The sequence below is a fragment of the Podarcis bocagei genome, assembly GCF_964188305.1.
Source record: "Podarcis bocagei genome assembly, chromosome: 2".
NCBI lineage: Eukaryota > Metazoa > Chordata > Lepidosauria > Squamata > Lacertidae > Podarcis > Podarcis bocagei.
Genome location: NC_138126.1, coordinates 68145954 through 68274997, shown reverse-complemented (window position 1 = coordinate 68274997; position 129044 = coordinate 68145954). Strand labels below are relative to the sequence as shown.

General features: G+C 43.2%; 1 long non-coding RNA gene across 1 annotated transcript; it reads left to right on the top strand.

Annotated features, from left to right (window-relative positions):
* The first annotated feature begins 20064 nt into the window (after nucleotides 1-20064).
* Nucleotides 20065-80191, top strand: LOC308580038. The gene is made up of 3 exons (XR_014004681.1): nucleotides 20065-20119; nucleotides 56091-56191; nucleotides 79929-80191. It is a non-coding gene; the product is annotated as an uncharacterized lncRNA (long non-coding RNA).
* The last annotated feature ends 48853 nt before the right edge of the window (nucleotides 80192-129044 follow it).

Here is a 129044-nt window from a genome sequence, read left to right as displayed (position 1 = left end):
ATACCCAGCAGGCATTGGTGATCTTTTCCTTATTAGACCAACCTCTTGAGAGTTATCCATATCTGCATTTCTTTGAGGAAGAGGCTACTTAATGGGTGGGAGATACTTCTTTACGGGCTGAGTTACCAAGACAGTGTGTTATGGTTGGGACAAAGAAATCCAGAACATCATGAGGGTTGCCAAATTTTAATTGATTTGTGGTTTAGATTGATCAATTGGGGGGGAAACCCTTTGCATCAACTAAAGCACATAAAATGCAAATAAAACTAAACTAAAGCAAATAAAAAGTATTTGAAAATTGCAGATGACCAGCACAACTGGAAGCAATAAGGGAAGCTGTCTTATACAGGGTCAGACCATTGGTCCATCTAACTCAGTGCTGTCTACACTGACTAGCAGTGACTCTCCAGAGATTCAAATGGGGATCTTTGCCAGTCCTACCTAAAGATGCCAGGTATCAAACTTGGGAACTTCTGCATGCAAGACATGAGCTGTATCACTGAGCTACACCCCACCAATCTTCAAGGGCATCCTGATTTTTGAGGGCTGCAACCAATCACTCAGAAAGACTAGTGGAGTTTTTAAAAAAGTAAAATTTTAAAAAAGTAAAAGTTTTTTAAAAAGTTAAAAAAGTATTCTAGAATCCCAATTAGTCATTATTGCCCCCTTTCCAAGCCCTTCCTTACCTTGATAAGGAGGAGGGTTAGCAGTCAGTGGAGGGTTCTCACTAGGGCAGGTGCGTAGCTGTGCTTCTCTTTAACAGAAACTCCTTTTTATTTGCAATTAACATGCTTAAAGTGTTTTATAAAGTAAATTTATCCACACACACACACATTCTTTCAGTGTATGCATATGAATTTATATGAATTTCTCCTCTGCTTTGGTGATTGTGGGCTGCATCTTTTCCAAATCAACTAATCCTAATTAGAAAGATGTAATATTCACGATGCAATGTTGTGGTGTTGTGTAGATTTGCTGTTGTGCTTGGCATTGTATTTTGAGATTTTTATCTGATTCTTTTAAAATAAAAGATGAGCCACTTTAGGTCTATTTTGATGGTGAAAGGTGGAGCATCAATTACTGAAGCAAATAAATACTTATCAGTACGTATGGGCTGGTTGAAGGTTTCACTGAAATGAATATGTGAAATTGCATTCAAAGCATTGAAATCATTTCCCAAAGTTTATCTATAAACGTTGGTTACTTTGCTAAGCATGGCATGACATCTGCTTTAATTAATGTTTGTCTTCAGTGCAGTCACAACAACAAGGAACAGTCATTTGGTACATATTGTGTACTTGGATCAGTAGATATTGTGTGATTCTAAAAAGCTTTTGATAAAGTTCCTGACAAAAGACACCCGAGTTAGTTTAGCTGTCATGAGATAAGAGGACAGATCCACTTAAGGATCAGTAGCAGGTTAAAGAACAAGAAGCAGACACTAGGAATAAGTGGACAATTCGACAGTGCATGAATGTAAGAGATGTAGTCATTCCCAAAGATCAGCATTAAGACCCGTGCTTTTTAAGTTGTTAATAAATAGCCTGGAATTAGGGGTCAACAGGGAGATGGCCAAGTTTTCTGATGATACCAAACTGCACAGGGCAGAAAAAAGAAAAAGGGAATGTGAAGTTCCCCAAAAAGGATCTCTCCAAATGGAGTGAATGGTCATTAAAGTAGCAAATGCAGTTCATTGCAAAGAAGTTTAAAGTAATGCACACTGGGACATTTTATTTTATTTTTTAAAAAAACTGCATATATACGTAGGGTGTTTGTACTGGCAACAACTGACCAAGAAAGAGATAGTTCAGTGGAAATGTCAGCCCAGTGAATGTAGCAGAAAGAAGGGAAAAGGCAAATTCCATGTTGAGGTTTAGTTGAAAATAAAACTGCCAATATCATAATGCCACTATACAGATCTATGGTGCAACTACATTTGGAATACCACATTCCATTCTTATTGCTGCACCTTAAAAAGGATAGGGTTCAGAAAAGGGCATCTAAAAAGTTGAAGGGGCTGCAACAGTACCTCTGTTTGGTCTTTTTTAGTTTAGAAAAAAAAGTGAGTATTGGGGAACATGACAGAGGGGTATAAAATTATGCAGGGTGTGTAAAAAATTGATAGATGTTTTTCTACCTATCATAATCCTAGCACCAAGGATCATTCATCAAAGCTGAATGTTTCAGGAAAGAAAAAAAAGGAAGCATTTCTTCACACAGCTCATAATTCAGCTATGGAATTCACTTTTGTAAAATGTAGTGAAGGCCACCAACTTTGATGGCCTCAAAAGGGGATCGTTTATTTATTTATTTACAAGCATTTATAGCTCAGCCTCCATCATGAGTTTCCAAGGCAGGTTGCATGCAGCTTAGTACAGGAAAACCATGCAACACCTTCCACCCTCCAAAGACCTGTCCTAAAGGGTGTTTCTTGACCTGATGTTGAAATGTATACAAGGACAAGGCCAGATCCACCTCAGAGAATAGGATCTTTCAAAATCTGGGGGCCACAATACAAAAGGTCTTTTCTTGCACTGCCACCCCATGAACCTCATTTTGCAGAACTTCTGCAATGGCCTCCTCTTTTGATCTCAACACCCAGGCATGTCCCTTCAGATACTAGGGACCCAAGTAATTAAGGGCCTCTTCCCACTCCAAGCCAGCCAGAATGTTCTGGATGTCTATTAAACCTGCATCCTGAAGATTAGAACATAGTACATTTCTGGGTGTGTATTTTGCGCAAGCTCAACGCTTCTTCCTCTTGCTGCCACACCACATGGTTGAAATTGAGAGAAGGCGTAGCTACAGTTTCATCAATGGACACTCTTGGTAAAGTACTGAAGCGATTAAATGTATCAAAGACAATGCAGAAATGATGAAGGAAAATCATTCAAAAATGCTGTAAATGCTGGAACAAAATTATCCATGAGGTTCAGTTGGGATCCCCATTTGTTTGAAAGGATGCTCATCATTAGCATGGCAAATACATAATGGCCAATTTGTTTTGACAAGAGTTGTGATGCAATTATGTGTGCATGAGTATTGCTTGATTGCAGCTTGGGAGGCAAACTTCTTAAGAGCAAGATGCTTGTTATGCTTTTGCTGGTAGCCCTGTCATCCAGTGGCGTAGCGTGGGGGGTGCAGGGGGGGCCGGCCGCACCGGGTGCAACATCTGGGGGGGGCCTCACACTCGCAGTGCTAAAATCAGTGCTAAAATCCACGGGTTAGGGGTCGCAAATTACTTGCCTTGCCGGGGTGCTGACAACCCACGCTACGCCACTGCTGTCATCCACCTCCCAAAACTGTTGATCTGGTTCACTGATGAATTCATTAATAATGAATTGACTCTACCCAAGGGAAATCTGTATGTGTGTTGTATATATGATGCTCAAGGAATCTTGTAGGTCCAAACTTCAGAATGAATTTGCCAGAATCTGCACTTTTGGGATTAATGTGAGGATCAGAATATATCCCTTTTTAGAATCTGCATCCAAGTGAATTATGTGAGGCGGTCTGAAGGCTGACCTTTAACTCGCCCACCTCCTTTTAACAGATAATACGGTCAGGAAGCCAAGATTGTTCATTTCTTCAATGCCTTTCTTCTCTCTTTTATTACCAATGTTATTTGTGGTTGCTTTAGACTTCTTTCTTACAGCATAGGTGGGAATTTTTAACAACAAAGATTATGGTGGTGATCATGATTATTACAGTGGTACCTCGGGTTACATACGCTTCAGGTTACAGACTCCGCTAACCCAGAAATATTACCTCTGGTTAAGAACTTTGCTTCAGGATGAGAACAGAAATTGTGCTGCGGCGGCACGGCAGCAGTAGGAGGCCCCATTAGCTAAAGTGGTGCTTCAGGTTAAGAACAGTTTCAGGTTAAGTACGGACCTCCGGAATGAATTAAGTACTTAACCCGAGGTACCACTGTATCTGAAAAAAGAAATAGGGGAAGGGAAAAGCTCCATTCTGATTAGCCTTCCAGCTTTAACTGTGGAAAAAAGATTTATGGTCCTCTTGGCTTTCTAAAAGATTTATGAGAAGACCAGCCTTGAACTTTCTCTTTAAATCAGGTGGTTCTTCTTGTCATAAATGCAGCACAGATGATACAGGTTCCAGCGATGGCAAGGGAGAGAGATCTCTCTGCATGACTAATATGGGACCAGTGAGGTGCATTTGGCATGCAAGATGGCAGAAAGTGTGAAGGTTCCAGCACTTTGTACAGACATTTCAACATGTCCACATAAGGCCCACATAATGACTTGTTAATTGTTACATTACTTCATTGCTTGTTGTCTTATACTTCCTCGTGGGCACCTGTCTGCTGTTCTATAACAACCCCCCCCCCCGATTATGATATTATTCTGTCATTGCTCAACCATGACACTTCACATGACAGCAACTTAAGAGAGTTACAAAGCTGTAAAATGCTCCTGTTGCTACATTCCTTGTTTGTTGCAGTTCTGAATTATCACTTGGAGGGAAAAAGAAAGCTGGTTTCAGAACCACGGACAGCAAAAATGTCAACTCTATTTATTCCTGAAAGTTGGCCTCTGAAACAGTTGTCAATTTTATTTATACGTGAAGATTGTCTTTATTAAAACTGAGTTGAGCCAAACACTTGAAAATGCAAGCATCATCCTCAAGAGATATGGAAGGTTCATGAAGCATAGAAAAATGTATTTCATAAACTTTTCAGACTTGGAAGAAATGGGAAACCAAAATAACAGAAGCTGGCATTGTGTGAACCTGTTAATGACAAACTTTCTCTTATTGTGCTTGCAATCCTATACACGCTTACCAGAGAATATGCACTGAATTCAGTGGAATTTATATAGGCGTATATATGTGTAGGTTTGTGCTGAAATTGGCTAGGTGAAAAATATTGTACCTCACCTCCAAAACTGGAATTGCAAAAGGTTCTGCTGAATCTGTTCCTCTTCTATTCTTTTCCAACATCCCGATTTTTGTTAATAATGCAGTCAAACTCATAATGGTCAGCTGTTAATATGTATTTCCCCAAATTGTGTTTCTTCAGCTTGGAATTTAAACTAGAAACATGACCAAACCAGGTTCAGGATGATGATTTATGGAAAATAGCACTTTAAAAAAAGCTTCAAAATTGAGCTGAGAGAAAATTATCCACCACTAATTATTGAAGGGGAAGCATAACCATACACCAACTTCCCAAGATTTCTGTGACTATTCCGTTACTTTTCAAAAGTTCTCCTTATTTATTTAACAATATTTTTAAACCATTAAACATCAAAATATCCAGGCAATGTACAAAAAAAGTAAAGGAAAAGAAACACATATTAAAAATAAAATAACATAAAAGCATAATAAAATGCTAGTTATGGGCAAACTAACAACCATACTAAGCTAGAAATACCTGAGTGAAGATAAAGGTTTTCAGAGCCCACAGCTTTAGGAGCCTAGCAAAAAAGGAGGAGTTCCATTCCCACCAGTGCTGGCCCTTAAAGATGCCATCCTGTTCAAACCCTTTCATAAGCCTGGGGTCTTCCACACTTCTATCAACTTTCTTGTAGATTAACTCACACCATGAACGGCTACAGTTCAGAAGCATAGATTCTGGCCCTAGGGGGTGGTATTCAACTAAGTTTTATTCAGAAAATACATATTGAAATTAAGGGACATATTCATTACTTTCAGCAACTCTCCTCTGGGTAAAACTTAGCTGAATACCACCCAGCATTTTGTGATCTTATCACATTTCACAATATCATTTAGTGGCTACCCCTCTGATAAATGGCTCAGCAAGCTGACCTATAGTTGCTCCTAATGGGCACATCAATGATGATAGATCATGACATGAAATGGGAAATAAGCAGCAGTAGCAGATGAGTTTTTGAATAAGAAAGCAGTTCTTTTTCATGCAAATATCTTCAGCAATAAAGACAAGAGGCTGTTGTCCCTTCTGCTGCCCCCTGGCTTTCTGGGATTTGTAAGCAAATTGCTTTTATATAGAAAAAAAAAACGCTATTTGAAAGGAGGGGGGAAAGCCAGGCATCATCTGTTCTTTGAGGACAGAGCAATAACAAGGAATTTGACCTTTCCCTACAATATTGTTTAGCCAAAAGACAATCAAAGGTACAAGGCAAAAGGTGGCAGTGTGCAGAGGGTGGCGGTAGGCCTCACCCTTCATTTCCCTGGTTCTCCTTTTGTTTATGCGGCAAGCTATTTAAATCGAAACTCACTCCTTTCCCCTCACACTGACACCCCTCCACAAGTGGACTTGTTTCCCACATTTAATTGGAAGGCTGCATAAACCGCTTGGAGAAGCTGCCAAAACCCATAACAACAATGAAAGAATAGTGAACTGGAGAATTGGATTAAAAGGCAGCATTCATGGCGAGAGGGTCATATTGAAATCAAAGGGAAGAAACAACAGCAACAACAACAGTGACATAAAAGATAAGTCCAGAAGCGAACAAGCTTGGGAACACTGGGACAATCTGTAACAACAACCTCAGTGCCTTTGTCAAAGATGTTATGGAACAGTATAATTGGCTTATGCCCATATTAAGAGAGGCCTTGGTGTTAATTACGCATGATGTAGCATCTAGGGCATGTCACATCTTGAATGGGAGGGTCTGTGACAATCTGACATAAGAGAAATGAAAGCTGTCTGGAAACTAAATTAGTTTTGAAAATAAGCAGAGTTGAACTACCTATCGCTGTCAAAAAGCCTCCACCATTTCTGTGGGGTTGCTGGTTTTCCTAAAGGCTGTTTTAGTAGGAGCCCTGCTGACCAGGGTCTTGGTCAAAAGTTCCATTTAAAGGGCACCCTTCCCTTACGTTTCAGAACACATATGGAGCACCTGAATTTTTAGTTCTATATGCTGGGTGACTAGTATTAGAAGCTACCAAGGCTGCAACACTATACACACTCATTTGGGAGCGAGTCTCCTTAAACTCAGTGCAAATTGCTTCAGAGTAGACATGCATCAGATTGCACTGTCAATGAGATTCCCTGCCACATATCTAATAAATATATATTTGAGGATATTGAACAAATGTGTAACACGCAAACAGAGTGCCAATGTCTACTTGGAGTTCATATGTTCAACAAGGGTTCACATCCCAATGACTGGGTGACTTTGAGCAGGGTAAACTGTTTGCACAGTTATGCTGCTCATAGAGGTTTTTTTGTTTTTGTTTACTCTGTATACATGAAGATATCAAAGAAATCACCTGGATATGAAATGCTTTTACAGAATATGCAGTGATTGTGCTGATCTATAAATTGCTAGCTGCTGAATAATCTATCTTCAGGATCACTAGAGAGAGAGGAAAAAACTAAACAGGATTTTTACCTGCAATTGCATTGTGGTGACTATCTAAATCCCCAACTGTGGATTAGGATTTATCTTGAAACTTGCTCTCTGTTTATAACTAGTGGTTCACCCTAGGTCTGAAACAGGAAATTCCACCTCTGTGCAAAAAAGGCCGGTGTGATCTCTTTTTCAGAAATTGTCCTTGGACCCAAGGGAGTGCTCGAATTGTTCATCCATATTTATTTAGGATCACAGTCAATGCCTTTCAGGGAGCAGAAGGGAAATTGATCTCCTTCCTAAATTCAACAGAAGTGGTGAGAAGCATTCCATACCGAAGGAATTAGGCTATTTTTCAACATATTTCTATTACTTTTTGCAAGGAAGCATTCCGATTTTGCATCAGTTATCTGAGTTTGAATACATTAGAGAATGGGACTTGCAGCACAATCCTATATGTATCTACTCTTAAATGAATCCAGCTCAGTTCAGTGGGGCTTATTCCCAGCTAAATGTGTATTCGATTGCAGCCTTATATTCAGCTGTGGTAACTTAGTGAATGCTTGCAACGCCAGAAGCTGCTAGTACTGAACCAAAATTAATGTATGTGAACTATTATGTGGGTTAAGTAGACAAGTGCATCTCATTTTCAACCCCACCTTGATTTTTTACTCTGTCAGTGATCTGATGAGTTACTTGGTTAACTTCAAATGCTATTTTTAATAGGATCTGGGAAAAGCTTCTTGAAGGAGAAAACTTAAAGCAGCTGCGCTGATCTATGCAGACCCTTTTAAAGACTCTGAGAGGCCTGGAGGCAGATGTTCATTTGAGCCCCCCTCCTTCTCCTCACTGTATGTCAAAATCATTTCCCCCCTCAGCTGTTGAGGAGGAACCCTGAATATGTATATGGTCCTTGAAAAACATTCATTTTTAAAATAGGAACTTGATGTTCAGTTTGTAAGCTTCTGAAATCCAAAAACAAAAATGATATTGGATTCACTTGCAATATACAAAGGGGTGTATACAGAAAATTTCTCTTGATGGGGTCCAGGAAATCCTGCTGGGGCCCCTTGGGATTCAAGCGCATAGCATGCACTGTCATAACAGATTTGTGCATGTCATATTAATGTAGCTTGAGGCAAAATATTTCCACTTATTGATCCTATGAATCAGGTCGTGCAATGCCACATCACAGTTCTCAAAGGCTTCGAGCAAGACAAGTAAGCATGGATCAACAGTTTTTAATGTGCAAATTTGATTTTCACAGGAAAGCCCACATGTAAGTCTACAGGAAGTAACAGTTGATTGCGTTGTCCCTCTTGATTAAATAGGAAACAAGGATTGTAAACATGTTACACATGCATACAGTCAAAGCATGGGATATATGGTGGATGAGAACAGTTGCTTCCTTTTCTATGAAATACTAAAATGAACAAAAATGTATTGTTCTGTGTAAAGGTTGATTTTAAAAAGAACCAAATATGAACATTCTATGAAAAAAGCTGGGAACTATGTTTTAACTGAGAGTGGGCAGAAATTGATACATACCCCTTTTAGGTGAGTTGACCAGCAGATCTGCTTCATCTAGCATGTGTGCAGATATATATATATGTCCTTTTAATAAACACTTCACTTTAGCAAACTTTAGATTTTTCTTAAAAAGGGAAGTACTTATGAGGTGGTCTGAGGACCACCCTTTTATGGTCATCTGGAACATCTACAAGATTAGCAAAGTCTGCTCTGAACAAAGCCTCCTGTTGCCCTGGCAGTTTTCACCACTCCATCGCTCATATGAAAAAAGAAAGCTTTGGGATGCATAGTTTTTAAATGTGGTTTTGAAGTGTTTTAATGTGGAGGGAACCATTTTATGTCCTGATAGGCTGCCAGCTGCTTGGAATATCTTTAATTAAAGAGGTTTCCTGTGCTAAAGCATATCAGTTGATACCTCTGCCTTGCCAACTCAAGGGTTAATACAGGAAGGGCCCCTCATACAACCCTTTTAATGGGCATTCATGATGATATTAGGCTGGTGATACATGATCCCACTTTCAATACTGTTTGTTCTTGGAAAGATTTTAGGCTGAACATACTGCTTTATACTGTGGTTGTAAACCACTGTGCTATTTTTTTTGTGATACTGCAGCAGATACCTTGGTTCTAGAACTTAGTTCATTCGGCTCCTGAAATGGTTTGAAAACCAAGGCACGGCTTCCGATTGGCTGCTGGAGCTTTCTGCACTCAAAACAATCGCAAACCAGAACACTCACTTCTGGGTTTGCGGCATTCGGGAGTTGCTTTGTTCAGGAGCCAAGTTGTTCGAGTTCCAAGGTACCACTGTAATTATTTTTTAATAAGAATAATAATGATGATAATGATGATTCAGAGTGCATCCCACAGCTTCCTGCTGAAAACCTGCAACTTTTCATACCACATATTAGCTTGTGGTGGCTTGCGCTGATTTTGTTGCACTATAGCCCAAGAGTGCCCCTCCAGACAGCAATAATGGAGCAACAAATTAAATAAAGTAGAAGGATTCATGGACGGTCCAGTATAAATTCACCCCCAATGCACTATTATTACATCGACAACGTGTTGCAGAATACATAAGTAAACCCTCCCTGCACCCTTCTGGAGGGGGCTGAAAGAGACAGTGATTAAATTATCCCTTTTTTAAAGTCAGCCACTTCTGTGAATGCTGCCCTAAATGCAAATCAGACAGAGGTACGCATACTTTGCTGCGCTGTACAACACACCATGCCATTTTATGAACCATCTGCTTCTCTCTGTTGTGCGCAACATCAAGACGGTTCACGTACCCTTTCTTGCCTCTGGGGCAGACAGTTGTGACTTCAGTCTCCTTAGGCCTCTTACGCGGTGCCAAACCGCTGTGTTTTTTAGATGTGCCTCTTTGGAAAAAAATAATAAATTGAAACATCTCCTTGGAGGGAAATGGAAAGCTGTTTTGTTTTGAGTACTAAGAGAATGCTACTATACTAGCCAGTATTTTTCCACTACGTAAAGGGTTAGGGCGGGTGGCCAGTTGGCAGGCCAGCAGTTCAGTAGACTGCCAGGTGGTCTGTAGAAGCTCATCGCATACTGAACAATAAATTGTCAGGCGGAAGAACCAGGCCAGAATCAGCAGTTATATAGGGCCAGATGGGGCATTACTGGCTACTGAAGTCACCTGATCTTGTCCCCCGGGGGGGGGGGCAGCACATTCTCTCCATACAGCTTCTGGGTAGAATGGCAGTACGTACATCTCAGGCCAGGACTTCTTTGCTTGTCATCTGCCCTGCTTGCATAGAGAGTATCCTGGTAGTTAGGATGTATCTCCAAACTATGATGAGTAGGGGTAGGCCAATCATTTCCCAGCAAAAGCTTTCAGCTGAATTTTTGTGGAGTACTGGAGCTGAAAGTTACCTCTTTCATAATTTGGGGGATGAGGCCAACATTTGGTTGGGAGGGTGGAGATGGCGAAACTCCTCTCAGCTCCTTATACAGTAGTTGGTGGCTGGCCTTTTCATCACAGAAAGAAAGAACATTCCCAGAACAGTCGGGGGGGGGGGGAATGGCTACCAGTGCTTGAGGGTTTCAGCCCCCACACCATGAAATTCACCTCACTGCCAATTTGTAGACTGAGGAGGGGAATTGTAGCCCAGGGCTAATAATAGGATTGCTTCATTGGAATGATTATACAGTGGTACCTTGGGTTACATATGCTTCAGGTTACAGACGCTTCAGGTTACAGACTCCGCTAACCCAGAAATAGTACCTCGGGTTAAGAACTTTGCTTCAGGATGAGAACAGAAATTGTGCTCTGGCGGCGCGGCAGCAGCGGGAGGCACATTAGCTAAAGTGGTGCGGTGCTTCAGGTTAAGAACAGTTTCAGGTTAAGTACGGACCTATGGAACGAATTAAGTTCTTAACCTGAGGTACCACTGTACTATGTATGTAGTTGCTTACATAATTGTTGCAGATAGCTATCATACGATTGCAGATACACTTCATATTGTACTCATTTTAGTTAAAGATACCAGAATTCACTGCATTCCACCCAACGGGCCACCAGCTTTGCACAAGAGTGACTTCCTCTGTGGGGCAAATAGTATACAATATAAATTTGAAAGGTTTTGGAAGGGGTATCACAAGGATGCTTTTAAACAGGGCTTGGAGAACACAAGGCGGGGAGCCAAACACTGATTTGTTGCCAGGCAAAGTACCCTCCTTAGGCCATGCCTCCTGTCCCCAGGCTAAGCCCCTCACTGGACATACTCCTTGAATCCTTTTGTCTAGCTGGAAAGTGGTCTTGAATTGTGATAGAATTCCTCTCGCTTGCCTGGATAAAGGATGGACAGAAGTGTTTGTGTTTGTGAAGAAACCCCTGCCCTTTGCATTCTTGGAATGTAGCCTGTTGTACAAAGGCAAAAGTGACCTTTGTCACTTTTACAGCCACTGGCGTGGAACCCCCCCGAAGTTTATGTCAGAATGCAGCCTTTGGGTTGAAAAACTCCCTTACCCCTGCTGCTGATCAAACTTAGATTTAGTTGTTCTGGTTTGGTCGGGTGGCGGGATTCAAGTTGAACAAACAAAAAACTAAGGTTTTGGCAAAAAACTTGACACCTTCAGAAATAGATGGGTTCCAGAAGGAAACAGAATTAAATGTGGTTACAAAAGTGAAATACCTGGGGGTTAACTTGACTGGGAGAAATTTGAATTTGTTTAAAGATAACTATGAAAAATGTTGGACTGAAATTAAAAAGGACTTGGAAACTTGGTCAAGATTGAAACTTTCCTTGTTGGGAAGAATTGCAGCAGTTAAGATGAATGTATTGCCAAGAATGTTGTTTCTGTTTCAAACCCTTCAGATCGTGGACAGAGTGGAGTGCTTTGGAAAGTGGCAGAGGGACATCACGAAGTTTGTCTGGCAGGGCAAAAAGCCCCGAATAAAATTTAAGATACTAACAGATGCAAAGGAAAGAGGGGGATTTGCCCTGCCGGACTTAAGATTGTATTACGAAGCTGCATCCTTCTGCTGGATAAAGGATTGGTTTTTGCTAGAAAACACTGATGTCCTAGATCTGGAAGGGTTTAGCAATGCTTTTGGGTGGCATGCATACTTGTGGTACGACAAGATAAAGTTTCATAAATTGTTCAAAAACCATATTGTCAGGAAAGCTCTATTTATTGTCTGGACTAAATATAAGGACTTACTTGAAAGTAAGACCCCGAGGTGGTTATCACCGACGGAGGCCAAGGCCATAAAACTACGTAACATGGAGAGTGGCTGGGTAAAATACTCTGAGATAATAGAAAGAGTTGGTGATACTTGGAGGTTGCAGAGTTTTGAAAAATTGAAAGGAAAGGTGCGAGACTGGTTTCACTATGCCCAAATTTTGGAGATTTTTAAAAAGGACAAAAAAATTGGTTTCCAGGTGGAAAAATCAAAATTAGAGACAGAACTACTTGAACCTAAGACGAAAGTGCTTTCAAGAATGTATAACTTGCTGCTTAACTGGAACACCCAAGACGAGACAGTCAAATCAGCTATGATAAAATGGGCACAAGACATTGGGCACAACATTATGTTTGAAGACTGGGAAAGGTTATGGACCACCGGTATGAAATTTACGGCATGTAGTGCCTTAAAAGAAAACATTATGAAAATGGTATACAGGTGGTACATGACCCCAGTCAAACTTGCAAAGATATATCATTTGTCTGATAATAAATGTTGGAAATGTAAGGAGGCTGAAGGAACATTCTTTCACCTCTGGTGGACGTGCCCGAGGGTGAAGGCTTTTTGGGAAAGGATTTACAATGAGTTGAAAAAGGTGTTTAAGTACACCTTTCACAAGAAACCAGAGGCCTTCCTCCTGGGCACTGATGGACTACATGGAATTAGCCGAAATGACGGGCAGAATCCGAGACCTGGGAGAAGAGGCAGTGGAAGAGGATTGGAAAAAATTTAAGGACTATCTTCAAAAACATTATAAGTTATATGAATGTTGAGAATTTGCTAAGTTTTGGGAAAAACATGCTTCAGTATTGAGATTTGATGATGCTGGGAATTAAGTTATGATTGCGAAAAGTTTAAATTTTTAGAGTTTATAATTAGACGAAAGTACAAAAACACATGAAACAAGGTATCAATTTGCTGTTCATTGTTTATTGTAAAGAAAGCAGGGGATGGAAGACGTGGGGAAGTCCAGTTGATTTTGACAAAAGATCTGGAAAAATGAGTTTTTCTTTTTATATCTAACTTCTTCTTTCTTTCTGTAAAAATGCTTTTGTTGTGTTGTTGACGATGTATTCTGACCTTGGAAAAAAAGCAATAAAAATTATTATAAAAAAAAAATAGATTTAGTTGATCTGCTTTTTAATGGATTAATAAGTTAAAATTCAAATAAGTTGACATCTTAAGAAAACCTTTATATAAACAGAAACAAAATAACAATCAAAAAGCTACCATCTCTTTTCAGGAGCAAGGTCCATCCTTAAAGCTTTGATTTCCAGTCCAGACTTTAATAACATACCAGAATGCAAATAGCCTCCATAGGGATAGCAAGTGCACCTTTAATTTTTAAAATTACCTTTACATTTTATTATTCCTTTTTCTGTAAGCTGTGCTGATTATTAAGCAGCTCAAAAATTTAACAAATAAATTGCCACTCCATAGTTCCAAATGGGCTTGCTGTTTTTGCTTGTGCTTACATGGGAGTAAGTACCACCAAACTCAGCAGAGAAAACATACAGAAGATTGAGTTTGGGAATATCATAATCAACAAATTGGTAGCTGATGAATATAATGATGATCAACTAATTGTTGCAACCCTAATATTGTGTTAATCAACTAATCATCTAATTGGCTTTAACCCTAATTAAACAGATCAAATCATTTTTGTTTCCCCTTGAATCTCTCCCCCTCCCCCACTCCTAAAAACATGATTTTTGTGCTCCTTACAACAGAAGTGGGCAAAAGACAGGATCTCTGGATGATTTGCAGTAGGTCCACAGTTGTTCCTGACTGCCAATACTTTTCACATTAGCAATAAAAAAGGATCTCATCTCCGCCCTTCTTAGGTTGCTGGAATCAGGGAAGTTTTGTGTGAAAGGACTGTGAGCAAATTTCTGGTATGGAAAACAAAATTTTAGGCTGAACATGTGTCCAAAAGCGCTGAATTTCATGGTATATACTCCAGCATCATTATTCCATACTTGGATTCCATTGGTGGTTCTTAAAAATAAAGTAGATCCCACAGGGATCTGAAGTGTGCTCACCTCTGACTTTGAAAATATTCCTTTTTTAAAGCTTCAGTCATGGACTCTGCTTTGGTATAGCTCATCCTATTTCACACAGGGAACCAGTATTCTCCCAGATGATGACTTAATGATGATGGTGATGATAAACAAACAAACAAACAAACAAACAAACAAACAAACAAACAAACTGTATTGGCCTGAATATAGGCCACACTTTTTCCCCCAAATTCCGACTGTGAAAACTTAAAATGCGGCTTTACAAAGTCACGACCTTACAAAAATTGGCTTTTACGGGACTTCCGGTGAGGCAAGATGGCAGGCGCATAGCTCCTAGGACCACCAGCACCAGCATAAAACACAATTTTAAGGGAGGCGGCTTATATTCAAGTATTGTCTTTTTTCTCTCTCCCCCCCCCCCCGTATTGTAAAGGTGTGGCTTATTTGCGGGTGCGGCTTATATTTGGGCCAATACGGTAATATTTATTCATCACCTACTACTATTAAAAAAGTCTACAGTCATCTTTTTCTCCATCCAGTGAGACAAATAAAATGGACAAATCCTACCCCACCATACTAAAAGGTGAAGAGTAGAAACAGGCCATGAATCATGCCACCATATGACCCGAGTTAAAGACCAAAAGCCTGGGCAAAGATGTATGTCTTAGCCTGGTGCCTCAAAACTCAAGGCATGAGTTTGGGAAGCGTTCCTGGAAGTGGTCACCTCCTCCCTGTTCCCCTGTAGCATGAAGCCAGAGACATCTGGATTTGTTTCACTAAATGCATTTCATTTTTTACTCTTCAGGCAGCTCTGGCAGATGGGTTTTCCTTGTTCCTGCTGTTTGCTTGCAGCCTAGTATATAGTACTCTTGCTGATATGGACTCATTTGTTTGGACTTTTTGTATGTTTTTTGTTGTCGTTAGAGAAGATCTTGCCTCAAGGGATTGAAATGGATGCCGTTCAGCTACTCTGCAGTTCTGTTCCTAAGAATATGCAATTTTGATTCTTTAAAAATAAAGTTTGTAATACGCCTTTAGCGGATTATCGGGGGATGGGAAGAGGTAAATGTAAATTCAAAGTAAGCGTTCGACTCAACCAGCTCATCTATTCTGAACAGCTCTGACCGATCCCACTAGAAAGCCATTCAGGGTGTTCTCTCAAGAGACAAAGGCTGTAGCTGAATCTATAAATATGTGACTATAGCTGTCAATCATCTGTCACACTTTATATGACTTTCTGTTTGGGAGCCAGAGAGGTGGAGTGCAAGAAGGAAAGCTAGCTCACTGGAGCTAGAACCACAATCCTCAATTGGACTAAGCCCAATTTTCGGAAATTGTGTGTGTGTGTGTGTGTGTGAGAGAGAGAGAGAGAGAGAGAGAGAGATGTTTTTTTGGGGGGTGGGATTTCAACCATACCTGATTATATTTGTCATTTGCTGTCAACTTTCTGTTCACAATTGCTTTTCTTTATCTGAACCTTTTCTGCATTTAATTTTTAATAACAATTCCTCTCGTGGAAATTCAAGCCATGTGGTCACATCATATTATCAACAGGCAATCGGATTTGGCTGTGTGATGACATCATGAAGCCAAATCAGAGAGAGAGTGATGCCTCCTGTCCTTTCTCTGGACAAACATTGCTGTGCTTTACTTTCTGCCTCTCCCTCAATCAGTCACCAAATGTATGTGTATTTTATGGAGTGTTGGGATTTTCTTTTGGTGAAATTCATACTTCAGTTGGGTTCAGCTCCAAATGCCTTATATGCACAGATTTACAACTGTGCTCTAAGTTTCTGGTAACTTAGAATATGTGTGTGAGAGAGAAAAGAAAGGACATCAAAGGAGAAGAAATGAAGTCCCTAGATGTCTTGTGTTGTTTCCCTGTTTGGTTATGGTTTTGTTTTCATTCCCCCCCCCCCTTTTAATTTTTACTTATTATTTTGGAACTGTATGTAAAAACTACAAATATAAATTATTATTTTTTAAAAAAACTGTGTTCTAATTTTCTTTGCTCTAATTCAATAACGGGCTGAAAGGATGGAGTTTATGTTCAGGGTGTTGGATATACTAATCAATACACTATAGTACAGTATATAGCTGTAAAAAATGTAACCTTTGAAAGGTTAATCTTGACTAGAGGAAATGTGCAAATAGGATGAATACATTTGCTGTGCCTTTCCTGGTCTCTGACTCAAACTGCAGCCTACTTTTCTCCACTCACATCTACCTTCCTCTTCCCCTTGGTTAAGAGAGGGGTGAATAAGGATGAGTCACACTTTTGACAATCTTCTAGGCCTCCTTGGACCATAGAGACACATCCCCACCACATCAATAGCTATCCACCCTCCTCTTTCACATCCAAGCTATGACCAGGTATTGCCTCAGGGCAACCCACTAGCAGAAATCGAATAGGAAACACATAACATTATGTCTTAGTCTCTGGTTCTGTGATTACTCTTACTAAATAATAGGGTTGTGTATAGCCCTCCTGACCTTACTCAGGGACCACTCAGGCCCTCATATGAGGTCAACTCAGGGCCAGTCCAAGCTGGGTCAACCCAGGGAGCTCCCATCCTAATTAAGTATATGTTTGGGAGAGAGCAGTGGGTGGCAGGGATAAGACTATTTGGCCTGGTTCCATTCAGGATTCAGTCAAATCCTGGTACACAGCACTACTAAATAATGCTAGAATGAAGTACAGTGGTACCTTGGGTTACATACGCTTCAGGTTACATACGCTTCAGGTTACAGACTCTGCTAACCTAGAAATAGTGCTTCAATTTTAGAACTTTGCTTCAGGATGAGAACAGAAATCGTGCTCCGGCAGTGCGGCAGCTGCAGGAGGCCCCATTAGCTAAAGTGGTGCTTCAGGTTAAGAACAGTTTCAGGTTAAGTACGGACCTCCGGAATGAATTAACTACTTAATCCGAGGTACCACTGAACTGTATTTGTTGCAACCAGCTGCTTTCCTTTGACAGCAACCACTCTTGAGGGTCTCCAGTGAATTTCACCCTGCAGGTAGATGAGGTGATGGGTTAGAGTTGTTTCAGGTTTTTTATTGTCTGCTGTGCTGGTGGCATGTCTGATGGTAAGAGAAAGAAGCAAGAGCATAGCACAGCTGTGGTCTCAGTGTGCTCCAGGTAGGCAGTGAGCCAGCTGTGCTGGCTGTGGGTGATGGGATCTGTAGATTCCAAAAAATTGGGAGGGCACCAGACTCCTGACCTTTTGACTCTGGCGTTTCCTAGGGTTGGGAGTCCCCAAAGTGGTTCCAGTTGCAACACAGGGTCTTAGGAGAGCACGGATTATGTCTGATTACCCTCACACAGAGGCGAGAGAGGTTTGGCCAAAGGCCAGTGTGCCATTTGTAAGCATTCAGAGAAGAGACCCGAGCACCTCATGGAACTGAAATTGGCACCGTTCGACTGCAAAAAGTTTCAGCCAAATTGGAAGGCAGGACTGTTACATGATTAGTGAAGAGGGGGAGAACAAGTGGAGGGCTAACCTTGTCTGTTTTCACAGCCAGGGATATGATCTCCAAATTAAATTTCCATGATTTATCACATCTAGAAAGGTTAGAGGAAGCAAATAAACAACATAAAAAAGCAGGAGGAAAACAGGGGATGGAGCTGCCAAGGTTGCTTCTTCCCTTTTTTGGCAGAAGGGAAATCATCCTATGAAAATTAGATTATGATTGGGTCCCAGAACTAATTGTTATGAGACGGCAAAGGGGTATTGTATTGCCATTGAGCTGCAATGTCTCAGAACTGAATCCCATCTATTATTGCAGAGGAATTCGTCAGAAAGTGCACTGGGTGTCTGAATTTGTCCCTGCTGGGGGAGCTGCTCTGAGTCACTGTGATGAATGGGGATTTGGTAGAGAGATGAGGGAACACATTCTTTCTCTGATGCATAATCTGTTGCATAATCTTTGCCACTTTCAGCAGCATTTTTTTTATTCTGCCAGCAGTGACCGGCAGGTAGGACGGCAGCCAGCCTCCCCACCAAACAGGGAAGTGGCCCACTGCAGAGCATCCATCTTTGTAATGGAGAAAGGGGGGGGGGATTCAATGAAGAGACAGGACAATGACAAGACAGAGTGAATGCTGGGATAGCTTTTCCAATGCCTGAGTTAATCAGGAAGGGATTGGCTGTAGAATTCACATCAGATACCTGGCACTGATACCTAGACATTGTCTTGTCCCTTCAGTGGTGAGAATAAGCAGGGATTTGAAGAGGCCAGAGACAGATCCTGATTAATACGAGCAATGTATTTTATATATTTCCTTTCTGACTCTCAGCCATAAGGTTAATGAAAGACGATCTCAACAAGTTCTTTGCTGCTTCTCTTAGCACAGAGTGGAATTTTGCTCTTGCTTTGAGTCTGGTAATTGTGTTTTAATGACGAGTCATTGTTGAGATGCTTGTTTTGATATTTGGAAAGCATCTCTGAGGGACTCCTTTTTGGAGGAGAAAAGCAGGAAATGCATTTTGCATAAGCAAAACAATGTAGTCTTCTGGACACAGCTCTTGGTCCATGTGCTTGCCAACCTCTGACCTAAATTGGACTTCTCCCAGGGCCCTCGCTGGTGTGTGTATGTGAGGCCCAGAGCAAATCACACAGTGTGCCCCCCCCATTATCTCTTCATGGCAATGGTGATGGCAGTGCCCCCTCCTCCTCCTCCTCCTCCTCGGCTTACTTTTTTGCCACTGCTTTAGTGGTAGCAGCGTCACGGAGACATTGCTCTAGAAAGGGAGAAGATGGAGAGCCTCAGTGGGTGGGCAGGAGGCAGCAGGGCCAGGCAGGCAGAGGGGCTGCTGGCCATTCCCACTAGTGCCAGGCATGCCTTCCCAAAACGTGTCTCACAAAGCAAAGGACCCCACAAAGCTTGGGGCCAGGGACAGTCATTCCTATGCATTGTCCTCAAGGGTGACTCTGTTAATAGTTTTATTATAAGAAGAAATTGTTCAGCTGCTGTGTCGTGGAATCATACTGAGTGAAGAAGCTTGCTCACTAAATATTTTCCTTCCTCACATCTGTTAAAGAATGTATCCCAAGGCTCCATATTGATACTCCTAACTACCTTAGGGAATGTGTGTATATTGAATGAATTGTGTACATTCTTTGCCCAATATGCACAATCCCTGGTAAGTGTTGAAGAATGTGCATATCTCTGGCCATTATGCATAATCCCTAACAGGCTTTGGGGAATATGCACATCTTGTTTGGGCAATATGCACATTTTCTGGCCAATATACATAGTCTACAACCGGCATTGTTTTTGTTTTGTTTTCTATCTCTAGTTCAGAAGTATGCAATGGTTCATATAAAGCAAAATAATGAGGAAAAGAGTACCTTCTCTTGCCTTAACTTTAAAATGTAGTACAGCCTACTTGCCCAAATAAACTAGCCCATTACCTGTTCCGCAGACATATCTTTCATTATGTTGTTTATTACTCCATATTTTCTGCTTGTTATTTGTCATAATTTGGATCGTCTCATTTTTTGGTCCACATAATGTCATCTGACAACTCTACCATTCTCTGTGATGTGCAACTCTTCTCAGGTCAGTATATAAACAAAGCTCCATGCCATCCTCTGCTTTCATATGTTTTTATGTGGCTGTATCTTCCTCTTCCTCTGGATTATATGAGTTAAATAGGAAGGAAGTTCCTGTTTTATTGCAAGTAACTTTGTAGGTTCCCCTTTCACTCTGCTGTTCTATGAAACATTCCCCAATGCAGCACAACCTCACAGATATCTCCAAATCAATTTTTATCACATATTGATAAATTAACCCAAGAGGCATGTTGAACAAATATGTCAAATGTAGCATTTGTTCTTTCATCTGGAAAAGGGGAGATTTATTGCATAATCTAATCACACTTTTCTTAAGCAAATATTGATTCATTCAAAGAGCAGTTGAAGGCGAGATGTTTTCCTTTAGTTATTACATTAACATTCATCATTTCCCCTGGCTTTTTCTTTTTTTAAAAAAACCCAACCTTTTAAAGGTTAGTAATCAAAGATTTTAGAGGTCTGGGAATTCTTTCTTGGACAGAAATGATGTATTCCTGAAAACCCTTCATTATGCCTTAGCACAACTGGTTGTGCTCTAGTACTCTAGTAGCACAGAGGAGAATCTGAGTGTTTAATGCAGGTGTGGAGAACCTTTGACCATCTAGATGATGTTGTACTATAATCCCCTCAGCAGGCCAGGCATGAAGAGTGTTGTTGTTCAGCAGCATCTGGAGGGATAAAGGTTCTCCACACCTGGTTTAATGTCATGAAGCCTTCTTCTTCTTTGACAATCACTCATAGCCAAGTAAGATTGTTTTCCATAAACATGGTTTTTAAAGTGAGTCCATAAGTGACTGTGGAGACCAATTCTGGATCCACACATCCTTCCACATTGGGGACATAGGTTTCCAGGTGGGAGTTGATCATGGTGAGGGTTTGCCAAGCATGCCTTCCTCTTAGCACATTTCTCCCTTTCGTCCTGAGTTCAAGCATCTTCAAAACCCATGACACCTTTGGTAAAGGCTGTTCTCCAAATAGAGCGCTTGCAGGCCAGTGTTTCCCAGTTGTTGGTGTTTATAATACATTTTTTAAAATTTGCCTGAACCTCTTTTGTTGACAGCCAGCATTACGCTTACCATTTTTAAGTTCAGAATAGTGTAATGTCATGAAGTAGGCTCTTGCTCACACAATGATCTAGGCTGCAATGAATTTGTTAGTTTTTAAGCTGTGCATGTGAAACTTTGCTTCTTTTTTAATGACTGACCAAGACTACTTTTATTACTACTACAACTACTACTATTACTACAGAAATGTTTCTATATAAGGATCCGTTACATGACATCTGTTATATCCATACCCTCCATTGTTTACCCATATCTTGGAATGGCAGAAGCTAAAATAGTCTCACCATGCTTTTTTGAAGGGTTGATTTCTGGTCCCCCTGATTCTGGGGTGGGTGGTGAGTGGTGGCTTCTTCTAAGCGTACTGATATCAAGAATCAACTATCTATATCTACAAAGGTACTTGGGCTTTTCTCTATCTCACTGACAGAAATAGCAATTTTTGTGAAGTTGTTCTACAACCATTAGGAAGCTGTATGAGATTGGCAAACATGCATACAGCCTCAATGCACACCAATTACCAGAAAAGGCTGAAAATGGGACACAAAACTTAGCGAACCAACCTAATTCACACTTGCCAGACTTATAATCAATTTGGAGTGCAGTAAACAAACTTGATTGCACTTTTCTCTGAAAGTTTCAATGCTTTTTTTTAAAAAAAGCATATGAATATGCATATTTATGCAGAAAATGCATACAAAATGCATATTTTAGAGGAGCAACATTTTAAGAGACAGGGTGTACAAAATGAGTAAGTCTGATTTGTGTGTGTGTGATTTAAAAAGAAATTTGCAGAAAATGGGACGGAAGGGACTTATGATTGAAAGTATTTGAAACAGACACAGAATGCAAATAGGCTGATTGTCCACCCCTGGGTTATAGTAAGTGGAACTGCAATTGACCTAGTTTTTACACATACATGCTGCTGAGCATCATCTTGCATGGAGCAGAGAAGCCCTGTCCGGAATATCACTGGTCTGGAAGAATAGTTTTGGGAAACAGATCAACAACCAGACAGCAGCTTGAACTTTTCTCAAGTTCCCATAAAACATTCCCCCCACCCTTCCAGTGGCTGACTGTGCGTGACGTTAAAAGAGTGATGACACAGCGCTTGTATCTATTTTCTTGTCTCTTTCTATATTGTCTGAACTTCAGCCAGTAAGTTTAGACTTTTAGAAATGTAGACAGGGAGAGTGGAAAGAAAATGAAGGCAAAAATAAACAGATGTGGTATCCTGGAAGACCACAGAAGACTCTTGCACAATGTCAGCATTGCTCCAGCTTCCTGGAGGAATGTTAGCACATTGCAGTGGCTCCCATTCTACAGAGGTGACGTCAGAAAGACCCACACTTTCCCAAGAGCAGTTTGGCTGCCTTATTCTGAGTAACTGTTGCTGTAGCTCCATTGCTAATCTTCTATTTTAATTTGGATATACTTGCACCATGTTTCATTTCATTTTATTTTTTTAAAAAAAGAGTTGCTTCACAAGCCAGGGTTAGAGTACATTTCACATTTGTGCTGACACTGTAAGAAACTTCCCCAACCCTGCTGCAATTCAAACGCAAAGCAGTCACCTATCGTGGAGAATATTGGATGGAACTTTATTGCTAATATTGTGCAAAGGGTCAAACTTAACAGTATTCTTGGTGGGAGGGGGGCTTAAAATGAGCCAGATTGATTCTCATTTACTGTAATGACACTTACATTGGTTTGGAAAGGGGCCTAGTTTGCATTTACAGTAAGCCACTTTTATACTACTATATTTATTTAAAAGGAAGTTACATTTTTGGATCAGGGTGGGACTCCCAACTCCCATCATTCTCCACCAGCATGACCAATGGTCAGGGATGATGGGAGTTGTAGTCTAATCACATCTGGAGAGCTGCAGGTTTCCCATACCTACTTTAGAAATTCTTATCTTTTGTGATTCCTTGTTCTCCTGCGAAATCTTCTTTTGGTGTGGTGAAATGTGGATCTAGTAAATGCACATAACATTTCAAAGTGAGGTGCAGTGGTAGCATGAACTATTCTCTTTGTTGCCAGAATGCAACTCCTTCCACACTAGACTACTGGTGTGCATTTGGATGCTTAGCGTGCTAAAGTAGTCCAATATTCCGTGTGGAAATAGCTTAAAGTACAATGAAGATTCTTCAGTTTTGAACACATACATCCTGTTAAAAATTATCTTCTTCAAATATGAATGTAGAATACATTCCCCCTGTTTAGGGAAGTTTTTAATGTCTGATGTTTTATAGCTTTATTATTATTATTATTATTATTATTATTATTATTATTATTATTATTATTTCTGTTGGGAGCCACCCAGAATGGCTGGGGAAACCCAGCCAGATGGGCAGGGTATAAATAATAATTTTTTATTAATAATAATTATACATATTATTAATATTATACTCTGGAATCTAACAGTGCATGGTATCTGACAATAGCACTGAATATCTACTGTTATGTTGATGTACATTGGTGTTTTCTATTTGTTTTGATTTTATGATTCTTAGTTGTTTTACATGCATGCATGTTTAGATATATTTATTGTTACAGTACTAAAAAACTGGAATTATTGGGCTTTATCCAGTGAGACCATCCCACAAGGACTTTCACTTGTACAATAGAACTTCCTCTTCCTGCCCTCCCCCTGCCCCTCAATCTGTTCTGGGGGCCCCTCCAACCCCCTGGGAAAGATTTGGGAGAACATGGGGGCCACATGGAGAGAGCAAGAAGTAGTTTTGTAATGCAAACAGAAGTCATTGTGCTTACAGGATAACTTTGTTTGATGCAACCCTTTATTAGCATTGTAAAGGGTATAGGGAAGTTTTTAATGTTTGATTCTATTTTTAATATTCTGTTGTGAGCTGCCCAGAGTGGCTGGGGAAACCCAGCCAGATGGGCGGGGTATAAATATATTATTATTATTATTATTATTATTATTATTATTATTATTATTATTATTATTATTATTGGTTTTCATTTGGCTATGTAAATCACATGGCTATTCTGTTGAAATATGAAGAAATATATAAATTAACTAAATATTTAACATTCCATATATTATACTATTTGCCATTACATTTTTATAAGTTTGCTATTTCTGTTTTGTTAACATTGATATTCAGCAGCAATTTGTGGTTGCCTGTATTTGACACTCATATTTAAAATCAATACTAGTTGGAAGTGCCAAAAGTTTCCAGTTAATTCTTTGCATATCTGGAACAAACTTGCTTTAAATCAGTTCTTGACTCCCTCCCCCTCTCTTGTTCTGTTGCTGAGAAATATATTTTCTTAAAGCCTAGATATGGGGTTGGATTCAACTAGCACAACGGGGCTCTTCCTTCTCTCCCTCAATACCACCTAATTGGCTCAGGAAGGCAAGAGAACCCCCAGAATGATGTGCAGGTTGCAGGGAAAGGACTAGATTGCTCTTGTGACAAACCTCCACTAGGGAACCTGTGGCTGGAAATGTCCTTTACATCACAGGTTTTCTGCACGGTTGCCTTAAAAGGTAAAGGTAAAGGACCCCTGACAGTTAAGCCCAGTTGCAGGTGACTCTGGGATTGCAGCGCTCATCTAGCTTTACAGGCCGAGGGAGCCTGCCCAGCAGACAGTTTTTCTGGGTCATGTGGCCAGCATGACTAAGCCGCTTCTGGCACAATGGAACACTGAAACCAGAAGAGAGCACGGAAACGCTGTTTACCTTCCCGCCGGAGCAGTACCTACTTATCTACTTGCACTTTGACGTGCTTTTGAACTGCTCATCCCGTCGTGGGGATTCGAACTGCCAACCTTCTGATCGGCAAGCCCAAGAGGTTTAGTGGTTTAGACCACATCGCCACCCGCATCCCACAGTTGCTTTGGTCTTGTGATTATTTTGGATTATTTCCATGCCAATGCCATCTATGTGGACGAGCCAATGGGTATTAGCCTAGAATGAAAGCTTTTGAATACAAGTGTTTGAGTAAGGCACACACAAAATGGATTCAGAAAATAATAATTTGGGAATCAGATCCTAAGGAACAGACAGCAAGGCAAAGCTCATCAAAGAGCATTAGCAAAAAACAAAGCAGTGCTGCGCATATGGTTCAGTACCATATGTGTCTGATGATACAAGAAAAATGAAAATCTTTGCAGAATCCCAATTAATAATAATACCTGCATCTCAGGCAAATTGTACTCATTTGTAGCAATATAGTATAACATGGGCCTGCTTAATGGAGAAAGGCATTGCTCTGGGATTGCAGCACTGAAGTGTTGGAATCAGCCAGGCAGCAGCGACGCTATTTTGGGTTGCGCAAATTTATAGCAGCAAAGTAGAATAGTGGAGAGGGATGCATCTGCAGACAATTACAATTTGCCTGGCATGCCAAAGTTGTTTTGCATCTATGTTTTTTAAACAACCCTGTGCAGTCTGTCTCCCCACCTCCACATTCCCCTCTGATTTTAGTAGAGCTAAACTCTCTGTGTCTCTTTGCCATCGAGGTTATTTAAGAAACCAGAAAGCGCTGATGAAGCAGGCCAGTCTTTACTGCTGCCATAATATCATTCAAGCTTCCTTCCTTGATTGCTTTTTTAAAACACTGACCTTAATAGGTTCAGACCCCTAAGGACTAGCTCATGCCTGCCGCATCCCTTTGAATGACGGCCCATCTGCTTGATGGCATAGCGGGTTTAAACCATTTTCATTAAAAGGTAATATCTCCAGAAGCTCATATGGGCAGAGGGGCTGGCACCAGGGTGTTGTTGTTTTGTGATCACTGCTGTGCTGTTGTGCTACTTGTCTTGAAGAAGCATTCAGGTCATCTTGCCCCTGTTGCGATGCCCCGTGATGTATAGAATATTTCCAGTCACAAAACATGCTGTGCGTGTCAGCAGAAGTCCAATGATCCTTGTGGGGAATGATACAGGGTGCCCCAGCTGGTGAAGCGCCAAGGCGAGTTAAGCAGATGTGCGAAGAGAGGGTAAATAAAACCCATGTAAACCACAGAGCCTAGGACTTGCCGATCAGAAGGTCGGCAGTTCGAATCCCTGCGACGGGGTGAGCTCCTGTTGCTCGGTCTCTGCTCCTAGCAGTCCCCGCCAACCTAGCAGTTCGAAAGCACGTCAAAGTGCAAGTAGATAAATAGGTACCGCTCCAATGGGAAGGTAAACGGCATTTCCGTGCGCTGCTCTGGTTCGCCAGAAGCGGCTGAGTCATGCTGGCCACATGACCCAGAAGCTGTAGAATCATAGAATCATAGAGTTGGAATAGACCACAAGGGCCATCGAGTCCAACCCCCTGCCAAGCAGGAAACACCATCAGAGCACTCCTGACATATGGTTGTCAAGCCTCTGCTTAAAGACCTCCAAAGAAGGAGACTCCACCACACTCCTTGGCAGCAAATTCCACTGTCGAACAGCTCTTACTGTACGCCGGTTCCCTCGGACAATAAAGCAAGATGAGCGCCGCAACCCCAGAGTCAGCCACGACTGGACCTAATGGTCAGGGGTCCCTTTACTTTTACCTTTAAAATCATGCTAGAAATCCCAAGCAGGGCAGATTCTGCCACATAATTCTTGTAGGTGGCAATATGAGACTTCAATAGTAATTTAGTGCTGAGGACAGGCTAATGTCCTCCCAATCAAAATGCTTAGGGAGATCTTGAGATGAAGAATGAATTCAAGGAAGCATCCGAAAGAGAAGATGTTGCAGGAATGGGTGACTTCAACTACCCTCAAACAAACTGGCAGTTATGAGAAAGAGGTAAAATTTCTAGATACCCTAAATGACTATGGAAGCAATCAGAGGGGCAATGACTCCAGCCATAATCTTGAGCGGCACCCAGGGCCTGGTGCAGGACATAAGTGTTGCCAGGACAAATGGGAGCAGTGACTGTAGTGCTAATAAATTAAATATACCGTACATGTAAATGACCAATTGGCAAAAAAATTCAACATGGTCTCATTTGATTTCAGAAGAGGAAACCTGCCCCAACTGAAGAGACCAAAGTTAAAAGTCAAAATCAAGAAAGTCAGATCATTCCAAAATGCTTGGGAGTTGTTGTCGTTGTTGTTTTAAAGAAAAAGCTGAACTATTAGAGGCAGGAAGGCTTCCTTACAAAATAGAAATCTTGTCCAAATGAAGAGAAGAAAAAGGAATAAGACAGTGGGATTGTAGTAGATAGCTCACTGACAATGTTGAGCCAGTGTGCTGCAGCTTTGAAAAAGACCAATTCCATGTTAGGGATCATTAGGAGAAGCATGAAAATAAAACTGATGATATCATAACGCCATGATACAAATCTATAGTGCATTCCCACTTGGAATGCTGTGTACAGTTCTGGCCACCTCACCTCGAAAAGGATACCGTAGGGTTGGAAAGGTTCAGAAAAAGGTAAACCAAATGATCAAGGGAATGGAGTAACTGAAAATGGGTCATAAGGGCTCACATAGTCGTGAAAAACTTTGCCCTCCAACACTGGAAAGATAAATCCCCTCCAGCAATCCAACAACGGACAGAGGACCTTAATGCACTTTCCATGTTTGAGCATGCAGCTTATTACAAACAACATCCACCAGACACCTCCTGGGACTTTTGTACAGAATATACAGATGTCTATGTCTCCGTACCTTGCACCAAATGGATACATAATATTTCCCAGTTTATTGTATTTTATCCTTGCAAGCAAATTTGTATCTGTAATCTGTACAGTTTTCTCCCTGCACTGAGAAAGGCAGGGAGTGGTGCCATGCGGATTGCCGGATGATGTGCCCATGTGTCAGAGCATTCAGTTCACTGCAGACAAGTGGCAACGCTCGCAAAATGTACACAGGCATGAAGAAAGCATTTGGATTAAGAGTTGGGGGGCTGGGTCACTGGTTGGTCATACCCAAATCCAGACATGGCAGTAACACTGGGAACCTGAAGTGAGTGGTTTGGGCGCTGCAGCCTAAAGTGCAGTTCAGCTTTATTGAGCAACCCTAGGCAGGCCAGGTTCATCACATTCATGCCAGGTGTGATCTATGCTGAGATTTCATGCTGCCTGCCAATCTCAAGGTCAATATTGGATGCTCTGCTCACTTCTGCACCCGAAGAGGACTATGAAGCCAGGCTTCAGTCTTAGGTTTCTTGTTCAAGTGTAGGAGTTCCTGGGAGCAGAGCACCACTGAAAATCAGTGCAGGGTTTGAGGGCACAATAAAGAAGGAGCTATGGAGGCAGGATTAGTTTTGAGCGCAAGACTCAAGAGTCTTTTGATCAGAAGCTGATCAGTTGAAATTTATTTGAGAGCTGGTGATAGGACTGTGGTCACATGCAACACCATACATTGAAAGCACATTTAATGCACTTTTAGAACAAATGATTCTCCCATCCTCACATTAATTCTGGGCGTTGTAGTTTATCCTTCACAGGGCTACAGTCCGCAGCATCCATAACAAACCACAGTTCCCAGAAATCTTTGCGAGATACCATGTGCTTTAAATGTATGGTATGACCTGTATTCTCTGGAGGCTAGCAGGCTAGTTGAAGGGGTACATAGCAGACCACATGTTCTATACAGCTTTGGCCTCCAAAATCTCACTGCCACTCACTGCCCCCACTCACATCATCTACAACCTGAGGTATCTACCTCACTCTGACTAATAATAGGGCCAGTCCTGGAACCATGTAACAAAATGGCGGGGAGCCATCACTAACTTGGTGTAATTGTGAGACCCAAATGGAAGCTGGAGTCAGCTGATGGATTTGACTATTATGTATCTGTGTCCCAAAGTGACTTTTAACTTTCAGAGAGTTGGCCAGTCTATCGCTCTTTCTTCTTGTCTTACTTCTGGTCAGTCAGTACATTATATTTACAAATCACTTCTTGGCCATAAATCAGCTTGTTTTTTTGGATGTAGTCCCTGAGTACTGGCAGGAGGGGGAATTGATTAAGTTTTTTTTGTCAATTTGCTTTCAAGTACTGCTAACAGCTGTCCCATAGGGAGTGATTGAAGCCTAATGAAATGTTCAGGCTGAAGAAACGAGAAGGTCATCTCCATCACAGTGAGGAATGCAGACCAAATCAGTATGTAGTACAATGTAGCTTCTTGGACTGAGTCAGTGTCTGAGGAGCAGGTATATTCTTGAACAGTTGTTCTCACTCCTCAGGCACCCTTTTGATGAGTCACCCCCAACTTGGTGCCCTTCACATGTTTGGGATTACAGCTTCCATCACCCCAGACCATTGACCATGGTGGTTGCCATTGAAATCTAAAACATACAGCATCAGGTTGTGGCTGCCGCTTCTGTGACTGCATACCCTTTGGCTCATATGTGAAATGGCATCTTCTCAGTGTGGTTCAGGTGCAGCTCCCGTCAGGATGTCCTCTGTGGTCACTTTATGATGCTCTGAGGCCAGTTCATGAAGCCTTTTGTTCCCCCCATTCCAGTCACCAGCTTCTTTAATTGAGCAATATAACACGCTACTGTAGGAGAGGAGGGTGAACAGGGGAACAAGAGTGCCTTCACCTTCTCCTCCTGCAGCACAGTGTTATATAGCTCAATAAAAGAAGCTGGCGACTGAGCAGGGGAAACAAAAGTCTTCACAAACAGTGGGTGCTCTCAAGGTAACCCTTAACTGATTTTACTCAAGACCCAAGATGTCCAAAGAAGAAGGCATATCCCCCTTCACCCTCCCCAGTTTTCAGCTGAGTAATGCTCCAAAGCTTTTCAAGTCTTCTTGTCTTCTCAACTACAGGCAGGGGGGTAATAAGAGAGGCTATTAAGACAGAAACCTTTCTCTGCTTGCCAGAACCACTCAGCCAGTGCCACTGTTGTTCTAGTCAATGAGACACAGCCCCAAGAACTGGGGCTCAGAAGTTTCCCAAAGGCAGTCAAGTCCACCACCAGCATTTTCTGCTCAATCACTCAGGATAGTGCTCATTCCAATCACTCATTCTGCCTCGGTTTGTTTGTTTTGCTTCAGTTGATATTTGGGTTGATAATAGTGAGTTGACTTGAAGCACTTGTGGCCTCCTTAGTGACATTAGGGTGACAATGAGGCATTTTGGGACAAGGTAGGAGTGTAAGGCCTTGAGTGAAAATGACAGGAGGATACCTATGAGCTTTCACATCAACATCGTGGCAGCATTCAAGAAGATATTAAGAAGAGCAGAGTGCAATTCTTTGTTTCCTTTTCTTGATTTGTTCTATAAGTCTTTATTCATTGGATCTATCCTCTTACCTGCATTCTTGTATGCCTTCTGCGGCTGCTTCAGAGAGGCAGTTTTCCGACATTGCCTCCACTTGACTCCAGCCCGGCTCTTTCAAAACGTAACCTTTCCAGAGATTTTAGTTCATGCCCCCCAGATCTTGATGTGACACAACATTAAGTAGCTTTGTCATCTCTTGCCTTTTCAGTCCCACCAGATTTGTACATTGCTCAGTCAAGTGACCTCTCTGCATATATATACGAGGGATTTTAGTGCAAGCTTGTAACCAAGATCTCTTGACTCTTGCTCCTGAAACCTTTCTCTGTGTCTGCCAGATGTTTTTGCAAGCCCACCATGACCTCCTTGAGCAAACAGTTCTTCCTCCCACCCCACCCCATGGAAGGTGACCTTTAAATCTGCATCTGGACTGATTCTTCCTTCTACGGATTGTGATATCAGGGACACCAGGCCCTTCTAATGTTGAATCTATGGCTGAGCAGAACATATGTGTGTTGACTGACTTGTTCTTCATCAAGCTGACTTGTGGGTGTTTGAAGCGAACTGCATGGATAGATGAATACCCACAGAAATAAAGATGGTATCCATCTGCACATGTGGAGACTTCTATGTGGTCATGATTAACAGGTGAAATAAACCCAAAGTTGAAAAAAATCTATGGTCTTTTTTTTTTTTTTTTGGTAAATAAATTTTATTGGTTTTACATTTTCAACTTCAACAATTATTTTCCATCAAGTAAAATTAAAGATACAAAATATCCAACATAAAAAATAAAATAAAAAGTGAAATAAAAGTAAAGAGAAGCAAAGAAAGAGAAAGAAGAGAAGAAAAAAGAAAAAGAAAAGAAAAGATCTTTGCGTAGAAAAAAATTGATTAAAATCCTTAAAGCTTTTTTTTCCAAATTAAAAACTTCTAGAACCCCCAAAGTAGCAAGTAAACTTTTATAAGCCAAGAGATACCTCTCTAAGAGAGTTGATGCTGGAACCCAGAAGAGTGGCTAAATACTGATGTTTCACTAGAGTAAACGGCACGTCCCATCTTACCAACCCTCAGAAATACCAACAGTGTTTTGTCTGATTTTCCTTTAATTATTGCCCTTGCTAATATATTTAATATCCCGTTAGTCCTTACTTCAGTGAGAGTCTGAAACTAAAGTACTAGAGGAAAATCAATTTCAAGTCTATCCCCGTTCCCTACTGAGGTGTTTTGAAGGAGACGAAATTAATAACTGCAAACAGATCTGTCTCGGCAAAAGTATTTCTCACTGGGAAGGGATTATTTGATTTGTTCTAATAATTTTCCTTCCATCCACCAGCTCTGCAGACATTGGTTAAAAAAAAGAAAGAGAGAAAAGTGTTCATTGGCCAGCAATAAGCTTTTCATTACTCTCACTGTTCTCATGATTGTTACTTTTACTGATTGCAGAAGTAGCTCTCTTGAATCATTTATGTTTGGTGTTGGAGGCCCTGAAAAAGAATGGTTGCATTAAGCAAATAACAAGATGATAGACTAGGTGAGGGGCAATGGCTCTGTTGAAAGTCAAATTAATTCTTTCCCTCAACATTTATCTGAACAACATCATTACTGTTTGCTTTCAGGACATGTTTATCGCCTCCCCCCCACCCCCGCTTTGTTATTGTTATTGGACCATTTCCAACATCTCTTTGAGGGTGAAAGGTTGTACTCCAGTTTGCTTAATAGATGCTCTCTATATGAACTATTAGGAACATATTAAGCTGCCATATACCAGGTCATCTTATTTATCCATCTAGCTCAGTGTTATCCACACTGAATGGCAATGGCTCCCCAAGATTAAGAGAGGATTGCTCTACCACTGAGCTGTGGCCCTTGCCCTTCTAATGTGTAGCTGCAGTGATTCTTCACACGTCTCCTGTAGATGCAACGCAGAGCAGGTAGCATTAACCATGGCAAGCAGTTTGAAGTGAAGGCCCAAGACAGGTGTTGATCATTATGTGAGCTGCGCACAGGTGGGCTGAAGCGAGCTGCTGACCAGCCTGTGGAGCCTCTTTTTATTGAGACAAATATGCAAGCTAAGCAGATACATTTTGGGCTGTGACCTTTACACATCTTCTGTCCCGAGATCGTGGGGTGGTACAAAGCTATTTTGGCACCTGTTCCACAGCGTCATTTTCCCCTTGCACAATGTATGACGAATGGAGACAAAGGTCTCGGAGACAAAGGTTACAGACAGGACACCGCAGACTGCTGAGACCGCAAAAGGTCATGCAGAGGTGGAACGATGTACAGACAGCTGTGGCTTGTCTGGGGGGGATTTTCCCTGCACCCCAAGGTCACGCGTGCAGGCAGATTGTGGCTGCCTGCTGGTGGGGAAGTGTGCTCTCTCCGGACCCCACTCCCCACTCCGCAATATCCTTACACAGTTAGCAAACCCATTCACTAGAAGTGGAGTTTTCAGTCACTTTCTTGTTCAATGTTGTGCGTATGAAGGAGTTGTCCTAGGAGAGGGCTCTGAAATATGTGTAAGAAAAGCAGGTCTCTCATATGCATGGCTCTGTAAGCCCAGAGGAAGGGGGACTAGGATAAAATGGCTTCCATGCTCATAGCAATGACCTCCTATTTTGGCAAGAAAATATAGAAGGAAGCAGGGAGGTCACAGAAACATCAGTAGCTGCCTTACGCCAAAGCAGATTACTAGCCCATCTATTTCAGTATGTTCTTCACCAGGTGGCAACCTGTGGCCTTCAGATGTTGTTGGCCTCAAACTGCCATCAGACCCATTCAGTCCCTCAAAATGTACCAGCCATTGTGTGTGTGTTTGTGTGCTCACACTGCCCACAAGGGACATCCCCAGCAGTGCTAGGCAACATGCCAGCGCTAGTGCTAATCAGGATTAGTATTGGCTGAGGAAAGCAAGCACAGTGTGCACTTCAGCCAATGGGAAGAGCCACAGATCCTTTCCTGAAAGGGCTGAGGTCTCCTTTCCCCTTCCAAAAATTATGGCTGCAGAGTAAGGTGTTTTCCAACAGTCCATGCACTCACACACTTTGTGTGGTCTCTGCCACTTACTCAAGCTATTAACCACAAGCAAGATCACAGTTTGGCACAGTGAGACAGACCTTTTAAAAATGTGAAGGCAGCAGCTGCTGAAGACTCTGCACTTAGGGTGAGGCTGCAGTGCGTTTCCAATCTTTGTAGCCACCTGTCTCCTGCTTTGATCCCACAACTCTCAGCTTACTATCTATCACTGCCTCATAAATCCCATTCCCCAACCCCTTTGTGCTCTTGCAAAATTTTACAGCTGAGATAGAGAAAACGTAAAACTCTTGACAATCAACCTTGTTTTAAATCAGACTTTCTTAAGCTCCACGTTTTCATGTTTCGTTATTCTGCTTGCACTGGAGTTTGGCTTTGTGGCTTGGGATTTTTTTTTATTATTATTATTTTTTGCCTTGTAATACAGTCTTCTGCTGGAGGATTACCCGGAAAAGGATTGCACATGGAAATCCCCCAGAATTTCCTAGAAAATAGGATTTAGACTCTTCCTTAATGTAAGCTTTTGTTATATCCTGTGACTCCCCACAGTGCCAAGCTGTACATTTTGTGAAGGAACAGTTTAGCTGCTAAATTGCAGAGATGTGGTTATCCTCTCCCACTGAAACCCCCTGACAATGTCCCCAGGGCTGATTCTGAGAGCCTCATGCAGCGAAACTAATCCTCTGTATTCAGCTGCATTGTTAGAGCAGAAATCCTTTAACCATTCTGCAAATGCCATCCAAAATGTCCACCAGGGAGGATATGAAGACCACAGGCGTGTAGACATTTTAATTTCTTATGCAACTGAACAGCGGAACTCTAGGTAGCCATGAATGGCATTGCATTTATTGAGCAGATAACCCCAAGGCTGTTGACCTAATCTCTCTTCTTTTTCTTTACGCGTGCTTCTCTAAAAACAAACAAACGCTCCAGCATTTTTGTTTTTCTGCTTCTCATTGTTTCTCCCTTTCAAACTGTGCACTAAAAGCACATTTAATGGCAACATTGACTAGAATGAAGTTGCATTCATCCAAACCGTCTGGCAGACACCCAGCATCTTCAGACAGTGGGAAGCTTCAATTGACGTGACTGCTCTTTATGCAGGGTTACATTAAGATGCCACTACAGGAGACATGTTGCGAGTTCAGGAAATTTTTAACTTGGGGACAACTAAGGTTTGAAGAATGGTTGCTCTAATGCATACATCCCCGGGCTTATTTCTTTATTTCTTTTATTGTCAAAATAATAATAATAATAATAATAATAATAATAATAATAATAATAATAATAATAATATCCACTACTGCAGTGGTGGGAGCCTATCATCCTTTAGATCAGCGGTTCTCAACTTGTGGGTCCCCAGATGTTGTTGGACTACAACTCCCATCATCCCTGACCACTGGTCATGCTGGCTAGGAATGATGGGAGTTGTAGTCCAACAACATCTGGGAACCCACAAGTTGAGAAACACTGCTAGATGTTATTCGACTCTGACCAGCCCCAGCCAGCATGGCCAATGGCCAAGGATGATGGGAGTTGTGGTGCAGCAACATCTCGAGGGTCACTGGTTCCCCGCCTCTGCTCTGCTGTATTTCAAGATGAGCAAATATACTTTATGCCTTTGAATAAGAGTTTCTGGGCAGAGAGCTGTTGCATTCTCATTCACTTTGCAAGCTTCCACAGGCATGTGGTCAGCCATGGTGAGAACAGGATGCTGGACTAGACGGACCATTGACCTGATCCAGAAGGCTCGTTTTATGTTCTTCTTCTCCCAGTTCAATTTTGAATGGGTTCATGCTTTTCTCTGAACTTTTTCAGTCTTCCTCTGTCCCTAAACTTCCCCGCAACCAGCTTCCCTCTTTCTACCTTTACAATTCTCTGCTTTCTTTTCTCCAGTAATATGGTTCAGCAGCATTGAGGTGTGTATGTTAACAAAGGAGAAGGCTGCTCCGGGAGCTTTCATTAAGCCGCAAACCTTATCAACAATAAGCTCCCCATGGAGAGATCTCTGGCAATTGTAGTTTGCCAAAGCTTTTAAGTGTTAGGGCAGGCATCCCCAAACTTGGCCTTCCAGCTGTTTTGGGACTACAGTTCCCATCATCCCTGACCACTGGTCCTGTTAGCTAGGGATGATGGGAGTTGTAGTCCCAAAACAGCTAGAGGGGCGAGTTTGAGGATGCCTGTGTTAGGTCTTGGAAGCTCTAGCAAACTACACTTTAAGAGATCTTTGCACTCCAGGTACACCTGCGGAAATTCCCAGTTTTACATACCTTTTGAAGGTGGGGGAGCACTTTCCTCACGTACACAGAGCCGCTTACATTTATTTATGGGCCTTGAGGACATTCAAATAGTTTTGACTTAGTTACAACAAAACAAAACAATACAATACAATACAATACAATACAATACAATACAATACAATACAATACAATACAATATAATATAATATATAATATGCTTTGGTATTTTCTAAATGCCTGTGTATTTGAGGTGGTGGTGGGGATATGGGAACCACTTCCAGTGCTGAAAGCTAGCAACACCACTAGTAAGTTTTCAAACTACAAAGATACAGTAAACATAAGCCGGTAAATATCAGCAGTCCCTTACTTTCATTGCGGCATGCTGTGTTTCATCACTATTTCTCCCCCACTCTCCCGAGTTACAGCTCAGTTCTAAACATATTCCAGGGGAGATAAATTTCATTGATCACAATGGAATTGGCTTCTAAGTACTGTAAGCCCAGTTCCAGCATTAGGTAGGTTTCTGAAGGAACAAAAGAGCTACACAAGTCCCTCTTGTTGGCTTGCATTTCTCTCCATCCCTTCTTGTATTTTATCTAGCGAAACAGGCACTTGAGCCTCTCCGGAGACACATTTATCATTTCTCCATCTTTATTAGGGATAATATATATTTACTGAGCTTGCCTGCAGGGGTCTGTCCTACCTGTTATTAGCTGACACTTCACTTTCAGAGGTAGAAATGGAACAGATAGAATGCTGCAGAAACTTTATTGAAAGAGAAAGTCTCACTGAATCAAAAGGAGCGAGCAGGGGTGGGGACACCCTTGTCTACATCTGAAGAGTTTGAAGCAAAAAAAAGGAGGAGGATGGTAGTGGGGAAATAATGTGAAGAGAGAAAAAATACTTAGACCAGCGTCCTAAGTAGCCTTCTGCAAATTGGGAGGCCCTTGCTGGGGGATAGGCGGGATGGTATTTCTTCCTGATTTCCTCCCACTCCCCAACTCGGCTCTGGAAGATCCACCAAGCCTTAGGAACAGATCAGTGACAGTCAGCGCCCTTTGCTTCCCAGCGGAGTGTCCCAGGAGTGAATTTCTACTCACTGGACACCAGAACTGGTGATGGTGGTCAGGATAGTTGGTAGGTTGCCAAAGGCACAAATTCTGTTCCATAAATTTTATTTATATCCCGCCCTCCCCAGCCGAAGCCGGGCTCAGGGCGGCTAACAACAATAAAACAGTACAAAAGTACAACACAAACAACACTCTAAAATCATTCATTATAAAATTAATTCAAGGGAAAAGACAGGCCTGCATGGATCTGTCTGTTAATGCTTCTGCATGAAAGCAAAGCACACACCAAGTCTTGCCAGAAGAACTCTCTCAAAACACAACATCACATGCCAAGAATTTCTATTATGCTTTGTATGTTTATAGCAAAGTTAAAAGGAACCAATCCGCAACACCCCCCCCCCACAAAATTGTTGATATCTGATCCTAAATTCTACTTATGCCTATGTAAGAATGAGGGGGGAAATGGGTTTTGATTGTATTTTCATTATCTGATTTTTTACTTCCTGAAAACATATGCCGAGGCTGACTTTGGCTCTTCAAATTTCAGCAGTGCCCTGAGTGAGGCCAAAATTTGGTGCCCACCTCACCACCTCTCACCTTCTGTTCTGTACCCAGTGTGGTGGAACCGATTGTGTTGCCCTAAATCTGCAAATTGAAATTCATCTATCCCTTGAAATTTTCACATCTCCAAATTTCACAGTGCAGTTCTACAGAACAAAAATATTTACCAAGATGTGTATATTAGGAAAGCGTTCACAAAGAAGCATATAACTGAAAACTGAATACAAAAATGCCTTGCATTTAGGGAAAATTCCTTGTAACAATGTGTATATCAGGGGAAATTGCCTACATTAGAAAAAAAGAAAGCATATTGAGGATCTATTTATCCTGGCTGGTAGGAGGAGCTAATGCAAGCTGAACAGACGGGGGGTTGGAAGATGTGGTTAAGTTGCCTTGGCAGGGTGGGGACCTCCTGCAGTTCCATTCTGATTTTTTGGTACAAACCTGCCTCCCTTGCTCTTCTTAAGCATAATGAGGAACTTACCCATTCAGCTAAGCTTCATGAGAAAATAAATTTAAACAAGCAAACAATAAATTCCCCTCCACTTACAAATAGGGACAGGAGAATTTCAGCAGAGAAGGTTGATATATTTTTGTTCTTTGTTGAAGGGAGATAAAGAAGATGGTTGTTTTTGGTTCTTCAGCAGGTGGCTCTGATAGGCATGATTTTTTTAAAGGCAAACATAATTATGAATTTATTGAAAGGTGGCATTCTTCATGGTGGCACGGTGGAGCTTAATCGTAGGTGTTTTTCAAGCAGAATGGGTATAATACCCTTGCAGATAGCGAAAGTGAGAGAGTCTATGCATTGTAAATGAAGCGGCATGTGACATGACCTTCATCTCCTCCTTCACCCAGGCAATTAGCTGGTAATGCATCAGTCTAAAGCCCCTTCAAGTGAAACATTCTCTCTCTGTCTCCCTCTGCATCCCTTGATGTGGGAAGCCAGTGGAAGAAGATGAGCAGGAGCCAGCAGTAGAGGGAGAAAAGGGACAAGCGCTTAACTAAGAAAGTGTCCCACAGGGTGGAAAAAGACCAGAGGCTGAGCAAACAAATCAAAATATATGTAAGGGATGGAGTATTCGAAAAGTGCAGAGGGAAGAGCTGGAATGAAGTTACCTTTTCCGGCTCCTGTTGTCAGCTGCAGAAGGCCCGTGTGAAGGAGTGGACTCAGGATTAGACAGACAGCTTCCAGAGGGGTCTTTATAGTGAGATGGGTGCTGCCCATGTATGCAAGTTTTTTGCAGAGTCCATGCAATGTTGTCGCCATCAAAGTGCCAGCCTGCATTTCCCCCTCATTTAATCCAGATTTACCCTTTTGAAGACAATCCAGTAAATTTTGTTTATTAAAACACACACACACACACACACACACACACACACACACACACACACACACACCACCACCCACTTGTGCTGCCTCAGTAACACCGTTGCAATATTGCACTCCCATCTGGAAGCTCCCTGTGTTTCCTCTCAGCCTGGGATAAAAATTGCGCTCGTTGTTACTGGGCCAGTCGTATCCCTCTCAGCCTAATCTGCCTTAGGTTGTGGTGAGGATAACATCCAAAACAAAACCACACACCCATGTATGTCACTCTGAGAGTTCCTTGCAGGATGGGTGGGATAAGCACTATGCAGCAGATGATTTCATTTTTAAAAAAGATGCAAATGTGCCCTTCCATCATAAGATGTACGTTGAGAAAACATTGTAAGGGTAGTACATGCACAGAGCTTGATTTCTAAATTGCACGAATTGGGCCGCATCTATACCATACATTTAAAGCAACCTTATACCCAGTGCTTTTTTCTGGGGGGTACGCAGAGGTATGCATACCCCTGAACATTTTGTAAATCTTTGTACTTTTGTCCATTTACTGTATTTATTTTTCCTGATTTGAACTATAAAATAGTGATTTTCTTGAGTCAAAATGAGAGTACCCCTGAACTTTTTTTATAGGAGAAAGGCACTGCTTATACCACTTCAATATTCATGGCCTCCCTCCCAAATAATCCTGGGAACTGCTGCAAGTTAAAGCTGCTGGGAACTGTAGATCTATGAAAGGCCTCCATGGCTGCCTGCAGATTTAACAAGCTGCAACTTCCAAGATTCTTTGGGTGGGGGAGACCATAGCTTTTAAAGAGGTATAACGGGTGCTTAAACCCATTAATTCTCAAACCTTTCCCTGGAAATGCTTCTTTATGATCCCAGATGACACTGGCTGGTTGGAGAAAGGCACTCTCCTTGTAAAATCTCTGTCTCCTTGCGTAATTTTTTTTTTTGGGGGGTGGAGGGGGCTTTTTTGATCTAGGGCTTGATTCACCCATCTGAGCAGCCTTCTGGGGGCAAAGCAGCTAGCACAAATTTTGCCTTTGTGAAGTGGGCTTGCTTCTTCACACACACCTCCTTCTCCTCCATGCAGGTAAGTGAGAGGCAATGTCAGAATTGAAGGGCACATTTCAACCAGGCGAATAAAGGTACGAATCAAGGAATCAAGGAGTGTGTTCTAGTGACAGGGGTTGTGGTCTGGGGAGAGTCCTGAGAAGCCCAGGAGAACCCCCAGTCCGAAGTTCCTGAATATAAATTATGGAATCTCAATTATGAAAGATTAGGAAGCTGTGGGGCAAACTCTTGTTCCCCTTTGTGTCCCCCTCCCTCCCTCTCGCTTGAGCTCTTCTGGTTGTTTCACACTTGTTTGTGTCTCCCTTCCTTGCTCTCTTGCCCTGCACCAGCCTCTTCTGTCTGTTTTCCAACCCAAGTTCCCAAGCAGCCAAAGACATTCCTTAGCGGTTAATGCGTCTGTGTGCTTTGTGCTGTACCTGTGATCCTCGCTAAGGTACTCTGCTGGTACATTATGCAGGCATGAGAAGATGTCAGCAAATATGCTGACCTCGTTATAATTAATGGATAGTGGGGTAATGGTTCTGCGTGACTCATTAGATACTGGGGGGAGAAAGGGATCCAGCACTTCAACGTTTACTTTAATTGAAATTCTGAAACATTTATTATTTCAGGCACACTACAGTAACTTGGGTTTTAGAAACCTTAAATTAATGATTTTAGCCACTTACAGGAAGGAAACAAGTGGCTGGGGAATAAGTGAGATTTCAGAAGCTCCAGTGTCACGTGCATGGTAAACTTATGCACCATCCAGTCCCTTAAAGGGACAGGTGTCAAGTATTTAGCCTAAATATCTCATTGCTTTCCAAATCCATAAGTGTCATCATTAGGTAGCGAGCAATATTCCTCAATTCTAAACAGTGTATTCCAAATCAATGAGCAATTGATGCACTTAATAACATGTCAATCATAATACATGTATTTTTGGATGAAACTGCAAGTAGAATCTGGAGCAGCATTTAGAAACATGAGATGGCAAGTGCCTTAGTCTCTTCCAGAGAGGGATGGCCAAATCCAGCAGCTTCAGTTTCTCTCCATTTCTCATTTTCTCCAGCTGTGATTCATCACATTACTGCATCATTTTGCTTTTTTTTTTAAAAAAAAAGGTTATCGCAAAAACGTGACAACATTTTAAACATGTATTTCTGCTAAATACACATTTCTCTAGTTTCTGGCCTCAATTAAATATGCTGCCTTTGACCTTCAAAGCTGTAAACAGCCTGGGACTATTGTAGTGCAAGAATCAAGATTGGACTTCCTTGTTGTTCCTTCATCAATAGAAGTGTAGTTGGTGAGGACAAGAGAGAGTGCTCTTAATAGGGAATCAAGGCTATTGTCTCCACCCCAAACATGTGGAGAGGTGTCATATGATTGCTTCAGCTTGACCACGTGGTTCTCTCCAGCCATTCTTGTGTTCTGTACCAGTTATCTACAAACTGTTACCATTTTGTAACTAAGATACGTTTTACTGCCTCTGCAGCTGAATGCTGTATGGAAAAGCACATGAATTTGACCTTTGGAGAGTTGTAAGTGAACCATTTTTAACTTACCAAATGGTAAAATTGTCTTTTTCTACACTAGAGGAAGTAAGTGGGAAACTTTGGAATGAATTTTAAAGGGCTCTTTTTATAAGGGACGCGGGTGGTGCTGTGGGTTAAACCACTGAGCCTAGGACTTGCCGATCAGAAGGTCATGGTTCGAATCCCTGCGATGGGGTGAGCTCCCATTGCTTGGTCCCTGCTCCTGCCAACCTAGCAGTTCGAAAGCACGTCAAAGTGCAAGTAGATAAATAGATACCGCTCCAGCAGGAAGGTAAACGGCATTTCCGTGCGCTGCTCTGGTTCACCAGAAGTGGCTTAGTCATGCTGGCCACATGACCCGGAAGCTGTACGCTGGTTCCCTCGGCCAATAAAGCGAGATGAGCGCTGCAACCCCAGAGTCGGTCACGACTGGACCTAATGGTCAGGGGTCCCTTTACCTTTTACCTTTAAGGTTTTACAGTCAATATTTCAATGCTTTACTTTCTGGCTTATTTTGTGATTTTAAATCTCTCCTGGGCTTTTCTCAGCCAAGGGTACTAGCCCCAAACTTAGATCTTGGCACCCAGGAATTCTTTCTATATTTTTTCTGCACCAGCAGAGCTTTCACCAGTCTGTCCAGGCTTCAGCTCCATGTCTCATGGAAGATTCAAGGTTTCTTTGATTTTGGCTAGAGGCGGCTACACCCTTTCCCATAATGTTCTCCACATTAGCCCACTGACAGTCAAAGAGTTGTATTCACTACTCTTCCATTTCCAGAAACCAGCTAAGTATGACATAATTACAATGCAGACATGATGACTACCAAAAAGACTCACTTCTGCCCCTTTCTTGTTCTTGGAGTTGAAAGCGGCAGCCAATATTGGTCATACCTGAGTGTTTTGGGTTATAACCTGTAAGCAATATGCTGACAGTGCAGTTGAAAGAGGATTTTATATTTCCCACTATAGGCTATGTTTCTGAAGAGAGCTGGACCTACCCTGGATGGGGCCAAATTCTTCACAGCCTCTTCTCTTCCCAGGCTACCTGTACTCTGCCATGCAGCAATTGCTTATTATTGTAATGCAAGCAGCAAGCAGCCTATGATCTATTGACTCTCCTATAGTGCTTGATTTCCACAAGCAAGCCCATTGAATTTGATTGCTTGCTTAAGAGGCAAAGACAATCCTCATGAGTGGGAGCTGGCAAGCTGAGCTTCTTGGATTGTAGCAACGGCTTGGCAGGGGCTGTCTAAGATTTCGGTCTACTGTGGTGTGCTTAATTAGGAGGTTTCTCGTTTAATAATAGGGAATAAGAAGCAGGGCTAATAAAATACCTCCTCTGTTGCCCAGGTGGGGTGAATTTTATGGGCACAGGGAAGTGGAATAATTTCTCATTAGACAGGATAAGGCGGGAAAATAACAAGGGAAAGAAATTGTGAAGGTGATTGTGCACTATGATAGCAATTAAGCAGGAAACCCAATAGGTGCCAACTAAGCAGGTCATTTCTTTATTTTATTTTTGTGTTTCAACAACCAGAGAGAAGGATGTTTGTTAGAGTAATGGTTCCCAGTTAGCTAAGTATTGTTTTTCAAAAGCTAAGCCTTTTGAAAATGTTGGTATCTCTATAGTAGTTTTTGTTATGTGAATAGTGCCACAGACCCCTGGGTGGGTTACACAGACACTCTGGGGTTAGTGGACCACCAACTGGAAACCACTGTATTAGAGGATTGTGTCTAAAGTGGCTTCAGTGGCAATGAACCCTTTTACTCCAGCTGATTCACCAGCTTTGGCTTTTTCCTGGACCAGGACAGCCTGGCCATGGTTTTACATGTTCTGTAACCTCCCACCTCGATTACCGTAATGTGCTTTATACAGGGCTACTCTTGAAAGCAGCCTAGAAGCTGCAACTAGTGCAGAATGCTGTTGCTAAAGTGCAGACTGACACTTTAGTACATTACCATCTAATACATGACCTTTGGGATCTTCATTGGCTGCCCATACACTACCTGGCCCCATTTAAAGCGTTGATGTTGAACTATTAAGCTCCTGGTGGAGCACTTATACTTATAACAGTTTGCCCAGGCTTCAGGAAAGGTCCTGTGAGCCAGTGTGGTGTAATGGTTAAGAACAGTGGACTCGTAATCTGGTGAACTGAGTTCATGTTCCCTCTCCTCCACATGCAGCTGCTGGGTGACCTTGGGCTAGTCACACTTCTTTGAAATCTCTCAGCCTCACTCACTTCAGAGTGTTTGTTGTGGGGGAGGAAGGGAAAGGAGATTGTTAGCCGCTTTGAGACTCCTTAGGGTAGTGATAAAGTGGGATATCAAATCCAAACTCCTCCTCCTCCTCTTCCTCTTCTTCCTCTTCTTCCTCTTCTTCTTCTTCTTCTTTGCTGGTCAAGAGTGTCTCAGTGTTTGGGGATGTAGGACAGGGCCTTCTTGGTCATTGCACCCTGGCTGTGGAACTCCCTTCCCCAGAAGGTACAGATGGTTACATCCTTGATGAGCTTCCTTCACCATTTCAAACGTAATTGCTTGCTGAGGCTTATGGCGGACTTGGTTAAGCCTGCTCTGGATCACAGGAGTGTTTGGGGAATCTGTATTTTTTTTACTTGCACCTTGTGGTTTTCAACACCATATTATGTTGGTTGATGGTTTGTTTTATGGAGTGTTATCGGAAACTGCTTTGTGACCACAAGGTGATGAAAAACGGTAGACAAATATTGGAAATAAATGATAAATAGGTTTTGCTGTTCCTCTCGCCCTTCCCGTGATTCTGCTCCTGACTCAAAAAGCTGTGTCTTCAGCTTTGCTTAGGGGGCCTGTATTTTTAAAACAAATGTTGGCAATCCATGTGCTATTGGCAGTAATTCTGACATCAGCATGTCCCTTTTTTGGCCTGCTGAGCACTGGCCCGGCCTTACTGCTTCTTGGGGATGGGCCTGTTTGCATTTGCAGGGAGAAGGCCAGACGGGTTGTGCATTCATAATTAGTGATTTCTTTTTTCCCTAGTTATAAAACACGATAATTTTTAAATTCATTGTGATTTTTAAAAAATTGTCATCTCTTCTGCTTCTTATGTAGCAGAGAAATGCTATTTTGCATTCCATGCATGCATAGCACAAGGGTTCCCACAAGCTAGCTACTTGGGGAAGTGGCCATAGCTCAGTGGCAGAGCATCTGCTTTGCATGCCGAAGGTCACAGGTTCGACCCCCGTCTGGAAGAGATTCCTGCCTACAGAGCCACTGCCAATGGCCTGATACAGCATAGGTTGGTTTCCTGTGTTATTCACACAGATAAATAACAGCAAAAGTCAGCATAGTCTGATAGGCTGCATATTTAGGAAACATGAGTTCAAATTCTACCTTACCCACAGGCTCAATGAGTAGTCATGGCTAAAGTCATTGTCTCTGAACCCCATCCTCAGCTCTCTTTCCTAAAATGGAAATGTGTCCTGAGAAGCTCACATAAGGGTTGCAAAGTGCTTTGAATATTTAAAGGGTTTGAATATTTAATTGTGACTACGAACTGAAATTAAAAATTGTGGAATTCATAAAGAAGATTAACAGCTAACACGCTAGAGGAAATGTAAAAACAATACTTCACAGAGATCCTTCCGTTTTAATAGGGAGGCCTGATTTAGCAGCTGTATTATTGCCCTTCTATTTATGAGGATTTCTTATGTGACCTTGGTCAAGCAAGTTAATGTACAGTCACTTGTGCTTCCATTGTGCTAAAATATATTATTGTAAATTGTCAGGCACACTCAAGTACTTTGCAGAGGATTTGTATAGAGCTCCATCTGTTTTCACGGGAAGTTATTTCCTATTTTGCCCTGGAGCCTATAGAATTTCAGAGCAATAGTCATTAAACACACCAATATATGTCTGTAGTGAATATACAGTTCGTTTACATTCTAAACATTTTATTGAGAGGGTTCTAGAGGTCTAAGAGCTCTCATTCTATGTAGTAGCAAAAAAATACATCAAAACTCCGCAGAAATGTAGGTATTGTTTCTGCCCCTGAAACCTCAGGTCTACTGGAATTTTTTGCTAGATATTCAGTGGCCCAGGGATAGACAACATGGGGCCCTCCATATGTTTTGGACTGCAACTCCCATCATCCTCTACCACTAGCCATGCTGAAAGGGGCTGATGGGAGGTGTGGTTTAAAACATCTGGAGGACACCACACTGGTTATCCCTGCAATAATCACTTGGTAAAGTTAAAGGTAAAGGGACCCCTGACCATTAGGTCCAGTCGTGGCCGACTCTGGGGTTGCGGCACTCATCTCGCTTTATTGGCCGAGGGAGCCGGCGTACAGCTTCCGGGTCATGTGGCCAGCATGACTAAGCAGCTTCTGGCGAACCAGAGCAGCGCACAGAAACGCCATTTGCCTTCCCGCCGGAGCGGTACCTATTTATCTACTTGCACTTTGACGTGCTTTCAAACTGCTAGGTTGGCAGGAGAGTCACTTGGTAGGTCCTGATTATTTGGAAGCATTCCTTTCTGGTGGCCATATGCCAGGGGTTGGTGTGGCCAGAGACACAAGTGTTCAGAGGAATAAATGTGAATATTTAGCCCCTTTGTCTGAGGCTTCCCAGCCCCTTCTGTAAGCTGTTGGAAGAGCTAGAACTGTATTCCATAACCATGCTCAGTCCTGTTTCTTCTTCTTCTTCAGTTCTTTTTACCCTTTCAAAATGACAGGTCATTTCATGGTGAAGTTGAAAACAACAAGCACACACACACAGATGACTCTCGTCCTCTCAATTCCCTGCTTCACAGCCTGGCGAGAAAATAAGGCACCATATGGAATGTCCAATAAATTCCTGACAACTTCATCTCTGAGAAGGTGGACAAGGGAACACGAGGATCTGCTATCCTTGACTTAATCCTGACCTACAAAGAAGAATAGGCTGAAGAAGTAGAAGTGGCAGGAACCTTGGGGGAAGGTGGCTGTGTCCTCTTGGAAATGGTGACAGCAAGCGATGCGAAAACTCAGCGTAGTCAGGCATATAATCTGAACCTGTGGACAATGGGCTTCAGAGAGCTCAGAGAAAAGTTGGATAGGATGCCATGGCTAGATATTCTGAGGGAGAAAAGCATTCATGAGGGATGGGTGATTCTGAAGAGCAGAGGGGATGCTTGTCAGATTTGAAGATGACATGCATGAAACCTACAAGATGAAATTCCTCAGAGATGCATGTGAAGGAATCAAAGGCACAAATACAGGAGGGAGAAGATTTGGATTGGCAGCAGTACATGTATAAGGGATCTGGGTGTCTTAGATTATCATAAGCTGAACATTAGCCGGTGGCATGACGCAGCTGCTAAAAAAAGTGAATGAAATCTCAGGCTGAATTGACAGGAGATTAGTGTCCAGATCTTGAGAATGAATCATTCTGCTCTGTTCTGTGCTGGTCTTTTAAAGATGGACATGGGCAAACTGGAGTGTGTCGTCTGAAAGACAATTTCTAAGTGAAACAGTTGAATGAGTTAAATATAGAGAAGAGAAGAAAGGGAGACATGATAGCTGAATGGCTGATGGAGCAGATTTGTTCCAAAGCTGGACTCTAGAACCAATTTACAGGAGGAAGAAGAAGAAGAAGAAGAGTTTGGATTTGATATCCCGCTTTATCGCTAGCCTAAGGAGTCTCAAAGTGGCTAACATTCTCCTTTCCCTTCCTCCCCCACAACAAACACTCTGTGAGGTGAGTGGGGCTGAGAGACTTCAGAGAAGTGTGACTAGCCCAAGGTCACCCAGCAGCTGCATTGTGGAGGAGCCGAGACGCGAACCTGGTTCACCAGATTATGAGTCTACCGCTCTTAACCACTACACCACACTGGCTCTTAGAAAGGAGAATAAGCTTCATGAAGGACAGGCTGCCTTGGGAAGTGGTGGGCTCTTCTTCACTTGGTGTGTTTAAGCAGAGACTGAGCATGGATGCTGTAGCTGCATCCCACATTGCAGACCCTATGTTGAGCTTGGGATTAGATGATCTTCATGGTACCTTTCAATTCTATGATTCTATGGATCATTTGTCTGAGATCAGTAAATGAATCTCAACTACCTTGGTAAACCATATCACCTCATTACCCAGTAGCAGGGTGGGGATAGCTTAGTGTATTTAAGTTGCAAAACTGATGGCTTTCATAGTCCACCATATGCAATCTTGTGATTTCACAGAGCTTGCTACTTTCTCTGTCCCCCAAGACTGGAGAAAGCTGATCTCCTTGATATATAACCAGAGCTATCTGCGTTGCAAACAAAATCATTTCAAAAAATGCTGATGGGCCAGGAATTCTGTTCAACTTAATGCTTAAAGTGGGACATAAAGAACATTCATATGCATATGTAAAAAGGCTTGAGAAGGTGGTGGTGTGGGAGGGGCTTGTTCCTTTTGAATGGCAATTGGATGTTCAAGATCATTGTTGAATGAAAGTCCTTCTGAAGCTGAAGGCCTCTTCCAGACTGTCAGAACTTTGTGGATGAGATTCAGCAGCATGCCAGCAAGCTCAGGTTGAGCAGTTGAAGTTGGTTTGGTGCCCTTGCAGAACAATCAGGCTACTCAAGGAAATCAGACATTTTACAGTAAGAAAAGCGGTGGTGAAATGCATGGGAGAGAGTGGGATAATATTCACTTAATGTAAGATTGCGACTGATCTGCAAACAAATTCGAGTTAATGCTCTTCACCTGCTCCCTCTAGGTCTGTGGTTTGGTCTGCCCTTTGATTCTTGAGGCCGCTTTGCAGTTACAAAGGAAATTGAACTTTGTGGTTCTAGAGGTGAGAATGGAGATTGCTTTAGCCATTTCCCGTCCGGCATGGTTTGAAGTTGGGCTTGGCCCTGGACATCCTGTGTCCTGATGAGGAGCTCCTACAGGTCCAGAGCAGTTAATATCCTGCTGTTGCTGATTGACATTGTTACCAATACCCACCAATGACCAATTCCCTGTGTTCTGTCTAGACCACACTGCAACTGGCATCATTCCACTGTTACCGATGTCGTTAGTGCCAGGACAGACCAAAGCAAAATAATAAATAAATAAATCTCAACCACCCGTACAAAAGTAATGCACAAAATGCTCACTGTCGTCTTGGCTCCCAAGATCGCTAACTCCCAAACCATGTAAAAGCATTTCTTTTGACATGTAATATACACTTTGAATGCAAAATGGTAAGCATGTATCTTTCTTCACTTTCTCCGGACCTGTGACTAATGGGTTTATAATTTGTGTGGAGACCTTCTTACTGTATTTGAAATATTATTGATTGCCCGTTGCCTTGAGTGGTTTTTAGCAGAAAAGCAATGCATAAATTTCATAAATGAATAAATATCTTGCCAATAGGAAATGATATTACTGTAGAAAAAGAACACACAGGCGTGTGTGAGTGTGTGCGGGTGTTTATAAATACCAGTAACAGAAGCACAAAACTTCCAAAAGCATACACAAATCAATAAACTAGACCACCTTGATGCCAACCACGTCATAAGGCATGGCTTTTCATTATCTGTACTGTAAATGATTTCCTGTGCTGCTTCCTTTGGAACAGGGAGCTTTCTCCATCAATCCAATTAAACTAGCCATTTATTTCAGAGCTCTTTTTATGCTCCAGCCCAGCACCATGGATCTGAATGGTTGACAAGAGATCATGCCTCATCTTCCTTTGAAGTGAAGGATGTTGCCTGCTACAAGAGGGAGTGCTTTGGTGGGAAGGGGGATGTGGGGGGCAGACATCTGCACCTTAGCATCTGCCTCTCTTTGCCTCATCGTAGGGCCGACCCTGTTACTAGTGACCTTTGAGAGGAAGGACAGAATATAAATTTAATAAATAAAGAAGAAGCAACCAGCATTCTAGGACTGAAGACAACTTGCAGTCTTGACTTGGGAGCCAGCCTGTGTAACAGATTAATATTGCCGATCAGGCACAGAGGAAAGCATAACTCATACTTCCTAAGAGCTAAATTTGCATTAACAACAGTTCTGTCATCTATCAAAGCTTTTATAGAATCAGTAGTGAAATGCCTGTCATGATGATGGCAAGGAAGGTGGAAGAAGGTCAGGTGAATTGTGTTGTGGCCCCCTTTAGCACAAGCCAACAGTTGTCTACTCTAGGGGTTAAGGAGAGAGGTTTTGCTTCTCCCGCCAGTTGTTTTCTGGATTGCATCCTACAAAACTGAGTAGGAACTACTGGTGTGTGAAGGACAAAGCATTGGTTTGCATTGAGGAAGTGGGATGGCATGACACCTGCCATCAGCACCAGACATCCTTGGACAGCTCCCAGATCCTGGGCAAGGTCTGCTGGCACTTACTCTGGCCCTCCTTTCTGGGTCTGCAAGCCACCATATCAATTTCCTGCAATACCTCTGGCGATGCATCATTCCAGGGCATTGTGGGGAACTTAAATGGCCGCCTACTGTTCCTGCAGCCACCGCCAGGTAAACTTGCCAACATAGCCATAGTCCCACCAGAGAACCCTGTACCAAGGGCCCTATGAAGCCTGGAGCTAACTCTGGGTAAGATGCAAACACACTTTCCCTCAATCTACTGAGCACAATGCCATGTTGGGATACTGCCAGGGAGATAAAGTCCATCATGTCCCCAAGACGTCTGCTGGACGATCCATCGACCTCCCGTAGGCACGCAGTATCAGCAATTAGCGACATGAGTGTCTAGAAAATATCTTGCCACATTCTAGAGCCCATGCACACTCTATCAGCAGATAATGCACAGCCAAAAGTCGCACTCAGGAGAGCATTATTTACAAGGTTTATTCTGCGTTGATCAGAACAAAGAAAGACATGACTGCCTGCATCAGTGTCTCCGACACAGAGAGAAAGAAAGCAAAGACACAACAGAAACATCCTGTGAAAACAGGAAATACGCAGGCTGTGACACAAACATCCTGCTCCCTTTTAAGGTGGAATGGAAATATCCTAACATGCCAGGCATAAGAGAGAGGCTTGCTACCATCCCCAACTTTGTATCTGTAGCTTTTTGTGAATGATGTGACCTGGGTTGTTGAGATGGTGTTCCAAATGGTATTCTTAGATATGCTGAGTTATGGCTGGGCAAGTTAATTGTTTATGAGCTGGCTGTGATGCATAAGCTCATCTCCCTGCTACAAAAGCAATGGTGCTGGGTGTTGACAGGCAGAGAGATTCAAACATAGCCTGGGGTAGAATGCTCTCCTTGTGTCTCACCCTCAACAAGGGTTAGAATGATCTGCCAATTTCATTTCTCATTTTTCCGACCCGTTCTCCACATTTCTGCAGCAAATTGCATTTTTTTTAAAAAAAGAATGCTCAACATTTTTCTTTTAATTTCTAATTATTACATTTTTTCCTGAAGTTTTGACTAATGCACACATTTTTTCAAGCGATTTCTCGTAATATAATTCATTTTTATAAACATTTATAAACATTGACTGAAGAACTGCATCACAAAATTCAGATATGTGGAAATTTTGAAGCATCACCGTGCTTCAGTTCTCATATTATTTTGGGAAGTGCAAATTTGACAAATTCTGCTGCTGAGGGAAGTTGGAAATGGCTTCCTCCATATTTCTGTTTTCTTTAGTGCTGAAAACAGTTTACCTCCATTCTGTTGCTATTTTCTTGGGGTAATTCAAGTTCATACCAGAAACTTAGGTGTGTCCAATGAAAGTGCCTTGAAGCAATGTCTCACTCTATTGCAAGAAATCCACGAAAAACAAAAACCCAAAACAAAACAAAAACCAGACTTTTTGCAGATAGGAAAGTGACAGGGAATGCACTGGAAAGTGTGGGATGAACAGATGATTCATAGGGAGACTTCTGAGCACCCTGTAAATGCACCAGGATGAATGCTCACTGTCACATTACCACGCTATAAACAGATGTGAACAAATGTTCTATAGTCTAATCAAATCAAGAGGAATGCCACTAACCATGTATTCAATTAAGAGTTAAAGCCCTGATTAGGGCTATGCCAAGCCCCCAGTTCACCCCACACACTCTAGGGTGAGTGCATGCACACACATGCATAGGGCCAGAGGTGCCAACTTGAATAAAATATTGGGGGGAGGGCAGGTAAGCCCTGCCCTATGACACATGCATCAACTATTTTATTGGGGGGCCCAAAGGGACCTCAGCCCATGGAGTTGGCTCCTGTGTATAGGGCACACACAATAAAGTTCTGTATTCTCTAAACTGAGTGTGGGGGACATTTGGCCCTCTACATATTGCTGGACTACAACTCCCATCATCCCTGACTACTAGCCATGCAACATCTGAAGGGCCAAACGTTCCTCACAGCTGCTCTACTCTGACTAGTGGTGGCTGTTCAGGGTTTGGGATTTTTGCACAGTCCTATCTAGAGATGCTGGGGATGAGACCTACATGCTCATCATGTAGGGGAAAGTTATAGTCTTGTAGAACTTAATGAAAAGGAGATGCATCATTCATTTCATTTCATTTCTATACCACCCTATACCCAAAGGTCTCGGGGTGGTTCACATAAAATATAAAATACATACAAAATACATAAAATCAAAACAAAACCAGCGACCCAATAGAAACTCCCCCCCCCCAAAGAGCCAGCATTTTAGATCTTATGGCCAGCATGACTTAACCGCTTCTGGCTCGATAGGACACCATAACAGAAACCCGAGCGCTCATAAGCCTGCAGTTTAGATCAGCATCCCCCTGTCTTCATTTAACAAAAGGGTGGCATGGCAGAGGCAGTTTGTATTGCTGCTGAGCCTGTAATGGCGGTTTCGTCTGCATGCACAGAAGCTGCCTGGCCAATATCGAACTACCTGCTTTGCTTCATAAAGCTTTCCAGGCTACCTTGAGTAATGAAGGTGCTATTAAAAAGAAGAAGAAGAAGAAGAAGGGTGGGGGAGAGTCATGTTCTATTCAGGAATGGGGTGCGTGTGCACGCCAGGACTACCGAAGGCGCATTGGCAGAGATCTGTGAGATTCCGTTATTGCTTTAAGAAGGACGTTTGCAGATCTGAGTGTGGGCGCATTGCGGGTACTTGGCAGATTTATGAGGTGGCCTGTGACTAGGGATACAGTGGTATGGTGAGTCGCGTTGGCTGGTGTATATTTTGAATAGCTGGAGTCTAAATCAGTCCCTGGGAGCACCAGACTCTTCCAATATAAGAAAACCAAAGCAGCAGTACTTGCATACCAATGTAAAACCCTGTGTTTTGCTCACCTTTGCTTACAGCAATATGCTTTGCCAGTGCAAACTGGAGCTGTGGCAAAGAGCACTCTTCCACCCCATCTTTCACTGTGGATTGATTTACCCTTTCCTAGCATGCCTAATTTATCTGTAACAAAGTCATTATAGAACAGAAAGGGTGAAGTAGCGCCCTGTCTCTCTGTTTCTCTCTCTCTCTCTCTCTCTCTCTCTCTGTGTGTGTGTGTGTGTGTGTGGGTGGGTGGGTGGATAGATAGATAAATGATAGATAGATGATAGATAGATAGATGATAGAGTGATTGTGTCTGGCAGCAGACCTCATTTCCTTATGTGGGATGAAATAGATGCTGCTTATGTGCAAGATGTCTATACAACTGACATGATATAGTGTGCTCAGAAACGCAGTGCCTGTGCAATATCTGATAATGAGGCAGGGAAGGTACAGGTGGGAACACAACAACAGCCAGGGGTATCAAACATAGGGCCTGGCAGATCTTGAGACATGTGTCACATAGAATTTTTTTCTCTCTTTAAAAACCACCAGTTTTAGTTAGAAGTCCTAGTTAGATTGCAGGAGCATCTTGTCCTAGAGAAGGACCCAGTCCAGCAATGGATTTTCTTCTTCTGGAAAAATCTCAAAAAAAGGAACACACACACACAAATTAGTTTCTGTAAATAAACTCATATATGAGCAACAATTTATCCTCCCTTTTCTCTACTGTTTTGGACCCCTTGTTTCAGCGGGCAACACACATAAGGACACAACCGAGCTGAAATGTTATCTTTGTATTTACTAATAATTTTCAGGATGTAATAGCTTGTATTCTTACCACGTGGGAGCACATCTGCAAGTTTACTTTGCCAGACCAAAAGAGAAGGGATTTCAGGTAATGATTCTCCTGATAATAATAAATATGTTTATTTCCTAAACTGAAAACATCTGCTTTCCTCTACTTTATAGAGAGAATACAACTTTAGTATTTCACGTAGGTGGGGGGGGGCCTCACAAAATTCTCAACAGCAGGTTTCATGAGTCTTCTGCAGCTGCTGTGGATCTCCATGGGCTGAAAACTGCCTGAGGGAAAAGGAAGGCATGCTGGCAACCCCTTTGTCTTTGGTGCATGTTTTGCATGTCTTCCATAAGGTTGAGGGAGAACTGAAGCCAGGCGCTTCCTGTACTCCTGGAGCCTTCAGAACTTCAGAGGTTCAGCCTTCAATTCATGGAGGACTGTAAAGAAGGGGAAGGAATATTTTTTTTAAAAAAATAATTTTATAAGTTGTTTGTCCTTGTTTCTCAATCTGATCCTTTTACATGGTTTTGCATGTTTGGTGGTATTTTATGCATTGTGACTGGCCATTATTTTTATTGATTATAGTTTAGTGATTCTTAATTGCAATGGTTAAGTTTAAACTGTTTAATTATTTGCTCTTCTAATTTTATTGTTTACTATTATATTCTAATGGATTATTAAATACTGCTTTATTTGATATAGCTTTATTTTAAAGTTATGTTTTTATTTTGACTTTTTTGGGTAACGGTTCATATTGTGTATTTTTTTGAAATCATTTTTCTTTGATTTTGCAAATATAAATTTATAGCAAAACCAAATACATATCCATATAGAGAGATTTCTCTGAATCTCGAGACTTCCCCCCGCTCCCCACATGGGTCCTATTTTCAATGTTTTCAACTGCATATTATTTCATAGTCTGTATTTTATATCTAGTCATATTGTCCATAGTATTTGTTACATTACAAGTGAAATTAAAATCCTGCTAATGTTTTCATCTGCTTACAGTGGTCTCCTAAGTAAATCATAATTTTTCCCCATTTATAATCCCCCCCCAGTGTAATGGATTATATTGTTATTAGGTTTGTAATCTTTGCTGTCTATTTTGTTGTTTCTTCAGCTTGTAAACCACCCTGTGTGTACAGTGATACCTCTCGTTAAGTACTTAATTCGTTCCGGAGGTCCGTTCTTAACCTGAAACTTTTCTTAACCTGAAGCACCACTTTAGCTAACGGGGCCTTCTGCTGCCGCCGCGCTACCGGAGCCCGATTTCTGTTGTTATCCTGAAGCAAAGTTCTTAACCTGAAGCACTATTTCTGGGTTAGTGTAGTGTGTAACCTGAAGCGTATGTAACCTGAAATGTGTGTAACCTGAGATACTACTGTAGTAATATGGAAAGGCGGTATACAAATTAAAAATGCCGCTGTGGCTCTGGGCACAGAGACGCAACTGAACACCTTTTTCTCCCTTGCCAGTATTACACAAATATACGTGCTAGGTTTATCCTGCCAATAAAAAAAACAAAATTTCCAGGACACACAGGGCAATTCTATATCTCCTTATTGCTCCAAGATATAAATCCTGATATAACATATTCAGTTGCGAGATATTGTGCTGCTATGATTGGCATATGTCAGAGGTCTAAAAGTGAAGGTTTGATTTACATGTTTTATGTGTTTTTATCTTATGCTGGTTTACTGTAATTGAGTGAATGAGTCTGTGTACACTCTGCTTCCGCAGTTGCCTTATTGCCTATCTAGCATGTTTTATTTATGCATGGAGGTGTTTTTACCTTATGCTGGTCTATGGCCATAATAAAGATTTGGATTGGATTGGGAAATTAAAAGTGAAATGAAAAAAACGAAATGAAATGAAGGAAGGGATAGGGCTTGCCAGCATACCAACACTCTCCCTTGTACAGTATTAACTGCATGAAGTAACAGAACACCTGACTAGGGCTATGGAACGGGGTAGTGGTGGACATGGGACTTTAAAACTTCAGCAGTGCCCTCTTCAATGCCAGAATACCACCTCTTGCCTTCTGTTGCTCGTCTTTGTTGCAATCTCCCCTGCAGCACCCTCTTGGCTTGGCCCCCAGTGCAGGCAAACTGGTTGCACTCCCCTAAAGCTGCCTATGCAAATCAATTTGCTGCACTTCAGATGCTATGGATCGCAACTCCACCATCCTTAATGGTCATGCTGGTTGGGGTGGATGGGAGTTGGGGTCCACAGGGGGTGGGGCAAGCATCTCAGGGGGGCATGGTGGTGATGTCACCCCCCTCAGGGATGACACCTGGGGCACACCACACACCCTGCACCCCCTTCCTCTGCCAGTGGGGGTCCACAACATCCAGAGGGCCCCCTTGGGCTATGCTGGTGGTGAAATTTCAATTTATCCACATGAAACAACTGTCGGACATGCAGATGGACGCAATGGGACATAATGGACGTAATGGGATTAATTGCCCATCAGAAATGCCCATGCATGGGAACAGCTCTGAACACACTGACACCATTTTAAGCACATGGGAACTGCTCTTCCAGAGCTACAGTTCCCAGCACCTCTAATTCTTTGAGGAAACCCACGTTCTTTAAATGTGGATGCCACCCAAGTTGGCATCTGATGAAGAGTTTGGATTTGATACCCCGCTTTATCACTACCTGAAGGAGTCTCAAAGCAGCTAACATTCTCCTTTCCCTTCCTCCCCCACAACAAACACTCTGTGATGTGAGTGGGGCTGAGAGACTTCAAAGAAATGTGACCAGCCCAAGGTCACCCAGCAGCTGCATGTGGAGGAGCAGAGACGCGAACCCGGTTTCCCAGATTACGAGTCTACCGCTCTTAACCACTGCACCACACGTAACATTTCATGAATTCTCCCCTTTCTCTGTTTCTCGCTTGCCTCTTCAGGGACCAGCCCTTACGACTTGCCTTGACCCTTCCACTTGCCAGAGGTAAATGTGGAACAGCAGCTCCTTGGGAACGCGATTCAGAAAGCTCTGGAAAACAAGGTGACTCAACAGAAACAAATGAAGTGGAAAGCTCTAAGTGGCAGGTCATGGCTGTCTTAAGCATAAGTGGGGTTTTTCAAGAGCAGTGGGATAATCAGTCAGTGCTTCTCCTGTGAGCTTCAATTATACTAACAGAGATATAACCTGGAGTGATGCAAGCTGTATGGAAATGTGAATAACCAGTGCAGGGTGACCTTCTTTTCCAGGGAACAAATACATTAACCCCAGTTCCATCTGGCAAAAAAGAGAGAGAGAGTGCTGCCTCTTCTCCACTTGCTTTTTGAGGAGTATGAAAATTGCTCTTTATACATTGCGCTTCATCATTGAAAAAACAAAGTTTTTGCACAATTTAGATGGTCAATACAAAATTCTCATCTGCCCTTTTTCAAGCTGACCTGCAGATGAAACTTTCAAAATTCAGCTCAGCTTTACATGCCATGATTGTGAAATCATGGCAATCATTATTACATTGGTACCTCGGGTTACATACACTTCAGGTTACATATGCTTCAGGTTACAAACTCCGCTAACCCAGAAATAGTACCTCGGGTTAAGAACTTTGCTTCAGGATGAGAACAGAAATCGTGCTCCTGCGGCACGGCAGCAGCAGGAGGCCCCATTAGCTAAAGTGGTGCTTCAGGTTAAGAACAGTTTCAGGTTAAGAATGGACCTCCAGAATGAATTAAGTACTTAACCCGAGGTACCACTGTATACTGTTTTTTAAATTAAATCCTTACTATATTTTTTAAAACCAAACATGGAGGGTTATGGTGGGGGTGGTAACATCAATACCTGTTCTATGCACAATATAGAATGAGAGAAGTAGGGACATAGAAAGCTGCCTTCTACTGAGTCGGACCATTGGCCTATCTAGCTCAATATTGTCCACTCTGACTGGTGGCAGTTCTCCAGAGCTTCAGACAGGCTTCTCCCTCAGTGGGAACTGGATTTGTGACCTCATGCATGCAAAGCAGATGCTCTACCACTGCGCTATGGCCTTTCCTCCTTAGCATGGGATATTCTGGACTGTACCACTTAAGACATAGGTTGGAGATGCCATATTTTTGAATGCTTTCCCACATACAGAGCTCCCTGCACATAATAAATAAGCAGATAAGTAATGGGGCTTTCTTATTAGCATGTTAGTTTTCTACATGGAGGGTGTCTTCCCTGTGGACCAGCATTCAAAAACAAGACTGGCCATTGCCTCATTTTCTGCACTATAGTTCCATGACCACCTTTCACTGCAATTGTAGAAATATAATATCTCCAAGTAGATATATTAACACAATTAACCTTTGTTTTTTTCATTTGTCTCTGAAGGTTTTCCCTCTTCATCTTTGTTCCTGATTCACAAAAGATATGTACTCCCTCGATCTCTATGTCTCCCTCCCCTACCTTGACCCTACAAAAAACATGTTCAGATACTTTCCATCATAAATCCTCTGATTTGACCCAGAACAGGACTGACTGTTCCTGACGCGCATATTTACCCCTCCTGCATTGTCCCATATAGTATGTTGCGTTCACCTCTTTTCACTTCATGTTCCCTCTAAGCAACAATACTGGCAAGAGCAGACAGTGAGGAGAGGCATACAAATCAGGAAGCAGCACAAAAATAGGACACTGGGGCCCTATGCAGGTATTGAAAGCCTCACACAATTAGAAGCTTGTGTGGGGAGAGCAAAGATGTGTTCCCTGCTGTCTTCCATACATTGGAAGCAGAAGGTCTGCAGTGGGGAGCTACAGACTTCCCACATGATTTAGAACCCTAAATCACGGGTGCTAACTTGCAGGGTTCTAGAACTGCATTGATTAGTTGGGTAAGCAGAACAAAGTTGTGAGGGAGTTAGATGCAAGTCTTAAGGGGAGCGGGTGGCGTTGTGGTCTTAACAACTGAGCCTCTCGGGCTTGCGGATTGGAAGGTTGGTGGTTCGAATCCATGTGATGGGGTGAGCTCCCATTGCTCTGTCCCAGCTTCTGCCAACTTAGCAGTTTGAAAGCATACCAGTGTGAGTAGATAAATAGGTACCACTGCAGCTCGAAGGTAAACAGCATTTTCGTGCGCTCTGGCACTCATCATGGTATCCTGTTATGCCAGAAGTGGTTTAGTCATGCTGGCCACATGACCCAGAAAGTGTAGCACCCTGCTTGTGGTTAACGCTTAGCTGGAATGAAATATTCAACGCAGCAATAGAGAAATTAAAATAATAATTTATTTGTCAGACAAATAAATGAGAGACACAGTGGTATATGGTTACCAATGCTCTGCCCTTCCAGCCCTGATGGCCAGTGCTTATATTCCCTCAGCCCAGCCCTCTTGCTCCTCCTTTGGCTGTCTCTGTCCAATCAGCCTGGTTGAAATTCCTATTGGCTGTTTGCTAGAACCAATCATAAAAGATACACCCATTTCCTATTACTTTTTATGGGAGACAAAGAGCTATATTTCCTTCTATCTATAAATGGCAAACAAGTAGCCATATATCTTACATTTACCTCGACCAAGCACCTTAATTATCAGATAACCTTTGGCCCCTGTTGCCCTATTCACTGCAAAACAGATGGCTAAAGCAGATGGTTTAATTTCATTTTAAACAGAGATCTTGGGTTCACCTTCTCACACACCATCTATGAAATAAGAATCTAACATAAGAATCTAACATTTCTTATTTTCTAAATCCTTTGCATAATTACATTTAAGCCAATATATTTCATACATAACATATATAGATTTTTAGAAGAAAAGGAACTTAGAGAACTTAGAGAATTTAGCTTTTACTATGTTCTCTGAAGCTTCAAAGCAGCTTCAGAGAGCAGCCTCTTTCCCTAGTCCAGCTGCTTCTATTAGCTTTTGCCCTTTTTAACCTTATGAAAATGTGGCTCAAGTTTTAACGGGAGGCACAATAATTCTTATCTGTTAAACAATAAATTTCACTATTTACCAACTCTTAATTGTCTTTGCAGCTTAATTGTATTCTGTAATTTGTATGGTCAGTGTGACCTTTTGCTCCTAGCCTGTAATTTCCTTTTACAACCCTGAGGCACTAGCTTAAACAGGGGCCCTTAAACAGGAAGATAAACAGCTGCCAGAGCACCCAGCTGGTTTATGCCTGGCATGAGAGAATGAGAGATACAACATTTACAAATATATATTTTTAAGTTCATTTTAAAATTGCAGGTCTTCATCAGATGCCTCATTAGCTGTCAGTGGACAAACGCTGGCTCCCACAGCCTAAAAAGCAAGATGAGTGCTGCAACCCCATAGTCGCCTTTGACTGGACTTAACTGTCCAGGGGTCCTTTACCTTTACCTAGATACAAGCCTTACCTTACCTTTCAAGAGGGGAGCTTCCACACTAAGGATGCTTTCAGAGGTGGGGATTATTGCATTAGTTTTCCCAATTATAATGCAAGCACTTCTGGCCCAGGTACTATTACTCCTTTTACACTACACTGCATCATGGGTATCTGGCTTTTTGATGGATATACTGCCATGACATACTATGTTTTAAATGGTGGGAAGAACTGTTAGGCCAGAATATCACCCCAAATTTCCTGTTGGAAAATTTTGACCCAAAACTCCTGTGATTTTCTGGAATGCAAGCAGATTTTTTTCTGGAAGCAAATAAAACAGAAATGAGTGTGCTAAATTTCCACTGGTTTTCCAGAAGTGGCTTTTACATTATGCAGAAGATCACATAAAACATGGGAAATCTCAGATAAGGAAATATTGATAAAATGGAATAAACTGTTGTCTGAATGCAGCCTAGACGTTCAGTTTGGAATAACCACATTTGGAACATGCATTCTCCACCATGGAGCATCTTCATGACACAATCGTCATATCATTGCTCTTTTAGATCTCACCCATGTTTTTTCCCTTCAAGACAATAGAAAATCCAGCATTTTTTTTAAAAAAAAAGAAGAGAAGAGAAAAGCAATCTCCAGAGGCGAGGATGGCTTTTAGCACTATAATTTCTGAGAGGTGTGATTTTGATCTGTGCAGTGACATTTCGTAGGTTGAGTGCTATGTCCACACCTTTTTCCTTCCCTGTCTTGTGTTCAGTTCCACCTCTCTTACTTTTCTTCCTGTTCGTTGGAAGCATCTGGCCCGCCAGAGTAATGCAGTGAAAAGTTTCCCTTCCTTTCTTTTTCAGTTTCAATCCAGAAAACTGGTTTCCCTTTCTCCTTCCTTTTCCCTAAGCAGCTACTCATTTTCTGTCTTCTGTTCCTGCACCCTTAGCTGCCTTTTCTTGTTTACATTGCTATACTATGCCCACTTCCAGCTTTGTAGAGATTGCTCCATAAGCAAATGGGGCCCTGCCCCACCAAGCATAGTCTCTGCTCAACCATCCTCCACATGCCTGCCTCCTTACTCAGGAGGCAGGAAGGAGGGTGGGGACAAAACCAGAATTAGTTGGCTCTGCCTATTTCTGGTCCTGCCTCCACCTGCCATTGGCTCTGGCTCCACCTACTGTCTTACCAGTCCCAATGGGCACTAGCCTCCACTGCGCTAGCTATAGTAGGGGCATCTGGCTGACGAGCAGCTCAGCTAAGAGCATGGCTGTGGTGGCAGCAAGGAAGATGTGGAGTCCAATGAGAGGAGCAGTCAGTCCCCAACCCATCAAAGGATCCTCATTTTCTCTTTGGAGTGAGGGACAAGCCCTGTTGCACAAGCAGAAATACTTGCACTGCTAGGATGTTGACTTAGCACTACACTGGGTACAAGCCTCTATCTTGCAAAAGCAAATTGTCATCCCCTTTTCTTCTACATATCTTTTGCTTTTATTTCCAGCCAGACTTTTAATATATAAGGCGGCTTAACAAGCTAACAAGGACGTCAAGCTTCAAGCAAAGTAAAACAGGAACAGTGCAGTTTAAAACCATTGAAAGCCACTTCAAACATTATATTATTAGCAGGTGCACATTAAACACACACTCATTATGTGTACCCGCTTAGTATCCTTTATAGTCACTTCACATATTTAGCTTGCATAGACAATATGGATACATGAAAGAAGGTATTTAAATTAATATAAGATTCGGCCAGCTTTTGAATCTGGTTCAAGATCTCATCCTGATCTTTAGCTCAGTAGTGGAAAACAAAGAACCCTTTTAGTTTCTGTCTACATATCAGTAAGAGGTGCTTTTATTTAATATTAAAATTATTAGTCATTATCACTTCCTCCATGGTTGATCCCATCAATGTAACATTCACAACCTTCTTCCACATAAATGGATCACATGTTACATACTATGGAAAATTGTTGCATACTCTCTGCTAGGGTGGGCATCGCTAGTGTGTTATATAATCACTTGATTCTCCACCTGAAACATAGGCAGAAGATGGAAGCATTATTTGGACTAGCCTGAGAGCAAGCACTGAATGGAAGCAGCAGTGTTGCCCTTTAGGAAACATGTAAATGCGTGCTCAGTGTGCACTCCTTGTGGTTCTACAGCACGTAAAGTTGATCTGAAACAGCTTCATGAAATGTGGTATATGTGCTGAGAGATATCAAGAACAGCACTGATGTAACTCCAGTAGAAAATTGGATACGTGTATCTCCCTATACGAACTCATAGAAATCTTCTATTTGATTACATCAGTATGAGTTTAATTTGAATTCACTTACGTGAACTTCCATATCTCTAGCCAGATAAATATGTCAGAAATCAGATGCTTCTCTGCAGAGCATCCATAGGTTCCCACACTGATCTTTTGCTTACCCAGATGGAGGGCAACTGAGAGGTGACGTAATATTCACAGAGCGATGTGTGGTGTTGGCCTGTGGTGGTGTGGGAGAGAGTGCCATGAAAGAAAAGTTATTTCCCATTTCTGGTGATGCACCCTGCACTTTCAGAACTGAGATGGAAGCAAGCTGTCATCTGTTCATGCGCTGCAGATAGATGATGCAACAGATTCGCAAGATATTGTTATGGCTATGCGCCTTCTAAGGAACGCTTGTGCTTTATTTGATTTGTGTTGCTTCAGTTATTTATCCTGGCCTTAAAACATAGTGTGCATTCTGGGAAAAGATGGTGACACTGGTTATACAACAGTGCCTTCCCTGTCTCTGTCACCTTGTTGCTTAGTGCAAACACTTTCTATTTACATCTGTCAGCTCGAGTCCCTCCTGATTCTGATCATCCTTCCGCCAACATGAAAAGCATTGATCTCAGCGGTGTTACTCCCAGCTTACACGTCCGGAGCTAGCCCTGTGTCTGTAGCTATAGGGATACATTGATATTCCATGAAAATCGCTTCCCATAGGGCATTCTGCCCAAGATGAGCTGTGAGTGCCTTTCCCATCCTCCACCCGGGAAATTACCATTTACAAGGGCACCCTGTCAAAAAGGAGGAGAGTGCTTATACTGATGTGCAAGTTACATTTGGGAAGAACTGAAAATCTCAGGCAGTGTTAAGGCACGCTCTGCTGTAAGCTGTTGGAGTGTTGCTGTCGGAACGCAGCCTTAATAATCATATACATATTCAGTAAGCATAGCCTTGCAGTCCACATCATAGTCAATCTGCTGTACATGTTCAGCACTACAGCAACTCGTTAAGGCTAAAATGCAAATTACAAGCTACATTCACCACTCTATACAGCAGTTGTTAGATGCCTCCTGCAGGGAGATGGTCTGTGTCACCATTACAATACCGTACCAAAACAAGCGTATGGGAGGGGGGAGAAGGGAGGAAAGAGATCAAAATATGCTGATATACGTCAAAAAATGTTTCATAAGATAGTTGTGTGCTAAACAGCCGAACTGTGCCTAGGCACTAATGCTGCCACGCACAAACATTATGAAAATATTTCATGAACTTGGGTGCATGGGGGTGTGGGATTTTTTTCCTTTTAAAGGCTACAGATTATTTCCTGTGCATGCTACTCTACTTTATTTGACTTTCACAAATTGCAGTTTCTGAATCAAAACAAACATGGATTACCTCCATTGTTCCATATCGTCATGGCTTTTGCCATTCTGCTTTTTTCCCTTAGCACTGCCCTGGTTCTTTATCAGTATGATGTCCAAGTATGTGGACTAACCCCAGTTCACACAAAATATACAGCAGGTGGTAGGTAGGTGGAACACGCACACACACACGGTTCTCAGGAGGGTGAGTGAGATCTGTTGGTCTCTCTATTGCAGTGTTGACCAAACTTGGGTCTCCAGCTGTTTTGGGACTACAGTTCCCATCATCCCTGAGCACCGGTCCTGTTAGCTAGGGATGATGGGAGTTGTAGTCCAAAAACAGCTAGAGACCCAAATTTGGCCAACACTACTCCATTGACATGGTAACTATGATCTCTGTGGTGTCCAGCATGCAAAGAGACAAACAGGTGATCTTCACCTATGGCAGACAATATCCTAATAATCATGGACTCTCTTTCTCTCCATATCAGTACCTAGGAACAGCTCAATTGTTTATCACGCACATGTTGAACAGACTCAGTATTTAATAGAGAAATCGGCAAAAGGGACATTGTTTGAGCCCTTTAACGGGAACAAACAGAAAAGGAAAGAGTTAATAAGGCAGTCATTTGAAAAGTGTGTGCATTATTTATTACATATTTTTGACTTCCAGAACCTTGTCACAATTCATTTGCTTACATTTCTCTACTGCAAAAAGCTGTGAGAGGCTCCTGAAGTATATTGAAAAATGGAAGACCATCCAAGCGTCTCACAGGGTGCCTGCATCTTCTTCACATTGAGGGTCACACATTCACCCTTGACTTTAATGCAAAGCCAATTTCTATCATTCAACTATTCTGATTTCAAACTGCATAGCATCTTGGAATGACAGGTTTGTTAGATTCTCCCCCCCCCCCCCCGTGTGGGGTCAAACACAGTTTCTTCATCAGTATGACCTAGACCGTCAGGCTTTCACCCCTTAAGAGTTAAAATCACAAAAACTACAAAAACCATCAACCCACATTGCCTTTCATTTTGCAATTTCACTGTGAAAAAGTAATTTTTTTTTAAAAAAAAGGCTAGTCACCAACTCTAATTGCCTTTCTACCTGCTTCCTAGGAATTTGGGGTGCCTTAAATTCTCACATAACACCAAAATATCTGTTTGTCATTGAAAGCAGGGGCAGGGAACCTCAGGTCTAGGAGCCTCTTTATCAGGGTCCCAAGTCACACCCCATACTGGTCCTGCTCCACACCTCTTCTCCAGTTCTTCTACCTGGCTGGAATGCTTCTTGCTTCCTGGCTAGAGAAGTGTTTATGTAGAAATGCCTGACAAGACATATAGGTGTGTAGTCAGAAGCTAACATTCCATTTTCCAAAGGTGAGTCTTGGAGTATGGTACCCACATGAGAGCAAAGAAGTTTTTCCATCACCTAAGAGAGAGACCAAGAAGGAAGGTCCTGGGACTTGAATCAGAATCCCCAAGAAATCTAGCCCAGAAAAAAAAATGTATTGGGGCCAACAGTCAGCATCAAACTGATGTTGGAAGGGAGTTACTACTGCAGAGAGCCTTCCTCTCTTTATCCTACTGAACTGCCTGCAGCGTAGAAGGGCCTTTGAAGAAAAGAGAAGGCTTCTCCATCTTATAACCACTGGTGTATAGCAAAGGATGAATCTGCTAGGTTAATACCTCCTTCTAGATGAAAATTAACATCCTTTCCAACCGCAGCCAATCAGTCCCATGTATGCAGGAAGAATTTTGCTAGAAATGTGCATGGGTCTATTTGCAACCAGGGAGGGCTTGCTAGTTATTGTCTCTGTTAAGCTTTTATTTTTCCCTTTCAAGTTTCCTTTGATTTCTCTGGTTTGTATGGAAACACTTTTCAAAAATCAGGAGCTTGGTGTGATCACAGATTTTAACCATTAGGATCACAGAGCACTCTTCTTTTACAATATGCCCCCACCCAACATTTTCAACTGCGTTGACTATTCTTTTGGTGAATACCCACTGCCCAAATCCACAAGGAGCCTGCTCCTTTCTTCTCTTTCAATGCCTTGTGAAATCTTGTCTAGAAGCTATTCAGCGCCTGTGCTGAATAAACATAGCAGGGAGACAGTTTGAGAATTGTTTTGGTGTGTTTCTTTTCAAAGCTATTTATTCTCAAATTACTGCACTGCTTTACTATCCTCCTCCTCCTGCAACTCCCAGCAATGTATTTTTCATAAGTTCACTGGGAAAAGGCCAGATTTGTTTAATATTCTGTATGCTGGCTTAATAGCAGCAGCTCTAGAGATGAAAGGAACATCTGCAAATATTTGCTAATATTTCTGGTTCTAAAATACCCCACAATTTAAATTCTGAATGTGAAAATTTGAATGTGAAAAGTCTTACCTCTAATTTCAAGTGTGTTAGATTTGTTGGCACATCTCAACTGTTTTTTCTTCTAGCCTGACAGACAGATGAAACCTCATAAGTATAACCTTGTCAAATGTTAGGTCCAGTTGAAAATTATCTATCAAATCCAGGCTTACATTAAGCCTCATTTGCATTTGAACTGTTACCGTATTTTTCGCCCTATAGGACGCACTCTTCCCCCTCCAAAAATGAAGGGGAAATGTGTGTGCGTCCTATGGGGCAAATGCAGGCTTTCGCTGAAGCCTGGAGAGCCCCAGCGCCAGCCCCACAAGGTCAGGGGACAGAGGGAGGCGGAACGCCGCCATCCCGCTGTCTCCCAAAGTGGTTTGGAGGCTGATGGCGGGGAGACCCCGCCGCCAGCCCCGCAAGCTCCGGGGACAGTGGGGAGGTGCAGCACGTCTCCCCGCTGTCCCTGGACCTGATCTGAAGGCGGGCGGCAGGGAGAAGAGCGCTTTTCCCCGCTGCCTGCCCCGCAAGCTCCGGGGACAGCTGGGAAGTGCAGCGCGTCTTTCCGCTGTCCCCGGACCTGATCTGAAGGCGGGCGGTGGGGAGAAGAGCGCTTCTCCCCACTGCCTGCCCCGCAAACTCCGGGGACAGCAGGGAGGCGCAGCGCGTCTCCCCGCTGTCCCTGGACCTGATCTCAAGGCGGGTGGCGGGGAGAAGAGCGCTTCTCCCCGCCGCCGGCCCCACAAGCGCCTGGGGGGGGGGAATAATTTTTTTTGCCTTTATTTTCCCCCCAAAAAACTTGATGCGCCCTATGGGCCAGTGCGTCCTATAGGGCGAAAAATACGGTAGCTGTTGTCCAGTAACATACACCATTGCATAACATTTATTAGCAACTATCAAATACTAATACTATCACATGACAATTATTAGATATATCATACCATTGCATGTCAACCAAGAAATAGCATCAGAAATGAAATATTGAAGTAAATTGTCACCATGTTAAATATGCTTATCAAATATCCAGAAAATATTTGATAACTATTCAAGAATTCAGAGAAATTTTCAGAGCTCCAGATAGCTCACAGTCTTTCTATGAAATATATATATATATATATATATATATATATTATAATAATAATAATTGTCCAGTAGCACCTTGGAGACCAACTAAGTTTGCTCTTGGTATAAGCTTTCGTGTGCATGCACACTTCTTCAGATACACATGAAAGCTTATACCAAGAACAAACTTAGTTGAACTCTAAGGTGCTACTGGAGAATTTTTAATTTTTTAATATATATTTCGACTGTGTCAGACCAACATGACTGCCTTCTTGAGTCTTTCTATGAATATATGTATGTATATTTCATTGACTTCAGTATACACAGATGTAATTTGAAGAAGAAGAAGATTTCTGGTAATCAGAAATACACTACTTCTGATCCTAGAGGTAGCCATTAATGGGCACATCATCTATGAATTAGTCTAACCCTCATTAATTTGTCTAATGATCCAACTCTAGTAGATATAGAGAAATCAAAGAACCAGTGGCGGAGCTTCATGCTCCAGCACCGGGGGGCGGAGAGCAGGCGGGGGCACGGCTGGCGTGCATCCCGGGGGTGTGGCATGTGTCCCGGGGGGGGCACACGTCCTGGTGGCGCCCAGCATAGGAGGGGGGCCCAGCTGCCATGGCACCCCACGAGATCTGCCAGGGGCGGTGCGCTCCACCACACCCCTCTTCCCCATCCAGTGCCAAGAACATGGTTGAGTGGGCAAAGGAATAGTCAGGTCTTTTGTATTCTAAATGCAAAAAAGAAACTTTGAGGTATATGTTTGGGTAGGTGTGATCTTGGGATTTTCAGTGAGCAGATCATGTCAGGCTTCACAGTCCAACTCAGTGAAGGATGCAGGAACAAGTATTTCCTTTGTGGAAATGCGGGTGCCCTTGGCTGCGTTGGAGCTCTGAGCATATGTGTTGGTAGTCACATGTACACAAATGGCCACTGAGTCCGACTGCACACAGGAAGGTTGGGATGTTAGAGGCAGACAAGGCAATCAATGGCAAGCAAAGGCTATGAACTTTGTGAATAGCGAGGGGAAGTAATGTGAAAGAAGAAGGGCAGAAGCAAGGCAACAGGGTTTTGTTTGGAGGCCATTATATTGGCTATACTGATCTATAGACATTGTTAGTTCCCTATTTCCCTGGAGAAATCTTGATGAAATTGGTTTCCTGTGTTATTATCGTACATTTTATTCTCTGATTCCAATCGAAATTTACTACCCAGTGTTTACTTTACTTTTTCTGTGGTGAGTGCCTGAGGGCCCTGCTCTTGCCACTTACCATCTGGCTTGGGGCGGGGCCTGGGGCCTCACAAGGACTGCTCTGCTGCCCAGGAAGACTCCCCTGTGGTGAGTGCCTGAGGGCCCTGCTCTTGCCACTTACCATCTGGCCTGGGGCGGGGCCTGAGGCCTCATAAGGACTGCTCTGCTGCCCAGGAAGACTCCCCTGTGGTGAGTGCCTGAGGGCCCTGCTCCTTCTTGCCACTTACCATCTGGCTTGGGGCGGGGCCTGGGGCCTCATAAGGACTGCTCTGCTGCCCAGGAAGACTCCCCTGTGGTGAGTGCCTGAGGGCCCTGCTCCTTCTTGCCACTTACCATCTGGCTTGGGGCGGGGCCTGGGGCCTCACAAGGACTGCTCTGCTGCCCAGGAAGACTCCCCTGTGGTGAGTGCCTGAGGGCCCTGCTCCTTCTTGCCACTTACCATCTGGCTTGGGGCGGGGCCTGGGGCCTCACAAGGACTGCTCTGCTGCCCAGGAAGACTCTCCTGCGTGAGTGCCTGAGGGCCCTGCTCCTTCCTGCCACTTACTATCTGGCCCAGGGTGGGGCCTCACAAGGATGGTTGTTGCCATTGATGCTGCTACTGCCCAGGAGGACCCGGAGGAGTGCAGAGCTCTTTTTAACATGTTTTGTTTTGTTTTTGTTTTTTAATATTTCCCTTTCCCTTTCGATTCTATATATGGGGGTGGGATGGATGTTTGGGTGGGCTGGGGAATTTGTTAGATTTTGATGAATTTGTAATTTTTGCAGTTTTTGTTTGTATTGTTTTATTGTTTTCTGGGTTGTTTTTGTTTTTTGTTTTTATTGTTTTAAGGTTTTATTGTTCTAGGCTGCGAAAGAATACTATTAATTGCCATCAATGGAGGCCACTATGAGGCCTGGGATTGCTACCGTGGAGGGGCGAGGGAGGTATGGCGGTGGGGGCAGATGTTACAGGCGAAGGGGATCGAGATATGGATACGCTCGTACCCTTTCCAATCTGCGCCCCATCCCGAGGGACGAGGGTAGGGTGAGCAAGGATTACTCACCTCCGTCACTGGTGCTGTGCAATGCCAGGTCTATAGGCAATAAAACCGCCACCCTACGAGATTTCTTTATCTCGCAGGGGGTCGACCTGGCTTGTGTGACGGAGACCTGGGTGCGCGAAGGGGCAACAGTTACCTTACGAGAGATGGCGCCTCCGGGTTTCTCTGTCCTCCACCAGTCGCGGACTGTGGGCCGGGGGGGAGGGGTGGCATTATTAATCCGGGAAGATTGTCCTTTCAGGGCTCTACCATCGCCATCGATCCCCGGCATCGAATGTGTTGGCCTAGTGTGGGGCTCCGAGGTGAGCTTGGCTGTCTGGCTGGTGTACCGGCCACCTAGCGCACCAGCAGCCACCCTGTCAGGCCTATTGGAGGCGGTGGCCGGCTGGGCCTTGGAGTTCCCTAACCTATTGGTATTGGGGGACTTCAACATCCATGCTGATGCCACTCCCTCCTCACAGGCTCTGGACCTGGTGTCTTCCATGGCGACACTAGGGCTCTCCCAGTTTGTTTCGGGCCCCACACATCAAGCAGGCCACACGCTGGATTTGATCTTTGGCGTCGGTATAGATGTGATCATGTCTCCTTCGATTAAGGTGCCATGGTCTGATCACTACGCTCTGAAAGCCAGGATTGACTTTCCACCCCCACCCTGCTTAGGTGGCGAGCCAATTTGGGCTCGCCCGCAGAGGCTGATGGACCCTGAGAGATTCCGCCAAGCCTTGCGGGACCTTGCTCCCCCTGGCGACTCATTGACTGAGCTTGTTGAGGGCTGGAATGCCCAGCTCCTGGCAGCCATCGATGAGATCGCACCTAAGCGCCCTCTGCGACCCTGCAGAAACCGGGCTCCCTGGTTTACCGAGGAGCTCCGGAAAATGAAGCGGGACCTCAGACGGCTAGAGCGAGTATGGCGGGGTGCCCGTGACGGAGCCTCAAGAACATCTTATAGGGCTTTTATGAAAACCTACGAGATGGCGGTGAAGGCTGCTAAGAAGTCATACTTCTCGGCCTCCATTGCATCCGCTAGCTCTCGCCCAGCGCAATTATTTAGTATAATCAGGTCTTTAACGTCCCTTGAGGGACAGCCAAATTTAAATAACAAATTGACACACGGCTGTGAGGCATTTGCGAGCTTTTTTGCGGAGAAGGTCTTGTCGCTCCGCCATGACCTCCCTGCCAATTTGGATACAATAAAGGAACTGGAGGCCCCTCGACTGTCCTCGGGTCCAGTATTGGACCACTTTGACCAGATATCCCCAGCCGATGTGGACAGACTCCTCCGAGCTGGAAAGCCCACCACCTGTCCTCTCGACCCATGCCCGTCTTGGCTGATTAGAGCGTGTCCAGACGAGGTGCGGGCCCTCCTGGGGGATATCATCAATTTGTCCCTTGGCACGGGGACATTCCCAGGGGAACTGAAGGAGGCAGTGGTGCGCCCGCTCTTAAAGAAAACATCATTAGATCCTTTAGATCTATCCAATTACCGCCCGGTTTCGAATCTTCCGTTCCTGGGTAAGGTGATTGAGAGAGCGGTTGCTGAACAGCTTGGTGGGTTTCTGGATGAAACATCGGCTCTGGATCCATTCCAGTCCGGCTTCCGCGCTGGTCATGGGACCGAGACGGCTCTGGTCGCCCTAACAGATGACCTTCGTAGACAGCTGGATCGAGGCGGGTCGGGGCTGCTGATTCTTCTAGATCTATCAGCAGCTTTCGACATGGTCGATCACGAACTTCTGGACCACCGCCTTGCCGACGTGGGGATCCAGGGCACAGTCCTTCAATGGCTGCGCTCGTTTCTCTCTGGTCGGGGACAGAGGGTGGCGCTTGGGGGGGAATTGTCATCGCGCCACTCCTTGGTGTGTGGAGTACCTCAGGGTGCGATACTCTCCCCAATGCTTTTCAACATCTTTATGCGCCCCCTCGCCCAGCTTGTTCGGAGTTTTGGGCTGGGTTGTCATCAGTATGCCGATGACACCCAACTCTATCTGTTGATGGATGGCCATCCTGACTCGGCCCCAGACACACTGACCAGATGTTTGGAAGCTGTGGCTGGATGGTTACGTGGGAGCCGGTTGAAGCTAAATCCTTCGAAGACAGAGGTCCTGTGGCTGGGATGGGGCGATATGGGATTGGGGGGGCAACTCCCATCTCTTGCGGGGGCGCAATTAGTGCCAGCACCATCCGTTAAGAGTTTGGGTGTAATCTTCGACACCTCCCTTTCCATGGAGGCGCAGATTGCAGCTATAACAAAGGCGGCATTTTTCCATCTCCGCCAAGCTAAGCAGTTGGCTCCTTACCTCTCTCGCCCTGACCTAGCCACTGTGATCCACGCGACGGTCACCTCCAGACTGGATTATTGTAACTCGCTCTACGTGGGGCTGCCCTTGAGACTGACCCAGAAACTCCAGCGGGTGCAGAATGCTGCAGTGAGACTCCTTACGAGGTCTTCGCTGCGAGATCACATTCACCCGGTGCTATACCAGCTGCACTGGCTCCCGGTGGGGTACAGGATCAGGTTTAAGGTGCTGGTTTTAACCTTTAAAGCCCTATATGGCCTAGGACCCTCGTACCTACGGGACCGCCTCTCCTGGTATGCCCCACAGAGAAACCTACGGTCTTCAAATAAAAACATCTTGAAGGTCCCAGGCCTCAGAGAGGTTAGGCTGGCCTCAACTAGAGCCAGGGCTTTTTCGGCTGTGGCTCCGATCTGGTGGAACGCTCTGTCACAAGAGACCAGGGCCTTGCGGGACTTGACATCTTTCCGCAGGGCCTGCAAGACAGAGCTGTTCCACCAGGCCTTTGGCCAGGGCACAGCCTGACTGCCTCCCTCGGCAATCTTCGCAGAGCTCTGGCCCAATGGTTGCCAGTGGCTTGAATTAATTAATTTTTATAATGAATGATTTTAGAATGTTGTTTATGTTGTACTTTTGTACTGTTTTATTGTTGTTAGCCGCCCTGAGCCCGGCTTCGGCTGGGGAGGGCGGGATATAAATAAAATTTATTATTATTATTATTATTATTGAAATTTTAAAAAGGAATGCTAACCTATCCTTATTTAGAGAGGATTTACTAGTCTGATGTCACGGCATAGTTACTCATCAATGAATTTATTCATTACATATCTCACAGCTTTTTCCATCATGGAACTCAAGGTGGTCAACATGGTGGTCTCCCACCAGACACTGACCAGAGCCAGACCTGCTCGTCTTCAACTAAATAGCTGCCTTATGTGCCCTCAGTTTATCCGTGTCCAGGGCAGCTGTGTACCAGCTCCATCTGGTACGTAGGCTGAGACCCTATCTGCCCGCGGACTGCCTCGCCAGAGTGGTGCATGCTCTAGTTATCTCACGCTTGGACTACTGCAATGCGCTCTACGTGGGGCTACCTTTGAAGGTGACCCGGAAACTACAACTAATCCAGAATGCAGCAGCCAGACTGGTGACTGGGAACGGCCGCCGAGACCATATAACACCGGTCTTAAAAGACCTACATTGGCTCCCAGTACGTTTCCGAGCACAATTCAAAGTGTTGGTGCTGACCTTTAAAGCCCTAAACGGCCTCGGTCCAGTATACCTGAAGGAGCGTCTCCACCTCCATCGTTCTGCCCGGACACTGAGGTCCAGCACCGAGGGCCTTCTGGCGGTTCCCTCACTGCGAGAAGCCAAGTTACAGGGAACCAGGCAGAGGGCCTTCTCGGTAGTGGCGCCCTCCCTGTGGAATGCCCTCCCACCAGATGTCAAAGAGAAGAACAACTACCAGACTTTTAGAAGACATCTGAAGGCATCCCTGTTTAGGGAAGCTTTTAATGTTTAGTAGACTGTTGTATTTTAATAATTTGTTGGAAGCTGCCCAGAGTGGCTGGGGAAACCCAGCCAGATGGGCGGGGTATAAATAATAAATTATTATTATTATTATTATTATTATTATTATTATTATTATTATTATTATTATTACCATGAAACCTAAGTGACAAACTTTCTCTGATTTGAGACCATTGACCTGAGAAAAAATAGGAAAGGAGCAGGTAGCACTTTGCCTCTTTTTAAACCTATTTAGAGGGATTTCCAATTACAATGTTTAGGGAAGTTTTTAATGTTTGATGTTTTATCACTTTTTAAATTAATTTTCTGTTGGGCTGGGGAAATCCAGCCAGATGGGCAGGGTATAAATTACTGCTGCTGCTGCTGCTACTACTACTACTGCTAATGTGCATACATACATACATACATACATACATACATACATACAGATAAGTTACAGGAGAATAGAGTTTTCCCCAGGAACTTAAATGTTTAGAGTTTTTAGAGAGGTTGAAACTCTTCTCTTGCTTACATGACAACATAGTAAAAAAACAAAACGTTTTACAATTGTGACCATTTCATTAGATTTAACTTTTCAGAGTACCTGGGTTTGATTAAGCTACATTTGCACTCTGATTTTCTGGTTGTAAATTTTCCATAGCGCTGCTAATGAACTTCCCAAATGCACCACATTCATTTTCAATCATTTCTTGTGCATCAGGTAGATGAGGTCATAAAACTGTTATACTTCTTCATTCATTCATGCTTGCGCAGAAGCTTCTTTCAGAACATAAATTTCTATTCAATGACGAAGAACACTAGATTCTGTTTCATTTTTGTTTGGAAGTAGCTGGAGATGAATCCCGCTTCATTCATTCCAGGAAACTTAGCACTATGAATGGGAGCTGGCAAATGACGGCATTACATGTAACAAGTTGAATTCTGGGGGCTGAGACTGTTCTGCCGCATCCCACTCTAGTATCAAAGACCTTGTACAGTACAACCATGCCATGGGTTTAAAGCAGTATCATGCCACTTTAAGCAGTCATAACTTCCCCCAAAGAATCATGGGAGCTTCAGTTTGTTAAGGGTCCTGAAATTTCTTAGGAAACCACTTCCCCCCGCTACAATTCCCAAAGTTGTTTAACAACTGATTCCTTTGCAAATAGTACTTCTATGAGGAGAATAGGGGTCTCCTTACAACTCTCAGCACTCTTTTTTAAAAAAATTATTTTTATTAAAGATTTTCTTGATTTACAAAAGTATGTGCAATGTCTCTCTCTCGTATTTCCCTCCCCCCCATGCAACATTTTTACAAATCAGTTTCATTTCTTGAGACTTTAGGAAAAAGGGGGAAAGAGGTGGGGTGGGGGTGGGTGACGATGTTTCTAATTTACTTAATATATGTAGGGTTTGGTGTCAGCGTTGCTTGTGCAGGTTCTTTGCTGTTCACTCTCAGCACTCTTTACAAACTACAGTTCCCAGGATTCTTTGGTAGAAGCCATGACTGCGTAAAGTTTTATAATAGTGCTTTTAATAGAGGTATAGTGGTATTATAATAGTGCAGATGTGGTCCATGTTTGCACCACTGTCCTATTGCCTGTCTCCTATATTGCATTTTGATGTTTCCCATTGAACCTGCACAGGGGAATTATAATGGCTTTCTTCTGCTTTAGTGAACCCTCAGTGACTTTGTGATAGCTGTGACTGCTACACCAATTCTGATTTTCATCTCAGACTTATTTGCATGCCTAGCAACCAAGAGTTAAGGATAAAGAAAGCAGCGAACAGCAGGTGGTAGGTTCCCTGGAAACATGACTGCAGTATTTGGAGAAGTAGGGGCAGAAGATCTCAGAGAGAAACTGGGGGTTGACGGGCTGTTATGTAACTAGGTTCCACTCAAGGTAGACCTATCTGGAATTAATTGTTTCCCTCAATCTCAATGAGTCTACTTAGGTTGATACAACCAAAGGAGAAGAGATATATGGCCTCTTTTCCACACACAGTTGATGAGAAACTCACTAGCATTAAATGTTTTATTTGATACTACTAGCCTCATACTTGGCATTGTTCAAGAATTCAAAGGGGAAAAAATCAGTGCAGTTTTCAAAATTCTGAATTGAGGTAGTCAACTGAACCTTTCAAAGCTGGACCAATATTAACCATTGATGCCAGCTTAAAACTAGTGCAGTTTTGAAAGGTAAAGTCTGCCACCTCAATTCAAAATAGCATCCAATTATAGCCAAACAAAGATATAAACCTGCTCCTTGATCTTAGGAACCGTCATGCAGTATTTGGTTAACAAAATCAATGCAGTTTTGGAAGGTTCAATCCACCATATTGACTAAAAATGGCACCCAAGTGCATAGTGAAAATACAACTTTCCAAAATCTATAATAGATGCAAGCCCTGCAACTGTTGCTGCTGCATTAAAACCAATCTCCCCTCTCTTGCCTTAATTTCTTCTAGCCGAGCCAAGAAGGACATTAACTTGTTCTTATTTTGATTTTATTTCTTCTCAGTTAAAAGTGAGCGTATAAAAGATAATGTTTGCAGCATTCAAGCATATGCAGCAATACACATCTTCTGCAGTTGATTAAGCTCTGGAGCTGAGTCATTTAGTATCCACCAAAACTGTTTATTGTAAGTATTCTTCAAGACTGAAAACACTGTTTTTTAATTATGCAGTTTGGGAAAGAACAGAACTGACACACCACAACACTGGCATAAATCACAAGTTATTGTTTTCTTCCCTCGTGAGAAACGGGAAATGCAGCTTCGCCCATCTGTATAAACCTTCTTAATGAAGGTTTGCTGTGGACTGAGTCAATGAGAGCCAAAACAGGTTTAGAAACACATAATTCCTGAAGAGTTGCTTCATTACACTGATTAAGAGTGGAACGGGTTGCTGAACCTATTCCTCACTGTCAGAGACCTTACCTACCCTTGAAGATTTCAGTTAGTTTCGGTCTGAATTGGCTATTTCAACTCTGTAAAATGGCTTGTCCCCATAGGGACCCAAAAGGTATGCCTGCCTCTTTGGTTGATGGAGAGGGGAGCCATGTTTATTGTCCCTGCCTCTGGTCCAAACTACCCACTAGCCTGAGTGAGGCAGCTGCCTCAGGCGGCAGATGCTGGGGAGGTAGAAACAGCACTGGACGACAGAGCTCAGTCCTCCAAGATTAGAAGGTGCAGTTTGCCCTGCACCTCCTAAGTTAGCTTGCTGCCTTGAGGTGATTCAAATAAGATTCAGGACACACCTGCACTGTACATTTAAAGCACTGTGGTGCTCCCTTAACCATTATGGTTTTCCCCAAAGTATCATGGGAACTGTAGTTTGCTAATAATGATGAGAGCTTTTGGGAGACCTCTAGGCACCTCAAAGAGATACAATTCCCAGATTCCCTAGGAAGAGGGACTGATTCTTAAACTATTCCTGGAATTATAGCTCTTTGAAGGGAATAGCGGTTACCACTTTAGCACCCTTAACAAAACTGCAATTCTCAAGATTCTTTAGGAGAAGCCATGACTGTTTATCATGGTGGTTTAAGGGTATAGAGCAGATGAGGCCTAAACTAGATGTGAAGTTGGCTCCTGTACATAGAATATGGGCACCATCTTGACCTTCATCTCAGGAAGCAAAATGTTTGTGGCCCGATTGGCCCTGTCTGCTTTCCCCACCCCCACCCCCACCCATTTATTGTTTTATTATTAATTTTTGTAACATTGCTTGGTTTGCAAGCAAATGTGTGGGCTAGGACAGCCCAGCAAAAGAATGTTTTTGCAGCATTCTAAATGTGGTAATTACTATTCAAGTCATCATCACCATCAATTTGCATAACATTTCTCTCTTTGCACAATAACACAGAGCAGGGCTATTTGGGAGGAATGGAATGAGAGCAAAAGCTGCAGGGTCACTTAATTCCTTTGGTTGTCCCAAAGAATTCTCTACAAACACAAACACAACCCCCGTCATTTTCTAGCTACTACTCACAGCCAAACTATAAATCATCCATAGAAATAATATGAGATACTGTAGTTTTGGAGCTGTTTGGAAAGTTTCAGTATATATTGTCCAGGTTTAAGGGAGTTCATGTTGAGATTTCATGATGCATATATCATTTTTGGCAGGGCTGAAGTCTGTGCTAGTTGCTTTTCACAGAAAGAATGAACCTTCCCAAGGCACACAAGTGCAGTAATATTGTCTGTACTATACAGCCTTGTCCATGAATGTTCAGAATGGAACATCCTTTTAACTGGGTGGCTAATATGCCTAGGGCATTTTTAATGGTCCACATGAGTGACAGAGAATGTGGACCAGCAGCCACAAGCAGCCTGGATGAGGTCAAACTAACCAATCAGGAGTTGGCCTTGGTAAACTGATTAAACATCTGGAAATGAACAAGGAGATGCCTAGTAGGGCTATCACAATTTATTGGCAGTGTAGGATGCTATTTCAGTGGGTCAAAGAGAGTATGCTATTCAACCATACCTCATTTGTGATGATCTAGTCACATTTTTAAAATTTTCTGAATAAATAACAAGTTGCAAAAACTCACTAAAATAATAATAGTAATCCTTCCTAGAAACGTGTGGCATTTCTTCCCTTTGCACAAATATGCTTTTAGTGTTCCTCAGATCAAGAGGATTTTTATTTATTATTTCTTAATTTTATTTATATCCCACCTTTCTTCCAAGGAGCTTAAGGTGGTGATACATAGGCTTCCTCTTCCCCATGTTATCCTCACAACAACCTAGAGAGGTAGACTAGGTTGGGAGGCAGTGAGTGGTTCAATGCCACTCGATGATGACGACAATTTATTATTTATAAAGTATTATAAATAATTTATAAATAATAACACTACTCTGGGCGGCTCCCAACAGCATATTAAAAACACGCTAAAACATCAAACATTAAAACTTCCCTAAACAGGGCTGCCTTCAGATGTCTTCTAAAAGTCAGATAGTTGTTTATTTCCTTGACATCTGATGGGAGGGTGTTCCATAGGGCAGGGGCCACTACCGAGAAGGCCCTCTGCCTGGTTCCCAGTAACCTCACTTCTCACAGTGAGGGAACTGCCAGAAGGTCCTCAGAGCTGGACCTCAGTGTCTGGGCTGAATGGTGGGGAGTAGAGACACTTCTTCAGGTATACTGTGCTGAGGCCATTTAGGGCTTTATACGTCAGTACCTTTATGGCAGACTGAGGATTTGAACCCTAGTCTCCCAGGTCTTAGTTCAACACTCTAACCACTATACCACACTGGTTTTCATGCAAGTCATGCGAGGATATAAGGCCAACAGTGCTGAGGACTGCTGTATATCAATGGAGGGCTTATAATCAAATTCAGTTGACTGAGGTGGCAAACCTGCAATCTGTCATCCATGTGAAATATTTGGGAACTTGTTTTCTATGAGTATCAGCTTGTCATATTGAAGAATATTCACCATTGTGGGTAGGGCATACTTCAGACTGCGTGGTAGAAGGGGGAAAGCTGAGCTGGTCCTCCACCAGACTATTACAGTGCTGCTCTGAGTAATTAAAACATGAACAAGAGTGTCAGTGGATGCTAGAAACTGCCGTCTTCTTAGGAGAGGATTATGGCCTAACTTCCATCATTTAATGCAAGGAAACCTTCTAAAGTGGCTGTATGATTGCACAGCGTAGTAAGGTATCACCTGGTAAATGGTTGTCTTGTGTTTCCCAAATGGACAGATGAAATTGTACTGTGCAGAGTCTTTTGGTGTCAGGCTGTGTGGCTTCTCTCTGAAACGACTATGGTCACACCCATACCATTCATTTAAAGTGCTCTTATGCTACTTAAACAGCTGTGGAGATTCCTGGGAACTGTTGTTTGTTAAGGATACTGGGAAGTATAGCTTTTAAGGGCCAGCATCATCAACAAACTACAGTTCCCAGGAATTTCCATGGCTGTTTAAGTGGTACAGTGGTACCTCATTTTAAGTACTTAATTCATTCCGGAGGTTCGTACTTAACCTGAAACTGTTCTTAACCTGAAGCACCACTTTAGCTAATGGGGCCTCCTGCTGCCGCCACGCCGCCAAAGCACGATTTCTGTTCTCATCCTGAAGCAAAGTTCTTAACCTGAAGCACTATTTCTGGGTTAGCAGAGTCTGTAACCTGAAGCGTATGTAACCTGAGGTACCACTGTATAAGAGTGTGGATATGACCTAGATCCCTTGTAAGACCAATGACTTTAGAGCTGTTGTTTAAGACATTCTGTAAAAATATCCAGCCTTCCATATCCGGCTTCCCATTTTTACAGCTGTCTAGAATCCCATTTCAGAAATCAGTTGTCATGATTTCGTTGTCAAAAAATGTCAAGCATTTCACAGCCATAACCCACATGCAGCAGTATTAGAGCAGATTTACACTTTGCTGATTAAACCAGGTAGAAAAGGAGCCTGTTTGAGTGGTGAAATGCATGTTCAGCGTGGTGAATATTTAACAGCATGCATGTGATGGAAATGGCTGGGTTTCCCAGCATTAAAAATAGAAGCAGCAATTAGGAGAGGATTATGGCCTAACTTCCATCATTTAATGCAAGGAAACCTGGCTGTGCAAGGCTGCATTCCTATACTCACTTTCCTGAGAGGAAGCCACATTGAACTTAGCAGAACTTACTTCTGAGTTTTTACTAGACATCCATAGCAGGGGTGGGAAACCTCAGACCTGGGGCCAAGAGTGGCCCTCCAGTGCTCTCTGTCTGGCCCTTAGAACTCTCTCCAGGCCACACCCCTCAGTGACCCTACTTCACTTTCCAGGAATTTTGGTCTGGCTGCCCTGTTTTCATTAAGCCTGATATTGCCTTTTGTTTGGATGGAGTGTAGAGAGGGGGTTGTGAGTGTGTGTAGAAACTAGTCTAGTGTACAAAGGTAAAATTTAAATGTCTTGTTTGGTCTCATTTTTGCCTCTGGCATGTGGCACTTGGGAAGTTGCCTGGAAGTGAATGTGGCCATTGGGATGGAAAAAGTTTCACACCCACTCATCTGCAGGATTGTACATTTATTTATTTAACTGCTCTATTTGTGTGTGTCTGCGTCTCTCTCTCTCTCTCTCTCTCTCTCTCTCTCTCTCTCTCTCTCTCTGTGTGTGTGTGTGTGAGAGAGAGAGAGAGAGAATTATGCCACAGTACAGTACTTAATGGGAGACTTTCCCTCTCACACACGTTTTTAATGCCTCTCCTTTGGGGAATGTAATGCAGGCCAAAGAGAGCACCCTGCATTAAATGCCTGCTTAATTTCCTGTTGATTTGTTCATTCTCTCTTCATCCTTTCAGTCAGCGGCATTCAGAAGCATTTAGCCTCTACGTCTTTTCAAGGTCAAGCCCGATGCTATATGTGCTTGGAAATCACATGCCTCGGTCATATTACATGGCACTGTGAGGCGGCGAGACAATGAAGCCATGTGCGCAGGGACCACAGCAGCCTCGCGATGTCACAGCGATGAAGCAACCAAAGACGATCAGCTCTCATGAATCAGACTGCTCCAAGAGGAGGCAGCACAGTTTGGTCTCCAGACGGTGAGCCAGGCAAGCGGAGAAGAGCTGGGGTTTCTGTCTGCTTTATTTTGTGATCTCTTCTTATTTACAAAAAAATAAAAATAAAAAATAGAAGGAAGCCAGAGATGCATTCTGCCCCCCGTTTCACTCACTGAGAGATTCATTCTGATGATTTATTTGTATTGCATCTAGAATCCACTTTGCAGTCATTAATTAGTACCCAGGAACTAATTAGTTCTCCAGGTAGGCAAGCTGAGTGCGCAACTTGTGTCAAGCCAGCCTGCGTTTGGCACATAATGTTCCATGACCCTTAGCCAGGAAGGAGCCGTTTGTAGAGAATGGCATCAGATAAAGAGCAATCAGGAAAACAGAATGGGAGATCAATGGTCTACTGAGCCCATTTTCCTCAATGACAGCATTTGTCAGGTCACCCTGGCTTTTATTGTGAAGCACAATGGTAAAAAAACCAAAATGAAAACAACTATGATGTTAGGTCTGTGTCTTAGACAACAATGTATAGAATGTGAATCAGGGAGTGGAGAGATAATGATGATTACGGCACCATCATTTTACACGGGGCTGCAAGCCAAAAGCATGGATCCCTGTCCCAAGGCATCTCCAGTCTGTATTTCAACAATGTGAGGACCCATATAGGGGGAGAAAGAGGCAAGATAACAACAGATAAATATCAGTGGATACAGTTAGAATCATTGAATTATCAAATTGTAGAGTTGGAAGGGACCCCAGGGGTCATCTAGTCCAACCCCCTGCAATGCAGGAATCTCAGCTAAAGCATTCATGACAGATGGCCATCCACCTCTGCTTAGAAACCTCCAAGGAAGGAGAGTCCACCACCTCCCGAGGGAGACCATTCCACTGTCAAACAACTCTTACTGTCAGAAAGTTTTTCCTGATGTTTAGCCGGAATCTCCTTTCTTTGTAACTTGAAGCCATTGGTTCTAGTCCTACCCTCCAGAGCAGAAGAAAACAAGTTGTATGTAGGTTGCCTACTCTTCCCTTTCCACTTTCCCCTTCTCATGCAGACATACTCCTTCCTGTGTGGGAATCACTTTCCCAAAGAGGTCACCCATGAAGTCATGATATCAGTTGGAATGCAACTGTCATATGAATGGAGTTGATTGCCTAGTCAGTAATTTTCTTCCAGTTTTCTATCCTCTCTCCTGGTAGGATAGCTTTTGGTTGGAATGATTAGGTCTAAGTGGCTACTGTATCAATAGTGTTATAAGAAAAAAACAAAAACCTGCTCCCTTTCCCTTATGGGGTATCCATGAGCCTGTATAGAGTCCTTAAGTAGGTTCTCTGTCGGTAGGAGAAAAGAACAGAGGCCAACCAGAGAATATTGAGAAGCAAAGAAGCTAGTAAGCATGAACTTTTATTAAACTGTTGCAACAGGATCCCCTACTCATCCCACGCAGGGAGGGAGGAGAGGAACCCAGAACAATGGTGTGTAAGCTCTTATATAGACTTTTGAAATTGCCTACCTTGTAGCTCAAGACCAACCCCCAAAACATCATACATACACCACAGAAGGAGGTGGTCTGTAGCAGAAATACATCACAGGGGGGCGGTCTATCACAGAAATCCTGTCTTCCAGGAAACCTGACAATGGTCAATCATTGCTCTACCTCACAGCCTGACCATTCCTTTGTTGCGATAAATGCTTTCATTCCTGAATCCAGGTCACAGGCTCTCCCTATTTATACACACATACGCCCTTAAGACAGGTAAGCAAAAGACAATGGAGAGGCTTCCCATTTCCTTCCTCCTTGCAAAGAAATATTTTAGGCCAATTTGGGAGAGTCAAAATGGTTTCAGGATTGCTCTCCTATACTATTTCAGACACATGGTTTATATACTTATGTATGTTTTTGCCTTGTAAATTTATTAACATGTGTGTGTGTGTGTGTGTACACACACACACACACACACACACACACACACACACACACATATATATATATATATATGCTTTCGTAGATTTTCACGGGTACAGGAATGCAGGTTTTGGTGTCTTCGGGTGTCTTCCCGTGTAAGAGTTGGGGTGTCTAGGCGACGTTTCGACGAGGTCTCACTCGTCATCTTCAGGCTGGTGCTTTCGGCTTCTTGTTACTGGAACAGAGCAGGATCTCAGTGTTTGGGTTCCTATAAATACTGTTGAGGGGGTGTGGTGTATAGCCTCCAACGTTCTGGGCAGAGAGGAAGTTTCCAGGTTAGTGTGCCTTTTCTTCTTTTGTTCATTAATTACTTGAGGGATATCTTGAGTGATTTCTTGAGTGATATTCTGAGTACCACTTAGGCGGGTCATTAGGTGTGGATTAGTTGCTAAAGCTTTCGTGTCTTGACCTCTTGAGCTTGTAAAGAGTTTTTTCTGAGAAGATGGCTGTACTGCACTTAGTTGTGCTCTGGCTTGGCTTCGTGTATAGGGGCGAGCTGTGGTTTTGTGCCCTGTGCCAGCCAGATCTGTGTAGGGATTGCAGGGGGGTGCAGCATCCGGAGGTGCCACTATGGTTTGGCTACTGGATGGTGTCTGTAATTTATCTGTGGAGAGGGTCTGGGTTTGGGTCTGGTGTGGTTGATTGGAGATGGCATTCTGTGTGCCTCTGGTTCTGGTGTCGGTTTTTGTGGGGAGGGCTAATTTCCAGATGTCTGGCAGGCGGGACGTGTCGTCACGCTTGTTCATGTTGTGAGGGTGTTTCTCTATCTCGATGGCTTCCATGATTATTCTCTTGTGGTGATGTTCCATGTTAAAGAGCAATTTGGAATCTGCAAAATTAATTTCGTGTCCTGTTTCTTTCATGTGTTGGTAAAGAGAGGAAGTTTTTTCTTCTTTTTTGACGGCATTCTTGTGTTCTGCGATACGTGCATTTATTCGTCTGTTTGTTTGTCCAATGTACGTGGCTGGGCAGACTTTGCAGGGTATTTCATAGACCCCTTGGTTTTCTAATTGGATTGGTTTTCTAACTGGTTTAGAAATCTAACTGGTTTAGAAATCTAACTGGTTTAGAATCTAATTGGTTTTCTAACCCCAAAGATAAAATCCAATTAGAAAACCAAGGGGTCTATGAAATACCCTGCAAAGTCTGCCCAGCCACGTACATTGGACAAACAAACAGACGAATAAATGCACGTATCGCAGAACACAAGAATGCCGTCAAAAAAGAAGAAAAAACTTCCTCTCTTTACCAACACATGAAAGAAACAGGACACGAAATTAATTTTGCAGATTCCAAATTGCTCTTTAACATGGAACATCACCACAAGAGAATAATCATGGAAGCCATCGAGATAGAGAAACACCCTCACAACATGAACAAGCGTGACGACACGTCCCGCCTGCCAGACATCTGGAAATTAGCCCTCCCCACAAAAACCGACACCAGAACCAGAGGCACACAGAACGCCATCTCCAATCAACCACACCAGACCCAAACCCAGACCCTCTCCACAGATAAATTACAGACACCATCCAGTAGCCAAACCATAGTGGCACCTCCGGATGCTGCACCCCCCTGCAATCCCTACACAGATCTGGCTGGCACAGGGCACAAAACCACAGCTCGCCCCTATACACGAAGCCAAGCCAGAGCACAACTAAGTGCAGTACAGCCATCTTCTCAGAAAAAACTCTTTACAAGCTCAAGAGGTCAAGACACGAAAGCTTTAGCAACTAATCCACACCTAATGACCCGCCTAAGTGGTACTCAGAATATCACTCAAGAAATCACTCAAGATATCCCTCAAGTAATTAATGAACAAAAGAAGAAAAGGCACACTAACCTGGAAACTTCCTCTCTGCCCAGAACGTTGGAGGCTATACACCACACCCCCTCAACAGTATTTATAGGAACTCAAACACTGAGATCCTGCTCTGTTCCAGTAACAAGAAGCCGAAAGCACCAGCCTGAAGATGACGAGTGAGACCTCGTCGAAACGTCGCCTAGACACCCCAACTCTTACACGGGAAGACACCCGAAGACACCAAAACCTGCATATATATATATATATATATATATATATATATATATATATAACCTTAGAATTCCTATAACAATAGACAATATGTGGGAGAGCACTGTTGTGGAATGAGCCCCACACAGCCTGGTATTTTTATATGTGATATGCATATGTATTTGGTATTGTACTCAGGCCTCATTTTCATTATGGAAGGAGACTTAAGGATTACGCCCATTTCTTCTCCCCTCTGCCCTGGAATAGGTTGGTTATGTGAATCTTGCATTCATTATCCTAAATAATCGTTCAGTATGAATTTGGAAAGGCTCGTTTGGAATGTGCTGCTGGAATGCTCTAAACTTTTGTATTTTGGGGGAAAGGGCTTGCTTCCCCTGGGGGGTCTATAGTGCTGCCAAGGCATTGCTTGTTTGCAGTTCTTGGGAAGTGGAATTAAAGGTATTACAAAATTCCTTAATATATAGAATTTACTGTGATGTGATAGTATCCAGGAGCACTCTTGCCAAAGGTCCGAGCCTTGTAAAAGGTTCACTCCAGAGCTGAGTCAAAATTTATCAGAAGACTTTTTTTTTCTGATGAAGAGTTTGGAGATTTCCCCCCGCCCTCAGCCCCTAGCTAAACAAAAAATAAATGTCTGCCTTGCATAATGTTCTTCCAGAGTTTTCCACCTTTTTGTGTGGTTTGTCTTCCATAATCACTCCCTCTCATGATGGTAGGATTGCTCTGATAATCTATAAATGAAGCATAAAAAGAATGCTAGACTAACCAGAATCAGACCAACCAAAATTTGAAAGCCTGGGAAAACAAGAATGGAAATTGCAAAAAAAAAAAAAGGTTACGTGTGGAAACAATTAAGATTAATCTGAAATAACTCCAATTAATGTTTGCAAATGCACAGTGTTTCTCTTTTACCAAATAACACATTGAGGCTAATGATGACATATTTCAGTGTACTAAAGGTAGCAATGAGCTCTCCTGGGTAAAGTAGAAAGAACTTTTGTGAATACAAAAATGAAAATGCTCTTCTTGGACTTGGTCATCACTGGCAAAAGTGCTATTATATAAGAGATGGAGAGCATGTCAACATAATAAATGGGTTCTTATAAGATATTCCAGATGAGTCCAAACAGAATTTCCTTTTATCAAGGTGTTAAAAAGCTCTAGCAATTTTATATTCATTTCCCAGAAAACAGGAGATAATATGTGGACAGTTTATCTATCTCCACTAATGTTTTTGCAAGATTTTAAAATAAAGGTTTTTGCTGCAGGAAGCAAAATTGCTTCCCTGTACCTCCCCATTCTTGTATTGTATTTTGTAAAACCTTTCCTCTCTAATAGGCAGCTTAAAATATTATTTTATTTCGTCCACTGAAACCAATTTATTTGTTTGGCTACCAAAGACCAGTGCACAGCATCACTACACTTCTGCTCTACGCCATGGCTCCACATTGGTTTCCCATCAAGCATGCATGCAAACACACAAAAGTTTATTTCCCCCAACTGTTCTCTTTGTAATAAATGACATATTTAAAGTCAAAGCACCTGGAAGGAGGCAAGAAGCCATTGTGGGCCCCTGATTGAAATTGGGACCATTGGTGTTAGATTGGAGCTATGCAGGGATGCCTTTTCTTCAAAGTGAAGGTGGCAAAGTGAAGAACATAAGATGAGCCTGTTGGATCAGGCTAGTGATCCAACAAGACCACCATCCTGTTCTCACAGTGGCCACCAAGATGCCTGAAGGAAACCCTCAAGCCCCAGAACAAGAATACTCTCTCCTCCTGTTGTTTCAGTTTGTTGTTCTTTAGTAGTTTAGTCGTGTCTGACTCTTCGTGACCCCATGGACCAGAGCATGCCAGGCACTCCTGCCTTCCACTGCCTCCCGCAGTTTGGTCAAACTCATGCTGGTAGCTTCGCAAACACTATCCAACCATCTCATCCTCTGTCGTCCCCTTCTCCTTGTGCCCCCCATCTTTCCCAACATCAGGGTCTTTTCCAGGGAGTCTTCTCTTCTCATGAGGTGGCCAAAGTATTGGAGCCTCAGCTTCACGATCTGTCCTTCCAGTGAGCACTCAGGGCTGATTTCCTTAAGAATGGATAGGTTTGATCTTCTTGCAGTCCATGGGACTCTCAAGAGTCTCCTCCAGCACCATAATTCAAAAGCATCAATTCTTCAGTGATCAGCCTTCTTTATGATCCAGCTCTCACTTCCATACATCACTACTGGGAAAACCATAGCTTTAACTATACGGACCTTAGTTGGCAAGTGGTTAATTCAGCTTGTAGGTTTGGCCCTCAAATGGGCACACAACCTTAAAGGCTCTTTCTTGCTTTCTATCCTGCATTAAGAACACCAGGCTGTTGTCAGTCCCAGGCAAATTCGGGACTGACCTTGCATGTAAGTTTTGTGCAGGCTCTACCCAGCAAAATACTGTGCCATATAATTTCTCCATGACATCTGGATTTTATCATTGTCACAGAAAAATGAATTAATTAACAAAAGGAAACAATGCACCATGGAAATGGTCCATTTGGATGAAACGAGGGAGGTGTTTTAATGAGGATGACAACATGAGGATGCTGTGAAGAAAAAATGCATGCATGAGCAGTGCCATGTCTAAGGAAAACTGCTCCCGGAAATTATACATATTAAAATCATTCCAGCAATAGTAAAAAATAATAATTGGATGAATATATTTGGTGTTTCAGAAATATAGGAATGGTGGATCCCAGTAAATAATTTATATGTCATTTTATATGCCGAATCATTTGCATTTCATATCTGAAATCTCTCCTGGTTAAAATACTCATACAAAGTATTGGATAAGAACATAAGGCAAGCCCTGCTGGATCAGGACAATGCCCCATGTAGGTCAGCATCCTGTTCTCACAGTGGTCAAGTAGATACCTCTGGAAAGTGTGCAAGAGGGGCAGGAGCACAACAGCATTCACTACTGTTGGATACACCACTATACAGATTTTGGTCTGCTCCAGGGGCCACCCCCATTTGGTGCATCATTCCATCACTTCCTTTGACTGCAGTTTACCAACATTGTGCCTATTTTTCAACCAATGCCACGCATCTGCATACCATGCACAACTCAAACCTTATGTAGTAGAATCGCAGAGTTGTAGAGTTGGAGATACGGGGGTCCATAAATGACATTCACATAAAATGTGTTTTTCTACAGGTGGAAAACCTGAGGAGAGATTCTGTGTATGCATATGGGTGTCACTGCTCCCTGCTGGAGTGAGATGGAACTGCTATCATCTGACAAAGGAACTAGAACGCAGAATTGAGGTTTTATTCAGCACCATGGACAGGGACCAAAAGCTTCCTTGGGTTCCACATTGACACTACTGTTGTTTTGAGCAATACTAGTTTGCAGTGACCATTAGCAAACACAGAGGTGTAAAATCAGTCCCAGGGCTAATGCAGAACTTAGCTTTGCCTACAGACACATTAAGAGGGGTATTTGAACAATTTTTATAAACTAGGTTTTGAATACTTGGGGCTACTTCTCACAAGGTCATTCTTGATCATAAAGGCTGATATGTTGCTCCAGGGGTCTTCAACACAGTGCCCACAGATTCACATGTGCCTGCAGTGGCATTTCCTTGTGCCAAAAGGTTCCTTCCTTCTTCTTTGAGCCTATTATCTCCAGGCACCAGGATACGCAAGATCATCCCAGACAAGGCAAGGACCTCCGTTGCACTTCTTCTAAATCACCCTTCTCCTTCAAAAGTACCTGTGACTGATTCATTCTTTCACTCTCCACACACACACACACACACACACACACACACACACACACACACTTTACACTGCAGATGAAATTAGCCTGTCATGAAGCTGACTCACAGTTTGTTGCCATGCATTGTATCTATTCTCACACACTCCTCCTTTGGTCACCAACTTTGGTCTGTTTTAGGAGAACTGGGTTGTCTACAAATGTCTGCAGCCTGGTGGAGAGGGGGGAACAGAGACACAAACCAAGCAGACTGCCACAAATGAATGTGGGCCTCATTTAAAATTGTATTATTTAACCTTTATTAGATTACTTCCATGTTATTAATCTAAAAATTGCATAATTCTTGGCATGATGCAGACAGAAATGTAATCTGTTCATCAACAAAGACAGTCACTCACCTATGATTTCTTTAATTGAGTCACAGGCCTAGCAGGTATCCTCCTTGCCCTACATGAGGAAGTTTCAAAAATGCAAAACTCCTCTCCACCTACAGTCAGTCTGAAATGGTCCAGTCCACAAACACTTTAATCACACAGAGAGCTTGTTGTTTAAACCGGGAGCAGGCAGTCTTCAGGCTTGTTGCATCAACCTCATTAACAAAAAAATAAAAACAAAAAAAACCTAAAACTAAAACTCCAAGGTCTACCAACCGAAACTAGGTACAAAAGAGATAAATTAGAATTAAATAAGAATGTGACAGTGAGCACATTGTGTTCAGTACCTGAACTGAACAGTGCCTACACTGTTTTCACATAAAACTCCTGGCTAACTTTTTCATTTTAGCAGCCTGATTCAGGTGAGGAAGTAGTTGTTTTGTTGCAACTATTGATCAACATTTGGGAGTCAGAAATTCTGGCTGATCTACTTACCACAAATCAACCAGAGATCTACTGGTAGATCCCAGACTACCAGCTGCTCATCCCTGGTGTAAACCATCTTGAGACCACTGGTTTGGCCCTTCTGTCCCCCTGACAGAGCATTTGATGATAGCAGAAGTTTCATTTAGGAAAAGGTTTGATGTGCCTCAGGTGGCAATTGGTGATAGACACAAGTCATGCTGTATTAGTACTTCCTCTAGAGTTTTGATAGGGACAGATCTGGTTCTTTGGAAGGCATTTCTGATGAGTCACCACTTCACTGCAGGTACAATGCAGGCAGGGATGCAGATTATCATGCCGGCCAAAACTTGGTCTAGAAGAAAGAAGAATGGGAAAGTGCCACAATGAAGAGGTACTGAGGAGGGTCACTGAATCAGGCTGAGAACATAACTCTCAGAGATGGTGCTCATCAGAGTGCCGTGGTGAGGTATGGCAGCTGTTATGCCACAGCCAAGCTTCCCTGGTACAAGCAAAAAGCACTCTGACATCTGTCGAGGGAAGGTGCATGCTTGCAATGTAATTAGTGGTTATTAACCAAATTATCTTCTCCGATTCTATCCTAGCAATATTTAATGATCCAGTGCCAAGCTGTGTGGATTTCTTTCCGAGTCCGCTTTTGCAAAACACATTTTACAGCGTCATCTCGGCTCCTATCCATGCCTCTCGTCCGGAGGGAATGTAGGGTTTGACAAAGGGGAAACTGGGTACCTCTGAAGAGCTTGATTTTCACATGCACACCCTTCCCAGGCTGTGACATGAGGGCAAATGATAAGTTACTGCTCTCTCCAGGAACTTTATTAGCATTGTAATGGGTGGGTGAAGGGTGAACTGCAGTGGTCTGACAGCATTGCCATCGACACAATGTATGACCAGGGTTACATTTCCATAGCAAAAGCATCCACACTGAAAAGGAGATGGAGGGGAGGGGGGTGGCTACCATTTGGGAGAACTGGGGAAACAATGAAAGCGGGGTCTTCTCTGAAGGCGTTTGGCCCTTGGATGTGAACAAATAAACAAAAAACCCTTTTCTTGTTGCCTTTATTTTTGTGCATCAAAGGGGTGGGGAGGGGGTGGGTGGAAGAGGGGGCGGTGGTTGTTGTTGTCATGGTAGGCACCGGGCTTTTCCACTGCAGTATTGTATTCAATATTCCAATCACCTTGCAAGTCAAGAAGGCTCGTGGAGCTTGCGGTAGTGTCAGAGTGAAAAACGAGCCATGGCGTCACGCTTGGCCAGCCGCTGGCTGTCGGTTGCAGATTGAGTGCCACGCTGCGGCGTGTTTGGTTTCATATCAACCATTTCGGTTGCAGCATTTGGAAAGGCACGCTTCTCCCTTTCTTTCCTTCTCCAGCAGAAAAATCCAATGACAAAAGATTGGGGACAGGGGGGAGACGGACGAGTGTCACCCCCTTGTTCCAGCACCTTGGCTTCTGCCTGCGAGTTGTCAGTCATTTGCGCCGGAGGAGGAAGATGAGGTCTGAGACTGCATGGTGGGTTTTGCTTCCTTCTCCCATCTCCCCCCCTTCCCCATCCCCACCAGCCAACGGCACTTGACCCCACCCATCCCAGTCTTTAATATCGATTACTATTTTTATTCTTCTCCTTTGCATTTTTATTTATTGAGTTCTGAGGTGATGGCGACCGATGGGGTTGCGGGGAAGGGAAGATCATTCTGGAAGCAGCACAGCCACGAGGGAGCCACAGACTCTCCTGAGTGCTGTTAAACAAAGCACATCATGTATTTTTACAGATAGCGCAAGCCAGGCAACCATGATATTTGCCTGCCGGAACTGTTCCGTATGGTCACGGCGCAACCTATTTCCTCAGCTCTGCAGAAAATCAATCAAAGAAGCAAAGACACTTTCACGATCTGTAGGTGTTTGTGAATTCCGAGGCGGGGACTGGTGAAATATGAGAGTGTGGGAGCAATGCCTTGAGGGAGGACCAATGCTGGAAAATGATGTACAAGTACTTCACACTTTATATATTTCATGTGGAATTCTCAATAGCTCCTGTGACTGGGCTGCTCCCCAATTCTGCACCCCCAGCTTGTAATACATTTCTCCAAAGTGTTGTCTTAACACTGGTGGTTGGTTGACACACACATATATATCACTTGATTTTTCAGAGCTTTATTATCACATGCTTAATGGCTGGCTTGTACTAAATAGGATTTTTATTTTATTTTTGTATTGTGCAGATATATTTTAGTGATACATAGCTACTAGTGTCTTCTTCATTAGACGAGCCAAGTTGGATCAGGACAGAGCAATGGCCCATCCAGTTCAGCGGCCTCTTTCCCACAATAACCACCCAAATATTCCTGGAAAGTCCACAGGAAAGGTATGAACATCTCTTTTTGCCCCTACCCCACACTACCCAGGCACTGGGATCCAGAGGTCCACTGTGATTCCACTAGGCTACCATGGAAAAATATTCATGAACAGACCTATTCTCTATGAGTTTGCTGGACACACACACACACACACACACACACACTCCCAAGCTACATCTTGGTGCAGATTTTGTATGCTGCTTTTTATGCGTTGTGTGGAGAAGTATTTTGATTCACTTGTCCTCAGTTTATGCTGATCAATTTTACCTCAGAAGCACAGCTTCCATAGAAGTCAGGAGCTCCTTTACAGAAGTCTGGCTGACTCGTCCTCGGCAAAACTTGCTCTTTTCAGTGGTGCAGCCAGGTAATTTTAGAACCGGGCTTAGGAAGCAATACTAAATATGGGAAGCCAATGACATTTATGTAGGCTTAAGGAAAAAATGCCAGATGTAAACCTCATTCAGGAGAAAGGCTACTGCCAGCGGAGCTGGCCCAAGCCCGGCAGAGGGAAAACTTACCTTTAAAAGAGAGTTTGACCTACATCACCCTTTTTGCCTTGTAAGTTCTGCTGGGTTGCCAGGTCATGTGACTGAACTGGACAGAATGAGGATCCAGTGCTCTCTCTAGCAAGTTTACAGGAAACCATTAGCCTGAGTCCTTTCATACGCCTATGCAGTCAAACCATGAATTGTTGGTTTGACTGCATTAAACATCTCACAAAAAAAGTTTTCCTACTGAATTGGAGCAAACAGCAATCAGGTTTTTTTTCCTGCAGATTGCTATTTGCTCTAAAACTGGTTTGCTGGTAAAACGGGTTTTCTGGGGGAAAGCACAGAGACCAAGACCTATGCCTGGAAAGCACAGCAAAAAATGAAGTCTAGATGTGCCCAAAGAGGCTCTTACCAATTGGCTTAATGAGAAGGAAAATATTTGAGTTTTTAAAAAGCTCTTGGGTGCATGCCATGTGCAGATGCTGACTTGTTAATTTTTAATTTGTCAGTTAGCCCTAGAATTTCTTTCCTTTTCACCTCCATTTTATTTAGCTCAACAGATGCCTTTCCTGAAAAAAAGTGGTGCAGGCATGGGCATTTGCCCAACATCTTACACACTGAAGACTCATTACACTTCTCGGCCATCTTCCCATCCTCCTGTAGCAGTCCTTCCACACTTCTGCCACCCAACATTATCTCAGCTGGAAGATACTTTAAGTCACTCCACAATTCCCAACTCAGTTACCAATGACTCTTACAATGGAACTTTGTATTTCCTAGGAATTCACCAGTCTGAACCACCCAAGCCCAGAAACCATTTTGTCATGTGTTGCCTCCAACACCCCAGCATGGTAGCTTAGCAACTGAGTTCCAAGTCTTCTGAAAGTAGTAATAATAATAATAATAATAAATTTTATTTATATCCCGCCCTCCCCAGCTAAGCCGGGCTCAGGGCGGCTAACAACAATCAAATAAACAATCAAATAATAACACATTCTAAAAATATTTCATTATAAAAATTAGTTAAAATCAAATTGATGGCAACCGATTAAACAAAATTCTGTGCAGGTTGCCAGAGGAGGGAGTCAGGCTGCGCCCTGACCAAAGGCCTGGCGGAACAACTCTGTCTTGCAGGCCCTGCGGAAAGATGTCAGGTCCTGCAGGGCCCTAGTCTCTTGTGACAGAGCATTCCACCAGGTTGGAGCCGCAGCCGTGAAGATCCGCCACTCGGGGAACCTGAATGCATGGAGTGACAAACCAGTCCTCAAAGCTCACTCCATTTGCAGGTATAGATACCATAATGACTGAAGCTTGACAAAGACTGTGTTTGTGTTTCCCTTTTAAGGGACAATTAAGACTGAAGCTGGGAGAATCATTAACCCTCTTCTCATTTCTTTTATTGAATGATGAGGGTATGAGCTTGCTGTACTCATGTAGGCTTCCCATGCAATTTAGTACCCTGATCTTCCAGGGTTCCAGATTACAGAAGGAGCAAAAATGACAGAAGGAACATAGTGTAGAGGTTCCAACCCCAATACACAGAAGGCAATGAAGCTAGTGATGGTGACCTAAAGGAGACAGTGAAGTCAATAGGTCCATCTCCCTCACTGCATGAAGCTTTGGTGACTGAGGAGGGCTACAGTTACTTCTGAATCCATGATACAGGTTTTGCCCCTGTGCTTCAGAGGCTACATTTTTATTTGGAACTGGGTGTGGGGAGAATTACTTTCTCATCTGTGATCCCTGCTCTAATGTAGATTCTGAATTTGCTCAGTATTGGTTGTGCAACTGATGCAGTGACCTTCACATGGTGTCAGAAAAAGAAAATACTACTGGAGAAATACCATTTTGCAGTTCCATTTTTCAATCTTGAGCTGTCTACTATATATACAGGTGCCGAAGGCAATTTTGGTTGTGCAAAGATGCATTCAAGATAATCAGTTCTTCATTTTAACTAAAGGCTTCTATGTTTTCATGGAAGTGTGATTCACTCACATTCACCCTGCATCATGGGTTTTATAGTTTTAAGACTGTATTAACATCCTTACAGATTTGTGATTTTCCTGGATTTGAATGAAACATTTAAATGTGATTTTTTTAAAAAATAAAGGTTTTGTTCCTCAATATGCATCTCATGGTGGAAATGAAGATGATCTGGAAGAAAATAGAATATGTTTAGAATACAAATTGTTTAAATAGTGGTTTAAACAAGTTTAAGAATGTATGAACAAAAAAAAAGCCTTCTGAAATATCAAAAGAATGAAGGAAACTTTAAAATATATAATACTCACCTATGCAGATCAGATCTTTTGAAGCCATGGACATTCCCATTTTCATTTCAGAATTGAGACTTGGCAGAATCTAAATATCCAATCCAACCTCCTCACCTCCCCCTTTTAAGAAGCTAATACAAAGCTTTCACAAGCACTTAATTTACTGTAGTGCCTGCCCACCCAGATGGCATGACGGAGTGAATACAGTTTCAGGGTCCCTGATACATAGCATAACTTTGCAGAAAATGTTTGCTAACAGCTGCATAACTGTCTTCAGGGCCTTGTTTGATTAAACCACTAACAGATTGCAGTACTGAGATGTGGTGCCACACAAACAAATTTGAGCAATCATTAAAATAAAATCTATCACCAAGGTTAGCATCTCCTCATGCTTGTTACTCCAGAAACAGTAGCTCCATCGTAAAACAAGCAATCCTAGGCCAGTGAAGGCAAAATAACTCAGTGTTGATCAAAGGGCTAGGGGTTTCAGACACAGCAAAATGGGCAGCTATGCATTTAGGAAAGGTATCCCTAACTTATGCTGATGACGTCTGAAAGTATATAAGAAAGGACTGCAAATGGTACTATGTAACAGCACCATCTGGTGATGTGTTCTGTGAAAATAGCAATGCAGAAAGAACCTCACTGGTCTCCAAAAAAGGGTATAGTTCCCACACAAACAATTCTTCCATTTCTTTGTTGCTATTATGTTATCTGAAGTAGCAGGCCATCCTTATTCTTCATTCCATTTCCTACTTATGCTTATATAAGGCAGACCTGGACAAATAGTGACCCACCAAGCTGAAAGCAGCCACCAGGACTGTGCATAATGGCAAACTAGGATCTTGGTAAATCTCCTGGCTTTGCTCCTTGTCTGGGTATCTCTCTCTCTCTGTGTGTGTGTGTGTGTGTGTGTGTGAGAGAGAGAGAGATTGTTTTCTTCTTCTTCTTTTTCTTCACCACTCATAGCCGAGTAAGATTGTCTTCCATAAACACGGTTCAACAGTGACTCCGTATGTGACTGTGGAGGCCCCCCACAGTAGGGACATAGGTTTCGGGGCAGGAGTTGATCATGGTGAGGGTTTGCCAAATGTGCCTTCCTCTTAAGAGAGAATGTAAAAGCTGTAGCTCAGTGGTATAGAGTCTGCTTTGCATGCAGAAGGTCCCAGATTCAGTCCCTGGTATCTCCAGCAGGGCTGGGAAAGACCCAGCAATGATATTTGTGATGAGAGAGAGCCATCCTTCCAACACCTGCACATCACTTCTGCTTACATGGATGGGTTTGCGGTAAAGTTGTGGCTACGTGGGTGCAGTAGCAGAACCACCACCACCAATCCAGCACTCCCACTAGTGCAACCATGTGGTCCCAACTTTGCCCAGTTTCATCCAGCTAAGCAGAAGTGTCTCAAGGTCTGGACAGCAGCTCCATAGCTTTGCCCCACCCCAGGTACCTTTCCTGGAGAAATCCTTGACTGGATGCTTGAAGGACCACTGCCAGTGAGTGTAGACAATACTGAGCTATATGAACTAGTAGCCTGACCTGGTATATAAGGCAGTTTCCTATCATAAAAATAAAAATAAAAAACTGTCAGGCCTATGGCTGCCTCCAAAGGACACACATTCACCAGGGGGTTCAAGTCCTACAAAAGGTCCATTACTCCACTGATGATCTCATTTTGTATGAGGGATCCAAAAAGTCCAGAGTAGTCTATGTTTGGGCATCCTGCCTCTTCCACATTATTGGGGCCTCCTCCTGAGTGTGCATGACACCCCTCCCAATTATGAAGCGGAACATCACACATATGGTGGCCTGCAAATTTCTGTTCCTTTATGTAAGGTCCTGCTCAAGGATGCTCTTGAGCAAAGCCACCCAACCAGAAATTATAAAGCCATAACCAACCATTTGTCCATTCAGTGTTGAACAAGGACCTAATCCCACTCTCTCTCCACCTCACCTCCACTTCCTCTGCTGAGCCAAAGAAGGAAATTTTGCTGCCCTTTGTTTTCTATAATCTCTCCCCCCCCCTTGCAACAAATGAGTGTAGTGAACCAAAGACACAAACTCAAATTAGTAACATGCCAAGAGCATGCCCGTGGGCTGGAATGAGCGCAGTAGATGGAAGCGAGAAGGAATATCATTCAACAGACGATGGCGCTTCAGTCAAAAGCTTAATTCCACATGCTTAAGGAGTGCTTCTCAGGTGCCTCTGTGATACCCTCTGTACCAATGATGAGGCCTCCAAGCTGGATCTGTGTCTGCAATATCTTCCTCTATACAGCTGTGTAGGAGATGAATGTAGGAATACTAAACAGACCTTCAAGAGGAAAGTTAATAATAATTGGGGGAGGCCACTAACCCTACTGGATCCAATCTCACTGAGGCACTGGCATAGCGTGACCAGGGCTGTGGGGGCAGCGGCCCTAGGTGCATTATTCTGAGGGTGTAAGAGGGTGCAACCAGGCGTCCCCATGACAGGTGCCCTGCAGGGAGGTGTGCTGTGCCAGTGCTGGGACTCTGGGGCTGGGACCACCCTTCGTTCTCCTAGAGAGAGAGAGCAGAGTGCAACTCTCAGGTCAAATTTAATTTTTATCCCACTCTTTCTCCAAAGAGCTCAGGATAGACTACACGTTCTCTGCCTAACCTGCCTCATAGGACTGTACAATAACCCTGTGAGGCAGGCTTGTAAATGGCCCAGCTTTCCCCAGTGACCTTTGTGACTGAGCAGAGATCTGAAGCCTGATCTCCCTGATTCTAACCCAACATCCTAACCACTGCCTCTTATTTTATGCTTTCACACACTGTGGATTGCATCCAACTCTGCCATTGCATGAGCAGAGGAGATGTCCACTCATAGAATCATAGAGTTGGAAGGGACCCCAAGGATCATCTATTGCAGCGGTTCTCAACCTGTGGGTCCCCAGATGCTGTTGGACTACAACTCCCATCATCCCTGAGCTCTGGCCTTTCTAGCTAGGGGTGATGGGAGTTGAAGTTCAACAACATCTGGGGACCCACAGGTTGAGAACCGCTGATCTAGTGCAACCCCCTGCAATGCAGGAATCTCAGCAAAAGCATCCATGGCACATGGTCATCCAACCTCTGCTTAGAAACCTCCAATGAAGGAGAGTCCAGTAGGACTTCCCATTCTTCCCCTCCCACTTACAGCCCCCCTGCACACTCTCAAAATCTCCTCTGGATGGGTTGGGGAACCTATGCACTGTAAGATTTGGGAGTACATGCGGGGCTGCAGGATGCAAGGGAAGGAATCCTCATCATTCCTGCTGTGTAAGTGTAGATATGTTTGCATAACACTGGATGCAACCCTAAGAATATTATCTGACATTCCATAACCTACTCACTCAGTTAAGAGAGAAGCTTTTGGACAGTGTCTAAATCTGACATTGGAACCCAGCTTTGAACACAGGGTTGCTATGGGCCTGTTGTACATACTACACACAACATAAGGAAGCTACCCTGAATCACTCCATGCAGGGGCTGTATGAAGCAAACTGCATTTCATGCTGTAGTACAACTCCTTGTGGGTTCCTTAGTGTCTACGTCAGGGGTCAGCAAACTTTTTCAGCACGGGCACAGTCAACTTTCCCTCAGATCTTGTGGCGGGCTGGATTATATTTTGGAAAAAAATATGAACGAATTCCTATGCCCCACAAATAACCCAGACATGCATTTTAAATAAAAGCACACATTCTATTCATGTAAAAACACGCTGATTCCTGGACTGTCCACGGGCCAGACTGAGAAGGTGATTGGGCCGGATCTGGCCCCCGGGCCTTAGTTTGCCTTCCCATGGTCTATGTAATATCACTTGCTATACAACAAACAAGGTATTCACTTGTTAACCATCTTGATTGTTCCTTAATGAATTTTTATTCGTATGCCTACAGTTGGGCTGTAACTGCACAGCACAGCTTTCCTCTTGACAGAACAGATGGAGGCAGGACAGTCCTGGGGCCCAGTGTGCTTGCCTCCAGCTGGAATGGTATACGATGTGACCACATGGTTGTCTACAGCTACTTGGCATCACCTTCTGTAAAGCTCTTGCCTCTGCCATTGCCATTGCAGCCCGCCTCAGTGGCACAAGTTGGGCTCTGGGCCAGGAAGGGGATTTAGGAAGCCCTTTATAAATAAATACCCTTCCAGGGAAAACAAGCATCCTCCGTTGACTACAGCAGGGAGATTCAGATTCCCTCAGATTCCTGGGGACTGTTGTTTCACTTACAGAAATCTAGGGTTCTGTGAGGAACACAATGACAATTGGAGAGAAGTGTCTCCTGACTTTGTTTTATCATAACCCCTGACTTTTCGCTGTGCTGGCTGAGACTGATGAGAGTTGTAGTCCAACAATTTCTGGAGGCCCATGGGTTCAAAGACAATGAATAAAACAATGAAGATGGCGACCCTCCTTCCCAATAATTCAAAATCTGAACAAAGTAATAGAATCTTGCAGAAAGAGTCACGGTCATGTATTCAGAGCTTGCTGTGAGGCAGGGATGTCTATCAGCCTGTCTCCCCTTTCCTTACTTCTAGCTGGTGCCAAACATATTGCTCTCCTTTCATTTGGACCACACCAGCGGACAACACATTGTACACATTGCCCAGGTTTTTGCCCTGGGGAGGTCACTTTGGTGCAGCAGATGCAGTGGTTTGACTTCACCCTCAAAGGTACACTCCATTGTCTCTTGAAACAGATAGGCGCCAGCAACAGCAGTATCTCAAACTTTAGTTTGTCCTGATCTAGTTTGTGTAGTACATGCAAAGTCCACTGCTAGTCATCTTCAGTGACATCTGTCTCAAGTATATGACTGAATAGATTCCACCTTTCAAATCTTATTACAAAGGAAGATTTTAGGCCTCAAATGATTGCATAGATTGTGAGCACAATGGAATAAAGACTGTATTTTAAAGAAATACGTTTGGGATTCTTCTGCACACAGTCAATCAATGCAACCAGCCAACAGTGAACGGGAGTGCCAAGAATGAACAGTCTGTATAGCCAAATATTACAGAAAAACACACCAAGTCATGCAGTAGACAGGATGCATTTAAAAACAATAATATGACATACATATACAATTTAAGCAAATGTGTGGAACAGCTAGCATATTGGAGCGTATCAGCAATGGCTTGGACAATTAATTCCTGTGTCTCAAGCACATGTTCAACAAGCCAGGCTTTTGTGTTACTGTTTTGTTGTCAGGGCTTATGTCAAATGCTGCTCTAATTATTCTCATCAGGTCTTGGGGGCTTCAATTGGCTCTCATTTCATCAGTTTTTGTTTAAGAAAGGTATTTGCATACTCATTTGTAGCCATTTGCATCTGGACATTCAGCAAGTCCATCATGGTATTTTGATGGTTTCCTGGAGGCTGGCCACCCAGCTCCTGCATTTTCCTTCCTGCAGTCTGTCTAGCTACCATGCCAAATCCGTTGCTTGTTCTTTGAATGTAAGCTTCCTCTCCTCCCATCTCCTTTATGATCTTTTGTCTCTTTCTAATATGCGAGTTCCCCCACCCCACCCCCCACATCCAGGCTGTTTATGAGTCCATCAGTGCTGTCGAGTTGCTTCAACAGCAAAACCCAGTGTGCCAAGAAAGCTTATACCTGATGTAGTTTCCTGACCAATTGCCAAGTCTCACATTCTCAGATCAAGTGTTAATTGGTGCAGGAGATTCAACACAGAAGGTGAAGGAGTATTAAGCATTTATTTATCTGAGAGATTTTTTTGTGGGGTGTTAACCCACCTTTGGGGAAAAAAATCTTAATGTCCAAGTTGTCTCACAACCATTTAAAAACTATAATGCTGACAATTACAAAAAAAGCCCAGCAACTCACAATAACAAGAATAAAGAGCAAGATGGCCAATCAGATGCAGATTCGGACAGATTAAAATAACCAGGGTACTTAAAGTCACTTGAAGACTATGTGGATGGTTAAGGGAAAGCTGAGGGAAAACCCCAGGGCCTATGTTGGGAAAACTGGTGCCTTGTATGTCTTGGTCTTCTTGCCTGAAGTGCCCTTATAAGATGAAACCACCACCCACTAGTGGTGCATTGACATCCTGGCCTCTCCACTCATGCTGGGACCTAACTGCAGAATTAATTGAGGCTTTCACAATCACCTTTCTCCTTTGAGGAGGGAAGATTGGGTCCATACTGCAAATGTTGCCACTGGAGTGTTGCCACTACCTCATCTCAACTCTAACTCTGCTCTCCTTTATGGCAGAGATGGGTAATTTCGGGCTTGGAAGCCAAACCTTCCCAAGGCTTGGAGGCAACACCCCTTCCCCAGACACCCCTTCTTTCATCAGGACTTGCCTTTCATTGACCTTGAGTCACATCCTCCTTTAATGCTGGAATGTGCCCTTGAATTCTGGTAGTGCTGCTTGCCCGCCTAGATGGTGGATAGAATGACAATGAGGAGAGGGAAATGAGCATGTGCAGAAACCAAACCACTGATCAATGGTTAGAAATACACCCCATTGCTCCATCCACTTTTGCCTCCGGCCCTCCCCTCTCCCCACAGGCACATGGCCCTCCAGGAAGCTTTTCAGAAGGGCAATCGGCTTGTGGAAATGCATCCTTTCCCTACCTCCTGCTGAATGGGGGACATATCTGTGGGCAGGCACTGTGCTCTCAGAAGGGAACAATTGCGTGCTAAGAGTTTTACAAAATGCTGGATTTTCATGATTAAACAAAACAAAACCCAATGCAGTAAAGCCATGTAATGAGAAGCAACAAATGGGACGTTAATACCATTGTTAAAACTAGAGTGGTGCTGAACATTTTGAAGATATATTTTTCACCCATTCATCAGGGAAAACAAAACCCTCCCAAAAAATCATGGCGGAAGTGGGGGGGTGAGTGAAGGAGGAGGTTACTACTTATTTAATGGTATGAGTTTTCCAATGGTTTTCCACCCCACCTCTTTTTTTTATCCTGAAAGGCTCTCTCTGGAATTGGAAATAGGACACATTCCAGTAAAGGGAAAAGTTTCTCTGAAGAACCAAGGGACTCTTAGTAATGTGAATGATTTCCTATTTCTCTCTCCCCAAAGGAACTACAGAGCAATCAGTGGAGGCTGGACCTTTAGGCCCCACCAACTGCAGTCAGGCCCCACCTGCCTGTCTCCTTCCTTATATCCAGCCCAGAGAGGGGCACTGCCCATCAGTATGCTCTTCCTGAGTCTCAGTGCTGCCTCTTGTAGAACACAGCAGGAGGAGGATGGAGACAAAGGCAGGGTGTTTCTAATGTGTGTTTTTCTTGGTTTTAATGTGTCTATGTGGGTTGTGTTTGTTTGTTCGTTTGGAAGTTGCTTTGAGTTGCCTTGGGCAAGAAATAATGACTAATAAATTTAGCAGAAAAATAAAAAATAACTACAAATAGAATTAGTTGGCTCTTCCTCTGTTCTCCCACCAGTCCCAGTGGGCAACAGACATAACCGAGAGCAATCCAACTTTTATCCGCCTCTGCGCCCCTCCCCCACATTCTGTCACAATGGAGGGAGTGTAGATGAGGCAGAAGTCCACTGGTGTGGAACTTCCAAATCCACCTGCTTAAACTTCAGGTGGACAGAAGTGACCATTAACAGTAACCCTATCAGTGCTAGGTAAAAGGACCCCCAGACAGTTAAGTCCAGTCAAAGGCAACTATGGGGTTGCAACTCTCATCTTGCTTTCAGGCTGAGGGAGCAGGTGTTTGTCCACAGAGTTTTTCCAGATCATGTGGCCAGCATGACTAAACTGCTTCTGGTGCAACGGAACACCATGATGGAAACCAGAGCGTACGGAAACGCCGTTTACCTTCCCGTTGCATTGGTATCTATTTATCCACTTGCACTGGTGTGCTTTCGAAATACTAGGTTAGCAGGAGCTGGGAGAGAGCAACGGGAGCTCAGCCCGTCATGGGGATTTGAACCACCAACCTTCCAATTGGCAAGCCCAAGAGGCTCCATGGTTTAGACCACAGCGCCACCTGCGTCCCTGCTAGGTAGCACATACCCTCTAAACAGGATACACAGAGAGCAGAGCTGGGTCATGCAAGGATGCTCTGAATCCTAACCAGGTCCAGTTAAACTGACTCATAATTACTTCTCTTGCCTCCACAACCTTCTGCCTTGTGGTGGTGTGACTCTGGATGTGGTGGTGGCTCCACCAATCTGTTCAGCCCCACTGCTACCCACTAGGGGTTTGAACTGCACACTTCTGGGAAATAGTCATGCCCTAAAATAAGTCATAACAATACCCGTGCACTCCGGATAATCATTAGACTTATTCCCCACACCTTCTTCCAAAGGATCACAGGACACCAGTGAATGGAAACGGGTGGTGGTGGTGGGTATACTTATCTCTGTATTCTGTACTGCTGGGAATAAAGTTTCCTGCAGCAGAAAGGAGTGACCAATAAACTCACTCCCAAACCGCACGAGGATCGGAAAGGTTGGCAGTGATTGAATTGCAAGAGGCTCCCTGACTTGTGCTTCGAACGATTGCAATCCTAATGTCCCCCCTCTCTGGAGAGCTTTTCTCCTGAAGGAGAAACCTTCATCCCTTTCACAGAGAGGCTGAGTACGCCGATAAAAGGCTGCCACCCTCACTGCGCCAAGATCCTCAGCAAGCGTCACGACTCCAGCTAATGCAGCCAGCCGAACCTTTACGGAAAGCACCACGGAAGCTAGACCAAATTACATTTATCATTTTATGCCCTTCTCCTTCCAGAAATAAAGCGAGGGATCCAAAACTGAACATTAAGACCTTTTTTTTTTCATTTCCCAAACTGGTTCTGAAATGGCTCCCTCCCCCTTGCACCAGTTTTGTTCTCCTTTCTGGATGCGTGGCTGCCGCTTCATTTTAATGCTATAAATCCTGGTGCCTTTGCAGCCTGACAGCGAGTTTGGGATGTGATCGGAAAGCCAACGGGTGTTCTTTTTAAGGTTTAGCACTTGCCTGCGTCAAGTCTCCCCATATCAATCAGGCTAGGGTGTGCCCCGCAAGCCTGCGGCTATGGCAGAACACGGTGACCTTCTTACCAAGGGAGTTGGAAATTGGAAAAGGCGGGGGTGGGGGGAGGGCTTGATGTGATTGGAGAAAATTAAGATTGGGAGGAGGTGGAGGAAGCAATCACAACGTTCCCTCCTAAAACCCAAGGGACCAAATCAGCCAACGTCCAACCCGGCAAGAGTTTATTACACTTGCGAAAGCAACGTTCGTCAAGGCTGACAGGTCCAGAATGGAACCTGTCTGCCAATAAATAATTGCATTCTCCCTTCCTAAGAGGTCTTGTGGGACCTTTCTTTTTCAGGGGGAGGGCATTAAATGAGCACTTCGAGTCTTCTTGACTCCCTAGATTTTCATCCAGGCAAGGCTCGCAAAGCTGGGATATTAAGAACATTATTGTATTTGCACCCACATACAGTTGTCACCTCTCTCAAAAGAACCAGATCTCTCATATAAGTTAATTTGAACTCAATCTTTAATTTAAACATTCTTCCAATGGTCATTTGTTACTGAGGCTGAACTAAAAGAAAATGGCTGCAAGGAAAAGAAATCTACCAGCTGGACCATTTTGAAAGTGGGCAAAGGGTCTCTCTTTCTATAAAATTACAGTCAGGGATGGAGGATGTTTCCATTCATATTCAAGGGGGAATGTGGCTGATACGCACTTTTTGAAACAATACATGAATCAAAACACAGACATCCTGTGAATTTTGCACTTCCTGAATTTTGCAGAACAGTTCTCCATCCATGAAATGTGCAACACACACACAAGCAAAGTGTGCATATGAATGTACATATTACTGAAAAATAACATTAGGGAGAATTGCTTTACCCAAAATGTATACATTAGACAAAATAGCATACAAAATCGTGTTTATCAGGAGAAAGGCACACGAAAACACAGGTGAATTTTTATTAGAGAACTCAGCTTGCTAGGCATTACCAGGCTCCTCTTTCTGTTACACTTATTGTCTTCACAGTTTGCTTCAGCTGTTTTGCACAAATCAAATATCTGGTACCCTGGGGTACTGCCCGCCTATCTCAGCCACTCACTGCCTGTCTGTCTTCTGATCTGCAAGCAGGACAGGGATTGGCACCGGCTGTCAGCTTCTTCATCCTTCACTGCAGGGTTACCATTGTAGAACTTGCTTCTGAATACCAGTTGCTGGAAATCACAGGAAGCTTGAATCCTGCTTCCTCAGCCTCTTTGGGTGGCTTCCAGCAAAATATAAAAACATAATAAAACATCAGACTTTAATACTTCCCAATACAGGGCTGCCTTCAGATGTAATCTCAAAGTATTGTAGTTCTTTATCTTCTTGACATCTGATGGGAAGGTATTTCACAGGAAGGGTGCCACTACCGAGAAGGCCCTCTGCCTGGTTTCCCTGCAACGTCACTTCTCACAGTGAGGGAACCGCCAGAAGGCCCTCAGGGCTAGACCCAGCAGGCTATTCTTATGCTGTTATGCAGAAGAGAAGAGGATAGAAATACAACTAGAATTACTTGGCTCTGCCGGTCCTTGTCTCTGTCTCCACCTACTTTTGGCCCCTCTGCTTTCCTTCCTACCACTGCCCTAGCTGCCATCATCTATTAATAAATTATGTTAGATCAGCACCCTCACTATATATATGGAGAGAGAGAGAGAGAGAGAGACCACTGATGTTGGGAAAGATGGAGGGCACAAGGAGAAGGAGACGACAGAGGACGCGATGGTTGGATAGTGTTCTCGAAGCTACCAGCATGAGTTTGACCAAACTGCAGGAGGCAGTGGAAGACAGGAGTGCCTGGCGTGCTCTGGTCCATGGGGTCACGAAGAGTCTGACATGACTATACCTTTCATCAACCCCTTGCTAAAGTGATGTGATGAAAGTTGTACTCCAAAACACCAGGGTTAAGGAAGGCTTCCCTGGCCAAGGTGGACCAGACGTCAGGCTTACTGGATCCACAAAATCAAGTCTGTTGCAAAACAAAACAAAACAAAACAAAACACAATTCAGATCCCAGCAATGTGTTTTGAGTACCAGAACTGAATGGAGCTCCAAGTCCTTCTACAAACCTACCCTGTATACCCCAAGCTTTCCTCATTTCAGGACTCTAACTTTGGTCTTGGGAGAAGTCGCCGTCTTGCTGCTGCTGTTGAACAATTGGGAATCAGAAATCCTTGCCGATTTACTGCAGATCACCTAGAGAACAACTTTTTGCACATTCCCTATCCCAAGTCAGGATTCCAAGGAACCAGGCTAAGATATTTTCTCTGTCCCACCTTCTTTTCTCTCCAGTTCTGTTGTCTTCTGTCCACCCCACCCCCCACTCTTCTGCCTTCTTTCCTCTTTCACTGATGTATGAACTAACTGATGTCTGATCTATTCAGTAATTCGGCCCTAAAAAGTAACCTTCAGTTAACTGCTCACATAACTTGCCTGTCACTTTTGATCACAGTCAGGGCATTGTTTTTGCAAGTGTTCTACAGTAAAAATTACCCGCTTTGCTCTTGTCAGGCAAATGAGCCCCGAGGCTTATGTGAAAACCATTAATGATCAAGCCACGGGAGGGACTGGAGCAGTGGGCATTTTGTGGCTTTGGAATCCACCCTTCCCTCCCTCCTGAGCCATTTAGGTTTAATTAACCTTCATTAGCTGACATGGGGATATCGCTTGCCTTGATGTCCAATTGCAGGGAATCAGTTTTGACTGCTGATCACTAGGGATGCTGCTGTTCCTGTGTGGGCACCCAGGCAGGAATATGTCTGTGGAACAGAAATAAACGATGACTAATATGCTTCAGAATACCAGCCTTGGGCTTTGGAAGCCATTCCCAGCTGCCGAAAAAGTTATTGATAGAACAAAACAACAGGCATGCACTCATACGCGCTTTTTTTCTTCCTCTCACTGCCATGGTGCGATTCTGAAAACCATTTCACCATTGTTATAGGACTAAATTATGGCCATGATTTGACCATAATAAAGTAATTCTAAGTCATAATAATACAGAGTGTAAGGATCAGACCAAGGGCCCAGACCAGCACAGCATCCTGTTCTCACAATCCCATTGATTAGAGAAATGCAGCTCAGTTCTATCCACTCCCCTTACAGAACTTACTTCCAAGTAAGTGAGCATAGAATCGTGCCTTTAAGCACATATTTAACTCCCCAGTTTAAATCAATGGGACTGCACTTTGGCCAGATCATTGTTATTTTTATTAAATACCATTGATTACATTGGCCGTGGTAGGGTTTGTTAGTTGGTAATCCAAATCTAGACTCCACATCATGGCAACTTACAGCATACACAAAAGGGAAGAGGAAATGTTGCAAAAATAAAACAAAAACCAAAATTACATAAAATCACGGATACCATAACACAAGAGTACAGTCCATTTCCCTCTCTGGTTTTCTGCTGAAAGCAAACAAAGTCGGCCTCCTAATTCTCACTGGATTCTCAAACAAAAACTGATGGGCTTTGGCTTTGAGCATAGCTGTATCGACAAGCAAAGAACTAAGATAATTTCCCCTTTCTGGGGCATAGATCTTGGAAGGCAAGCCACAAGTCCTGATCTGGCTAAAGTTAGTTCTGTTGTAAGTCACACTGAAACGAATGGAACACATTAAGTGTGACCATTTCCTTCCATTGCTTAACTGGAGCTCGCTTTAGCTGGATCAGAATTCTCAGCTGAAATCCTAGTCTGTTAAAGTTAGTGAGAGTTTTTTTGTGGAGAAAGATTTCATGTCTCCCAATTCTTCTCCTTTCAAATAGCCCTGACTGATAGTTTCTCCAAAATAAAATGCAACCAACCTCTGGTTCATGCACGCATTGAAGCTTAGATGTCAAACCCATTAATATTAGGTGGGCACCTATGCTGCATTGTTTTTGGCAACTGCTAAACACTGTTTTTGTTTAGACAAGTCTACCAAGACATGAACTGTAACTTTAGCATGCAGTTTTAACACACCATAGGTAGGTAGGTAGGTCAAATTTATGTCAATTTGTTTTCAATGTTTGATTTTTGTTTTATATTTTAAATGACAAATTTATATGGCTTTTGGAAGATGCTTAGAGGTTTTCAAAATTAAGAGGTATATAAATTTTGTCATATATGAGATGTTCACTTGAAACTGAAAAAAATAATTACAAGTACGATTAGGTAAAGTTAAAGGGACCCCTGACAGTTAAGTCCAGTTGCAAACGACTCTGGGATTGTGGCGCTCATCTCGCTTTACAGGCTGAGGGAGTAGGCGTTTGTCTGCAGACAGTTTTTCTGGGTCATGTGGCCAGCATGACTAAGCCACTTCTGGCGAACCAGAGCAGTGCACAGAAATGCCATTTACCTTCCCGCAGGAGCGGTACCTATTCATCTACTTGCACTTTTTGGCGTGCTTTCGAACTGCTAGGTTGGCAGGAGCAGAGACTGAGCAATGGGAGCTCACCCCGTCGCAGGGATTCAAACCACCGACCTTATGATTGGCAAGTCCAAGCGGCACAGTGGCTTAAACCACAGTGCCACCCACATCCCAAACAAGTAGGATTAATATGCCTCAATAAAGACAAATTTGGGAAGAGAAATAATTTCACTTGTTTCTGTTATGAAAGGAAAAGATGGCATCCGAAGAAAGATGAAATTTGCACCCAGCTGTGTATACAGGAAGTCTGGATGGAAATACAGGAGTTTCAGCATACTGTGGTAAGCAGGTGCTCTTGTGCATGCATCAAGGGGAAATGAGAAGTAGACCATCTCTATGGGGAAAGCTGAGCACATAGGCCAATGAAACATTCCCTGCATTTTCTCCTTGTTATCCAAGAAACTCTCACTCGGCCTTAAATACACCTAACTTGGTCTTGTAATAACCAAGTGGTTAAACAATGAATCCTGGACACTTAATGCACCAGAGTTCCTTAGACTGTAGAACAACACACGTTCATTGTGTCGTATGCATTTAAATAAGAACATTATTTTGGAAAAGTACCAAGCAGTATTCCTTGGCACATCCCATTGAGACCAATGGAATTTAAAATTGAGATTGCAGTGTGCTGCTGCTGCTGCTGCTGCTTCTCTCTCTCTCTCTCTCTCTCTCTCTCTCTCTCTCTCTCTCTCTCTCTCTCTCTCTGATGCTTATTATTTTTGACATTTTGATTGGTCCTGGTAAAAGGATGGTCTGACTGTAGCTTTTGGATTTTTCCTTGGAAGAGAAGTGAGGGCATCAGCTGTGAACCAGCATCCAGCCTGGCGAGAAAGCTCCACCCACAAGAGACTGTCTTGAAACAGGGATACTTGTGGTCGCTTTCAAGAGCAGCAACTACCAGTAGCAAGAGTTGAGCTAGCTGTTGTATTTCCCATTTTAAAATTCATGTTCATTTCAATCTTGCTTTTGGATTTGTACGTTTGATTGCACCATTCCATTGTAATATTAATTTCATGCTATGATGTGTTTGTTGAAGGACTGACTTTGTCTCGTTTGAGTTAGTTTGATGTGCTTTGTAACAAATTGCTTTTTCAGATGTGACGTTCCATTGTGATGTTTGTTCGTGAGCCATTTTGGGCGTCATCCACAGTGAAAAAATGGCACAGAAAGAAGCTAAACAAAATTAGCCTAACTTCATTGCTTTGATTGGCTGAGCAATGTGCAGGGTTTGTTGTTGCTGCTATATTTATGCTAATGCATGTATTTGCATAAGCTGTTTGTCACTTCTACTTGTATTATTGTGATAATAAATCAGTTAAACAAAAGAAAGGACGGGGAAACTAATCAGCTCAGTGCAATGACAATGTAAAAAAGGTAGTGCCATTGGTTACAAATGCAAGAAAAGTTCTTGAAATGGTTAGCTTGGCACTTTTGTTCCTAATGCTATCACCGGTGACAGTGTTGGCATTTTCAATGTTCTTCCGAAGAAGAAAGACAGAAAGTGGCAGAAATGTAAGCCCCTTTCCTTGTATTAAACAATAATGCACATATTAGTAGCTGTTTCTTAGGATATTTGGGAGTTGAGATACATTGCCTTTGCTAAAATAATGCAGTACAACATGAGGCCTAATATGTCATTGGAAAGACTAATATTTAATGTGCCATCAGCTTTCATGAGCTATTTACCTTTGTATCGGTTGGTGTACCAAATTTGGTCAGGGAGACCACCTCATGCATTTACTAGAGGGGGAGTGTCTAAAAAATGAAAGGTTATGCCACATTAAATGCATTAGCCTTTAAGGAATCCTTATAGCTGCTTCTATTCCAGATGGAAGTGAATGAATGAAATTATTCACAGAGAAAATTAAGATGCTAGCTTGTATTCCTGTCATTTCAGTAATCAGAAATGTTGCAAAACTCATGGTTTAGGCAGGCTTCCATAGCCTGGTGCCCTCTAGATGTTTTGGACTTCAACTCCCATCATCCCTGATCATTGGTCATACTAGCTGGGGCTGATGGATTTTGTAGTTCAAAACACTGGGAAGGTATCAGGCCAGTGAAGGCAAATTTAGAATATTGTACAAAATTCTCCCTCTGTCTCCTTTTGCTTCCTCATCCACAAATGGGGCTCCTATTGTGATGGAGGATGCATTACTACTTGATTCCCACCCCCACCCCCCGGCCTTCCATAAATTACCCATCAAATGAGTTATGCCAGGTACTCTTAATATACTTCAATTTCCTATCAGTGAAATGAGAATAATTGTGTCTCATAAAAATAGATCAATCACAGAACAAGGGTGGCATTTATGGAGAGCTGAGACACTGTTCTCCTTGGGTTTCAGATCATGTACTCTTTTGTTTTTTAGAAAAAAAATTCTAAACCAAAAATTTCTAAATCTGTAAGTGGTATGCATTAAACAAAATAACATAAAATAATTATCAATAATCGACAAAAATTGTGTATAAATTCCACATAGAATGCGTTACAACAATCCATTATTGAGGCTGCCAGTGCCTGGACTACTGTTGTCAAGCTGTCCTGGTCCAAGAACAGTTGTAGCTGTCATACTAGCTAAAACTGGTAAAAGCAATTCCTAGCCACCAAGGCCACTTGGGTCTTCAGTGACAAAGCTGGACCAAGGTGGACCCAGGAGCACTCCCAGATTGTGTAACCTGCTCCTTCAGAGGGACCCCAACCCCATCCAGGGCAGGCGTTTGGCCGATTTCTCAGACAAGGGAACTAACTGCCTAGAGTGCCTCCATCTTGCCAGGATTCAAGCTCAGTTTATTTCCCTTCATCCAGCCCAGCAATAAATCCAGGCCCTGGTCATGGAATTATATGGACTCCCTCAATTCAGATGCTATGGAAAAATGGATGTGTGAGGCAGAGGACAACTGCTCCCACAGCTCCCCTGAAGGCCCTGCAGGCAAATTAAAAACTTCAGATAAATTTGTGCACAGAAACACAAAACCAGCAATAGGTGTCTGAATGTAAAGGTTAAATTAAAGAGATGTCATTGCTTTGCTACTCCCTTCCTGCTTTGCTGGCATGTTGTACCCATTCAGGAGCAATATTCTCTTGGCCTCCTTGCACCATCTCCTCTCCCTTGCATTTCATCTGCACGCTACTTCGACTAATAAACTCAAGCCTCTTGCCAAGTTGAGAGGTCTCTTGTCTCAGTCTCATAATCTTGGCATCCTTGGCAGGATGGCAGCAGCAATCAATCCCCATCTTACCGGCATAAAAACCAACAGATTAGAGCAATAAGGAGCTGTTTAGGTACAAGGGCAGCCCCCATCAGCATTCCACATAGCTTTGTGGCATCAACAAATATGCTGGGATCACCTTTCGGGAGTCAACAGAAAGGGCAGATATCATGGCTGACAGTTTAATTGCTTTCTCTCCCTCTCCTTTCAAGTCTCCCCTTCCATTCTGATGCCATCTTCCTTTTTTAAAAATTGTAGCCACCAGATGCTTTAAGAACTAATTCTAATATTGTTTGTGATTCAGCAGTACCCAGGGCTCAGAAAAACGAGGAGAATAAATTGCTGGCAAAGTGGTCATTAACACACATTTACATAGGTTAATTACAAGGGATAATGAAGGACACTGCTTTGGCTTCTTCAGTGGGATGCTCGGGCTGCCAGGATGGACAACACAACAATAGAAGATTTCTGCACCTCTGGAAGATACTTTCTGTTCAGTTCTGAATAACCTGATATTAACTATGGCTCGTCCAACATGAAATGCAGAAATGGTGGTAGAAGCCTCATAAGTTTTACACCTTTCTCATTTCTAGGCTAGCTATACAGAGGCAAACATCACATTTGGCCCTACCTTGTAGTACTTGTGTGGCCAAATTCATGCATTAAGGCTTAATAGTTACTTTCCTGCCTCTTCTTCCCACTCTATCATTGTTCTGGAATGCAGTTTTCTTATATTCTAATTGTAACTGTTCCTATTGCTCAGAATTAAAATGCCATGTCTCAGAAAGGAAGATTTTAGCTGGCGTCTATTACTCTATAAGCAATGTACCCTATAAACATAGAGCAATAGAATCATATTCTGTTTTACGTTTAGAGTTAGAAGTCCAGCATTCTGCAGAATCTACAGTGTAGAATGCAACTACAACATTCAGGTTCTTCCAGTGAAGAGTCCACCATCTTCTGAGGCGGTCTGTTCCACTGTCAACACCTTACCATTAGGAAGTTCAGTCAAAATGTACTCCCTTTCCATTTCCACAACTTAGTTATTGTCCTGCTCCCTGCAGGAACAGAGAATGAGTCTGTCCCATCTTCTGTATGACAACTCTTCAGATACGTATTTGAAATTACTGCCATGTCTTCCATTAACGTTCTCATCTCTGACCTAAATATACCAAACACTTTCAACTGTTCCTAATAAGCCTTAGTTCCAGAGACTCCTAACCACCCTGGCTGCCCTCCTCTGGGCATGTTTCAGTTGGTCAATGCTCTTCTTAAAATGTAGTAGCCAGAATTGGACACACTACAGATGCAGTGCAAAATAGAATGGAAATATTTCTTCTTGTGAACTGCAACACACTTTTGTGAATGTCACTTTGAATTTACAGCTCTGAGTTCACTTTTTGCCACTGCAGACTTCCAATATTAGCAAATACAGGATGCTATTACCCTACTCTTTTGACTGATTTCACATGGAGCCATGAACATGGAATGGGAAGCCACTCATCATGGTGTTTCATGTGTATGTTGACACATTCTTGATGGCCTGGATCGAAAACAGTGATCTTTACATCTTATGGAAATATATTCTTTCTTTCTTTTTAGCTTGGAAGGCACAAATTAATATCCAATTACAGAACTACTTTGTATGACGGAAGGGTTCCTTACCATATCAGATTTAGATAGGCATCATTCTGCTTTTAGCTTGTATATAAACTATTACTATCAATGTCATAATTAAGATGTTATATATCAGATAGTGATCAAAGCATAATGACCAGAAAAGGGGGGAATATGGTCATGACTGTATGGAAGGTACTTACATAAAGGAAACTTAGGAGAGGGATAAAAGGGACTATAAATACTATATTATAGTTTCTTAATGCTTTTTCATGATTTATTGGATCTTTTTACAATGTAATCACATTTCAAGCCACTCTCATTTCCAAAATAGATTTCCCAGGGACAAGACAAAAAAATGTGTGTTCTTTTTATTTGGGGTAGGAAGACATGAAATGGAACACGGGACAACTGCACCTGAAAGAATTGTATTTAAGAAGGCCCTGCTAGATTTCAGATATACTTCATTCAAATTATCTGAAATTTGTCCAGATCATATCCCTTGCCAGATACAGCCTGCACCCCAAATTTGCCTCACTAATATATCAGCCATTTCTCCACACTGAAGTTATGCTAACTTTTTGCTATAAATGATTGATTACATGATTGAGAATTTCACAGTTCCTGACCTAAGGAAAGAGCAATTATGAATAAAACAGAAAGGAAGGAGATTTCTAGAACTTTGGGTAAATTGCAGCCAAAGATGAGCACTTTTATGTCCCACTGATTTAAACAGCAAGAGTTACTCATCAGGCACTTTTGACACCGTATCTTTTTCTTGCCCAAAAGTGCCTGATATAAAGAGCAATTCTTTTTGTGGTATTCTTGACCATAATGGTAGCTTTCACCCATTTGCACAACAGAAAGCATAAGAAGATAAGATGAGCCTGCTGGATCAAGCCAATGGCCTACCGTATTTTTTGCACCATAACACTCACTTTTTTCCTCCTAGAAAGTAAGGGGAAATGTCTGTGCGTGTTATGGAGAAAATGCCTACGGGTGGCATGCCTACGGATTTTCCTCCTCTAAAAACTACGTGCGTGTTATGGTCGGGTGCGTGTTATAGAGCGAAAAATACGGTATTTAGCTCAGCATCCTATTCTCATAGAGGCCACCCAGAATGGTGCTAGAAATAAGTCAACACAATAAATCTATCTTTCTTTGCCTGCATCAACCGAACATCTTTGATTTTCAAGCCCAGAGCACTGGGGATTTTCTGAGAGCATTACAATAAGATCTGTTTATATCTCAGGCAACACATTTCACCCCATGCTATGTAAGAGGTTCTCCTCCTCCTTGTGCACGTGTTTTGTTTTTAACATGCCCATTGGGTTTCATTACAAAGTCAGCTCCAAGGCAGTGGTTTGAAAAAATATTTTTGTATGCAGGATGAAGTGTGAAAACAAAATGGGGGATCCAGGCTATGAGGACATGGGAAAGATGAGACGGAGGTGTTTCACAGGCGACAGTTTGATGGTAGAAATTTATGTACATATATTTGAATTCTGTAATAATAATTCATGCATCCCAACGGGTGTGTGTGTATTCTTCTTTGTTTCTTTTTCTGAAAAACAATGAGTTACCTGAATTTAGGATTAGTAACAGTGCCACACTGCAGGCAGATGCTAGGCAAGTGTACACATACAGAACTATCAAATATCATTGTTTCACATCATGTGTGTTTGATTCGTGCGAGAGCTTTTGGCAGATATTTTGATATCTCAGAGTCAGGATCTCAGAGAGTTCTGTTGCTGGACCACATCTAACACTGAAGGGAAGAGCAGTGTGAACCGTGTCATGCCTCAACTGTTGTTGTGAACTCGCCATGCCTGTTCAGCCTAATTAGAATCCAAACATTCGGGATGTCTTTGAAACATCCTGCACAAACCCAATGATGATCAAATGAACATTGCCTCTATTAAGCTTAAATGACACGTTAGCTGACAGTTTGGTTTTCATGCATGGGAAAGTCATTCATCTTGTTAAAAATTAAATTAAATTAAAGTATATTTTCACCTGTGAATGTACATATTCCTCCCTCCCCAGGTCAATGCACTGAAGGGTCCTGGAGCCTTAGACCACTCTTACTAAAATCTTACTCTAGAAAGACACAGGGAACAATGATTGTTGCTGCTAATCAGTGTGAAGTGAGATATATAAGAAAGAGAAGAAACCAACCACAAAGTTGGTTTCCCAGGAAGAGGGAGTGATTGTTAAACCACTCTGGGAATTGTAGCTGTGTGAGGGGAATAGGAGCCTATCAACCACTCTCAGCACCCTTAACAAACTATAGTTCCCAGGAGTCTTTGGGAGAAACCACCATAACAGTTTAAAGTGGCTTGATACTGCCAGTGGTGTAGCGTGGGGGGTGCAGGGGGGGCCGGCCGCACCGGGTGCAACATCTGGGGGTTAGGGTTAGGGGGTGCAAATCCACGGGTTAGGGGGCGCAAATCCACGGGTTAGGGGGCGCAAATTACTTGCCTTGCCCCGGGTGCTGACAACCCACGCTACGCCACTGGATACTGCTGTAAACTGAATGGGGTAACTGTGCCCTTGAAGGACCAGGTGCACAGCCTGGGAGTCATTTTGGACTCACAGCTGTCCATGAAGGCACAGGTTAATTCTGTGTCCAGGGCAGCTGTTTACCAGCTCCTTTGGTATGCAGGCTGAGACCCTATCTGCCCATGGACTGTCTCACGAGAGTGGTGCATGCTCTAGTTATCTCTCGCTTGGACTACTGCAATGCACTCTACTTGGGACTACCTTTGAAGGTGACTTGGAAATTGCAATTAATCCAGAATGTGGCAGCTAGACTGGTGACTGGGAGTGGCTGCCGAGACCACATAACACCGGTCTTGAGAGACCTACATTGGCTCCCAGTACATTTTCGAGCACAATTCAAAGTGTTGGTGCTGACCTTTAAAGCCCTAAACGGCCTCATCCTATATACCTGAAGGAGCGTCTTCACCCCCATTGTTCACTGAGGTCCAGTGCCAAGGGCCTTCTGGCAGTTCCTTCACTGCAAGAAGCCAAGTTACAGGAAACCAGGCAGAGGGCCTTCTCGGTAGTGGCACCCTCTCTGTGGAACGCCCTCCCACCAGATGTCAAAGAGAAGAACAACTACCAGACTTTTAGAAGACATCTGAAGGCAGCCCTCTTTAGGGAAGCTTTTAATGTTTAACAGACTACTGTATTTTAATATTTTGTTGGAAGCCTCCCTGAGTGGCTGGGGAAACCCAGCCAGATGGGTGGGGTATAAATATTAAATGTATTATTATTATTATTATTATTATTATTATTATTATTATTATTATTATTATTGGTAGATTGCAGGTTAGAGGAGTGTGTGTGTGTGCATATATCTTTGGGAAAGCTAATCCCATACTAGAGTTTCCAAAGGGCTCCCACATCTCCTTCCCCACTGCCTATCAGCAGGGCAAATATCTCTTTCAGCGATGCTTGGTTGTTGGAAAAGATGTCAATGAAAGGATGCAGAATTCATTTTAAAGAGAGCTGTTAAGATTTTTTTTTTGACATTTGACATGTGGAAAGGTTACCACACACAGCGTTTCCCTCCTTTCTTTCCCCTCATTTCACTCTTGTCAGTCATAGTCAAGTCTGGTTGCATTATTCCCATTGAATGACTTTTTTTTTTTTTTTTTTTTTTTTTAGATACTCACCCTTGAAGATGATGCAAAAAGTACACGTTCAACATATTGCCTGGCTGCAAACCCAAACCATTGCCTTCTTCTTGATTTGAGAGCAGGGTAGAAAAGGAACAATATCCCGTGGTTCCACTCAGATTACTGAGAAGGTCTTTTTAAAAGTGCAACCATTGCTTGGAGCACTCAGTCAACTGCCTTAAGACTTGAGAAGTCTACCTTTTCCCACTGCAAATGAAAAGATCTGCTTCACAAATCCTTTTCCTTTCCACTGCAAAAAGAAAAACGGGAATGCAGCTGAATCTACTAAAGGCTCTGTGATTTGCTCCTCAGCTTAGAACCTCAGGTGGCTGGGTGGCCCAGAATCCAGCAGGGGCCGCAGTGGTCTCTAGCTTTCCTCCTCCTCTTTGTTGCTGCTGCCTCTTCCACTGCCCAATTCAAGCGTACAAGAAGTGACAAGATTAAAGAGGAGCAACAGCCTCCACTTGCCTTGCTATTTCCTCTCAGGCAATGAAGCTCACCTGTATTTGGCTCCTTCAAACACAGGTGAAATCTGTGATCTAGTTGAATGGCTTTCCAAGGATAAATCCACAAAGCACATCCAGTGCATGTCCAAAGCGCATGATGTCTCCCCAAAGAATTTTGGGAGAATCCTGGGTTCACAAAGCTATGATTTCCAGCATGTATGATAAACGATATCTCCTAGAATTCCTTGGGAGAAGTCATTTGTTTGGAATGCATGGTGGGGACCTGCCCCAAGAAGTATGCAGTCATATTACCTCTTAAGAAATCAGTGTGAGGAATGGTGAGATTCAGTTCAGGGGGAAGAACAAAAATCTGATTGTATTCAAATGTTAGCTGCCGGTGGTCACATCTTGAAGGAGAGGAATAAAAAACAGCAGGGCAGAAACTGGAATTGTGACCCACAAGAGTTTTATATTAGTAAATTAAGGACAAATGAGATTTGGAGGTATGACCTAGCAGGCAATGAAATGTATTACCAAGACTTTAATCCTTAGATCTTCTGTCAAATAGTTTGAGAATTATTTTCTGGTTCCATGCAGAAATCCATAAGAAGAGTCCTGTTGAAAGAGACTGATCCAGAAGTCCAGAGTCCTGCTTCTCACAATGCCCCATAAGGAGGACTTGAGAGCAATAACCATCTCCTGCCGTTGTCCCCCAATGACAGGTACTTAGAGGAATGGTGCCTTCTGTATATCTTGAGAAGGTCTCTCCTCCTGATTTTTAATCCAAAAACTAGACTATAGGGATTTGACAGGGGGTGGGGTGTTCTAAGAGGTCAACTAGAGCAAGCAAAAGCCTCTGTTTTCCGGGCATTTGGAAGGAGTAGCTAATACCTTTCACATATTCAAAGAGGGAAAGGGAATAGAAAAACTAGGGAATGGATAATCTACAGTGTCTGAAAAAATAAGGAAGCAACTGGTAACTGCTAAGGGTTGTGCTTTCATGTACCTCAGATGATGAGGTGAACAGGGGTGATTTGGAGCAGATGTGCACATTTTCTGAGTTGGATCACACTATTGGCAGGTCATGCTGAAGTGGATCACGGAGTCCTCAGCGTTCTGAGTAGCTCTATTGCCTAGTCCCCCCCCCAAAAAAAGTTAACTGTACATCCGTTCCCTCATTTTCTTTTCAAAGAAATGTAACCAATCTGACTGCAGAAATGCACAGAGCCTGGGAGAGGATGGGGTGAAGAGATGGACATGTCTAGTTTTCAATTACAGTGAATTAGTTTCCCAGTACATGCCAATCACAGTGGTTTTTTTGGGAAGGATGCTAAAGTAAAGAAACAGAGTTGTTCTTCAGGTGGGTCATCATTCCCCAAATTTTGGCTGTGACGGAGGTAGGCTATTGAAGTGACCTGCTTCTTTCCAATCATTCTTTTTCCTAACACACAATTCAAAATCATTCATCTCCATATCCTTAGAAAGGGCAGCTATGCCTGCAGTATGCCTCCAATTCTGGCAGAAAATTTAAAAAAAAATCCTCCCCCCTCCACTTTAAAACCAGGTTCCTTGCACAGAAAAAACCCTGGATGGATCTGTCTAAACATTGACAGCTATAATTCGTTATTACAGCAGTTCTTTGGCCTGCAAATCTTATCCCATTATGCAGAGAGCAGAAAAAGAGGGGGGTGGGGAAGGTTAAGGGTGTTTTTAGATTCCCCATTATAATCAACAGAGGTGAAACACAGCTTTGATTTAACAGATCAGATTCAGACCCAGATAATAAATTGATTCAGAATGGATCCAAAACGGACCAGGCTGCTCCCAGATACTACAGGTACAGATACAGATACAAAGACACACTCCTCATAATTACTATAGCAAGTGGAAACCTGTACAGAAAGAAATACCAGTGAATTATTAACACATACTTTCACATAAACAAGTTTACTGGCATGTAAACTTGGATGGCAGCAGTTTCAAACATATACTGTAGTTACCGTACATTCTATCACAGTGAAGTGGATGCAAGCCCATTGAAACTAATGGACCTTAAGCTGACATAATTTTGTGTTAGACTGCAGTCTTCATTTCCTACAATAACTTTTCATTTGCCTTGCTTACTTGTCTGTGAGCTGGCTTGTGCTTAATAACATTTTTGTTCTCAACAGCAACAACAGAGCAGTGAAAAGACTCTTCTGAACTGTGTTGCTGGGGTCTCAGGTGGCTCATTTTGAAGGGCTTCACATCTTTAAGGCTACACTTGACTCTATCCTTTCCATGTATGAACAGAACCTATCATTGCTGCTACTATAAGATAATCAATGTGACAGGTCAGCTTGCTGTTGTTCGTCTTGTATTCCCTGGTAAAGTTAAGCAGCTGCATTGTCGATCACAAATTGTCATTTGAAAAATAAAATAAAATCATATGCCACCTGAACTTTCATCGGTACTTTCCTTTCCTTTTGAGGCATTCATTCTCTAGGGGAGAATCTTGACAGGTGATTGAGCACCGAAGCACACATGCTAAGCTGGCTGGCAAGGGTAATAATTTTCCTCCTGGTAGAATAGACCACTCGAACAACAGGATGTGTTTATCTGATGATGGCAAACAGATAGGGAAAATGATGTTCAGGACAACACTTGTACCTTCAGAATCTCTTGGTTGACTAATTGGTACGTGTTCTCCAGCACAGGTTGCATTGCGTGTTTGCCTGTCAAAGACCTGCTTGAGCCTACCTGAGAATGACAGTCTTATATCTGCCTTGACAACATCTATTAATTCATAAATTAGGATTGACTAGCTGCTCCTCTGAAAACCTCATTGCTAATGAATGTGATCAAATGGGTTTAAGCAGCTGCTGGGTTTCATCTGCTCGCCTTCTCTTTATTTGTTGATTCCCACTCTCCCCCCTTTTTTACATATGGGAAGCCACATCATCAAATGAATTTGGACCAAGGTGCAAGCTGCACTCCGCAGCTAAATGAGTTCTGCAGGGTGAGGCTTCTGAGTGTAAGTGGCAGCGAGGAACAGCCACAGCCTTGCTTTATTGATATGGGAACAGAGTTGCTGATTGAATGGAGTAATTGAGACAAGGCAGCAGAGTGTGGAAGGAGAAGAGAAATGAGCATGTCATTAGATGCATGTGGCAATTAAGTAGTCACAGTAGTCCTGGCTAACAACCACGTCTCCCTGCTTCCCTCTCACACGGCACCGTAATCCACAGGAGTCAGGCATAGTTTCCCTCACCTTTCTCCAAAACTGCACGATTGATGCACTTCCGCAAATTGCACATCAGCAACATGGGATTGTTGATGGAGTATTACATTTAAATATACCTGAGCAAGCCATATATTTCCAAACACGCCTAATTCACATGTTATGGGCTGGACCTAGAGTTTCACAGAGTGGAATTCTGTGAGCTGAATGCTTGTGGGGGCAGAAAGAGGAGAAGTGGATCCCACCGATTCCCCCTCTTGTTGCAGACCACTTTGGCCCCCAAAATCTGGTCTTGAGAATTGGAGAACCATTTGGAACTCAGTTGGGGGACCCTCTGGGAGGTGGGACTGGAGGCTGCAGGGGAGACGGGGTATTGGTGGAAATCAGACCCTCTCTTTCACCCACAGGAACATCCAGTTCATGGAGGGGAACCTCTCCTGGACCTGATCTCTTTTGCAAATGGAACAGCAGTTCTGGCTTGAACACATCTTTTTAACATATGCATCATGTAAAATAGGAAATGTGTAAATTACATTATATAGCAAATGTCCAATGTGTTTGTAGCCCCCAAGAAGCTAAGAAATATATTATAATGAGAAGAATTTGAATCTTTCAATAGTTAGAAAAAATAAAACATGAAGCAGGAATGGGAAAATTTAGGGAGCCATGGAAGGATGGATGGGAAGTCAATGGAACAGAATTGATGTAATGTATCTACAGTACAGTGGTGCCTCGCAAGACGAAAAGAATCCGTTCCGCGAGTCTCTTCGTCTTGCGGTTTTTTCATCTTGCGAAGCAAGCCCATTAGCGGCTTAGCAGATTAGCGCTATTAGCGGCTTAGCGGGCTTAGCGGATCAGCTGATAAGCGGCTTAGCTGCTTAGCGGATCAGCTGTTAAGCGGCTTAGCGGCTTAGGATCAGCTGATAAGCGGCTTAGCGGCTTGGGAAAAAGGGGGGGGGAACCCACAGGAACTCGCAAGACATTTTCGTCTTGCGAAGCAAGCCCATAGGAAATTCGTTTTGCGAAGCACCTCCAAAACGGAAAACCTTTTCGTCTAGTGGGTTTTCCGTCTTGCGAGGCATTCATCTTGCGGGACACCGCTGTATCTTTTTTCTCCCCCCTTCCTTTTCTTTCACTTATTTCTTTTTTATTCTTCAGTCCTGTATTTTGTACTCTTATAAATTTATAAATAAAAATTTAAAAAGAAGCAGCTAAGAAATATAGCAGGTCAGTTTACACAACACATAGGAGTCTTTGGGCTTATTCCTGAGTGCTGCATTCCATTTTGTGGGAAACAAGACTAGAGCATTTGGATTTTTGTAATAAAAAAATTAATTAAAAATGAAACAAACCCTCACAGACTTTTGTCATGAAATATTGGGTATTTTGGCAATTTCTGTGGGAAAGTGGATTGGCTGGAGAAATCACTTGACCAGCCTTATTTCTGATCTGCCTTGTATTTCATGAAATGTCATTGCATAGATGACTATCTCTGCTCTGCAGTGCCAGAGGGTGTTTCTTTTAAGAATCTTCTGCTTAGACAGACAGAATGCGGGAGCTTAACCTCATTTAAGGGAGCTGCTGTGCAAAGCCAACGTTCTCAGCCGCCATTCTGGATGCCTGCCACTCATCTGAATGATGATCCACTTCTGACCCTGCCTCAGGACTCTGCTAATATCAAGACAGCCACCTTGTGAATGTGAGAGGTGACAGGGCTGTTCGCACATTTTCCCCTCCTATACCAAGTCACTCAGGAAAGTGATCTAAGGTCAGCCAGATTTAACGCTAGAAATGGAAGAGGCCTCAACGTTCCTGGCATTCCATCATTTCATACGTTAAAAATGGGTGTGATTGGAGTGCCGTACCAATGATTTCTTTGAAAGAGCATTTGGTCAGGTGCATCCCTGTCTCTTATCTGAAATGGTAATGCTGTCTGCCTTGGTGAGGACTAGATTCTTGTTTTGATGCTGACTGCCCCTTCCCAGACTTCTTCATTGTGCAAAGTACACTGTACATGAGTTACCGCAGGGTTCAGCTTTCAAGATGTGGAAGGTTGTGATGCTATGGAGGGGCCAGGGAGACTGCCCCTGCTTTCCCCATCAGAAGAGGGTGGCAGGGCTTGAATAGGGATATTGTACCCTGATTTTATTAGTCCCTTATGAACATATAAAAAGGAAGAGCCTGCAGGATCAGGCCAATGGCTCATTTAGTTCAGCATGCTGTTCTCCCAGCGGCCAACCAGATGCCTGGGAGAAACCTGAGAGCAGGACTCAAGCACAAAAGCCTTCTCCCCTCCTGAGGTTTTCAGCAAGTGGTAATATCAGAGCAAGGAAGGCCACGTGGCAATATTGTGCCCAATCTGGGCCTGGTTGCTAAACCAGTTTCGGGCTGGAGCAGAAATCTGCCTCTGCTCACTTCACTTTGGATGCCTTGAGCAGCAGGGCTGCAGGTTCAGTGATGGCCCCTCACTCTGTAGAGCACAGCTGGGCTAGGGAAGAAGAAGAGAAGAGTTTGGATTTGATATCCCACTTAATCACTACCCGAAGGAGTCTCAAAGCGGCTCACAATCTCCTTTCCCTTCCTCCCCCACAACAAACACTCTGTGAGGTGAGTGGGGCTGAGAGACTTCAAGAAGTGTGACTAGCCCAAGGTCACCCAGCAGCTGCATGTGGAGGAGCGGCGACGCGAACCCGGTTCCCCAGATTACGAGTCTATCACACTTAACCACTACACCACACTGGAAGGGGAGAAGGTAGGAGTGCCCCCCAAAATACACATTTATATGCTCATGCACTATCCCTTACAATACTATTTTGTACGCCCACCCAGCTACCTCAGCATTAGAGTTTAGACACAGAATACAAACCTCCTTTAAAAAACATATTCCTGGCACGTCCAACTTCCAAGAGACAGTGATCTACTCCCACTATAAATAAACTGGATGTGATCTACCCATTGGATTGACCAGAGTTGTTGAACTTTTTGGGGGGAGGATGAGCCAAAGTTGATATATTCTAAATGTTCCTAATTTTTGCTGCTGCCTTCTCTTTGTTTTTGTTATTTGTTATGCTTTTAGATTTCAGTTGAATGTTCATTGCTCTGTTTTCTGTAGAAAGGCAATTAACACATTTGATAAATGAATAAACAAATAACTAAATAATGCAGCAATATCCATTATTCACTTAAGTTTTCAGTTCTGTTGGTTCCTTTGCTTCATAAAACTGATTGTGTGGGTTTAGAAGCCAAACACCATGAAGAAAATTGGGTGAAGGACACATCATCATAACAATTTCTTAATAATTTATTATTTCTAGCCCGCCCATCCGGGTGAGCCATAGGAAGCTGCCTTCAACCACTGGTCCATTTGGCTCAATATTGTCTACACTAACTGGCAGAAGCTCTCCCAGCCTTACATGAAGATGATGGGGATCAAAACCTGAGACGTTCTGCATGCCAGGCAGATGCTTTACTCCTGAGCTATGGCCCTTCCCCTAGGTTATGTAATGACAAATGATATAGTGACACAATTGTGTATGAGGAAGTAAAGTGTGGCTTGTGCAAACAACCAGAAACCATGTAACAAATAGAATGTTCTGTAATGACATGGGATAATCCACTGAAGATAATTCAGATATTTGCTGGAAATGAGCAGGAATCACATTAGAGGTACCAAAGGGTTCTTCAGAAGTACCAAAAGCAATTTTAGCTAAGATACAGCATTAATTTATTATTACTGTCAATGCAATCATTTCTTAATTTCTGAAAATCAATTTTCCTTTTTGTCCATTTCAGCTGTTTACCGCACACCTGAGATTGTATTCTAGGCTGCTGGCATCCCGAGGAAAAGCACTGCTCACACCTGCATGGGAATTTGACAATGTTTCACATTCTTAATTATCCTGTTTTTGAGAAAAGGAAGCGCTGCCTCATTTGGTTGAATACCTCTGCATTGTCAGCTCAGATACAAAAGTAGGAGATTATAAAATGTGCATTTTCTTATAATCTTTTTTCCATGGGGGACAGAAGTTTTGCTTTCTTAAGATAACCTTGCAGCAGCAGGCACAAGATTGTTAAGATGAAAGTTGGTTTGTCTGGATACTCACTGCGTAAGTTCTTACACAACAAGGTGCCAAGGGAGAAAATGGTCTAGCAGTCATGCCTTCTGACTGAGTGCCCTTGAGCAAATAGCTGCGCCTATTTCTTACATTCATGCACTAAGCCAAGGGTCATTAATGTGGCCTCTGCTGTCACCTTGAGATCTTCCCCTGGCACCCATGAAGCCTCTGAGCTCCCCCACTGTCCCCCCCATCATGAGGTGTTGAGAATGGTTACCTTTTTCTCCATCATACATACAGCAAAATGAGGAAACTCTGAGCTTTTCAAAGTCCAGAAACTGAAGATTGGAAAAACGAGAATTTCAGACAAATCACAAATCAAAATGGACAAGTTCACCCATCTCTAGTAATAATGCCTAATACAGGGGTGGGAATCATATAGAGCTCAATGACAAAGCATGTATTTTGAATGCTAAGCACCTCCACTTGGGTTTGATTGGCAGCTAGACTGGTGACTGGGAGTGGCTGCCGAGACCATATAACACTAGTCCTGAAAGACCGACATTGGCTCCCAATACGTTTTCAAGCACAATTCAAAGTGTTGGTGCTGACCGTTAAAGCCCTAAATGGCCTTGGTCCAGTATACCTAAAGGAGCGTCTCTCCCCACCCCCCACTCCCAGTCATTCTGCCTGGACACTGAGGTCCAGCTCCGAGGGTCTTCTGGCAGTTCCCTCACTGCGAGAAGTGAGGTTACAGGGAACTAGGCAGAGGGCCTTCTTGGTAGTGGCACCCACCCTGTGGAAGACCCTCCCATCAGATGTCAAGGAAACAAACAACTATCTGACTTTTAGAAGATATCTGAAGGCAGCCCTGTTTACGGAAGTTTTTAATGTTTGATGTTTTATCATGTTTTTAATATTCTGTTGGGAGCTGCCCAGAGTGCCTGGGGAAACCCAGCCGGATGGGCAGGGTATAAATAATAATAATAATAATAATAATAATAATAATAATAATAATAATAATAATAATAATATATTATTATTATTATTATTATTATTATTATTATTATTATTAAATCCTCAGCATTTCCATTCTTAAGGAACCTAGTTAGCAGTGTTGTGAAAAGCCTCTGAGACCCCAGGAGTCACCACCAATATCGAACTAGATGGACCACTCATCTAGCTGTATAAGGAGCCTTGTTGTTAGAACTCTATGTAAAAATGAGACAGCGATGATTTCAAGGAGGGTAACAGAACTATTTTTAAGAGAAGTCCGATGACAAACTCTCCAGACCTCCCTCCTTTCATGCCTCATCCGTGTCAGGTGAAGGATCCATTTGGCCTGGTGTCCTCCTGTCATTAGGAATAACCAGTGACATGGAGGAAAAGGTCAAAATCAATTACAAATTAGAGAAAGTAAATCCCAAGTGAGCAGAAGTCAACAAGCCAGGTTTGAAGAGAAGTTTCCAGTGAGGTGTCAGGACAGGGTTTTTAGGAATAGCTTACTGTCCCTTGCTAGCTGTAGGCTTCCATTGGGTGTCACCACAGAGGGCTGGCTTGTCGGGGCCTGTTAGTGTTTTTGGGAAATGTCAGAGCGGGTGTCTGATGTGCCCTTATGCATACTCTAATTGACTTGGCACACTTTTTGTTCTTATTATATGTCACAGCACATGTGTGTCACGTTTCCGTTATCCACCGCTCAGCCTTCTTAGATGTTTCGCGGGAAACGCTTCTGTTCTTTCCATCCAAATCAACATCAAAGAATGTCACCCCTTTCCCTGTAAGGAAACTTGTGGTGCCAGGTTTTCGAGATATTGCATGACAGCAGCCAAACACTTTTCTGAACAAGGCGCCTCTTTCTCCATGCTGATATGTCTTCCCTCTCCTGTGACCTCCGTCTGGGTGTGACTTACGCATTATGAAGCATGGCTACTGGACACTGGGAAACAACAGAGGCAGGATGTGGTGGTGGTGCTGCCCTACTTGTAGGCTTCAAAGGTGGCTTGCCCCATGGGGTGGATCTGCAATGCTAGGCTTCTTACTAGTGGGGTCACTGCTGCTTCCCAGGAGGGTGTCCTAGCTCCTGCCCAGACTATGATCACAGAGGCTCTTGACTAAGGAAGGAAGGGGTATTCATTGAAGCAGAGAATATTTATAGCTCAGAAACAGGTACCATATTTTTCGCCCTATAGGACGCACTTTTTCCCCTCCAAAAATGAAGGGGAAATCTGGGTGCGTCCTATGGGGCGAATGCAGGCTTTTGCACCGACCCCTCTCGCCCTCCAGGCTTCAGGAAGACATCCGCAGCCTAGGCAGCCCTGTGGGAGGTCCCGCAGGGCTGTCTAGGCTGCGGATAGCAGTCCTGCTTCCCGGAGCATCGGGCGCCCTGAAAGCAGAGCGCCCCCCGCGCCTGGCAGACATCCGCAGCATGGGGAGCCTTGCAGGAGTTCCCCGCAGGGCTCCCCACGCTGCGGATAGCAGCCTGCCGCCCGGCGGGCGGGGCACCCTGAAGCAGAGCGCCCCCCGCGCCTGGCAGACATCCGCAGCATGGGGAGCCTTGCAGGAGTTCCCTGCAGGGCTCCCCACGCTGCGGATAGCAGCCTGCTGCCCGGCGGGCAGGGCGCCCTGAAGCAGAGCGCCCCGCGCGCCGGGCAGACATCGGCCAGCCCCACAAGCTCGGGGGACAGCAGGGAGGCGCAGCGCCGCCATCCCGCTGTTCCTCGACCTGGTTCGGTTTCCCCAACCTGCTTTGAGGGGGAAATAAAGGAAAATTCCCCCCCTTTATTTCCCCCCCCAAAAAACTAGGTGCGTCCTATGGGACGAAAAATACGGTAATAAGGCACAGTGGCTTCTACACTCAGGCTACATGGCAAGCAAGGAAATTTGGTGGTCCAGTTTTAAGGAGTCCAAAATCAGGACAAGAAGTTCAGAACTGCACAGAAGTGATGGAGTTGTCCCAATGGGTTGGCATACTCAACTTGTCAAACTGTTAAATATAGGGCAAGCCAAGCTTATTCACGTGCCTTGTGAGAATGCTGAGCATGGTGTGCCAGTTCTGGTCGTCGTCGTCGTCTTCTTCTTCTTCTTCTTCTTCTTCTTCTTCTTCTTCTTCTTCTTCTTCTTCTTCTCTTCTTCACTGAATTTATATACCGCCCTATACCTAGATCTTCTCATAGGTACCTGGTTAACAAATGTGGGGAGCAGGATGCTGGACTGAATAGGCCTTTTGTCTGATCCAGCAATGCTATTATCATCACCAATAATATTCATCTCATGACCTGAGTTTCTTGTTTTAAGTTCTGTGTTGTGTTAATGGGATTGCACTATTGGGTGAATAAATTCTGGCCTATTGTTTTTTAATGTTTGTGTTACTGGTTTTTATACGTTGTAAACCACTGTAAAGCTTATTTTGGAATAAAGTGGTAAAGAAATTTAACAATAACAATATTAGGAATCTCAATAGTAACAACAATTACAGTGATGAATTTATGAATTATCTTTCACATACTTTTCAAGGCAATTTACAAACAGAAATTCAGAACCAAACAAGCACTCTCCTTTCCTCCAGCAAATGCCACTGACCCACTGCAAAAAGTAAACAGTTTCACATTTGGACAAGGCCCCAATCCAGTTGCCAAATGCCTAATGTCCTCAGCCTTCCTTATCATTGTTAAGACGTCTGTAGTAGGAGCCTTCTGTTCCTGATGCTGATTCTTTTTGAAGCACCAAATCCCCCTTGGCATGGGTTAATTGAATGGACATATTTCATTAAACAAAGCCTTCTCCATCTGTTCTCTCCCAATTATGAATGCAAAAAAATAAAAATAAAAACCCCAAACACACACACACACAGAGAGAAAATGTGTTTCTCAGTTACATGAAGGAAAAGGGGATTGAGGGTTTTAAATGCCTGCAAATAGCTTTTCCAAGGACAGCCCCACTGCTGCCATTTCCCCACCCACATCTCCAGACAATGATTTCTCAGCTCACCAGGTCTCCTCTATGCAGGAACAAGCTCCTCTTGTGAGCAAAGACTTGCTTAACAGGTAAGTGTCCCAACTGGATAAAATGCAACATAACAAGGACTATGGCCGGCTGTGCTTGAGGCAGGCAGAGCTGTAATCAAACAAGACCTCCCTTGAGAGTTGGGTTTGTTTGCAAGGATGTTGCTATTCATTGCCAAGAAAAGGAGGCCCCATGTTAATAGCTGGAAAGTAGTTCTTGGCATTCACTGTTTGATGCCATGGAAGCTACCCTGCTGCATCCTGTAGGTTTCCATCTTGTTCCTCATGCTATTTCACATTTATATGAAGCCACTGAGAGTTGTCATCAGGAGTCTAGTTACCAATATGCGGAGGACGCCCAACTCTATCTCTCTGCTTCATCTGAATCCTGAAAGAGCTGAAGTGCTAGACAGGGGCTTGGAGACAGTGATGGGTTGGTTACATTCCAACAAATTGATACTGAATCCTGAAGAAACGTACGTGTGAAATGTTCCAAGTCCTCAGGTCCAGGAGGTGGGACACCTTCCTCTGCTCCAGCTGCAACAAAACCTGTGTCACCCATATCAGTCTCTACAGCCACAGCAGGCACTGTAACTCTCCAATGGTTTGACTTCACCTTCACAGGCGCACTCCTCCATTGTCTCCCAAGATAGATGAATGCAAACAATGGCCAGTTGTAAATATAGAATTCTCCATAAGCAAAGTTGTGGAAATTCGTCATATCTTATTGATATGTGGGGGCTCATCAAGGACAGAAAGGGCCCTACAGATGTGTACATCTGCCTGTGCGTAAAGATGCCTTGTAAGTATGACCAGTCAGGGGGGATATCGATCCAACTTGTTTTTCTCCTGCCATACCCTTTTTATTCTATATTGCCCATTAATGATTTGTACTTGGGGGCTTCCAGCCAACGGAATGTGCTCAGCACTTCTTTCCAAACGGCATTTCATTTTAAAAAAGAAAGATGTGGTACATTGAAAGACAGCAAAAGTAAGCCTGCTAAATGATTAGTTCTGCATTCCCTGCATTTACTGTCACCCTCAGGTGCAATCACACTGCAACTAAATGAAACCTCTGGAAATGAATTTTAGACTGCGGCAGCCCTTCTAAGCCCTTGAGGCATTTAAATTCCAGACTCAGCAGTGGGATTATTACCTCAGCCTGGCAGTTAACCGTGTCTTTAAGCTGAGATGCCGCCCCATTTTGGAGCTCTCTTGTATAATGAGTACAGAAGAAAGACTGAGGGGCACATTACCCTTTCCAAATTAAACATTGCATCAGGTGGCCTTCCCTATCGAAAGGGGCTGCTTGGCTGCTTCCTCCTCTTCCTAGTTTCCTTTGCTTTCCAGGCCTTGTCGTGCTGCACGGACTGTTTTCTGGGGCACCCCCTGGAATGTGGGGGAGGCAAGCATTTTATAGCTTCCTTTCCGCCGTTGCTCATTTGCTTTCTTACACGGACCGGCGGCGTAGGGCTGATTTCTGCCGCTGCCGTGTGCTTCTCTGAAACGTTTGCTGCTGTGGCTGGCTGGCT